Raw genomic sequence first — 119,985 nt, forward strand, 5'->3', positions numbered from 1 at the left:
TTATATGATCCCCTTTCAAACAGCTCCTTCTTTACCTTTTTCACCTTTTATAGAGCCATTAATTAGTCGGTGACTGAGCAAGAAACATTCAACTTTGACCCTGTTGTTGCAACCGTTGTCAGGTAACCTGAAGCAGCAAGCACTGTTGATCAAGTTCTAAATTCCTCAAATAGGACAGAATGCAATGCACAGCTCTTATTTCTTCACATTCACAAACAATAAGTTAGCAGCTCGCCATACTTTCAGATAATTTGTAATGTGTTAATTTTCCTGTTATGGTGAATAAAATGTTGGCTACAGTTGAACTCAAAACATTGTCAGATATGTTTTGGTAATAGGGAGTTGAAAGTCCGTGTTGCCCAGCAACAGCCCCAAAACATCACTGCTCTAGAGGAGATCTGCATGGAGGAATGGGCCAAAATACCAGCAACAGTGTGTGAAAACCTTGTGAAGACTTACAGAAAACGTTTGACCTCTGTCATTGCCAACAAAGGGTACATAACAAAAGTATTGAGATAAATAAGTATTTGGTCAATAACAAAAGTTTTCCACCATAATTTGCAAATAAATTCATTAAAAATCCTACAATGTGATTTTCTGGATTTTTTTCTCTCATTTTGTCTGTCATAGTTGAAGTGTACCTATGATGAAAATTACAGGCCTCTCTCATCTTTTTAAGTGGGAGAACTTGCACAATTGGTGGCTGACTAAATACTTTTTTGCCCCACTGTATATTAATTTGGGGACAGGTCGAAAGGCGATAAACATTTATGGCAATTTAGCTAGCTAGTTTGCAGTTGCTAGCTAATTTGTCCTGGGATATAAACGTTGAGTTGTTATTTTACCTGAAATGCACAGGTCCTCTACAATTAATCCACACATAAAACTGTCAACCGAATTGAACTTTATATGGCGATTGGCATCTAACTTTCATAGTAAGGTATATTACCACGACCGACTGATCTCAGTTCATCTTTAAATCACCCACGTGGGTATAACCAATGAGGAGATGGCACGTGGCTATATGCTTCTATGAACCAATGAGGAGATGGGAGAGGCAGTACTTGCACCATGTTCATCATCACAAATAGAACTGACTTCTATTTTAGCGCTTGGCAACGCAGATGCTCGTTGGAGCGCGTGAGCAGTGTGGGTGCAATGATTGAATAACGTATGTGTAAATTTATTTTGCAACGCTCGTACACGCGACGCGAGCGGTGTGGTCAGCATGTCAGTCCTAAAAGGAACGTCCAAAACAATAGTGTGACGCAACGTGCAATCATGAATATGACTCGCGCTAGCCAGCCAGCTAACAAACAAGCTAGCTAGTAACAAACCAGAACATTGTCTAGAAAGTTGCTTTTAGTTGCCTGGCTTGCTAGATGTACATATCCCACATACATTTTTAAACGGATGGGTTTTTTTGGTGCAGAAAATACAGCAGGTAATGATGCTATTTGGACTAGGCTGCTTTATGCAGACTGCCATTTAAAAAAAAAAAAAAATTCATAATGACCAGGACAAGTTTGATGTCGGAGAACAACAGTGAAATCACAGAACAGTGGGTTAGATATACGAATCTTTGATAGAATGTTCATGATTTAATCCGTACCAAAGCCAGTAAAATGATAGGGGACATTTATACTAAGGGCTTGCCAGGACTTTTAAACATATTACTGCAATCATGGCGGAAATAAAAGTACAGGTTTTGTTGCATGGAATACCTTTAAGATGGAAAGGAAAAGTCTTGGTTTGAAATGTATAATAGAGAGGCTCTGTCATTGTATGCTGCAGGCAGAGAGCAGAGGGCTGCTCCAGACCTCAGGCATGCCATTAACCATGCATCCAAAGCCTGTCATATTCAGCAGAAAGTTCCTCGATCTGCTGCTTCAAGTCAATCCAGCAAACAAGAGATGTATTTAACATATGAAGAAACATTAATTTCAAACCACAGGGTTATAAATTGTATAAAATATAAATCTCAAGCCCCTTCAGCGTGTTTAAAAAAATAAATTTAAAAACTCCTTTAATTCTCTACCCCCTAGCTCCCGCCCTAGATCATAGAGGGACTCACTAAGAGCATTGTTTCCCCTGCCAAATCCCTTGGCATAGGCCTATCTAGTTTTATGTATAACCCTTGAGCCATTTGGCAGGAAGAGCGAATATTCTAACTTGCGTTAAAGGTATTTATGAGGTTGTCCTCAAGAAACCTTTCTTTATATCAACAATTTGACTGATCTATTTGACAGTGAACCATAATTTGGAGACTGTTTTGAAGAACTTGTCCCCCGTGAGTGATGTCAATTGTGTCTGTGCCAAACCAAAATGTCTTAATTAAGAAACATTTTCAAACACATGCGCTTTCCATGAAATAAATCAATGATTGGCGTCTTCTCTGCCCACACATAAAATAAATTATGATATGTATTTGATTAGATTTTCCCACACGCAAAATGTTCTTATAGCAGGATTACAGCAGTAGTTGGACAGACATTACAATGTCATAACAATTTAGGGCGATAGGGAAAGGGGGGATACCTAGTCAGTTGTTCAACTTAATGTATTCAACTGAAATGTGTCTTCCGCATTTAACCCAACCCCTCTGAAGCAGAGAGGTATGGGGTGCTGCCTAAATTAATTACTGAAACACATGAGATATCAAAACACATGTTCAATAATCATACCACAACAATGCAATACTAAATATAATACATGTAATGTACAGTTGAAGGTGGAAATTTACATACACTTAGGTTGGAGTCTTTGTGCACTTTGTGCATGACACAAGTACTTTTTCCAACAATTGTTTACAGACAGATTATTTCACTTATAATTCACTGTATCACAATGCCAGTGGGTCAGAAGTTTACATACACTAAGTTGACTGTGCCTTTAAACAGCTTGGAAAATTCCAGAAAATGATGTCATGGCTTTAGAAGCTTCTGATAGGCTAATTGACATAATTTGAGTAATTCGGAGGGTACAAAATAATCTATATCCACAGTAAATCAAATCCTATATCGACATAACCTGAAAGACCGCTTAGCAAGGAAGAAGCCACTGTGTATCTCTGGATGTATTTCAAGGCCTACCTTCAAACTCAGTGCCTCTTTGCTTGACATCATGGGAAAATCAAAAGAAATCAGACCTCAGAAAAAAAAAATTGACATCCACAAGTCTGGTTCAACGTTGGGAGCAATTTCCAAGCGCTTGAAGGTACCACGTTCATCTGTACAAACAATAGTACGCAAGTATAAACACCATGGGACCATGCAGCCGTTATACCGCTCAGGAAGGAAACACGTTCTGTCTCCTCGAGATTAAAGTACTTTGGTGCGAAAAGTGCAAATCGATCCCAGAAAAACAGCAAAGGACCCTGTGAAGATGCTGGAGGAAACGGGTCCAAAATAATCTATATCCACAGTAAAACAAATCCTATATTGACATAACCTGAAAGACCGCTGAGCAAGGAAGAAGCCACTGCTCCAAAACCATCATAAAAAAGCCAGACAACGGTTTGCAACTGCACATGGGGACAAAGATCATACTTTTTGGGGAAATGTCCTCTGATCTGATGAAACAAAAATAGAACTGTTAGGCCATCATGACCATTGTTATGTTTGGAGGAAAAAGGGGGAGGCTTGCAAGCCTTAGAACACCATCCCAACCATGAAGCACGGGGGTCGCAGCATCATGTTGTGGGGGTGCTTTGCTGCAGGAGGGACTGGTGCACTTCACAAAATAGATGGCATCATGAGGAATGAAAATTATGTGGATATATTGAAGCAACATCTCAAGACATCAGTCAGGAAGTTAAAGCTTGGTCGCAAATGGGTCTTCCAAATGGACAATGACCCCAAGCATACTTCCAAAGTTGTGGCAAATGGCTTAAGGACAACAAAGTCAAGGTATTGGAGTGGCCATCACAAAGCCCTGACATCAATCCTATAGAAATGTTGTGGGCAGAACTGAAAAAGCGTGTGCGAGCAAGGAGGCCCACAAACCTGCCTCAGTTACACCAGTTCTGTCAGGAGGAATGGGCCAAAATTCACCCAATTTATTGTGGGAAGCTTGTGGAAGGCTTCCGGAACGTTTGACCCAAGTTAAACAATTTAAAGACAATGCTACCAAATACTAATTGAGTGCATGTAAACTTCTGACCCACTGGGAATGTGATGAAAGAAATCAAAGCTGAAATAAATCATTCTCTGCTATTATTCTGACATTTCACATTCTTAAAATAAAGTGGTGATCCTAACTGACCTAAAACAGGGATTTTTTTACTAGGATTAAATGTCAGGAATTGTAAAAAACTGAGTTTAAATGTATTTGGCTAAGGTGTATGTAAACTTCTGACATCCAACTGTATAATATCAAATTATTTTATAAAATCAAACTGATGTATCTAACCTGGTGATAATAGGCTACCTCTACACAGGCAGCCCGACTCCGATCCCCTGGCCAATCACTGGCAAAGATCTAATCTGACTGGTCAAAAGACCAATTAGTGACAAAAGATCAGAACCAGGTCGCCTGTGCAAATGCAGTGATGGTGACTCACTCCATCTAACACATAATCATACAACAAACAGAACCTTAGTGCTTCTGCCCACACTCTTATGTATTCCCAACCCAAGTTTTTATTAAATCAAAATATGTGTTCTATTTGATTATGTCTCTCCCTTGCCTTGAGCGATGATTTGCACTGGAATATAGTCACCGTGAAATGTGATAGAATTCAAAGCAGAGAATATTGAAAATAACTATATTGTGGTTGACTGACTTTAAGCTTTTTTCTGTGAGGGGAAAAGTTGTAAAATGAATGATACATATTGAATTTTGGACATGTTATTTGTAGCACATGATATAATTTAAATCAGAGCTTCTCAACCGGTTTTGCCTCGGTACCCAAATTGAACCAGGTTGTCTCATTCGCGACCCAATATTCGCATCGCAATTTTTGTTGTTTATGCCAAATTGCAATCTGGAAAACTTTTTAAAATACATTTTAATAGCAAATGTAGCAGCTATATACAGTACCAGTTTAAAGTTTGGACACCTACTCATTCCAGGGTTTTTCTTTATTTTTAAAATGTTCTATATTGTAGAATAATAGTGAAGACATCAAAACTATGGAATCATGTAGTAACCAAAACAGTGTTAAACAAATCAATATATAATATATATTTCAGATTCTTTAAAGGAGCCACCCTTTGCCTTGATGACAGCTTTGCACACTCTTGGCATTCTCTCAGCCAGCTTCATGAGGTAGTCACCTCGAATGCATTTCAATTAACAGGTGTGCCTTGTCAAAAGTTAATTTATGGAATTTCTTTTCTTAACTCTAGGGTAGGGGGCAGCATTTGGAATTTTGGATGAAAAGCATGCCCAAATTAAACTGCCTGCTTCTCGGGCCCAGAAGATATGATATGCATATAACTGGTAGATTTGGATAGAGAACACTCTAACGTTTCCAAAACTGTTAAAATAGTGTCTGTGAGTATAACAGAACTGATTTGGCAGGTGAAAACCTGAGAGAAATACATTCAGGAAGTAGTTTTTTGGGGGGGTTTTGTAGTTTTCTATTCAATGCCATTACAGTATCCCTTGACTTAGGACTCAATTCCTATGCCTTCCACTAGATGTCAACAGTCTTTAGAAATGGTTTCAGGCTTGTATTCTGAAAAATTAGGAAGTAAGAGCAGTCTGAATGAGGTGACCCTAAAGTGTCACAGAGCTTTTTCATGCGTGAGACCGAGAAGAGTGCCTTTCTTGTTTACATTTTATATTGACGACGTTATTGTCCGGTTGAAATATTATCGATTATTTAGGCTAAAAACAACCTGAGGATTGAATATAAACATCGTTTGACATGTTTCTATAAACTTTACGGATACAATTTTGATTTTTTTGTCTGCCTGTTTTGACTGCGTTTGAGCCTGTGGATTACTGAAGAAAACGGAGGTTTTTGGATATAAAGAGACTTTATCGAACAAAAGGAACATTTATTGAGTAAATGAATGTCTGCTGAGTGCAACCATATGAAGATCATCAAAGGTAAGGGATTAATTTTATCTCTATTTCTGACTTGTGTAACTCTTCTACTTGGCTGGTTACTGTTTGTAATGATTTGTCTGCTGGGCTATGTTCTCAAATAATCGTAAGGTATGCTTTCGCCGTAAAGCATTTTTTAAATCTGACACCGTGGTTGGATTCACAAGAAGTTAATCTTTAAACCTATGTAAAATATGTTTTGTTTTCTGAAGTTTTATAATTAGTATTTCTGTATTTGAATTTGGCGCCCAGCAGTTTCACTGGCTGTTGAAGAGGTGGGACGCTAACGTCTCACGTACCCAAGAGAGGTTAATGCGTTTGAGCCAATCAGTTGTGTTGTGACAAGGTAGGGGTGGTATACAGAAGATAGCCCTGTCTGGTAAAATACCAAGTCCATATTATGGCAAGAACAGCTCGAATAAGCAAAGAGAAACAACAGTCCATCATTGCTTTAAGACATGAAGGTCAATCAATCCAGAAAATGTCAAGAACTTTTTAAAGTTTCCTCAAGTGCAGTCGCAAAAACCATCAAGCGCTATGATGAAACTGGCTCTCATGAGGACCACCACAGGAGAGGAAGACCCAGAGTTACCTCTGCTGCAGAGGATAAGTTCAATAGGGTTAACTGCACCTCAGATTGCAGCCCAAATAAATGCTTCACAGAGTTCAAGTAACAGACACATCTCAACATCAACTGTTCAGAGGAGACTGCTTGAATCAGGCCTTCATGGTCAAATTGCTGCAAAGAAACCACTACTAAAGGACACCAATAAGAGGAAGAGGCTTGCTTGGACCAAGAAACTCAAGCAATGGAATTTAGACCCTGTGGAAATCTGTCCTTTGTTCTGATGAGTCCAAATTTGAGATTTTTGGTTCCAACCGCCGTGTCTTTGTGAGACGCAGAGTAGGTGAACGGATGATCGCCGCATGTGTCGTTTCCACCATGAAGCATGGAGGAGGTGGTGTGGGGTGCTTTGGTGGTGACACTGTCAGTAATTTATTTAAAATTCAAAGTACACTTAACCAGCATGGCTACCACAGCATTCTGCAGCGATACACCATCCCAACTGGCTTGCGCTTTTTCCCACTATCATTTTGTTTTTCAACAGGACCAATGAAGGAGAGTGGAGTGCTGCATCAGATGACCTGGCCTACACAATCACCCGACCTCAACCCAATTGAGATGGTTTGGGATAAGTTGGACCGCAGAGTGAAGGAAAAGCAGTCAACAAGTGCTCAGCGTATGTGGGAACTCCTTCAAGACTGTTGGAAAAGCATTTCAGGTGAAGCTGGTTGAAAGAATGCCAAGAGTGTGCAAAACTGTCAAGGCGAATTTGAAGAATCAAACATTCTATTTTGATTTGTTTAACACTTTTTTGGTTACTACGTGATTCCTTATGTGTTATTTCATAGTTTTGATGTCTTCACTATTATTCTACAATGTAGAAAATAGTAAAAATAAAGAAAAACACTTGAATGATTAGGTGTGTCCTAACTTTTCACTGGTACTGTATGACAAAGTAAAATGAATCCCACCTTTTTTCATTGTCAATAATTAAATTCATCCCATATTCTCGATGAGTAATGTTAATAATCACACTGTTTTGAGACTACTAAATCAACCAAATCCTCTAAATAGCTAGATATTGAAAAAACTGTATTTGATGAAAAATTCTTCAGTGATTTAAATTATTCATTCACTTTCTACCTGCTTTTAGCCGTTTAAGTTCAGACTGAAGTATTTATTTTATATAAATAAAAAATTACATTTACACAGACATCCGCGACCCACCAGTTGAGAATCGCTGCTTTAAATCATGACTTATTTGTTTACAATTTGTCAGTGTTATATATTGGTGGTCTATTTGTCTTTTAAGCAGCATGTAATTAAAGTATTTGCCAATCAGATGTATGATTTATATTATAAAAGAACTCTACATACTGTAGTACATCCAACTTGAACTGCAGTTGTGGCCAAACGGAGAAAAAAGTTTGCCATCATTCCTCTCCCTAATTTACAGTTGACATGTCATCCAAACAGCACAGAGACTATGGGGTTAGCTGCACTCAGTCAAGCAGCCGTTTGTAATGTCCCTTATTTTCATCAGAAGGTTTGGATGTAGCCTGAGCCCTGCGTCTCTGCGTCATTCCTTCATACCCAGTGATCTGTGTTATTAGTCTATCAGCAACACATTTCTCCTTGGCTTGAAGCATGTGTGTTTCTGCCTTGTTTATGACTTTGATAGATCAGACTGAAGAAAGGCAGGACTGAGGAGCCTCCCTCCCCCAGTTCAGGGAGTTCGTAAAGTAAACAACTAGTTGTGTGGAGATGGCTACAAACTCCAGACCACTCTGTTGTATCTATGCTTCCTCACTAACTGCTTAATGGAAAGCAATGGTCATAAGGAGTTTGTGCAAATCTTAGTAATAGGAAGTGAAGTTGAATTGAGAATCATGGTAATGTTACAATGACTGTCTTGCAGTAACCATGCTATAACCATGTGAGTGATGCTACTAGTATTTACCACTGCAGCTGTGAGAGTAACTATAGAGCTTTATCTTTAAGTGGCTCTAGGTCAGGTTACGTGATCTTATGAGGCAAAACTGCCCCCCCACACACACACACACTTCAACCGCCTCCTCTCCCACATTCACTCACTCATTCACTCACACTTGCTGGCTGTGTCTGATCCCTGGGTCACGGTGCAGTGAGTCTGAGACTTGTCTAACTGGGCCTCTTGAAACTCTGGCCTTTACATTCCAGTGCCCTGAGGGGCTCGCAGCCAGGCTTATTAACAGAGAGAGAGAAGGAAGTCTCTACCGTCAGGGATTATGTGCTGTTTCCTTGCCTGGAGGCTCTTGCCTCGTTCTTCCACAAACTTAAGGAAACAGCGAAAACTTAAACCTGCTATTATTCTCCAGCTGACACGGCCTTCTCACTGACACTTGTTTTCTTTCTTTCCTCCTCTCTCTCCCGCTCTCTGGGCTGCTGTGTGTGTGTGTGTGTGTGTGTGTGTGTGTGTGTGTGTGTGTGTGTGTGTGTGTGTGTGTGTGTGTGTGTGTGTGTGTGTGTGTGTGTGTGTGTGTGTGTGTGTATGGGGATCACTTTTTTTCCATTGGCTTTTTCCACTGTGTCGCAGACACACACGGTGGAGAGGATTGGATTTGTGAAGATACTGATGGGGTTGCACAGCTGCACGGAGGGAGCAAAAGCCGATTTCCCCCTCTGCACCTCCCCATCCCCACAACGGGACTACCGCCTCTCTCTCTCTCTCTTTCTCTCTCTCTCTTTCCGAGGAGTGGGGGTGGGGGCCGCCGTATGGGAGCTCAGAAACATGGAGTGGATCCGAGGAGGGAGAGAGGGGAATCTTTTTCCTCCTGGTGCTCGATGTGGTGCTCTGCTCTGCATAGTGGTGAGTGTTTGTCTCACTCCTTCTTTCTCTTACTCTGTGTAAAAGTTACCTACACACATAATTGTGCTCTTAGGAATGCGCAGGCTACGAACTGATGCTTCCTATTCTTGTTCTTCATTATTCTTTTGTTCTTTTTGTTGTACTTGTTTATTATCTCTTTTTTATATCATACTATTCAATCTTTTCCATTTCTATGTTGACTACTTTTGATGAGCATCTGTCTGTCTCTAGTGGGCATCAATGCATTTGAATTGCAGTGTTACAGTATACAAAGAGGGCTTTGTGCTTTTGAATGGTGCTGGAGGGTCAAAGTAGAAGATGGGGGGGGGGTGCAAGGATGGGGTAGGAGGGGGAAGGGAATGTTTGTGGGGGTGTTGTGTGTTTTAAACAAACCAAATTCATAATTGTCAGGAACAAACGCATAAACTCAGCAAAAGTGCTGCTTGTTTTCTTCGTGTGGGACTTTGCTTGTTCTAGTGAAGCATGTGCCTGACTTAAACTTGGAAATGACTGTGAGCCTCAACTGTAGCTCATTGTGGTAGTAGCTCGTTGAGCTAATTGATAGTATGCATTTTTCAGTGTGTGGTTTCACTGTTTGTCCACAGACAGAGGCACAATTCAGACTTTGTCAGGCTCTGCACCGCTAGTATGCCTCATAAATCCTGATTCAATAAAAAAGTTGCTGAAAGGCTGTTTTTTTGGCAGTTTGTTTGTGGTTCATCTCCAGGGATTTTTCTGCCATTGTCGGGCCCCTTGATCGGGCCGCCTATGTGTTTTTTCGGGTCACCTAAATCCAGTGTAATCTACAGTGAGTCCAAAAGTATTGGGACAGAGACACATTTTATGTTGTTTTAGCGCTGTAATCCAGCTATTTGGATTTGATACCATGATTATGAGGTTAAAGTGCAGACTGTCAGCTTTAATTTGAGGGTATTTTCATCCATAGCGGGTGAACCGTTTAGAAATTACAGCACTTTTGTACATAGTTTCCCCCCCCCCCCATTTTAGGGGACCAAAGGTATTGGGGACAATTTCACTTGTGTAAAGTAGTAAAAAACGAAGTGGTCCCATATTCATAGCACGCAATGACTATATCAAGCTTGTGACTACACATTTGTTGGATGCATTTGCTGTATGTTTTGGATGTGTTTCAGATTATTTTGTGCCCAATAGAAATGAATGGTAAATCATGTATTGAGTCACTTTTATTGTAAATAAGAATTGAATGTTTCTAAACACTTCTACATTCGTGTGGATGCTACCATGATTACATATAATCCTGAATGAATCGTGAATAATGATGAGTGACGAAAGTTAGAGGCATAAATATCATACCCCCCCCCCCCAAAAAAAAAGCTAACCTATTGTAATGGTGAGTTAGATAGCATGTCTTGTGGGTATGATAATTGTGTGTCTAACTTTTTCACTCATTATTTACCATTCATTCAGGGGGGAACACTTCCATTGTAAACTTAAACGACTAAAATCAGGTAAAGTATGTAGAAAATACCTATATCTTTTAATCATATGATCTTTGAGAACTAACAATCACCAAAATAAAAGCTGGACAGGGAGAATTGAATTGATTCTGATATTATGTTTGAGCATAAGAACACAGTATTAGCCATGTGAAAATGCATAGAATTGCATGAAATTAGCTTTTAAAACTGTAAAATGTTGTCTAAGCTACATGGAGAAATGTGTAGAATTGGAGGAAATGATCTTTCAAATTGCTGAGATTTCACTCAACTCCATGGAGAAAATTGAAGAATTGCAGGAAATTGGCTTAAAAATGCAAAAATGCCTCTACACCGGCAACACATGTTTTACATATTGTAACTCAATAGATATTAACCACGAGTAAAGTCATATCGTATAAAATAAAAAATCATGACAACTGTCATGGAGACAGGAAGTGTCGGTGTAATTTTATAAAATGCCGACAGATCATTTGTGCGTTCGACATAGTAGGATCTTTTTGTTTCTGTAAAATGTATTATGCCGGAAATGGCGGCGGAAACTCCTTTATGTGCAAATATTGATAAAATAACCTTCATATCGAAGTAATTTTGGAGTCACGCAGTGATATGGTGTGTGGTCCTCCCACTACGACTCGGGAAACCATGCTGTTTATTAGGCTACCGATTAAATAAGTTCACAGGGTGGTGAAAGTGCACGGTGATGAGCTTGATGCTGCTTTCCAATAAATATCGAGGGTCTTATTCTGGTGACATGATGATCGATGCTTAATTGCCGTTTGACAAATACAAATATTCTCGCTCTTATTCATAATAATTTCATAATGTAGACTAGGCAACCCCACAGTCTACCGGCACTGTATCTGTGAGCTGTTGGTTAGAGCGCAGGTGCCAAGACCAGAGGAGGCACATTTGCTATTTAACGCAACAGGTTTTGTGACAAAACTATCGGTAGAGTTGAAAATACGATGGAAACACATTGAACTTTCGATTTGTATTAGTTACATGAAAACGTAAGCGAAAAAGTACATTTTGTGTGCACTATGTCATTAAATGCAGATTTTTATCTGCAACAAGTCCATTTGGTGGAAACATACCACTGGTGAGAAAATGTCCATATTTTATGCAGATTTTAGAATATTCGCATGAAAATCTGTCGCCAATTGGATTGAAACCTAGCTTGTGACATTGTTTAACTTCCCAATATTATAACAGGGTTTGATTCTTAGAATATCTATCGCATTACTCTATCCTCTCTAAGGGATCAATCAATCTGATTTGTTTGACTGATTAGAAATATAAAAACAGGTTGAGTTGGCTCTTCCAACTTCCCATTAGACTATATCAAGGGCACTATTACCATTCAAAACTAATTTGATATGTAGACAGGCTTTTTAATGTGAAATACTAGCAATACTATAGGAGTAATAGTAGATTTTACTCTGAATGACACAGCGACTTTCTTTAACATGTACATGGAATAGCTAGCCTCCTTGAGGGAGTTCTCTTCAATGCTACTGTGGTGAAACAGCACGTGATGCGAGTGACTGAACTGCACCAAGCTACTCAGGTACAGGTTTGAGTTCACTGCTTTGATGTTTGGGTCTCACTTTGAAGGTCTCTCTCTGGGGTGTTTTAGCTGTCTGTCTGTCTGTCTGCCTCTCTCTCTCTCTGCCTCCCTTTCTCTCCCTCTCTCTCGGACTATTCTCTTTCTCTCTGTCTCTCTGAATCTCACCCCCCCCTCTCTCTCTGCTTTTCTCTTTCTCTCTCGCCCTCTCCCCTCTCTCTCTTCTGAGTGTCTGTCCATGAAGTGTTTTGACAGCCGTTAATGGACTGCTTTCTCCAGTGGAAGTTGGTATTTCAGAACATGGCTGCTGGCATAAAAATAAGAGAAAAAACTGGAGAGTAGCATAGAGTAGGGCTAGCATGATTTGATTTTGGGCTCCGCTGTTTACGTTGTCACTGTTGAAGTTATAGATGTGGGGGGGTTTTTCAGGTGCAAACTTGAAGTGTTTGTATGAAAGCGAGGAGATACATCAGGGGCCTTGGACTGTCTGTTATCCCTGCACTTAAAAAAAAAAAAAAAAAACACAAAGTGTGACATCTACAGAATATAGTTCTCTATTTTGGGCATGTAGGTCACTATCTCCTGAAGTAGCAGAATCACACACCTTCCCTAACGAGGCCTGATTATGAAGTCATTACAGGCCCTTCAGTCATACAACTACTTCTTTCTTTCTCTCTCATCGCATGGCTTTCTGCTTTTATTCTGTCCTCGTCCCCCTATCAGCTATTCTGGGTGGGAAAGTAACGCTTCTATTATAAACCATGAAATGTGCGTTTCTGTTATAAGAATGGCTTCATCTAAGTTCTGGAAACACAGTGGCAATAACCACAAAGCTTGTGAAGGCAGATTGATTTATTTCTGGCTGTTTTGGTGGAGATAGAATTATTTTACCTGCGTCCGGTAGTGGTGAGTGTCTTACCCGAAGCACCACCACAACGTGTGATATTTTACCACGAACACTGCAGCAGAAGCGAACTCCTTCCTCCGCTACTCTTTCCTCTGTGTAAGGCTACAATAAGTTGCGTTTTCCCGGGAAGCTGTGAAGTGCTGAGGAAGCTGTGAAGCCAGCTGTAGCCTATTGCATAATTGTGTTTATGAGTCAGTTATTAAAGAATGTGAAACAATGTTGTTTACGTTAACTATTGCCTGATTGTGTTTATTAGTCTGTTATTAGATGTGTATGTTTACTGCTTTTCATTAAATCATGTATGGCTACAAATGTTGTAGCCTAGGCCTATATACTGTAAGACGGAAGTGTCGTACCTGTCTGTAGGTGTAGCCTTCAAGTGCCAAGATATTTTTTTGACGCACAGAGAGGATAAATTCAGTTTCCATTGCTTGTCAGAGATGTCACCAGGATCTTGGATAAGTGAGTGCCAATGGAAAGTTGGTGGACTATAATTTCCTCCACATATTGTAGCCCTACAATCTGTGTATCCACTCTTTTCATTGGCCTATGCTGTTGGTTGCATTTAAGACATCGGATCGTCTGTTTTATTGATCTCAGTATGTCAATGTCAGAGTATCTTGTAATTTTGATCATTTGGCGTATTAAATATTATTGTAATGTCTCCAGTCATGTAAAATGATGTAGAATTGCAGGAAATTATTTTAGAAAAGTCTATGTTTTTCTCAGACCCGCAAATACAATGATTTGGGGGTCCCCCGTCAGCCCCTGGTCTTCAGGGCTGAGCCCCTGGTTTTGAAAATCTGGTGACGTCCCTGTTGCTTGTTCTGACCTCCTCTAAGAATAATGAATCCTGAGGGTAGCAGTGCAAGGTCTTTTTAAGCATATTATTTGGATTCTTAGTATATGAAGGACTTGCAATTTGATTACTGAACAGTCGAAGCCATCCATCCATCCCATTTATTCAGATCTAGCCGTTCATAGAGGATAGTTTCAAAGGTAATGGATTGGGCCTAGTTATTGTTTGTTAGCCGCATGCATTTGCATTAATTCTCTTAAATCTCTTAAAATGGCCTATACTCTTCTTGTGCAATGTATAGCCTATTGTTTCTCTGTCTGGACTGTCTGTCTTGGTGAGAATCTTAAGTTAATAAAATGCAAAAATCATCTTCTTTAGTTTGTGTGCCTATTAGTATTCACCTGAGTGTCCTCGCCAGCCAGGGTAGGGCATAACATTCCAATGTTATAGTCTTGTGAATCTCTCAGACCTATTTTTTTGATTGAACATGGGAACAATGGGAGAGATATACAAATACTGATTTCAAAACAAAATGTCCTACATTCTCATTCATATAATCTAGACATGAGGTGAGTATCAAAATAGTTTTAAATGATCCCCTTGTCTTAAAGTTGAACCTCAGATAGATATTTAGTATAATAGCCTATAGAGTCAACTCAAAATAGGGTTTTTTGTTCTTTTGAAATAGCCTAAATCTTGTGCCAGGTGTGTCTGTTTCTGTCTGTGGAAGAAAATAAAAAATGTTTTAGTTCATGTCTGTTTTTATGCCATAGCTAGCCATCTGTCTGTCTATAACGTTGTCTGGCCCCTGTCCGTCTGTCTGTGACCGGTTACTCAGTCTCAGCCTCCCATCAGGCAGTAAATTAGCCCTGTTGCTGTTAGTGGGGAATGGAAGGAAAATCTCAATTAGTCCCAGTGTTTTATTAGCTGCTAGCCTGCCGCTAACAGCTAGCTGCTACATGACTGACAGAGGTGCCATTCAGGATGAAAACACCAGCCGGAGACCCTAACAGGAGCTAAGGCCGAAATAGGTTTTTCTCAGAACAGCAGGAAAAAGAAAGAGTGTTGAGTAGTGTACTGTATGTTGCCATGGTTTGAATGTGTTAGGAGTTATTTTGTGCATGGACTGAGATTTGTATTAAAGTTATCTTTGAAGCAGGTCCAATGTGTTAGGCGGGTTCAACCACATGACCAAATGTGAATGTTGATCATCAGTACCATCATTGATTTGACCTTGTACATATCATATATACAGTGGCAAGAAAAAGTATGTACACCCTTTTGAATTACCTGGATTTCTGCATAAATTGGTCATAAAATGTGATCTGATCTTCATCTAAGTCACAACAATAGACAAACACAGTCCGCTTAAACTAATAACACAAACAATTATATGTTTTCATGTCTTTATTGAGCACACCGTGTAAACATTCACAGTGCAGGGTGGGTAACTGGTTGACCCTCCTTTGGCAGCAATAACCTCAACCAAACGTTTTCTGTAGTTGCAGATCAGACCTGCACAATGGTCAGGAGGAATTTTGGACCATTCCTCTTTACTGTTTCAGTTCAGCAATATTCTTGGGATGTCTGGTGTGAACTGCTCTCTTGAGGTCATGCCACAGCATCTCAATCAGGTTGAGGTCAGAACTCTGACTGGGCCACTCCAGAAGGTGTATTTTCTTCTGTTGAAGCCATTCTGTTTTACTTCATTTACTTCTGTGTTTTGGGTCGTTGTCCTGTTGCATCACCCAACTTCTGTTGAGCTTCAATTGGCGGACAGATAGCCTTACATTCTCCTGCAAAATGTCTTGATAAACTTGGGAATTCATTTTCCGTCGACGATAGCAAGCTGTCCAGGCCCTGAGGCAGCAAAGCAGCTCCAAACCATGATGCTCCCTTCACCATACTTTACAGTTTGGATGTTTTGATGTTGGTGTGCTGTGCCTTTTTTTTCACACATAGTGTTGTGTATTCCTTCCAAACAACTAAACTTTAGTTTAATCTGTCCACAGAATACATCCAGATGCTCTTTTGCGAACTTCAGACGTGCAGCAATGTTTTTTTTGGACAGCAGTGGCTTCTTGCGTGGTGTCCTCCCATGAACCCCATTCTTGTTTAGTGTTTTACGTATCGTAGACTCGTCAACAGAGATGTTAGCATGTTCCAGAGATATTTGAAAGTCTTTAGCTGACACTAGGATTCGTCTTAACCTCATTAAGCATTCTGCGCTGTGCTCTTGCAGTCATCTTTGCAGGACGGCCACTCCTAGGGAGAGTAGCAACAGTGCTGAACTTTCTCCATTTATAGACAATTTGTCTTACCATGGACTGATGAACATCAAGGCTTTTAGAGATACTTTTGTAACCCTTTCCAGCGTTATGCAAGTCAACATTTCTTAACCTTAGGTCTTCTGGGGCATGGTTCACACCAGGCAACGCTTCTTGTGAATAGCAAACTCTAACCAACATCTCCAGTCTTGTCTCAATGATTGTACTCCTAGTTAGCTGGCTCCAATTAGCTTTTGGAGAAATCATTAGCCAAGGGGTTCACATACCTTTTCCAACTTACACTGTGAATGTTTAAATTATGTATTCGATATAGACAAGAAAAATACAATAATTGGTGTGTTATTAGTTTAAACAGTCTGTCTTTGTCTGTTGTGACTTAAAATTAGATCTGATCTTCATCTATGACCAATTTATGCAGAAATCCAGATAATTCCAAAGGGTTCACATACTTTTTCTTGCAACTGTATGTTATAAGCCCATATTCCCTATTTACTGGAAGAAATTGGTGCTGTCAATTGTATTGGAAAATAGGGCATCCAAATCCATCAAATATATGCAATACACTTGTCACATGTGCAGACCCACACGCACGTGTGCATGCATTTTGTATTATTGGACCTGCACAGGATAGAGCTCTCCCACTAACGGCCCCTATCGGGTTGGTCCTAAAGAGAATGATGTCATGTCTGCGATGGAGACTGCGTGTATCTTCACCACTGAACTGTCTCTTATCCAGCTCTCCTGACTGACACGAAACAGAGACAGAAAGGGAGAGCGAGGTGGGGGGTATTTTTTCCCACAATGCCCCCAATTCTCAAACAAATGTATACCTTTTTTATTCAGCCATTCACCACTAGTAAAAGAGATTGGGGCCAGACTAAGAGACTGACGATTCCGACACTTTATTTATGAAACGTGCTGATCTTTTTTCTCTGGCTGTATGCTTGCTGATTTACATATTTTCCAATTGGCAGATAAACTACATTTTCATCAGTTTAAGAGCAGTTTGTTTTGGACTGGTGCCCTGTTTTTGAGGGTCAAGAGATCATGGAGCAATTTGTCTTCTCGTCTTTGGAGCTGACAGGAGCTCGTCCTCCTTGTTTGCTATCTAAGGGGAGCTTGTCTCATTTGGCTGAATGGTGTGAGCCACATGATGCTAGCCTCTGGACCACTTTAAACCGGCTGGGGTTCTTTAACCACCTCAGCGCCAGGCCACCCTTTTGATGGGCCATACAGACAGACAAACAGACAGAAGTAGGGGTGGGTTGGAGAAGACTGTGGGGGTAGGGGTGAACGTGTTGTGGTCAAGGGGTACATTTGGAAATGGCTTCTATCTATAAATATATATATATACATACATACAGTGGGGAGAACAAGTATTTGATACACTGCCGATTTTGCAGGTTTTCCTACTTACAAAGCATGTAGAGGTCTAATTTGTATCATAGGTACTCTTCAACTGTGAGAGACGGAATCTAAAACAAAAATCCAGAAAATCACATTGTATGATTTTTAAGTAATTAATTTGCATTTTATTGCATGACCTAAGTATTTGATCACCTACCAACCAGTAAGAATTCCGTCTCTCACAGACATGTTAGTTTTTCTTTAAGAAGCCCTCCTGTTCTCCACTCATTACCTGTATTAACTGCACCTGTTTGAACTCGTTACCTGTATAAAAGACACCTGTCCACACACTCAATCAAACAGACTCCAACCTCTCCACAATGGCCAAGACCAGAGAGCTGTGTAAGGACATCAGGGGTAAAATTGTAGACCTGCACAAGGCTGGGATGAAAAACAGGACAATAGGCAAGCAGCTTGGTGAGAAGGCAACAACTGTTGGCGCAATTATTCGAAAATGGAAGAAGTTCAAGATGACGGTCAATCACCCTCGGTCTGGGGCTCCATGCAAGATCTCACCTCGTGGGGCATCAATTTTTTATTTATTTTATTTTACCGTTATTTTACCAGGTAAGTTGACTGAGAACACGTTCTCATTTGCAGCAACGACCTGGGGAATAGTTACAGGGGAGAGGAGGGGGATGAATGAGCCAATTGTAAACTGGGGATTATTAGGTGACCGTGATGGTTGAGGGCCAGATTGGGAATTTAGCCAGGACACCGGGGTTAACACCCCTACTCTTACGATAAGTGCCATGGGATCTTTAATGACCTCAGAGAGTCAGGACACCCGTTTTAACGTCCCATCCGAAAGACGGCACCCTACACAGAGCAGTGTCCCCAATCACTGCCCTGGGGCATTGGGATCTTTGTTTAGACCAGAGGAAAGGGTGCCTCCTACTGGCCCTCCAACACCACTTCCAGCAGCACCTGGTCTCCCATCCAGGGACTGACCAGGACCAACCCTGCTTAGCTTCAGAAGCAAGCCAGCAGTGGTATGCAGGGTGGTATGCTGCTGGCCAATGATCATGAGGAAGGTGAGGGATCAGCCCAGAACTACACGGCAGAACCTGGTCAATGACCTGAAGAGAGCTGGGACCACAGTCTCAAAGAAAACCATTAGTAACACACTACGCCGTCATGGATTAAAATCTTGCAGCGCACGCAAGGTCCCCCTGCTCAAGCCAGTGCATGTCCAGGCCCGTCTGAAGTTTGCCAATGACCATCTGGATGATCCAGAGGAGGAATGGGAGAAGGTCATGTGATCTGATGGGACAAAAATAGAGCTTTTTGGTCTAAACTCCACTCGCCGTGTTTGGAGGAAGAAGAAGGATGAGTACAACCCCAAGAACACCATCCCAACCGTGAAGCATGGAGGTGGAAACATCATTCTTTGGGGATGCTTTTCTGCAAAGGGGACAGGACGACTGCACCGTATTGAGGGGAGGATGGATGGGGCCATGTATCGCGAGAACAACCTCCTTCCCTCAGTAAGAGCATTGAAGATGGGTCGTGGCTGGGTCTTCCAGCATGACAACGACCCGAAACACACAGCCAGGGCAACTAAGGAGTGGCTCCGTAAGAAGCAGGAGTGGCCTAGCCAGTCTCCAGACCTGAACCCAATAGAAAATCTTTGGAGGGAGCTGAAAGTCCGTATTGCCAAGCGACAGCCCCGAAACCTGAAGGATCTGGAGAAGGTCTGTATGGAGGAGTGGGCCAAAATCCCTGCTGCAGTGTGTGCAAACCTGGTCAAGAACTACAGGAAACGTATGATCTCTGTAATTGCAAACAAAGGTTTCTGTGCCAAATATTAAGTTCTGCTTTTCTGATGTATCAAATACTTATGTCATACAAATTAATTACTTAAAAATCGTACAATGTGATTTTCTGGATTTTCGTTTTAGATTCCGTCTCTCACAGTTGAAGTGTACCTATGATAAAAATTACAGACCTCTACATGCTTTGTAAGTAGGAAAACCTGCAAAATCGGCAGTGTATCAAATACTTGTTCTCCCCACTGTATATACAGTTGAAGTCGGAAGTTTACATACACTTAGGTTGGAGTCATTAAAACTCGTTTTTCAACCACTCCACAAATTTCTTGTTAACAAACTATAGTTTTGGCAAGTCGGTTAGGACATCTACTTTGTGCATTACACAAGTAATTTTTCCAACAATGGTCTACAAACAGATTATTTCACTTATAATTCACTGTATCACAATTCCAGTGGGCCAGAAGTTTACATACACTAAGTTGACTATGCCTTTAAACAGCTTGGAAAATTCCAGAAAATGATGTCCTGGCTTTAGAAGCTTCTGATAGGCTAATTGATATCATTTGAGTCAATTGGAGGTGTATCTGTGGATGTATTTCAAGGCCTACCTTCAAACTCAGTGCCTCTTTGCTTGACATCATGGGAAAATCAAAAGAAATCAGCCAAGACCTCAGAAAAAAAATACTTGCGTACAAATATTAGTACGCAAGTATTAACACCATGGGATCAGGCAGCCGTCATACCGCTGAGGAAGAAACACGTTCTGTCTCCTAGAGATGAATGTACTTTGGTGCGAAAAGAGCAAATCAATCCCAGAACAACAGCAAAGGACCTTGTGAAGATGCTGGAGGAAACAGGTACAAAAGTATCTATATACACAGTAAAAGGAGTCCTATATCAACATAACCTGATAGGCCGCTCAGCAAGGAAGAAGACACTGCTCCAAAACGGCTATAAAAACGCCAGTCTATTGTTTGCAACTGCACATTGGGACAAAGATCATACTTTTTGGGGAAATGTCTTCTGGTCTGATGAAACAAAAATATAACTGTTTAGCCATAATGGCCATCATTATGTTTGGAGGGAAAAGGGGGAGGCTTGCAAGCCTTAGAACACCATCCCAACCATGAAGCACGGGGGTGGCAGCATCATGTTGTGGGGGTGCTTTGCTGCAGGAGGGACTGGTGCACTTCACAAACTAGATGGCATCATGAGGAACGAAAATTATGTGGATATATAGAAGCAACATTTCAAGACATCAGTCAGGAAGTTAAAGCTTGGTCACAAATGGGTCTTCCAAATGGACAATGACCCCAAGCATACTTCCAAAGTTGTGGCAAATGGCTTAAGGACAACAAAGTCAAGGTATTGGAGTGGCCATCACAAAGCCCTGACATCAATCCTATAGAAATGTTGTGGGCAGAACTGAAAAAGCGTGCGAGCAAGGAGGCCCACAAACCTGCCTCAGTTACACCAGCTCTGTCAGGAGGAATGGGCCAAAATTCACACAATTTATTGTGGGAAGCTTGTGGAAGGCTACCTGAAACGTTTGACCCAAGTTAAGCAATTTAAAGACAATGCTACCAAATACTAATTGAGTGTATGTAAACTTCTGACCCACCGAGAATGTGATGAAAGAAATAAAAGCTGAAATAAATCATTCTCTCTACTATTATTCTGACATTTCACATTCTTAAAATAAAGTGGTGATTCTAACTGACCTATGACGGGGAATTTGAGCTAGGATTAAATGTCAGGAATTGTAAAAAACTGAGTTTAAATGTATTTGGCTAAGGTGTATGTAAACTTCTGACTTCAACTGTATACCATTGTTTTGTCTCCATCTTGGGGGTGCAGTCAGTTTGTGTGTGGTCGGGTGGAGGATAATGCAGGCACAATATGCTACGGCCAACATTAGCTGTGAAACAAAGGACTGCCCCTTGCAGGTCAGCAGGAGGCTAACTAGTCCCATTGTCTAATAAAAGTGATCTTAATTGAGGAAGGTTTTAAACCCCACTGGCATATTAGGGAGTTTCCTACTGAGTGCTGAGACACTGGGATGTAGGGTAGGGTCATGGTCAAAGCTTGGCGGATAGAAATGACTGGAGACATTAAAATAAGGCTGTAAAGTTAGGACAGCAGTCGGTAGGGCTTGGAATTGCCAGAGACCTCACGATACGATATTATCATGATACTTAGGCACCGATACGATATGTATTGCATTTCGATATTGAGATTTGGTGTTCCAAACATTTCTCACTGTATGTCTGCTGCAGAACGACGAGAGAGCATGAGGAAATTACTTTTGATCACATGGAAATAAAAGTGCTGCAAACCTGCTGGCTAAAAAGAAGATGGAGTACAAATTTATAGAATTAAAAATACTGGAGATTATTCCATAAAAGAAATACCAGAGATTATTCCATAAAAAATACTGGCTATTATTACATAAAGAGTCAAAGTATCAATATAATGTCGTCCAAAATAATTGCGACATGTAACTATATCGATTCCCCCCCCCCCCACCACTAACAGTCCATCAGACACAGCACAACATGGGGTTGGGTTAGCACAGAGCCTTTTTTTCACAGCCAGGCTATTTACTCAGGCCAGCGGGAAAGCACTCCCATCTCTTCCCATCTATGAAAAAGTATGGATGTCAGTTGTTGAGTAAAAAATTATGATATCATTTGTTTTTGGTAAGCCAAAATTTAGAATAGTAATGTTTTTAAAGGCTATAGTTCTAAAATAATATGCAGTTTTGACTGTAAATTCAAAACACGCAGAAAATGTCATTCTTGCGGTCATAAAATATTTCTACTCTAACGCAACAGTGACATTTTGAACCATTATAGGGCAAACTCGGTGACTAAAAAATAATGCCTTGATCATACCATAAATAAATTACCCTAATATAGAAATGAGTGTCATGTTTGGTTTAAACCTTTTTTTATTTTTCACTTTCCAGTTGTCTTCTGACATAATTACCAGCGTTTGCCCCATAATGATACTAGTTTAGTTGAGCATTTACAACAACGGTATAACAATTTATTCAGTAATGACTCGTATACCACCATCTATTACAATGAGCTATAAATTACGTGATTATTTTATGGTAGTAAAGCTAGAGGATAAAAACATTTGCTGTTGTTTCTAGATTATCCCCTCAACTATTGTCCAGATAGCTAGTAGTTACTACTAAATAAAATACTATCAATGGGTAATTGGGGTTAATTTTAAGCATCTTATACGGTTTGGGTACATTTTAATTCCAGAGAAATGTGAACATCCCACTCAATCAGAACACAGAACAATAAATATGTATTTTCTGTTTTTGAAATGTTTGTGATGGTCTGTGTGTGTGTGTGTTCTACGTATGTTTGTGACTGAAGGGATGTTATGGGACAGGTTTAGAGGCTTTTAAGGGAGATCTGGGAAGTGGAAACCTAATACTGCTTGGCTGCTGCTCTCTGTACATGAACCCTACAGCTGCCGGAGAGAGGGAGCGAGTGGAAGAGGGAGAGGGGGAGAGAGAGGGCGAGAAAGGGCGTGGTATGCGCAGTAATTAGTTGTCTGGTTTTCTATTGATCAGTCTGGTGCGTGGGCCTTTGGGACTGTTAAATTTGCCATTGAACGTGAAAGGATTATGCGTCCCAAAAGAAATTAAACAGAGCCAATGAATAGGCTAGATGGAGGGCCAAATGGAAGACTGTTTTTCCCCACTCTCTTTTTTCTATCTAGCTCTCCTGCTGTATTTTCCTGTCAACCAGAAACCTGGTGAAAACTCATTATTTTATGATGAGTGAAAAGTAAAATGCTTGAGCTGGGCCACACATGAGATAGTTATTTAGTGTGGAGGTGCTGACTATCGGCGAGTTAATTGTAATCTATAAAAATAAATAAATAGAGTCGCACAATCTATATACATGTATACAAACGCCCAAAGAAGGCACAGTGATGCCGAAACGTTGGTGTTTTACCCAATAAATTACTGTGAGTTTTGTGTATGTAGAGTGTGCGATTCTCTTTATTTATTTTTATATGATGACTGAATAAAACACATATGATAGGTTTGTTTATGTAGTGATTATGAGCAGTATTTTTAAAGGAGAGCTGAAACAATATCTTATTATAGTCTGTTACTCACTGGGCAGAGCATGTTTGTCCAAATCATTTTGGACTGTGTGTGTTTTTTGTGTGTGTGTGTAAACGTGAGCATGTTTAATGAAATCCGGGGTTCTTAAACTTTTTCAACCTGGGACCCAAATGAGAAATTCTGTGTTTTTCTGGGACCCAAGCTTATGAAAACATGTAACTATACGTAAATATCGGTACATTTCATTGCCCTTATTCCTAAAACAAATGCAATATAAACAAAAAACAAATAACAATGAAATTAAATACCCATATAAAAGCAATTCATAATTTCCCCCATTTTTTTTAAAAACACTCTTACATATCTGTCTAGGTTGGAACTGTTGCTGTTAAAATACAATAAATAATTTCATTCTGAACTGGAATAACGGATTAATCACATCACACAGATGTATAACAGAACACACACACAGGCTTTTGACAGTGCAACCCTAAGTAACAGTACAGATGAAAAATGATCAGGCCTACTGTACATCTTACTGTAGAAAGGATTGTTGAATTTTTTTTTCTGTTAAAATACAATAAATATTTTTTTATTCTGAACTGGAATAAACTGATTGATCACGTCACAGACCAGAAAACACACATACACAGTCCTAATGAGAGGTGTGTAACTGGTTGAAGTTTTCAACAAGCAGGTCTATTCTGGACTCAGTTTCTGACGGTGCAACACTGAGGTACTTGTGTTTTTTAAGTATGTCAGAGTTGAGAACCCTGACTTACATAGGTATGTGGTGTCAAACTGGATCAGAACATCTACTGCTTTCTCAGTCAAGCAGGAGACCGCTTCTTCCTGTAGATGAGCAACCCAGAACTGTGTGAGAGTGTTTTCCTCAAAAAGCATATTGCTTTAATCAGTTTATTGCAGTTGAGAATAAAAATGATTGCTTGTATTTTAACAGCAACAGTTCCAACCTAGACTTGTTTTCAACAATAATTTATACAGTAAGGCCTGATTAATTTTGAATCTTCATATGTACTGTTACTTAGGGTTGCACTATCAGTAGCTAGCTAGCTTGCTTTGGCTAACGTTGGCTAGCTAGCTATTACCTAGGAGATTGTTTGAAATGGTTTGAAAGAGAAACTCACACCTACTACTATGAGAGATGGGTACTCCCTTATTTCTGTTTATCATCACCTTTTATAAAATGACAACAATGCCTTGCTAGTTGACTTACTCGTCCACTGTCGAAGCACTGTTTCCTGAAGCGTTCTGCCATGTTCTGAAGAACTCCCAGGGTTTACCGTCATGCTGTGGATGTTTGGTCAGGATGTGTCGTTTTAGTTTGTTTGTTTTGAGCGACTCATTACTAAGCACTCCCCCGCACAAAACACATTGTGGGCGCTCATCGTTATTTCTCTAAGTTTGTATGAAACCAAGAGAGAAAGTAATCGTTGTATTTGCGTTTCATGACGATTGAGCTCAGTCAGAACTTGTGACTAGCTTGAGCCCATTTGATGACAGCAGTTAGTGATGGTGAGTGTGAATGACGTGAATGACAAGTCCGTGGCTGACAGCGCATCATCTGCTGATGAAAGACAGCGCTGCATTGTGTGGGTCATGGAGTGATCTTCAAGAAAATTGCAGAAAAAAGATCTGGTAAACCTCAAAGCACACAGGCATCTCCCCTCCACTCGTGCAGCTGCCAAACTGAGCAGAGCAGAGAGCGAAGTTGCACTTGGCCAAATCATTTCCAGTAATTAAATAAATAATTATACATTTACTCTGACACGTGGTGACCCACCATTAACAGGTTCGCAACATAGTTCGCGACCCATACTTTATGAAAGGCTGGCGTAGAGGGGTGGTGGCTGCTGGGGAAATTGACGTCTCTCTACCTCGCTCTCCTCATGAGAGAGATTTCTGTCCCTGTTTACCCCGGCTGTGATTGGTCTCACTTACAGTGGAAGACCCAGAACATCTTCCCCAGTCATTTAGACACAGACAGGTAGGCAGAAAGACAGAACCTCTGGCCTACTCACTGGGTCCACAGAGACAGACTGACAGACAGACTGACAGAAAAGAGCGAGACAGACATTGTGCTCCCTCACTGCTCACTTACAGTCCAGCCTGGTCAGACTGCAGCAGGGGTGAGCCGTCTAACGCTCCCTGTCACCAGACATATGGGGGGCTGGCAGGGTGGAGGATCAGAAGGGCGGCTTAGTGGAGGGGGAAGGGGGCTCAAATGCCTCAGACCAATCAGTAACATGATCTCCTTGTGATGAATGCCACGGTCTGTTTGAGCGGGATGGTGGCGGGACGACTGGGGAAAAAGTGGCACGTACAGTATGAGGGATCTGTTGTCTCAGTGACTTAACATTAGCTTTCATGCGCGTAGCCAGAGTTTGAACCTGCCGAACTGTAAGCCTTGAGCATATCTTTGGGATGACAGAGGGATGATTTCATGTTCTCTCTGTGTTTGTCTAGCTGGCAGAGCAGAGGAGAGCGAGGCAGAAAGAAGCGCTGCCTACAGAGGGCCGCAGCAGCAGTTACTGTATGACTTAGTTAGGACCCGGGGTTAGAACCAGTTCAGGGAACAGTACTGAACACCGGAAAATAATGGAATTTTTAGAGGAACAGAATCAGAACAGGGAACTAAAGTGATCTATACTGTTCTGGAACATAACTGTTATTTTAAAAGCATGGGAACTGGTTTAACGTTTTACATTTCGGGCATTTCTTTCCAGTCCCACAAAAAACGCAACAAAGCGCCTCACTCTGTCATTCAGAAACATATTCCAGTGCCTGCCTGCCAGCTGAAAATATTTGCCTGTGTGCATGTGTAGGCTACTTGCCCCTCCCCCTCGGAAACATAGGCAACTGTAGCCTACTGACGTTACAAGAATGATTCAGAAATTAGGGAGAGAGATTATTAATTTGAAGAATGGATTAACCTTTTCAATGCTAGTTAAGGATACTATAGTTATCATGTTTCACATTGGATTTATTAACTACAAAAAGGTTAGAAGTATTTTTATTTAAATTCTGGTGCCGCTCTACACACACGCTTGTTAGCTAGCTAGCAGGTCCAACATTAAGCTAACTGTAGGAAGTTCAAAGACATTCAAAGTTCCTCCATAGAAGCTGCTCCTCCGTAGGTATAATTCTGTGGGCCTAATTCAGATAATGCATGTCATAACTAGATGCCCAGCTCTTCAAGCCGCCTCCTCCTCCCTCTCCCTCCACCCACAACATTTCAGTTGAATCTCACACCCTACGCTAGTTTGTCCAATGCATGTAAACAACTAGGCCTATAGCTTGCCTGTTTCATAGCAAGCTGCTCTATCCATACTGATTGGTGGAGTAATTTAATGTTGAGATAAATGTAAAATAATATATACATTTTCAGAGGTTTAAAAGGAACAGAAAGGAATGATATACCAGTATTTTTGGGGGGTTCAAACCGGTTCAGAACTTTTGTTTTGCTGGTCGGAACAGTGGAACTTGTTCAGAACGAAACGATTGGAACCCTGGTTAGTACCCACACCGTTTGGGCCATCAGGACACTATCCAAACAACAGATAAAATCCACAGGCCTTTTTCCATTTGTGTTTTGTAAGTCTTTCACCACAAAACTCCACAGCTCCATTTGACTTTTTTTTATGCCTTTTTTTTTGTGTTTTTCCTTTGATTAGGTTTGTATAAATGGGAGGATTTTATCAGACTTGGCTCATTTCTTTGGTAGGCAGCTTTTTGATCCAGGCAAGAGCAAGAACCTTTGTAGATAAGACACCCAATCTGTTTGAGATCCCTATTTACCCCAGTGTAAATACAGCAGACAGACTGTCCTACAGGTGGCCAGGTGGGAGAGACTGAAGAGACAAATATACAATATCACTTTATCACTGTGTATCAGTATCACAGAAGAAGAATTAGAATAATGGAAGGCATACATCCCAGTTTGTCACAGCATATCAATATCATAGAAGAAAAAGTACAATAACATTCTTCACAGTAAAACTGTCACAGAAAGTACACTGTCACAGTCCAGACATTATTGCTGTGTTCTAATATCTACACTGGCAATCGGCTATTTACTAAAATGACGCTACAGTATGTATTGGGGGCATGCATTGCGGCAGCTAGTAAAGCCATTAGCTACACTCAATGATTTATCTAAACAGAAGAAATGAGCCTCTTGATGATGAGTCCTAATGAGTCTCTGTCCTCTCTCTGCTCCCTTACCAGGAGGGGATACTAAGAGCAATAACCTGGCATCCTGATTGGCTCCTAAATAGAAAACACACACAAGGCTCACAGTGTGCCAATGATGCGCAGCAACAAATATTTCTGAGAAGCAGCAGCTCTCCCTTTCGCTCTCCTCCTTTCTCTCTCTGTCTCTCTCTGTCTCTGTCTGTCTCTCGGTCTGTCTCTTTTTTTTTTCTGTGTGCATTTGACGAAGGCACATGTGGATGGAGCCTGGTCTGCTTTGAAAGCGAGAGAGAGGAGAAAAAGAGCAGAGATGTAGGAGAAGAGCTTAATTCCCGCCAGGCGCTCAGCGCAGCAACTCATTTACCGTTTTATATGAACGCAATTAGCTAGCGCCCAGCTTGTTTATAACCAAATCACTCTGCGACATTATCATAGTGGAGTGCTTTTTGCTTTGCTCCATTCTGTTTGTTTACTGGCATACAGGCCAGCTAGAGCCCAGCGCTATCGCCCCTCCATGAGACAAGCAGAGCACATCGTCACCTTTTCCACGCAATCTTTGACATGGTTGATGACCTGAATAAATGATTGAGAGGACAATCAGCAAAACACCATTAGTACATTATAACATTTTCCTTCCTAATGTTCTGGACAACAAGAGACAGGGCATTGTTTTTATCCCTGCTTTTTTCCCTTTACTCTATGCTTTTATATGTGAAGTTGAACTTAGAATAAGTCTCCCAGCCAGGATGCATCATCCAATACTTCAGTGTGTGTGCGTGTGTGCCTTCTGCTCTTGCTGTGTGCTCTGATCCAGAAATGGAGGTATGCTGGAAGGGGCTCTGCACATGGTATGCTGCCCATCCAATCTCCATTCAGAAAGATAGGAAGGGTCTAGACATGACCAAGTAATCCTTCTAACCCCCCCCCCTTAAAAGAGTTAGATGCACTATTGTAAAGTGGTTGTTCCACTGGATATCATAAGGTGAATGCACCAATTTGTAAGTCGCTCTGGATAAGAGCGTCTGCTAAATGACTTAAATGTAAATGTAAATGTGCTCGGTGGTGGTCATATGCCATGCAGGCTGATCTCTCTTGTCTCTGCATGGAGGAGCTTTCTACTTTGACACATGTTTCTTATGGCCAGTCCAAGTGTGTGAATCTCTTCATTTATGCAAGCAAGTGTATAACCAGGTCTCTCTTGGAAAAGAGATGTTATCTCAATGAGAAAAAAACGGTATTAGTAATGGTAAAATTACCCTCCCTGGTAATAGATTGCCTCGTACCTCTAGTCCAGGCGTGCTGGTGTGGCGGGGGTGTGTAGGGCTAGTCTATGGCCTGCATGCCTGGTGGCAGAGAGAGAGAGGACTCAGGAGACTCAGGGTATGCAGTACATACACTGTTCTTTACTTCCAATTTTCTCTCCTCTGTCTCTTACAATTCACCGCTGCCATGCTCTTGTTCTCCATTTGTTTATATTTATTCTGCATGTGTGACTGTTTGGAATATCAGTGTGTGTCGCTGGAGTCGCGGTGCTGCTACTGCTCCTCGCTGTAGAGTCACTCTGGCTCCACTCTTTGTCTAGCGGAACGCTGGTGCTGGGGGTGCAGTTTGGGTGGAATTTTCATTGTGTGTGTGTTCGTGTATTCCTATGAGAGTCTGTGAGTCTACGCGTGTGTATGCATTAGTGTTTTGATTCACACGCAGCTGTTCTGACAATGGGGTTGACCTTTTGTGTTTGTGTTCGTGCACGCATGTCCGTGTGTGTATGTGCCTGTGCTTGCTGTTTTGGATGTGCACATGTCAGGGCCATCCACATGATGTGGGAGCCGGCGAGGTGCATGCTGTCTGTGCTCTGTGAGCTACATAGTACCCAGGAGAGAGAGTGAGTGTTTTCTCTCCCTGCGTCGCCTCCCTGTTGCAGGGATCCTGCGGTTTCTTTAGCTTTCATATGGAAATGGAGTGCAGAGGAGGGGCAGATTCTCACATCAACTTGATGTGGTCATGAATGGCAGCCAGTGTTTTGGCTGACCCAGAGTTGGCTTAAAGACACTGGCCGCCTTCGGCCCCAGATCGGGGGACAGCTGAAAGGAAAGCACATTCCAACAGCGCTACAGACACACACTCAAACTCATACACTCTCACCAATATACACACACACACACACACACACACACACACACACACACACACACACACACACACACTTGTCCTCTTCTGTCATTTCGTATCCTTTCTCCCCCCCCCCCCCCCCTCCTCTCTATCTTTCGTGGGTTGCCCACCCAAACTGTCAGTATAGCCCTATGACCATGATTCTCCTTGACTAAGTGGAGGCATTTCCCTTTCTTAAGCGGTCTTCTTATCAATTTGCATTTTGATTGGTTTAAAGTTTTCACTGTAAGCCACCCAGGTAGTTATTACCACCTTAACAGCCAACAATATGAATCAGTACTGAAATACTGACCAATTTTAACTGGTTTTATTTTTTTCAGATATATGGATAATTTGACTATTTGTTGTTTAGATGTTGGGCATTTGATTTAGTTATTGTTGTTTTAAATAGTGTATTGCACTCAGTTTGACCAAGTGATATTTCTTGAAAACTGAAACACAAATTATTCAAGTGTAAAAAGTTTCCTAGGATTCTTGCCAATACATACTATGTTTAAAAATAAATAAATAAGAATATGGCAGTCTTGAGGTTACTGTTAAAACCAAGAGAGCATTTTAGGTAAATGAATGAGCATGTTTCAATCCTATGTACTGTATAAACTCAGAAATGTTATTTCATTCAGTTCTGTGGTAAATTATAAATCGAAAATAAATTGTTTTTAATTTACATTTTAGATAATACAATGAGATCTGTAAATTGCTATCCTATTTCAGGAACTCCATCTCTAATGAATTTGTAGTGCATTTCCTTCTTATGTTTTTCTTTCATACAAAGTACAAGTCTCCAGACTGAACGATTTCAGTAGAATCTAGCGGCAGGGGTTCCATCAAATGAGATTGGTCTCGGTGGATATGAAGTTTTTGTCCTCCAGGATTAAATGCCCGATCGGCTACTAATATTATTCTGTTACACACAACTGTTAGATTCAGATAGTGTGTACTATGTTTGAGGACTTGTTTGTTTTTTAACATTTTAAAATGTGATATATGGATTTGTTTCATTATAATAATTGATCGTTCACTATTCAAACAATGTGGAATCACATGCTGAAAAAACGGTTATTTATTCAAACATTAATTTGCATTCAATTCCCCCATGTATCAAACAAAATCATGTTCGCACTCTAGATAATAAAAAATAATCACTTTTTTTAATACAGATTTTATCCGTTTTTTATCGGAGAAACACAATTTTCTAGAAATTCTATACAGATGTAGGATCTTAATATGAGCCAGATCGCTACAGTAGGGAAATCATCCTGCAGCAACAGGAAATGTGGATTATAATTAATGGAAAGGGTTGATCGATTTTTTTTTGTGGAAATTACAAACTTTTTAAACCTAAAATACACTACAAGTTCTCCTGCAACAAGGTGATCAAGTTAAGATCTGTCGATTGTAGTAATTATGTCTGTTCAGAAAATGAGAGAGAATTGTCCGCCTTGCAATACTGCTTTTAAAAATTTATTCTTGAGGCTGATGAAAACCATTTGTAATTCAAATTATTATTATTTTTCTTCAAGTTAAAGGGTAAAGGTGAAATATATATTTACCAGTAGTTAATTTGTATGTTTATTTAGTAATATGGGAGTATACATTTGACTGATTCTATACTATTTTATTATTATTTTGTTCTTGATATTTGCACAGTTTATGACATTTTAAAGAATGTGTGATAAGCTCATCGGCAGTGATGTGTAGCCCATCTGGTTATAGACACCGTAGTGTGATGATCACTAAAAGAGCAACCGCTCTCCTAAAGGACTCCATGTGTGCTGCTGTTTTTGTTTCTCCCTTAGTCCTCATTCAAACAACAATGAGTAGGACTAGCAGACGGTGGGCTTGTTAACACACTGACTATTTGTGAGTCCTTCTGTGACGACAAGTGTCTTTCAGTGACGATACACTCCACCACCACAAGTGTTCTCCTCCCAGCCTCCTGGTGAATAGGGAGGATTTGTTGCTTTCCACTTAATTAAAGGAACCACTGAGTTGTGGTAATGGGTCTGGCTTCTTTGTTCTGAAGCACAACACCCAGCACCTTCTAAAGCTAATGTTTGTCTGTGGTGACAAGGAGCAGGGTGGGTGGAACCTCACCTTACAGTTACACTCACAGTAGCTGGCTTTCACACTGCTTTTCTGATTTATCTCTTACACTATGTGCATAGTTTCTGTATCCTAAACCACTCTACTGCATAGCCTATCCTCGTACAAGTGATACATTACAAATGTTTTTTTGACAGTGGCGGCCACGATTTAGCAGCACTGGTGCGCCGCTGCTAAATGCATTTAGGGGAAACACTGACCACAATTCTAATACTATTTTCTGTGTTGTGGATTTCCTTCGGAAATCTGTTCTTTAATTTGTTAACAATACAATTACGGGAAGAATGTGTGGACACCTGCCAAATACTTTGTGTGTAATACAGTATTCTGGCAGAGTTGTGGATTTTAGGGAAATTCCCCAAATTACATTGCCAGCTCATGTAGTTTGCTTTCAAATTTAACTGTTAAATGTAATTTAGCAGCTTGTGTAATTCGCTTTCAAATGCACGTTTATGTTGTGGGCAACCATGAAGAGCCGGATTACTAAAGATGTTTTCTGCTGCCTGCCTGCATGCCTGGCACTAGTGTTTGAGGGCCCTGATTACATGGGATGGGAGATTATAATGCACGCAGTGCTTTGTGTGGGCGCCTGTGGGCTTGACGTGAGGGAGGGTGTGACAAGCCTTTGGGGTTGTTTGAGAGAGGGAAAAGGGGGTTGAGCGCGACAGTGTCAGTGTTAAGCTAGTGTGGTGTGTGTGTGCGTGTGTGTGCAGGCGTGCGTGTGTACTTGTTTTGAGTGCGAGGATGTGGGAGGGGGTTGGAAAGCAAGTGTCCCCTCCCCAAAGCACACAGTACCCAGATCAAAACTTCAATGCAGACGTGTCACACATTAGCTTAGGAGTCACATGGTATGCTGCCCATCCAATCTCCATTCAGAAAGATAGGAAGGGTCTAGACATGACCAAAACACAGGGGACAGACATAGTTATCTATCTAACAGCTGAATGAACTGTCTGCATCTCTCAACCAAGTTTTGAATCATTCCAAAGTTTCCCTTGTGGATCATTAGCATTCTCTCATCCTAACGCTGTGTGATGGCTCTGTGTTAGGATCCTTGCTCTGACATTGGGGACGCTAGATTGTATTAAGTGTAGTTTGCTGATGCTGCTGCTGTCTCCAGGCAGGGCCATGGTGATGGGGCCAGTTGTTTGCTTTCAGGTCACAGGCCGGACCGACCAGCGGAGATGGGCTTGTGATGAGGAGGGGTAGGGGGAAGAGGGATGAGAGGGGCAGAGACAGTGACTTGCACCGAGGATATCCAAAGCTGTCACTTGTTACCTTTTAATCGATTTCTGTTCTGCTGTCATTCAATTAAGACCCAAATGTGATGGATGGTCTACAGAGTGCAATATCAGGCTGGACCCGCTTGGCCCCGTGCTGAAAGCTTGCTTTACTTCTGCTCTGCTTTTTCATTTCAAGTGGTGGTCAAGGTTAAGTTGAAAATGGTGTTGAAGTGAATTTGTCTTATCATGATGATGTGTCTGATTTGTTCTTGCACTTGCTGTGATGGCTTGGCTATTTTAGGAGAATATGCTCATAGCTATTCACTCAACTTCATTTGATATTTTAGATTGTGGTAGGAATTTTTATTCAATGCAGATTAGTTTGTATAATTAGATTGCAGAGAGTAAATGTAATACATGAATTGCTTCTAGAATAACCTAATTAAATGTTACTCATAATACTATATTGAATGCTATTTCCTGTATTTGATCATTATTATGGGTTTATTTTCTGTGTGTGTGTGCCTGCATGTGTGAGTGTGCCCGTCTTCTTGTTGCCTTACATAGTGGCTGATTCGGTCAGTCTTTCCCGGTCGGTGCGGCACATATCTTCACAAGAGAGGTTTAAACTGGGACCATCCGCGCTCTGTGACCACGTTTGGGCTATTGTTCCCACCCAAGGGGCACTGTCTGTGTGGCAGCCCACATGCCCTCTCCCCGGCCACTGTACTTTTCTCATCCCTGGTCTCCTCCACTTGTTCCCACTTTAGTTTTCACTAGACTTCACTACACATCTCTCTCCACAGATTTCTCACAACTCTTTCACCCGTCAGACTAAAATTGGTCTTACGTTGACATGCTCCCAACCTCGGGGTTATTTCAGTTTCACATGAATATTGAAATGTTTCAAATTCATCACATCGAACATGGCATTTGCTTTATTTCAAGACAGAAAATGTAATTAGGAATGCACAACTTCTTTGTTAAAGACCTGTTGTTCATGAAATTCTCACAAACCGCACTGCTTGTATCATACAGACTGAAGCTCAATACAAATATATTGGTGGTTTTATTTAACTTTATTGAATTGATATTCTGATACTCAGTTTTAACATAGGTCGTTATCAATAAAACGTCAAAGGTGCAGAGCATTCAATTTGGCTGCTGGGGGGGCAAGGATCACTAAACCATTGACAACTGCATGCCATTTTCAAGAGATTGTTAAATAAATGTTTTCAATGTCATAACCTCTTGAAGAGCAACTACACATTTCCGATGATTCCACATTTAGCTCTATCATCATAGTTATACAGCAATATAACTAACTGCATGCTTTTCATGCTCATTAAACATCTATTCATCATGTATTTTCAGATACGTGAGGGTAGCCTGTCCATTTGGCATGTAGCTAGCTAGCTACAACATGTCATATAGTTTGCTTCATCAGAGATTAGGCTTTTGGAAAGAGCTTGACATCGGCAACTCCTCGTCCTGGTAAAGTTGTCATTCGGACTACTGTCATCACCGCTATAGATGGCAAGCAAATATTGCCATTTAGTTTATCCACTGAAAGGTAGCTTGTTAACTGGCCATATGGACGTGATCTGTTGTTAGCTAGCTAGCCAAGTTGACGTGGTCCTTCAATCAATGCAGCCTATCATGTCTGTCAGCAGCAATCGTGATTAAACACTTAAAAACAATGTTGAAAAGGGGTAATGTTAGCTAAATTCGCTAGTAGGCCTACATTGGTTGGAGAAAAAAAAAGTACATTACCTACCACTATGTTTAGCCAACTGTACACAGTTTCTACCGGTAGCTTGCAAAGTAAACATTATCAGCTAACAGTACATCTGTTAATCTGCCTTTCTGCTGCTTGACAGGCAGAGTCCACAGTGGATGGGAAATGAACCCAAATTACTCATACTTGTCACGTACAGTTCACTTTTATTTTATATCACTCAAATATCCAATTAATAGTGGCCAATATTGAGAGATTTCATGAGGCTACCCTCACATATTTGAAATTACATGATCAATTGATGGTTACTGATCATAAAGCATGCAGTTACTTGCTGTATAACTGATGGAGCTAATGTGCGCAATTGTTTTGCATGGAATAATCGGAAACTTGTAGTTCTGACTGCTCTTCAAGAAGTGATGATATTACAACCAAATAGTTCATATTTATTTAACAATGCCTTGAAAACGACACCCAGTTGTCAATGGTTTTAGAGGAGCTAGGGGTCTCCTTGCCCCCCAGCAGACAAATCAAACGCTCTGCACCTTAGTGTGCCGTTTAATTGATAACGACCTATTGCTATATTAATTCAATTCATAAATGTAACAGACAAATTATGATTTCATTGTTTTAGTTTGATTCGTATTATTTGAAATGTTTGTTTTGTTTAGATGATCTACAAACGTATGGAGCCTAGATTTATTAGCATAATATTAATATGACAGAGAAATACAAAAGTTTGGCTTCAAATAATATAATTTCTTAAACTCAGCCTCCAAAAAATACATTAATAAAGATTTAAGACTTAAACTGCTGTTTATGTGTGCATGTCACTATAGTGTTTAATATGTGAATATTTGTAATCCATTGTTGTAGATGTATGACCTCTGTGGATTGATTCAAGTTATACTAATCCATTAGTCCATTTTACTGGCAACCTATCATCTCATTTATTCCTTGCCACAACATGCAGTCTTGGCAATTTACACGTATTTATCATATGCATTTATGAGCTTATTTTAACCTAGGTTTCACATAATTGCCTGGATGTGTTTGTTTTTTCTGTAGCTCAGAACAAAGTGCTTAGGAAGTTCATCTATTCTCTTCTCTATCTATGTTGTTCACCCACAGCAACAGCCCCCCCAGTCTCTGTCAAAGGGATGTGGTTGTGTGTCTATGCAGTGTTTGCTTCAGTGTGTGTGGCTCTGTGGTGGATCTGGGCTGTGGCAGATATAGTAGTGCTGGTAGCAGCAGCAGTAGCATTGTCAGTGCTATCTGGGATCTTTGGGACATCCCTACTCTAAACCCTAACCCTTAACCATTTTACATTTTAACTTCAAAGGGGTAGGAGCTTCCCAAGGATCCCGGATAGCTTGGACCATAAGTAGCATCATCAGCAGCAGTATGTTCCAAGGCAGGCTGGCGCTCATTGTGGAGGTAGTTATCCATTATTGTTTTGGGGATCCTGAGGACACAATGCCTTTTGTCTTCTCACTTCACTGGTTCATTCCCTTCCCATCCTCTGCCTTTTGAATTTGCTCATTTTCTGCCCCATTTTGTGTCCCCCTTATGCCCTTCCTTCTCTTCTTGGGACATCCATAGTTACATGGGACATAGACAATGGTAGCTAGCTGCTCTTAATTGCAAGGCTAGAACTACTAAATTTTTGTGATCCCTCCGCACAAATTAGATTTGTAGTTTATCAATTGTAATTGCATTTAATTGCGTAAAGTAAACCATTCTTACCAGTGTCAATAGACGTGAGTCGTATGTTTAACCCAGCACTGAAAAATGTTACAATTTATGTACGTATTTAGTTGTACCCCTGACAACATTTGTGGCATACAGAGGTATTCAAAACAATATAGTAAATTACTCTCTCAAACAATGAATATGAACTTCTGAATAAATGTCCTCCAATTTTATTCACATAGCAAAATAAAAAAATCCTTTACATTTTCTTCAAAACCTATATGTAAAGTATTTCACTGATAAATTAAGGGAAACCAAAAATAGTCAATCTTTTCATTTTTTATTTGTTGAGCTAAAAGTTGGCCCTAGTTTTACACTTATTTGTCTTGTCTATTCCTACTTTTTGCATTATACTGCAATCTCATTAAGTAAAAAATAAATAAATAAGACATGGTTGAAGATGTGATACATGTGCAAGAAAAGCCCCTGCTGATGGTGTTGGTAGTTGCTATGAATGTACACATCCTCAATTGAGCAACAATGAAATGTTGACATTGATCTTCTCACTCTTTTGCTAAGGCTATTGATGAGTTTGGGAGAGCTGATCCCCCTAATATACACACACATTCGCACAGCTGGTGGTGAAAACACAAACTATATACATGTCAGATTTGGTATGTGTTGAAACCGTCATTATTGTGAGATGTTTTGCGCTGGGCTTTTATGTTGGGATAGACTGCCATTTGTGATTTCCTGTTGATTTCTAAAAGCATTTAGGAAAATAGTTATTATTATTATTGAAACAATGTTTGATAATTTTGTAAGGATATGGATATGTAATCATTAACTCATCTTTTCAAATATAAAGAAATACATGGTATAGGAGATATAATTTCTCACTTAAAATTTATGTGAAATCGAGCTAAAAAGTTAAAATGTGAAGTAAAAAATATTTTCAGAAATTATAGTTTTAAGTAAAACCAGTGACATTACAGGATATTTCTTTAAATAACAAAAATATTTATTTAACTACATACAATTCCAGCTATTTCTCGGTACTTCATCATAGTGATATTGAAAATAACTTACGCTAATATGAGTATTTTTATTTACCCTGAGTTCATAATTATTAATCTAAACGAATTGAAGAAAAATGCGTTAAAATCACAATATCAAAATTTGACAAGATCAATGGATACTGTGGATGCAAATCATACCAGGGACTTGTAATGAAATCGTAAGATTCCCACTATTATCTAAATCAGTTGTAACAAACTAAAATAATGTCTGTCAATGGTTGAATAATGATTCATTTGGAGCATCAATAAAAACAGATTGAAATGAAAATTAGTCTTATAAGAGAGAACAGAAAAATATACTATGATCTGGCCCACAACACGGATCAGACCTAAACAGGAAAAAAACGCTTGCTAAGCTATCCGTTTCACACATGCACGGACAGAAGGTTCGATATTCATTCGATCGATGAATGAAAAGGCACAATGGCAAAATCAGACGGACTCCTTTTCAAATCCACGTCTCCGATGTCCCCCCCGCCACCCTTCCACAGTCTGCAGTCGCTCGGCGGCTGGTGTGACTAGCGGAGTGGAAGGGGAGAAAGAGCTAGAGAGAGAGGAGAGCAAGGGTTACTTCAAGGCTGCTCCCTGGACCGTGCAAACAAGTCTAGACCAGTGACCTGTTCAATGGCTCCTTTTGAGGAGTGGGGCAAGTTCGGTCAGAGCGAGGAGAAAGACAGGCGTGCCCCTCTTTTCAGTGCCGGAGCAGCTCACAGCTCGCGGCTGCCTGGAGGTAAGGAGGGCCGGGAGGGCAGGCATCTGCTTCCATGGTTACGGGCCGGGTATGGGGACCCCGCTATTGAGGAAGCTTCGTTCTCATGCTCCCTCTGAAGCAATGTCATGCATTTTAAAGTACGGGTGGACCGGGCTGAGGCTTGGATCATATCCACAGCAGCAGCAGAGTGGGAAATAAAATGATAGCACATGTTATAGGAAACAATTGGAGTGGGGGGATGCGTTTGGAAATGGGGGCAGCAGTGGGGTGCGTAGTAGAGAGGAAAGCAAAGTATCTCACATGATCGCTGCAAAACCAAATGCAAAGTAAGATATATTTTTTTTTAAACGATTTAATGTAATTTTCTCTTCTTGCTTTTAATTAAGGGGCTTTGCCTTTCTTTGCGGGACTGGTATTGTTCTGTGGAAGTCAGCAGCATATATTATTTATCTTTCCGAAAGCAAAGGTCAAGGTTTGTGGTGAACTCTTTTGTTGAAAGGCCGGATATCTTCTTAATGAGGATTCACCACAGCCTTCAACTTTAAAGTTTTACAAAAAGAGGAAATCGGTGCATAATGTGAGCAAATGACTGTGTGCTGAACTGTCTGTATTGATTAGTTGTTTTGCTCTTTGAATTCATCTAAAATGGATGAGCAGTTAAAATATATATATATACAGTCCCGCCAAATTACTGTATGCTGAACTGTCTGTATTCGTTAGTAGTTTGCTCTTTTTTAATGAATCTAAAATGGATGAGCAGTTATATACAGTGGGGAGAACAAGTATTTGATACACTGCCGATTTTGCAGGTTTTCCTACTTACAAAGCATGTAGAGGTCTGTAATTTTTATCATAGGTACACTTCAACTGTGAGAGACGGAATCTAAAACAAAAATCCAGAAAATCACATTGTATGATTTTTAAGTAATTCATTTGCATTTTATTGCATGACATAAGTATTTGATACATCAGAAAAGCAGAACTTAATATTTGGTACAGAAACCTTTGTTTGCAATTACAGAGATCATACGTTTCCTGTAGTTCTTGACTAGGTTTGCACACATTGCAGCAGGGATTTTGGCCCACTCCTCCCTACAGATCTTCTCCAGATCCTCCAGGTTTCGGGGCTGTCGCTGGGCAATACGGACTTTCAGCTCCCTCCAAAGATTTTCTATTGGGTTCAGGTCTGGAGACTGGCTAGGCCACTCCAGGACCTTGAGATGCTTCTTACGGAGCCACTCCTTAGTTGCCATGGCTGTGTGCTTCGTGTCGTTGTCATGCTGGAAGACCCAGCCACGACCCATCTTCAATGCTCTTACTGAGGGAAGGAGGTTGTTGGCCAAGATCTCGCGATACATGGCCCCATCCATCCTCCCCTCAATACGGTGCAGTCGTCCTGTCCCCTTTGCAGAAAAGCATCCCCAAAGAATGATGTTTCCACCTCCATGCTTCACGGTTGGGATGGTGTTCTTGGGGTTGTACTCATACTTCTTCTTCCTCCAAACACGGCGAGTGGAGTTAGACCAAAAAGCTCTATTTTTGTCTCATCAGACCACATGACCTTCTCCCATTCCTCCTCTGGATCATCCAGATGGTCATTGGCAAACTTCAGACAGGCCTGGACATGCACTGGCTTAAGCAGGGGGACCTTGCGTGCGCTGCAGGATTTTAATCCATGACGGCGTAGTGTGTTACTAATGGTTTTCTTTGAGACTGTGGTCCCAGCTCTCTTCAGGTCATTGACCAGGTCCTGCCGTGTAGTTCTGGGCTGATCCCTCACCTTCCTCATGATCATTGATGCCCCACGAGGTGAAATCTTGCATGGAGCCCCAGACCGAGGGTGATTGACCGTCATCTTGAACTTCTTCCATTTTCTAATAATTGCGCCAACAGTTGTTTCCTTCTCACCAAGCTGCTTGCCTATTGTCCTGTAGCCCATCCCAGCCTTGTGCAGGTCTACAATTTTATCCCTGATGTCCTTACACAGCTCTCTGGTCTTGGCCATTGTGGAGAGGTTGGAATCTGTTTGATTGTGTGTGGACAGGTGTCTTTTATACAGGTAACGAGTTCAAACAGGTGCAGTTAATACAGGTAATGAGTGGAGAACAGGAGGGCTTCTTAAAGAAAAACTAACAGGTCTGTGAGAGCCGGAATTCTTACTGGTTGGTAGGTGATCAAATACTTATGTCATGCAATAAAATGCAAATTAATTATTTAAAAATCATACAATGTGATTTTCTGGATTTTTGTTTTAGATTCCGTCTCTCACAGTTGAAGTGTACCTATGATAAAAATTACAGACCTCTACATGCTTTGTAAGTAGGAAAACCTGCAAAATCGGCAGTGTATCAAATACTTGTTCTCCCCACTGTATATAGATATACAGTACCAGTCAAAAGTTTGGACACATACTCATTCCAGGGTTTTTCTTTATTTGTACTATTTTCTACATTGTAGAATAATAGTGAGACATCACAACTATGAAATAACACATATGGAATCATGTAGTAACCAAAAAAGTGTTAAATAAATCAAAATATATATTTTATATTTGAGATTCTTCAAATAGCCACCCTTTGCCTTGATGACAGCTTTGCACACTCTTGGCATTCTCTCAACCAGCTTCATGAGGTAGTCACCTGGAATCCATTTCAATTAACAGGTGTGCATTGTTAAAAGTTAAATAGTGGAATGTCTTTCCTTAATGCGTTTGAGCCAATCAGTTGTGTTGTGACAAGGTAGGGGTGGTATACAGAAGATAGCCCTATTTGGTAAAAGACCAAGTCCATATTATGGCAAGAACAGCTCAAATAAGCAAAAAGAAATGACAGTCCATCATTACTTTAAGACATGAAGGTCAGTCAATCTGGAAAATTTCAAGAACTTTGTAGGTTTCTTCAAGTGCCGTCGCAAAAACCATCAAGCGCTATGATGAAACTGGCTCTCATGAGGACTGCCACAGGAAAGGAAAACCCAGAGTTACCTCTGCTGAAGAGGATAAGTTCATTAGTTACCAGCCTCAGATTGCAGCCCAAATAAATGCTTCAGAGTTCAAGTAAGAGACACATCTCAACATCAACTGCGTGAATCAGGTCTTCATGGTCAAATTGCAGCAAAGAAACCACTACTAAAAGACATCAATAAGATGAGACTTGCTTGGGCCAAGAAACACGAGCAATGGACATTAGACCGGTGGAAATCTTTCCTTTGGTCTGATGAGTCCAAATTTGAGATTTTTGTTTACAACCGCCGTGTCTTTATGAGACGCAGAGTAGGTGAACGGATGATCTCTGCATGTGTGGTTCCCACCGTGAAGCATGGAGGAGGAGGTGTGATGGTGCTTTGCTGGTGACACTGTCTGTGATTTATTTAGAATTCAAGGCACACTTAACCAGCATGGCTACAACAGTATTCTGCAGCGATACGCCATACCATCTGGTTTGCGCTTTGTGGGACTATCAATTGTTTTTCAACAGAACAATGACCCAACACACCTCCAGGCTGTGTAAGGGCTATTTGACCAAGAAGGAGAGTGATGGAGTGCTGCATTAGATGACCTGGCCTCTTCAATCATCCAACCTCAACCCATTTGAGATGAGTTGGACCGCAGAGTGAAGGAAAAGAAGCCAATAAGTGCCCAGCATATGGGGGAACTCCTTCAAGACTGTTGAAAAAGCATTCTTGGTGAAGCTGGTTGAGAGAATGCCAAGAGTGTGCAAATCTGTCATCAAGGCAAAGTGTGGCTACTTTGAAGAATCTAAAATATATTTTGTTTCGTTTAACACTTTTTTGGTTACTACCTGATTCAATATGTGTTATTTAATAGGTTTGATGTCTTCACTATATTCTACAATGTAGAAAATAGTAAAACTTAACAAAAAGCCTTGAATGAGTAGGTGTGTCCATACTTTTGACTGGTGCTGTATATATACACTATATATACAAAAGTATGTGGTCACCTCTTCAAATTTTGTGGATTCGGCTATTTCAGCCACACCCGTTGCTGACAGGTGAATAAAATCGAGCACACAGCCATGCATTCTCCATAGACAAACATTAGCAGTAGAATGGCCTTACTGAAGAGCTCAGTGACTTTCAAGGTGGCACCGTCATAGGATGCCACCTTTCCAACAAGTCAGTTCAGCAAATTTCTGCCCTGTTAGAGCTGCCCCGGTCAACTGTAAGTGCTGTTATTGTGAAGCAACAAGGGCTCAGCCGCGAAGTGGTAGGCCACACAAGTTCACAGAACCGAACCGCAGAGTGCTGAAGCGCGTATCACGTAAAAATCATCAGTCCTCGGTAGCAACACTCACTACAAAGTTTCAAACTGCTTCTGAAAGCAACGTCAGCACAAGCACTGTTCGTTGGGAGGTTCATGAAATGGGTGTCCACGAGCTTAAATCAACATGTGCAATGCCAAGCGTCAGCTGGAGTGGTGTAAAGCTTGCCGCCATTGGACTCTGGAGCAGTGGAAACGCGTTCTCTGGAGTGATGAATTACGCTTCACCATCTGGCAGTCTGACGGACGAATCTGGGTTTGGAGGATGCTAGGAGAACGCTACCTGCCCCAATGCATAGTGCCAACTGTAAAGTTTGGAATAATTGTCTGGGGCTGTTTTTCATGATTTGTGCTAGGTCCCTTAATTCCAGTGAAGGGAAATCTTAACGCTACAGCATACAATGACATTCTAGACGATTCTGTGCTTCCAACTCTGTGGAAACATTTTGGGGAATGCCTTTCTAGTTTCAGCATGACAATTCCCCCGTGCACAAAGCAAGGTCCATACAGAAATGGTTTGTCGATCGGTGTGGAAGAACTTGACTGGCCTGCACAGAGTTCTGACCTCATCCCCATGGAACACCTTTGGGATTAATTGGAACGCCGACCGCGAGCCAGGCCTAATCGCCCAACATCGGTGCCCAACCTCACTAATGCTCTTGTGGCTAAATGGAAGCAAGTCCTCGCAGCCATGTTTCAACATCTAGTGGAAAGCCTTCCCAGACGAGTGAAGGCTGTTATAGCAGCAAATGGGGACCAACTCCATATTAATGCCCATGATTTTGGAATAAGATGTTCGACGAGCAGTTGTCCACATACTTTTGGTCATGTAGTGTGTGTGTGTGTGTGTGTTGTATAATACAAAATTATTAGTCTACCAGCTGTAAAGCTGTCTAATGTAATAACAATTGTTTTATGTGAGTATTTTTGAGTGATAAGCCACATGCCTCAAAAATAGCATTCAGGTTTGTTTGTTATCTTTGTTTGTTTGTTTTTGGGGCCCCGGGCTGTGACTATTGATTTTTTTTATTTTTGTTTAGTGTTTTTTTTGTGTGGGGGGGGGTTAAGGGTGGAGTGGGAGGCAGACAGGCAGGGGGAGTGTTGGAACGTTGAATTTGGTCATGCAGCTGACGCTTTTCCCCTAACACACCAAACAGAATGGACAGATGGCCGCCCCTGAGGAAGGGCTCAGGGCGTAGGATTTGCTCCCGGACTGTGGGAAAGTCTTTGGCTGACTTCACCTGCTTAGAGAGCTGCGACCGGATTAAATACCATTGAGAGAAATGTACACTAACGTAGCAGCACGCAGAGAAATGGACTTACCGCTAGGTTCTGTGTGAGCACTCCTTAATGCTACATTTTGTTTTGTGTTGCTAAAGGTGATGTTGGTAATACATGTTGGTAATACATTTTCAAATATAAAAAAGTATGTTGGAATTATTATATTTTAACTTGTTAGATTTGCTTGGTAACTGTGGAGCTGCATGGCCTTTTTCTCTTCGTAGGTACACCATGTTCAATAATCTGTTTTGGCACATTTTCTTTGTAATCCGTAATTGGAAGTGTTTGATGTGGGGATAGCAGACAAACACAGCATTTGGCCATCTTAGTTCTGTGCTTTTGGTTATCTTTGTCGCAAAAGGATGGCCACGTGTGTTCTTTATAGGGGTGGATCAGCTTTAATATTGCATATAGATTGTGGCTTCTATCAATGTAATTGTCTGCATCATTTTCAATCCCCCATATACTGTACATATTTTTTTATAAATGTAGATGTTATTTTAAATGTATGTATGTATGTGTGTGTGTGTGTGTGTGTGTGTGTGTGTGTGTGTGTGTGTGTGTGTGTGTGTGTGTGTGTGTGTGTGTGTGTGTGTGTGTGTGTGTGTGTGTGTGTGTGTACACACACACACACACACACACAGTTGAAGTCGGAAGTTTACATACACTGATGTTGGCGTCATTAAAACTCGTTTTTCAACCACTCCACAAATTTCTTGTTATCAAACTATAGTTTTTGCAAGTCGGTAAGGACATCTACTTTGTGCATGACACAAGTCATTTTTCCAACAATTGTTTACAGACATTATTTCACTTATAATTCACTGTATCACAATTCCAGTGGGTCAGAAGTTTACATACACTAAGTTGATTGTGCCTTTAAACAGCTTGGAAAATTTCAGAAAATGATGTCATGGCTTTAGAAGCTTCTGACAGGCTAATTGACATCATTTGACTCAATTGGAGGTGTACCTGTGGATGTATTTCAAGGCCTACCTTCACACTCAGTGCCTCTTTGCTTGACATCATGGGAAAATCTAAATAAATCAGCCAAGACCTCAGAAAATAAATTGTAGACCTCCACAAGTCTGGTTCATCCTTGGGAGCAATTTCCAAATGCCTGAAGGTACCACGTTCATCTGTACAAACAATAGTACACAAGTATAAACACCATGGGACCACGCAGCTGTCATACCGCTGAGGAAGGAAACACGTTCTGTCTCCTAGAGATGAATGTACTTTGGTGCGAAAAGAGGAAATCAATCCCAGAACAACAGCAAAGGACCTTGTGAAGATGCTGGAGGAAACAGGTACAAAAGTATCTATATCCACAGTAAAACGAGTCCTATATCGACATAACCTGAAAGGCCGCTCAGCAAGGAAGAAGCCACTGCTCCAAACCGCCAATAAAAGCCAGACTACGGTTTGCAACTGCACATGGGGACAAAGAGCGTACTTTTTGGAGAAATGTCCTCTGGTCTGATGAAACAAAAATAGAACTGTTTGGCCGTAATGATCATCGTTATGTTTGTGGAAAAACGAGGGACGCTTGCAAGCCGAAGAACACCATCCTAACTGTGAAGCACAGGGGTGGCAGCATCATATTGTGGGGGTGCTTTGCTGCAGGAGGGACTGGTGCACTTCACAAAATAGATGGCATCATGAGGAGGAAAATTGTGGATATATTGAAGCAACATCTCAAGACATCAGTCAGGAAGTTAAAGCTTGGTCGTAAATGGGTCTTCCAAATGGACAATGGCTCCAAGCATACTTCCAAAGTTAAGGACAACAAAGTCAAGGTATTGGAGTGGCCATCACACAGCCACGACCTCAATCATATAGAACATTTGTGAGCAGAACTGAAAAAGCGTGTGTGAGCATGGAGGCTTACAAACCTGCCTCAGTTACACCAGCTCTGTCAGGAGGAATGGGCCAAAATTCACCCAACTTATTGTGGGAATCCTGTGGAAGGCTACCCGAACCGTTTGACCCAAATTTTAACAATTTAAAGGCAATGCTCTCAAATACTAATTGAGTATGTAAACTTCTGACCCACTGGGAATGTGATGAAAGAAATAAAAGCTGAAATAAATCATTCTCTCTACTACTATTCTGACATTTCTCATTCTTAAAATAAAGTGGTGATCCTAACTGACCGAAGACAGGGATTTTATATATATATATATATATATATATATATATATATTTATTAGTATTTTTTCCTTTTATTTTTCCCTACCACCCCTCTCCTCAATTGGAGTAAACTAATGGACAACAACACTTAGGCTTCTACTTCCAGTTTATACATACTAAATCAATTTTACAGACACAGTATATTTTACATGAGTTATCTTTTGTTTGTTATTAATCCCATCCCTCAGCTACCCTCAACCCCTCCCACCACGTGTGTTCTTAGATGTGTTTTTATTCAGAGAGAAGTGAACCGCTTGTCAGGCTTTCAACTGATTCATGTTAAGATACAAAAACAATTCATAGCTTTGTGCTTCAAAGAAACCATAAGCGATGCAGTTAATGCACCATTAATTTAGTTTAAAAGAACACCAACTTGTCTTTATCAGATATTAGAAATTACATTTAACATTACATTTACATTTAAGTCATTTAGCAGACGCTCTTATCCAGAGCGACTTACAAATTGGTGCATTCACCTTATGATATCCAGTGGAACAACCACTTTACAATAGTGCATCTAACTCTTTTAAGGGGGGGGGGGGCTAGAAGGATTACTTTATCCTATCCTAGGTATTCCTTAAAGAGGTGGGGTTTCAGGTGTCTCCGGAAGGTGGTGATTGACTCCGCTGACCTGGCGTCGTGAGGGAGTTTGTTCCACCATTGGGGTGCCAGAGCAGCGAACAGTTTTGACTGGGCTGAGCGGGAACTGTACTTCCTCAGAGGTAGGGAGGCGAGCAGGCCAGAGGTGGATGAACGCAGTGCCCTTGTTTGGGTGTAGGGCCTGATCAGAGCCTGAAGGTACGGAGGTGCCGTTCCCCTCACAGCTCCGTAGGCAAGCACCATGGTCTTGTAGCGGATGCGAGCTTCAACTGGAAGCCAGTGGAGAGAGCGGAGGAGCGGGGTGACGTGAGAGAACTTGGGAAAGTTGAACACCAGACGGGCTGCGGCGTTCTGGATGAGTTGTAGGGGTTTAATGGCACAGGCAGGGAGCCCAGCCAACAGCGAGTTGCAGTAATCCAGACGGGAGATGACAAGTGCCTGGATTAGGACCTGCGCCGCTTCCTGCGTGAGGCAGGGTCGTACTCTGCGAATGTTGTAGAGCATGAACCTACAGGAACGGGTCACCGCCTTGATGTTAGTTGAGAACGACAGGGTGTTGTCCAGGATCACGCCAAGGTTCTTAGCACTCTGGGAGGAGGACACAATGGAGTTGTCAACCGTGATGGCGAGATCATGGAACGGGCAGTCCTTCCCCGGGAGGAAGAGCAGCTCCGTCTTGCCGAGGTTCAGCTTGAGGTGGTGATCCGTCATCCACACTGATATGTCTGCCAGACATGCAGAGATGCGATTCACCACCTGGTTATCAGAGGGGGGAAAGGAGAAGATTAATTGTGTGTCGTCTGCATAGCAATGATAGGAGAGACCATGTGAGGATATGACAGAGCCAAGTGACTTGGTGTATAGCGAGAATAGGAGAGGGCCTAGAACAGAGCCCTGGGGGACACCAGTGGTGAGAGCACGTGGTGCGGAGACAGATTCTCGCCACGCCACCTGGTAGGAGCGACCTGTCAGGTAGGACGCAATCCAAGCGTGGGCCGCGCTGGAGATGCCCAGCTCGGAGAGGGTGGAGAGGAGGATCTGATGGTTCACAGTATCAAAGGCAGCCGATAGGTCTAGAAGGATGAGAGCAGAGGAGAGAGAGTTAGCTTTAGCAGTGCGGAGCGCCTCCGTGACACAGAGAAGAGCAGTCTCAGTTGAATGACTAGTCTTGAAACCTGACTGATTTGGATCAAGAAGGTCATTCTGAGAGAGATAGCAGGAGAGCTGGCCAAGGACGGCACGTTCAAGAGTTTTGGAGAGAAAAGAAAGAAGGGATACTGGTCTGTAGTTGTTGACATCGGAGGGATCGAGTGTAGGTTTTTTCAGAAGGGGTGCAACTCTCGCTCTCTTGAAGACGGAAGGGACGTAGCCAGCGGTCAAGGATGAGTTGATGAGCGAGGTGAGGTAAGGGAGAAGGTCTCCGGAAATGGTCTGGAGAAGAGAGGAGGGGATAGGGTCAAGCGGGCAGGTTGTTGGGCGGCCGGCCGTCACAAGACGCGAGATTTCATCTGGAGAGAGAGGGGAGAAAGAGGTCAAAGCACAGGGTAGGGCAGTGTGAGCAGAACCAGCGGTGTCGTTTGACTTAGCAAACGAGGATCGGATGTCGTCGACCTTCTTTTCAAAATGGTTGACGAAGTCATCAGCAGAGAGGGAGGAGGGGGGAGGAGGGGGAGGAGGATTCAGGAGGGAGGAGAAGGTGGCAAAGAGCTTCCTAGGGTTAGAGGCAGATGCTTGGAATTTAGAGTGGTAGAAATTGGCTTTAGCAGCAGAGACAGAAGAGGAGAATGTAGAGAGGAGGGAGTGAAAGGATGCCAGGTCCGCAGGGAGGCGAGTTTTCCTCCATTTCCGCTCGGCTGCCCGGAGCCCTGTTCTGTGAGCTCGCAATGAGTCGTCGAGCCACGGAGCAGGAGGGGAGGACCGAGCCGGCCTGGAGGATAGGGGACATAGAGAGTCAAAGGATGCAGAAAGGGAGGAGAGGAGGGTTGAGGAGGCAGAATCAGGAGATAGGTTGGAGAAGGTTTGAGCAGAGGGAAGAGATGATAGGATGGAAGAGGAGAGAGTAGCGGGGGAGAGAGAGCGAAGGTTGGGACGGCGCGATACCATCCGAGTAGGGGCAGTGTGGGAAGTGTTGGATGAGAGCGAGAGGGAAAAGGATACAAGGTAGTGGTCGGAGACTTGGAGGGGAGTTGCAATGAGATTAGTGGAAGAACAGCATCTAGTAAAGATGAGGTCAAGCGTATTGCCTGCCTTGTGAGTAGGGGGGGAAGGTGAGAGGGTGAGGTCAAAAGAGGAGAGGAGTGGAAAGAAGGAGGCAGAGAGGAATGAGTCAAAGGTAGACGTGGGGAGGTTAAAGTCACCCAGAACTGTGAGAGGTGAGCCATCCTCAGGAAAGGAACTTATCAGGGCGTCAAGCTCATTGATGAACTCTCCAAGGGAACCTGGAGGGCGATAAATGATAAGGATGTTAAGCTTGAAAGGGCTGGTAACTGTGACAGCATGGAATTCAAAGGAGGCGATAGACAGATGGGTCAGGGGAGAAAGAGAGAATGTCCACTTGGGAGAGATGAGGATCCCAGTGCCACCACCCCGCTGACCAGAAGCTCTCGGGGTGTGCGAGAACACGTGGGCAGACGAGGAGAGAGCAGTAGGAGTAGCAGTGTTATCAGTGGTAATCCATGTTTCCGTCAGTGCCAAGAAGTCGAGGGACTGGAGGGAAGCATAGGCTGAGATGAACTCTGCCTTGTTGGCCGCAGATCGGCAGTTCCAGAGGCTGCCTGAGACCTGGAACTCCACGTGGGTCGTGCGCGCTGGGACCACCAGGTTAGAGTAGCAGCGGCCACGCGGTGTGAAGCGTTTGTATGGTCTGTGCAGAGAGGAGAGAACAGGGATAGACAGACACATAGTTGACAGGCTACAGAAGAGGCTACGCTAATGCAAAGGAGATTGGAATGACAAGTGGACTACACGTCTCGAATGTTCAGAAAGTTAAGCTTACGTTGCAAAAAATCTTATTGACTAAAATGATATAGTACTGCTGGCTGGTGAAATAGGCTAGCTAGCAGTGGCTGCGTTGTTGACTTTGTTTGAAAGTGTAGCTGGCTAGGTAACCTCGACAATTACTCTAGACTACACAATTATCTTGGATACAAAGACGGCTATGTAGCCAGCTAAGATCAAACAAATCAAACTGTTGTACTGTAATGAAATGAAATGTAATACTACCTGTAATACTACCTGTGGAGCAAAGCGGAATGCAACTACTCGCTCCAAACCAAACCGGAAGTGCGTATCGTAGAGGGAGAGGCAATAGAAGTGTTGTTTCTTGTATTATTGTCTTTTGTGTCTTTAGAGGACTGCTTCACCTTAATGTCCCCTTTCCCTTTTCTTCTGTCCTTATTTTGTCCCACTTTGTCCCTTCTTTGTCCCTTGTTCTCTTCTGCCAACTAGACACTCCTTGTTAGCTAGCTAGCTTCTTTCAGGAATGTCCCTAGCAACTGCCTAGCAACAGGTAAACAACTTAGCTAGCTAAGAAAACGGTATAATTTTATGAAAAATGGTTACTTTTTCAAAAGCCTTTCTTCTTTGTTTGCTGCTTGTTTGGTCTCCTATTCAGTTTGCAGTTTTCTTTTGATTTTTTTTCGATGTACTTTACTCTAAAAAAACATTTACATTTCAATATTTGTAGGAGCTCATCTTTTCAGCTGCTGCTGCTTAATTTGGAACTCCGGAACAGTTTACATTTAAATTACATTTCCAGTTTGAAGGCATACATGGGTCTGTGAATATAGATGCGCAAAGTAAATGTTATTTATTTTGTTGATGTAAGGAGTTTATATCAACATAAAGAGCAAAAGGTTTGGAGGTATATAGTGCGAAATTACATTATACGTTTGACTTTGATGTGCTATATGATAAGCCTCATTAGAGCTCATAAAAATGTCATGTAGACCTATACAGTGCATTCTGAAAGTATTCAGACCACTTGACTTTTTCCACATTTTCTTACTTAACAGCCTTATTCTAAAATTGATTAAATAGTTTTTTCCCCCTCATCAATCTACACAAAATACCCCATAATGACGAAGCAAAAACTGTTTCATTTTTATTTGAGCTAATTCAATAAAAATAAACTGAAATATCACATTTAAATAAGTATTCAGACCCTTTACTCACTACTTTGTTGAAGCACCTTTGGCAGTGATTACAGCCTCGAGTCTTCTTGGGTATGACACTACAAGCTTGGCACACCTGTATTTGGGGAGTTTCTCCCATTCTTCTCTGCAGATCCTCTCAAGCTCTGTCAGGTTTGATGGGGAGCGTCGCTGTACAGCTATTTTCAGGTCTCTCCAGAGATGTTCGACCAGGTTCAAGTCCGGGCTCTGGCTGGGCCACTCAAGGACATTCAGTAACTTGTCCATAAGCCACTCCTGCGTTGTCTTGGCTGTGTGCTTAGGATCATTGTCCTGTTGAAAGGTGAACCTTTGCCCCAGTCTGAGCTCCTGAGTGCTCTGGAGCAGGTTTTCATCAAGGATCTCTCTGTACTTTGCTCTGTTCATCTTTCCCTCGATCCTGACTTGTCTCCCAGTTCCTGCTGCTGAAAAACATCCCCACAGAATGATGCTGCCACCACCATGCTTCACCGTAGGGATGGTGCCAGGTTTCCCCCAGATGTGATGCTTGGCATTCAGGCCAATCTTGGTTTCATCAGACCATTGAATCTTGTTTCTCATAGTCTGAGAGTCCTTTAGGTGCCTTTTGGCAAACTCCAAGTGGGCTGTGATGTGTCTTTTTTACTGAGGGGCTTCCGTCTGGACACTCTACCATAAAGGCTTGATTGGTGGAGTGCTGCAGAGATGGTTGTCCTTCTGGAAGGTTCTCACATCTCAACAGAGGAATTCTGGAGCTCTGTCAGTGACCATCGGGTTCTTGGTCACCTCCCTGACCAAGGCCCTTCTCCCCCGGTTGCTCAGTTTGGCTGGGCGGCTGTAGCTCTAGGAAGAGTCTTGGTGGTTCCAAACATCTTCCATTTTAGAATGATGGAGGCCACTGTGTTCTTGTGGACCTTCATTACTGCAGAAATGTTTTGGTGCCCTTCCCCAGATCTGTGCTTCATCACAATTCTATCTCGGAGCTCTACGGACAATTCGTTCGACCTCATGGCTTGGTTTTTGCTTCTGACATGCACTGTGAACTGTGGGACCTTAAATATACAGGTGTGTGCCTTTCCAAATCATGCCCAATCAATTTAATTTACCACAGGTGGACTCCAATCAAGTTGTAGAAACATCTCAAGGATGGTCAATGGAAACAGGATGCACCTGAGCTCAGTTTCGAGTCTCATAGCAAAGGGTCTGAATACATATGTAAATAAGGTATTTCTGTTTTGTTTTTGTTTTTTTTAGCAAAAAATCTAAAATCATGTTTTCGCTTTGTCATTATAGGGTATTGTGTGTAGATTGCTGAGATTTTTGATTTAATAAAATGTGGAAAACGTCAAGGGGTCTGAATACTTTCCGAATGCACTGTACATCTGCTATTTCTGTGATTCCAAGGTATTTTCTTCTTGGTTTCCACCTGGCAGATGGACTCAAGTAAACTTATTGTGGGATAATTGGTTGGCATTTCGGTACGCATACCATTAGTTAAAACATGTTATGTGGCCTTTTATTGTCCGCAGCACAAGGTGCACCTGTGTAATGATCATCCTGTTTAATCAGCTTCTTGATATGCCGCACCTGTCAGGTGGATGGATTATTTTGGCAAATGAGTAATGCTCACTAACATGGATGTAATCAAATTTGTTCACAAAATTTGAGCGACATAAGCCCTTTGTGCGTATGGAAAATGTCTGTGATCTTATTTCAGCCCATGAATCATGGGATCAACACCACATGTTGGGTTTTATTTTATTTTCAGTATAGTTTGGACAGTTAACAGGCTGTTAATATTTACATGTAGAATACTCTTGTCTGGTTTGGGCCCTGGCCTTTGCACAGGCTTCATATCCAAATGTCCAGTTTAGACTGAGGGCCTTGGATAGGCAGAGGACTCTCTGATTGCTATTTGTAGTTTCTTGCTTTTAAAAGAAAAGGCATTTGATTCAATAGTGGTTAAAGAGTGTCATTGGGTTGTGTCAAGTGCACTCCAACTGAAAAGGCGGTTGGTGTGTGAGTGGGGGGACTAGTGTAGAGATTAAACGTGATCATGCATACTGCAGTGCGATAATGAAAATAGTGTTTGACTTGCAATTTGAACTTGACTTATTTCAGGAATTTTTCAAAAGACCTTTGAAGAATTCTGCTGGAGCAGTGCAGTAGTCACAGGGATATTTTGTAGTCCCACTCTGGACTCTTCTGTCAAAGCTACTTTTCTCCTCTGCACAGATGAGAGAACTGAGAAAAGCAGGTCAATTAGGGTTAGTTTTTTTGTGTACATTCTGCAATTGCAGCATTTTTAATAGCTTAAGCATAGAAAAAGGAAAAAATAGCATAATGTCAACATAATTACAGGACCACTGTAAAGTTCTGTTATGACGTCCGCAGTGTAATAACTTCTCATACTGTTGTCTATAAGGGTACGCCATCCATTTTACTCTATTGCATGGGTTACCCGAAATGCCAAAATAGTGTTAAAATCAAAGGAATTGTCAGAGCTATCCTATTATTTTCTAATAGGACCTGTCAAACACATTTAGGCCTACACAGCCATTTGTCCTGTATTCTTTGCATTAGAGTAGAGCAGGGTTTCCCCAACTCAGTCCTGGGTCCCCCCCTGGGTGCACTTTTTGTCTTTTGCCCTAGCACTACACAGCTGATTCAAATAACCAACTCATTATCAAATGTTGATTATTTGAATCGGCTGTGTAGTGCTAGGGCAAAAAAAAAAAAGTGCACCCAGGGGGGAGGGGCAGACCTGTAACTTCTTCTTTAAGAGGCTCCTCTGTCCTCCACTCGTTACCTGTATTAATGGCACCTGTTTGAACTTGTTATCAGTATAAAAGACACCTGTCCACAACCTCAAACAGTCACACTCCAAACTCCACTATGGCCAAGACCAAAGAGCTGTCAAAGGACACCAGAAACAAAATTGTAGACCTGCACCAGGCTGGGAAGACTGAATCTGCAATAGGTAAGCAGCTTGGTTTGAAGAAATCAACTGTGGGAGCAATTATTAGGAAATGGAAGACATACAAGACCACTGATAATCTCCCTCGATCTGGGGCTCCACGCAAGATCTCACCCCGTGGGGTCAAAATGATCACAAGAACGGTGAGCAAAAATCCCAGAACCACACGGGGGGACCTAGTGAATGACCTGCAGAGAGCTGGGACCAAAGTAACAAAGCCTACCATCAGTAACACACTACGCCGCCAGGGACTCAAATCCTGCAGTGCCAGACGTGTCCCCCTGCTTAAGCCAGTACATGTCCAGGCCCGTCTGAAGTTTGCTAGAGAGCATTTGGATGATCCAGAAGAAGATTGGGAGAATGTCATATGGTCAGATGAAACCAAAATAGAACTTTTTGGTAAAAACTCAACTCGTCGTGTTTGGAGGACAAAGAATGCTGAGATGCATCCAAAGAACACCATACCTACTGTGAAGCATGGGGGTGGAAACATCATGCTTTGGGGCTGTTTTTCTGCAAAGGGACCAGGACGACTGATCTGTGTAAAGGAAAGAATGAATGGGGCCATGTATCGTGAGATTTTGAGTGAAAACCTCCTTCCATCAGCAAGGGCATTGAAGATGAAACGTGGCTGGGTCTTTCAGCATGACAATGATCCCAAACACATCGCCCGGGCAACGAAGGAGTGGCTTCGTAAGAAGCATTTCAAGGTCCTGAAGTGGCCTAGCCAGTCTCCAGATCTCAACCCCATAGAAAATCTTTGGAGGGAGTTGAAAGTCCGTGTTGCCCAGCAACAGCCCCAAAACATCACTGCTCTAGAGGAGATCTGCATGGAGGAATGGGCCAAAATAGCAGCAACAGTGTGTGAAAACCTTGTGAAGACTTTTGAGAAACTTTTGTTATTGACCAAATACTTATTTTCCACCATAATTTGCAAATAAATTCATTAAAAATCCTACAATGTGATTTTCTGGAATATTTTTCTCATTTTTTCTGTCATAGTTGAAGTGTACCTATGATGAAAATTACAGGCCTCTCTCATCTTTTTAAGTGGGAGAACTTGCACAATTGGTGGCTGACTAAATGCTTTTCTGCCCCACTGTATATATTATCCTGTGATATCATAACAATCATTTAACTTGCATACATATGTCAGACATAAACACAACATATAGACACTCACATATCACCACACATTTCCATACATTACAGCACATACATAGTTGAGGAGGGGGCACTAATTGGGTTAGTTGCCATTTTACCCGTTTGTGCTCTGTACATTGTATATAAATACATACTGGGAGACATTTTATGCTCTGTACACTGTATATAAATACACACTGGGAGACATTTTGTGCTCTGTACACTGTATATAAATACACACTGGGAGACATTTTGTGCTCTGTACACTGTATATAAATACACACTGGGAGACATTTTTTGCTCTGTACACTGTATATAAATACATACTGGGAGACATTTTGTGCTCTGTACACTGTATATAAATACACACTGGGAGACATTTTTTGCTCTGGCTAAGCTGACCTATTCACTTCAGCTGCTATTTTTAACATGGTAATTTGCCATTGGCCCAATGTACTGGTTTCAGAGGCCCACATCATTAATCATGGAGGGCATTACTGCAGTAATTACACTTTTTACCAGTCACTGTATACCCACAACACCAGGAACATCTCTCTGGCTTCGACACACACACACCTTGACAGTACAGTAATTCAATATTTCCTGTAGTGTCCAACATTTTGCATACACACACACACATCATGTCTTGGAGAGTACTTCTGCAGTGTTCACACATTCCTGCAGAGCACACACATACAGATTATGCACTCATTCACTCACACACAATTCCAAAGGGCACTCCTCGCCGTAATTCTGTTTTATCCATGTGTACCCAGAGCACAGTTTGCAATGCTCCAACTCACATACTAAAACAAACATCGTAATCATCAACAACTGTGAGATCACTGAATCAAATAATATCACATTTCAAAAACTTACTTACAAGCACTTAAGTAACAATGCAGTTTTAAGAAAATAGAGTTAAGAAAATATTTACTAAATAAACTAAAGTGAAAACATTCCATAAAAAGTAACACAAAATAACAATAATGAGGCTATATACAGGAGGTACTGGTACCAAGTCAATGTGCGGGGATACAGGTTAGTGGAGGTAATTTGTACATGTAGGTCGGGGTAAAGTGACTATGCATAGATAATAAACAGCGAGTCACAGCAGTGTAAAAACAAAGGGAGGGGAGCTTTCAATGTAAATAGTCTGGGTGGCCATTTCATTAATTATTCAGCAGTTTTATGGCTTGGGGGTAGAGCTGTTAAGGAGCCTTTTGGACCTAGACATGGCGCTTCGGTACCACTTGCCGTGCGGTAGCAGAGAGAACAGTCTATGACTTGGGTGACTGGAGTCTTTGACAATTTTTTGGACCTTCCTCTGACACCGCCTTGTGTATAGGTTCTGGATGTCAGGAAGCTTGGTCCCAGTGATGTACTTGGCCATACACACTACCCTTTGTAGTGGCTTACGGTCAGATGCTGAGCAGTTGCCATACCAGGCGGTGATGCAACCAGTCAGGATGCTCTCGATGGTGCAAATGTAGAACTTTTTGACAATCTGGGGACCCATGCCAAATCTTTTCATTCACCTGAGGGGGAAAAGGCATTGTCGTGCTCTCTTCACAACTGTCTTGGTGTGTCTGGACCATGATAGTTTGTTGATGATGTGGACACCAAGGAACTTAACTCTCGACACGCTTCACTACAGCCCCGTCGATGTGAATGGGGCATGTTCGGCCCTCCTTTTCTTGTAGTCCACAATCAGCTCCTTTTGTCTCGCTGACGTTGAGGGAGAGGTTGTTGTCCTGCCACCACAATGTGTGGAGTGTGATTGAGATTGCGTCATCTGTGGATCTGTTGGGGCGGTATGTGAATTGGAATGGGCCTAGGGTTTCCGGGATGATGGTGTGTTGATGTGAGCCATGACCAGTCTTTCAAAGCACTTCATGGCTACCGACGTGAGTGCTAAGGGGCGGTAATAATTTAGGCAGGTTACCTTCGCTTTCTTGGGCACAGGGTCTATCGTGGTCTGCTTGAAACATGTAGGTATTACTGACTCGGTCAGGGTGAGGTTAAAAATGTGAGAGAAGACACTTGCCAGTTGGTCCACGCATGCTCTGAGTACATGTCCTGGTAATCCGTCTGGCCCCGCGGCCTTGTGAATGTTGACCTGTTTAAAGGTCTTGCTCACATCGGCTATGGAGAGCGTGATCACACATTCGTCTGGAACAGCTGGTACTGTCATGCATGTTTCAGTGTTGCTTACCTCGAAGCGAGCATAAAAGGCATTTAGCCTGTGTGTTACGCTCGCATCACTGGGCAGCTCGCGGTTGGGTTTCCCTTTGTAGTTGGTAATAGTTTGCAAGCCCTGCCACATCCAACGAACGTCAGAACCGGTGTAGATGGATTTCATCTTAGTCCTGTATTGACGCTTTGTCTGTTTGATGGTTCGTCTGAGGGCATAGCGGGATTTCTTATAAGCATCCGGATTAGTGTCCCGTTTATTGACAGCGGCAAATCTAGCCTTTAGTGTGGATGTTTCCTGTAATTCATGGCTTCTGGTTGGGATATGTACGTACGGTCACTGTGGGGATGATGTTGTCGATGCACTTATTGATGAAGCTGATGACTGAGGTGGTATACTCCTCAATGCCATTGGTTGAATCCCGGAACATATTCCAGTCTGTGCTAGCAAAACAGTCCTATAGCGTAGCATCCGCGTCATCTGACCACTTCTGTATTGATTGAGTCACTGGTACTTCCTGCTTTAGTTTTTGCTTGTGATCAGGAATCATGAGGATAGAATTATGGTCAGATTGAAGAGCGAGGGAGAGCCAAATGAAGGGCAAGGGAGAGCTTTGTATGCGTCTGTGTGTGGAGTAAAGGTGGTCTAGAGTTTTATTTAAATTTTTTCTCTGGTTGCACCTGTGACATGCTGGTAGAAATGAGGTAAAATGGATTTTAGTTTGCCGGCATTCAAGTCCCTGGCCATTAGGAGCGCTTCTGGATGAGCATTTTCTTGTTTGCTCATGTCCTTATACAGCTCATTGAGTGCTGTCTTAGTGCCAGCATCGGTTTGTGGTGGTAAATAGACGGCTACGGAAAAAATGGATGAAAACTCTTGGTAAGATAGTGTGGTCTACAGCATATCATGATGTACTCTACCTCACATGAGCAATACCTCGAGACTTCCTTAATATTAGACGTTGCGCACCAGCTGTTATTGACCAATAGACACATACCACCACCCCTCGGCTTACTGGACGTAGCTGTTCTGTCCTGCCGATGCACGGAAAACCCAGCCTCGTTGAGCCACGACTCGGTGAATGTCCCGTTGGTAGAATAGTCTCGAACGGAGCTCATCCAGTTTTTTCTCCAGTGATTGCACGTTGGCCAATAGGACAGATAGTAGAGGCAGGTTACCCACTCGCCGACGAATTCTCACAAGGCACTCGGATCTGCGACCCCTGTATCTCCCTCTTTTCTTCATGCGAATGACTGGGATTTGGGCCTGGTCCGGGAGAAACAGTATATCCTTTGCGTCAGACTCATTAAAGAAAAAATCCCACTGTGTGGGTATTGATTGAGTACTTATTATTAAACAGGAGGACAGTTATTTCTTTAGGGGTGTGTATGTTGTTTTGTATGAGGTATTTACGACAATTTAAACAGCACATAAGAAAAACAAGTGAATATACAAATTTCCCAGGAAACAGAAAAAGGAGTGTTGGAGGGGTTGAGAGATAGAGGAATCAGTGGCAATGCTATGTAACCCCTTTAAGATCATTGTTCCATGCATAATGGCCCCTGCGGTGTGTGACACCAGACTCAATGAGCTCTTCCGTGGGATATAATGGGTTAACGCCAGGCAAGGGGAGCTGGGAACATGGAGCACAGCAGGGGAGGCCACAGTGGAAGCACCAGGGCTGCAGTATAATCCTCTGCTCTGTTCCCATCCTGTTTGCTCTGCCTGGAATCATTATCCATGGCCTGGGCTGACTAGACTGACTGACTGAATGACACACGTGCTGCTCTGCTCCCTTCCTCCCTCTGTAGGCTACATGGCTTTCTTGGTGAGGAGCCATATGTTATGTTTTAAGCATGAACACTTCTTTCTGACTGTTCCCCTGCTATACCACTAGCTCCAGGCCATGCATGGATGTCAGTCACATTCCTTGGCTAAAACCAGGCCAGAGAGATGATGATAATTAAAAGCAAAAGTTTAAATTCCAATAGGATGAATATGAACTTTGAGCCAATGCTCGACATGGGTCTCCTCAGCTGCATGTTAACCTAGGGCTTCTTTACCCTGCCACACGTCATGTAGAATGAAGTTACTCTCCCCTATGTGTTTATTTTGGCAGTGATGATAAAATGTTGTGGCTCTAGCATTTTGGATTTGAGATCACGCTGGCCTTTTTTCTACAAGGAGTATAAGTTGAAAAATTCAGGAGCACAATGAAAAATTCAGGAGGTAATAATGCTAGTGACCTGCAGGGCTCTACAGCTTTTCTACATATTATTAAATACCAAGTTGCACAGCAAAATATTTAGGCACAAATGCGAGTAAAATGGTCACACTGTAGAGCCCTGCATGTCGCCTTTTAATTGAGGGTATTTTCAAACGTATCTTTTACCATTTCGAAATTAAAGCACTTTATAGATCTAGTCCCCCCATTTGACAATCTAGTCAAAAGTTTATTATTTGGTCACCTATTCCCTGCCTATGTTCGCTACATCCTTCAGTCTGAGACTGTCATTGTTGGAGTTGTTTGTGGTGACCATCAAAATGAGGGGTGATGTACAAAACAAATCCGTCAGCGATTGGATCGTCTCTTACCAATCAGAGTATCAAAGCCTATGACACATTTTCAAAATGCCACTTTACCCACATGTGTTCTTGCCCAACCCATCGGTTTCGGGTACCAATCAGAACTGTTAGAATGTGCTTGCATTCTAGAAATTGTCGGGGAGGGACTCAAATCCAGACTCATTACAGAGAAGAAACATTCATAGGTGTGGCGTTTGGCCGGAGCGTTGAGTTTGGATAGCCAAGTACGCAATGACTACCTCAAGCTTGTGACTCTACAAACTCATTGGATGTATTTGTTTTGGGGTATGTTTTGCCCAATAGGAATTGAATGATGACTGGATTCATTTTCTTTCTAAGTGAGTATCTAAGATGTTTCTGAACACTTCTAAATCAACCCTGATTAGGGTTGCAAAGGGTCGTACACTTTTTTCCTGAAAAATTTCCATGCATTTACATTACATTTACATTTAAGTCATTTAGCAGACACTCTTATCCAGAGCGACTTACAAATTGGTGCATTCACCTTATGATATCCAGTGGAACAACCACTTTACAATAGTGCATCTAACTCTTTTAAGGGGGGGGGGGTTAGAAGGATTACTTTATCCTATCCTAGGTATTCCTTAAAGAGGTGGGGTTTCAGGTGTCTCCGGAAGGTGGTGATTGACTCCGCTGACCTGGCGTCGTGAGGGAGTTTGTTCCACCATTGGGGTGCCAGAGCAGCGAACAGTTTTGACTGGGCTGAGCGGGAACTGTACTTCCTCAGAGGTAGGGAGGCGAGCAGGCCAGAGGTGGATGAACGCAGTGCCCTTGTTTGGGTGTAGGGCCTGATCAGAGCCTGAAGGTACGGAGGTGCCGTTCCCCTCACAGCTCCGTAGGCAAGCACCATGGTCTTGTAGCGGATGCGAGCTTCAACTGGAAGCCAGTGGAGAGAGCGGAGGAGCGGGGTGACGTGAGAGAGCTTGGGAAGGTTGAACACCAGACGGGCTGCGGCGTTCTGGATGAGTTGTAGGGGTTTAATGGCACAGGCAGGGAGCCCAGCCAACAGCGAGTTGCAGTAATCCAGACGGGAGATGACAAGTGCCTGGATTAGGACCTGCGCCGCTTCCTGTGTGAGGCAGGGTCGTACTCTGCGAATGTTGTAGAGCATGAACCTACAGGAACGGGTCACCGCCTTGATGTTAGTTGAGAACGACAGGGTGTTGTTCAGGATCACGCCAAGGTTCTTAGCACTCTGGGAGGAGGACACAATGGAGTTGTCAACCGTGATGGCGAGATCATGGAACGGGCAGTCCTTCCCCGGGAGGAAGAGCAGCTCCGTCTTGCCGAGGTTCAGCTTGAAGTGGTGATCCGTCATCCACACTGATATGTCTGCCAGACATGCAGAGATGCGATTCGCCACCTGGTTATCAGAAGGGGGAAAGGAGAAGATTAATTGTGTGTCGTCTGCATAGCAATGATAGGAGAGACCATGTGAGGATATGACAGAGCCAAGTGACTTGGTGTATAGCGAGAATAGGAGAGGGCCTAGAACAGAGCCCTGGGGGACACCAGTGGTGAGAGCACGTGGTGCGGAGACAGATTCTCGCCACGCCACCTGGTAGGAGCGACCTGTCAGGTAGGACGCAATCCAAGCGTGGGCCGCGCCGGAGATGCCCAACTCGGAGAGGGTGGAGAGGAGGATCTGATGGTTCACAGTATCAAAGGCAGCCGATAGGTCTAGAAGGATGAGAGCAGAGGAGAGAGAGTTAGCTTTAGCAGTGCGGAGCGCCTCCGTGACACAGAGAAGAGCAGTCTCAGTTGAATGACTAGTCTTGAAACCTGACTGATTTGGATCAAGAAGGTCATTCTGAGAGAGATAGCAGGAGAGCTGGCCAAGGACGGCACGTTCAAGAGTTTTGGAGAGAAAAGAAAGAAGGGATACTGGTCTGTAGTTGTTGACATCGGAGGGATCGAGTGTAGGTTTTTTCAGAAGGGGTGCAACTCTCGCTCTCTTGAAGACGGAAGGGACGTAGCCAGCGGTCAAGGATGAGTTGATGAGCGAGGTGAGGTAAGGGAGAAGGTCTCCGGAAATGGTCTGGAGATTAGAGGAGGGGATAGGGTCAAGCGGGCAGGTTGTTGGGCGCCCGGCCGTCACAAGACGCGAGATTTCATCTGGAGAGAGAGGGGAGAAAGAGGTCAAAGCACAGGGTAGGGCAGTGTGAGCAGAACCAGCGGTGTCGTTTGACTTAGCAAACGAGGATCGGAATGTCGTCGACCTTCTTTTCAAAATGGTTGACGAAGTCATCCGCAGAGAGGGAGGAGGGGGGGGAGGGGGAGGAGGATTCAGGAGGGAGGAGAAGGTGGCAAAGAGCTTCCTAGGGTTAGAGGCAGATGCTTGGAATTTAGAGTGGTAGAAAGTGGCTTTAGCAGCAGAGACAGAAGAGGAGAATGTAGAGAGGAGGGAGTGAAAGGATGCCAGGTCCGCAGGGAGGCGAGTTTTCCTCCATTTCCGCTAGCTGCCCGGAGCCCTGTTCTGTGAGCTCGCAATGAGTCGTCGAGCCACGGAGCAGGAGGGGAGGACCGAGCCGGCCTGGAGGATAGGGGACATAGAGAGTCAAAGGATGCAGAAAGGGAGGAGAGGAGGGTTGAGGAGGCAGAATCAGGAGATAGGTTGGAGAAGGTTTGAGCAGAGGGAAGAGATGATAGGATGGAAGAGGAGAGAGTAGCGGGGGAGAGAGAGCGAAGGTTGGGACGGCGCGATACCATCCGAGTAGGGGCAGTGTGGGAAGTGTTGGATGAGAGCGAGAGGGAAAAGGATACAAGGTAGTGGTCGGAGACTTGGAGGGGAGTTGCAATGAGATTAGTGGAAGAACAGCATCTAGTAAAGATGAGGTCAAGCGTATTGCCTGCCTTGTGAGTAGGGGGGGAGGGTGAGGTCAAAAGAGGAGAGGAGTGGAAAGAAGGAGGCAGAGAGGAATGAGTCAAAGGTAGACGTGGGGAGGTTAAAGTCACCCAGAACTGTGAGAGGTGAGCCATCCTCAGGAAAGGAACTTATCAAGGCGTCAAGCTCATTGATGAACTCTCCAAGGATGTTAAGCTTGAAAGGGCTAGTAACTGTGACAGCATGGAATTCAAAGGAGGCGATAGACAGATGGGTCAGGGGAGAAAGAGAGAATGTCCACTTGGGAGAGATGAGGATCCCAGTGCCACCACCCCGCTGACCAGAAGCTCTCGGGGTGTGCGAGAACACGTGGGCAGACGAGGAGAGAGCAGTAGGAGTAGCAGTGTTATCTGTGGTAATCCATGTTTCCGTCAGTGCCAAGAAGTCGAGGGACTGGAGGGAAGCATAGGCTGAGATGAACTCTGCCTTGTTGGCCTCAGATCGGCAGTTCCAGAGGCTGCCGGAGATCTGGAACTCCACGTGGGTCGTGCGCGCTGGGACCACCAGGTTAGAGTGGCAGCGGCCACGCGGTGTGAAGCGTTTGTATGGTCTGTGCAGAGAGGAGAGAAGAGGGATGGGCAGACACATAGTTGACAGGCTACAGAAGAGGCTACGCTAATGCAAAGGAGATTGGAATGACAAGTGGACTACACGTCTCGAATGTTCAGAAAGTTAAGCTTACGTTGCAAAAAATCTTATTGACTAAAATGATACAGTACTGCTGGCTGGTGAAGTAGGCTAGCTAGCAGTGGCTGCGTTGTTGACTTTGTTTGAAAGTGTAGCTGGCTAGGTAACCTCGATAACTGGCTAGGTAACCCCGATAACCTCGATAATTACTCTAAACTACACAATTATCTTGGATACAAAGACTTCCATGGGAAGTTAGGCCCAGGAATTTTGTGAATTTTACTTAAATTCATCAAAAAAGTTAGCTTATAACAGTGAACCTTTTTTGTTGGATACACAAAAGACAATTCTAAGTCTTGTGGCATATTTTGGTTAAACTATCCCCAATTCAATGGAATTGCAACCCTCTGCATGCACAGTGCATTCTTCCTTCACATGTGCAGTGCACTCTTCCATCATATACAGCTGATTCTCAAGATCTTGCACCCTAATGAGATGCTATTGAGCCCACACTACTACACTGCCTCAGCCAAGGACTACATGCTTGCTGGTAAGTTTTGATTACAATACTGGGTGGGGTGAATATATTTTATATGACATACATTATTTTTGTTAACCAGTAAATAGTAGCCTGCAGCAAAGTGTGTTTAATCATTTCTAACTTGTTAACAATTTCTGCTAATTAGTTTTTGCTACCATGTGGGTTTTAGCTTGCTTGAGCCTGCTAACTGAGTGTTAATTCACCTGTTTCCATACATGTTTCATTTTTAAACATTTATCTTACAAAGGAGTTGTTTATCTAACTGCCTAACTATTTATCTGTACATGGAATTGTATTTGGGGGTTTTTTACATTTTTTTTTACAATCTTTACAGGAAAATGCCACGGGCACAATATGATGTGTGGAGACATTTCACTGCAGCTAATGTAGAAGGAAAATCTGTGTACATTTGCAAATACTGTGCCAAATCATATGTGAAGAATGCAACAAAGATGCAGAATCATCTGGCCAAGTTCCCTCAGCGCTCACAACAAGCAACCTCTGACAAAAGTCCCTCTACTTCTATTCGAGGTGAAAATTATGAATCAGACACCTTATCGATAGCAACAGCTCATGGTTCTCCTGGAATCAGAAGTTATTTTTACTCAATGGAGGAACGTAGTCAGAGAGTTTACACCTCTGAATATTCCCCAAAATGTGCAACCCTAATCCCGATAATGATTTTTAATGAATGAATCGTGAATAATGATGAGTGAGAAAGTTAGAGGCTACGACAAAGCATGCTAATCTCTCACAATTACCTATAATGTGTGCGATTAGAACCTTTTTTCGGAGGGTACGATCTTTGTCGCTCTAACTTTCTCCCTTATCGTCATTAATGATTCATTCATGATTATCCATAATTATTGTAGTGTCCACATTCATGTAGAAGTGTTCACAAACATTATATTCTTACTGACACAAGTGACACAATATATTATTCACCATTTCTTTCCTATTGGACAAAACATAATCCGAAACACAATAAAAACAAGCTGTAAATACATCCAACAAGTTTGTAGAGTCACAAGCTTGATGTAGTCGTTGTGTGCCAGGACTATGGGACCAAATACTAAACTTTCAACTACTTTAGTAATACACTAAGGGGCAGTTTCCCAGACACAGACTAAGCCTAAACCTAATCCTGGAATAAAAAGCATTTTCAATGGCGATTCTCTGTTGAATTTAGTTTTTAGTCCAGGACCAGGCTTAATCTGTGTCTGGGAAACTGGCCATATAAGTGAAATGTGTCCAAATACTTATGATTTCAAATGAGGGACTAGATATATTAAGTGCTTTCATTTCTAAACGCTAAAACAGATCTGTATGAAAATACCCTCAAATTAAAAGTGACACTCATTACTGTCATCTCATATGAAACATTTGATCTCAAATCTAAAATGCTGGAGTATAGAGCCCAAAAAATTTTTTTAAATTGCATCACTGTCCAAATACATACGCAGGGGAGTGTATGTACTTTATGCTGGTTGATGCGACAACCTTTCTAGAAATACTTCAATTGCTCTCATTTTTGTTTTACACACATTTCCCATAGATATTTTGAGAGCTCTGTTTTTTTATTTTTTATTCTTCAACATGGTTTACAACACTATATTCCTGAACATTATGGTTTACCACATTATATTCCTGAACGCTATGGTTTACGACACTATATTCCTGAGCACTATGGTTTATGACACTATATGATATGACATTTTTGGCCGATACCGATATCCGATATTTTCCTTGCCAAAAAAAAACGATACCAATATTAAACATTTTAGCGGCCTTTTAAGCATTCTAGTACAGTTAAATAGTTAACACACACACATGGACGCAGTGGTCTCAGGCACTGCATCTCAGTGCAAGAGGCGTCACTACAGTCCCTAGTTCGAATCCAGTCTGTATCACATCCGGCCGTGATCGGGAGTCACATAGGGCGGCGCACAATTGGCCCAGCGTCATCCGGGTTTGGCCGGGGTAGGCCGTCATTGTAAATAAGAATTTGTTATTAACTGACTTGCCTAGTTAAATAAAGGTTACACACACCACACTGACCAAAAAGTTATTTTGTTGGCATTTACGAATGTCCCCATTACCAGTAAAACATCATCAAAACCTATTTCTTTCACTTACTTGCTGTGCTGTTTCGTTGTTCATTTGTTAAGTCGTTTCATCCTCAACCAGGATTTCTATGGAACGCCGCTTGGGTCTTTCCTATGGAACTCTGTTTGGGACTTTGCTTGTCAAAAAATATACTATTTAACACTATTTGACGTATCAAATAGGCTTGTTGACCAATCAGGACCTGAATATGACTGCACGTCACATAATAATTTAACGCATTCATACATTTTTTACGTAGTTATTACACATTGATTACACATTGATTACACTATCACTCGTATTTCATATGTCACAACGATTCATCAATATGCATGCTTTGATGCTAGTTAAGTCTCACGCACCTACAGTGCTGGTCATTAAAAAAAAGCTAGCTAGCTCTTGGATGCAAACAATGTTCTTCCCCAAAAACATAGCAAAACGACATAATCTGTTTCAGTAGCTATAGTTAGCTAGCTAACTATATAGCTAGGTGTCATCTAAAATAACCCTAATTTATAAGAGTTCTTATTTGATTAATGGTGGTCGGACCCATCTATGTGAAGCTAGCCACAATAAGGATTAGCCACAATAGTGGACTTTGCGGTTAGCCTTCAAAATAGAAATATTGCATAATTCTACTATTTCTATTAATTTGCATCACTGTCAATGACATAGTTTTATTTTGAAGGCAAACCGAAAATTCCACTATTGTGCCTAATCCTTATTGTGGCTAGCTTCACAACACACAACCCGGTGCGGTCGAGCCTCACTAGCCAGATGAAGCTAGCTGGCTGCTTCTAACGTTAGCTTTGGGCAACAGGGTTAAGTAGCTGGCTAGCTATTTATTTTCATGAACTGAAGTTCAATTTCAATAGGCGAACAACAAGTGGCAACCTAGCTAATGCTTACTCACAAGGATTCCTAAATCATTGCTAAGAATAATGAAAATGACAGCAGTTTCTACTGGTCATTGTTTTCAGGCTGGTTGTATTGGTGCTAGCTAGGTACCAAGCTAAAGCTAGCTACCCCAGAAGTTGCGGTCGAACAAATTATGCTTTATTACCAACGCGGTATTGTGAACACATTGTTCGTGGCCGGTGTTTGCTTGTTTGCAGATTTTTTTGTACAGCTTTGACAGTGCTACTGTATCTTTTTTGACACGCAAAGACCCAAACGGCGTTCCATAGTATGTATGTTGTGAAGCTAATAGCAGTGACGCCTTTACTGTGTAACTGGTCGGGCAACATCTGAAAAATAGCGCACTTGGTAGTGTGTACTCGACCAGTCGGCAAAAGCCAACATCACCCACGACAGAGTACGGTTGATTGTCAAGGGCAATGAATACCATTAACTTGGCTTTAATGGATTTCGCCTGTGAGTTGTCTCGCTGAAATGTTGTTACTCTTTCAAATGACTGCTCGACTTGTTGACTGCTCAATCCACACAGCAGACATTGTGGGCGAGTTTAGGAATGCTGTATTGCACATATAGCGCAAAATTTTACGTGGCGTCATTACGTCATGTAGCTACGTTATATAGGTATTCACGTCAGCTTTGACATCGGTTTTGCACATCGGTGTTAAACTAGACATCGGCCGATACCGATGTTAGCATTTTTAGCTAATATTGTCCGATTCCGATATGTTCACCGATATATCGTGCATCCCTATTCCTGAGCATTATGGTTCACGTCACTATATTCCTGAACACTATGGTTTACGACACTATATTCCTGATCACAATGGTTTGTCATTATATTCCTGAGCACTATGGTTTATGACACTATATTCCTGAACACTATGGTTTACGTCACTATATTCCTGAGCACTATGGTTTACGTCACTATATTCCTGAGCACTATGGTTTATGACACTATATTCCTGAGCACTATGGTTTATGACACTATATTCCTGAACACTATGGTTTACGTCACTATATTCCTGAGCACTATGGTTTATGACACTATATTCCTGAACACTGGTTTACCACACTATATTCCTGAGCACTATGGTTTACCACACTATTCCTGAGCACTATGGTTTACGTCACTATATTCCTGAGCACTATGGCTTACCACACTATATTCCTGAGCACTATGGTTTACGTCACTATATTCCTGAGCACTATGGTTTACGTCACTATATTCCTGAGCACTATGGTTTACGTCACTATATTCCTGAGCACTATGGTTTACCACACTATATTACAGAAACCTTACCTGAAATAGTCAGTGCATCGTTTGTGTCTAAGTCCGTTTTTTTTTTTTTACTGCGATAACAAAACCATAAAACATTTTATTGTATTGAATGATTAGCTTTATTTTTCACAGTGCAGAAACAATGTGAATATTCATACAGCGAGAATTGTTCGGGAGAGGTTTAGCAATATCTCACAAATGTCTAGATACCAAATTGTGTTTTGTAAGAATTTAGAAATATGACATAGACCATCAAACATTAATTAGTTGTGAGATGTAATGCATATTTCATATAGAGGTTTCAATTAAGGGAGCATTTAAATCTAGGAGCATAGTTTTGTCTGGAATTTCATCTAACATTTAATTTCACATCCAACATTATTGTGTCTGTGGTATTTTCAGACAGCACAGAATGATTTCAGAAAAATTTGGGGAAAAAGGAAATCTGTAGCCTACATTAATTGTGGGGTTTGTAGGAATATAATTTCAAGCAGCTTGCAATGTAAAGTGTACATAGTTTGGTCAATGTTTTTAACAGTAGACGGTGAATTGTTTTTTGTTTTTTATGTGTGTCTAAATATTTTTAAATGTAGTTATATTGGGTGCAAAATGACCGCCCAATTTGCCATTTAGGATTGTTTGCAATACAGTTGATTAACCTGCAAGTCACCTGACTGGCTGCTTTACTCTGCTTGTTTTGGGAGAAGCATTAGCCTAGGAACTGACTAGCAGCTGTAAAGACATATGCCCTACCTACACAATGGGCTCTACATTCAAGAGGATTGGGGAAAAGCCATCTAATAACACCAATAGTCATTTAAAAGCGATACAATATTAATTAATCTCTCCGTGGTTTATGAGTTTTACCTTATTGACTGGTTCTTCCTAATTGTGTCTGATTGCTTTGCAAAGAGCCTAATTACAGTCTTAGATAGATAGGTAAAAAAAAATCAAGGGCTTACACTAATTTGCGTAATTTCCAGTGCTCAGTTTTCCATTGTCGGTCAATTGCTTTGATAATGAGAGGTTCGGAAAAGCGTTTGGTAAGGACATGCTGAGAGAAGGCATCATTATGGAAAGAGCCTACTCTGCTGCCAAATGAAAAGTTATCCTTAATATGGTAGATTACAGCCTGTTCATTGTCTGTCTGTCTGGAGAGGCCTGTGGAAAATCTATGTTGAGATAAAGAAGTGAAGGGTGTTTGATATGTTTGAACATTTCCAGCTTGTCTCTCTGGACTGCAGAAAGGAGTCAATGGGTTAACATTACTGATGTGTTTAACGCTACCCCTATAGGACCTTATAAAATAGGATTTTAATGATGAAATCTTGTTGTTATAAGAAATGTTATAACTCAGATTTTTACAGTTTCATAAATTATTTCCATTGTTTCATTTGGAAGGGTTGTGCCACATTGCGTGCCCAGAACAGAGACATGGTGAAAGAAAAATAAGCTGTAGCCATCTTGGTAAATCTTTCATCACGTCATCCTGCAGCAGCATCTCCCATATTGAGGAGATCTAACTCCTCTATGTTACTGGGCAGACTTTGGCCTGTCAGTCTGGTACTTTGTAATTACATTGCATACGGTGGCAATACTGGAGTTTTATCTTCATCCAATCATAATTAAATCAGGCCTATCAGTTTTTAAATGTTAAGCCAATGGCTGTGTGTAAAGATTAGCATTTTTCCTGTGTCCTTGTTCTAATGTTGTAATGCCTGAGCTGTGATATAAAGCCTTGGTAATTAAAACACAATGCCAGGTCATGAGGGGAGCCAGCCACACAATGTAAAGCTCTCGGAGATCCCGGCATGAAAGGTGCCATAGAAATCCAATCCATTTTAATTGTCTTTTGAATTAATTTGAAATGGCTCGGTTCAATTAAGACAATGCATTTATCCAGCTTTGTGTAATGCCATATCCATCGATCCATAGAGATGACTTTATACATTCATTCATGTGTAAGATATGTTTATGTTTTCCAAACTCCTGCCGTTTGGAATTCATTAGGTATTGATCCTTTTTAGCGACGCCGGTATAAAAGCACAAGGTCTGATAGCGGTCTTATCTGAAGACTCACCCAGCCCAGACCATGTAATCAATTCATTGCTATTCAGAGATTGATGCCCTTTCATTTTGTTATTGTTTGGCTGACTTCAACATTTGCTGCCTTTGCAAAAGCATCCACTGTCTTTACATCTGTGTAATGACTTTAACTCAAAGCTACTACTGTATCTTAATTAGAGACTAACCCTTCTCCAAAGACTTTGTTTCAGTTCATTGTCATTTTAGAGGGACTATTCAATTCAAGGGGCTTTATTGGCATGGGAAACATGTGTTAACATTGCCAAAGCAAGTGAGGTAGATAATATACAAAAGTGAAATAAACAATACAAATTAACAGTAAACATTACACATACAGAAGTTTCAAAACAATAAAGACATTACAAATGTCATATTATATATATACAGTGTTGTAACAATGTACAAATGGTTAAAGCACACAAGTTAAAATAAATAAACATAGATATGGGTTGTATTTACAATGGTGTTTGTTCTTCACTGGTTGCCCTTTTCTTGTGGCAACAGGTCACAAATCTTGCTGCTGTGATGGCACACTGTGGAATTTCACCCAGTAGATATGGGAGTTTATCCATGGTCATTTACCACTGGAGAGAGACCCTGTGGCTCCATATCAATTTATTGTTTGACAACCTGCCCTGAATTATCAGTTTTTCATCTGAAAAAGACTTGATGGCAGGAAACAAAGTGATTTTGTCCAGATTCAATGTTGTTCCTGTGGTGTGATATTTCCTTGTTTTGAGGCAGTACTTGATTTGGTTGGTTGGGTTTTTGGTGTGTCTGTTCTCTGTTCTCTGCTCAACTCTCTTATTCACACCGCTCAGAACCCTGGTCTGCGTACTTTATCCCTCCCCTCCCTGCTGATTGGCCCCAGAGAGGGCAGCTGCAGCCAATGAGGTTTGCCAAAAGTGTTAGTGTTTAGTCTGGCGCTAGGCAGCAGAATCGACTGACAGGCGGGTCAGGCAAAGTCATCGTCTTGGCTGGCTGCCTGGCAAACCTCTGGTACCATTTAAGAAGAGGGGCCAGAACAAGGCAAGGAAAGGCCTCTGCAGGGGAAGCAACCTCAATCCCCTTTCTCTGTCTCTCTCTGTCTGCCTTTCTCGCCCTCTGTCTCGCGCTCTCTCTCACTCTTCCTGAAAAGCTCACTCTCTGAAAAGGCTGAAGAGAAAGGCTGAAGATTTGTTTTTCAGTGCTTAAACGGGTTTGATGGCTTTGTTTTTTAACCTGCAACCCCCCTTGCTTCAAAGGCAAGGGAGCACAAAACAGACCTGTTGCCTGATCTGTAGCCTATGTTAACCACACGTAAACAAACGTGGATCTCTACAGCAGATCCATATGCGATACAGTCCTCTCCTCAGCCTGACCCAGTCAGAGGACAGGACAGTGTGAACCTTCATCTGGATTAACCTGTGGGCTGTATTTTTCCTGTCATGGCTGGAGGCAACATCAAATGAGTGGTGATAAGGGTGGACTCTTGGTTTGAGACATAAATAACACTGTCCCTTGTGAGCCTTTGGAGAATAAAACGGCTGATATTATCTTCCCCCAAATCTTAGGCTGCCTGTAGCGCAGGCTTGTTGTGAAGATTAACAAACCGTGTAAAAAATAAAAATAAAAATATTTTTAAATTATGTTTAAAATTTCACTCACAGCAAATGGCATGCCTCAGAAGTTTGTGAAAAATGATGATAAGTATGTTCATGTTATGGGTAAATTAGTCTTTCACCAGAGAGGCATTTTGTAATGACTATCTCACTCACATCATGCATTAGGCTCTATCAACATAGTCATCTTTAAACCGTCTTGGGATATTGTTTTTGTGGTTCAGATTAATTACAATTAGATAAATGCATTAAATGTCCAAGTCTAATGGTTTCCTATCCCCTACGTTTCACCCATTTTTCCCTCCCTGATTCTCAACTATTTCAAATTACTGTCTGTCTGTCAGATTTTTCACCCCTGTCTGGTTTATGATGGTATATTCCATCCCAGGGGAAACGATTTTTTCCTCCCTGGTCTCATTTGAACTTTGACCCTGGCCTCCTGCCTCTCAGGATATGGGATGACCCCTCAGTAGGGGTGAGGGGCGTGAGGGAGGGAGGGGTGAGGTGGGTGAGGGGGATGTTTTGGACCAGAGTCTGTGTGGTTAATGGCGCTGGGAGCAGATGAGGCCCTGGCTGGGCCCTGCATGGCCCTTTGTTTGAGCTTCTTATTAATACTGAGGTTATTATTAAAGTCTGGCCCGGCCCCAGCGACAACACTGACTTACCCATTAGCTGACGGACTGACTCAAGTCATTAGAAATGATAGAGACTAAACCAAATGTAATTAACATTTGTAATACATTGGTTGAAGTTGTATGCTTGACTTCTCGGTGTCATACTGAGCTTTAACGGCAGCACTGACAATGATGACAGCATTATGTGTTGTGTTGTACTTCTCATCCATTTGTGTTGTCCCTATTTGACATTAACTTTTATCATCGTTCCCATGTTACTACATGTTACTAGACAGGCTGGGAGATATGAAGTCAATATAAATGTACCTCCTAAAAGATAATAAATAATTTGGCTTGGTAATCTCTCCCCTTCCTCCATCTCTTCCTCCCACCACAGACAGTCAGTCAATCCCAGACAGTCTCAGGCTCTCAGCGTATGTGTTTTTTAATCCTTACCGTAGGTAAGGAAGCATGGCAGATTCTCAGCACTTTTGATTGAAGGCTATATTATGTGGGGGAACATGTAAAAGAGGCTTTTGGGCATAAATTAGAGCTCCTCCATGGTGTATTGCTGGCTCTATGTGAGCCAGAGGGCCATGTTATATGTGTGAGTTATTGCCTTGAACCGCGTGACTCCTGTGTGTGTGTACTTCTACTGTACGAAAGAGGGTCTCGTGGCCAAAGTGTGTGTGTGTGTGTGTGTTTTTTCCTACTGTACCAGGGCCTCACTGAGTTTGTGAGAGAGCAAAAAAGTGGAGAAACATTGCACACTGTTTTTGATACATGGAATGTTTACAGGAGAGATCCAGCAACATAGGATAGTTTGACTTTATCTGTACCTTTCCTGTATGTTCCCAGCCACAGCAGCAGGCTTGCTGTTTGTCATGATAGCTGGAACTAGAAATGCCATTTTACAACCTCGAGGATGAGAAGAGCTGTATGAAGGACCAATGCCCAGTTAGAGACCAGCAGAGAAGACCGAGTATTATAGATGAATGTGAATGCTGGTAGATACTGTATATTCCAAGCAGTGTGTGTTTGCGCATGCTCAATGGGCAGAAGATGTAATCTGTAGAGCCCTTTTCATTTATTCTATCAAAAAGGGAACTGGTATATGAGGTGAATTGAAAGCTCCCACCATGAACATCAAATTGACTTTGGAAGGCTCCAGGCATTCTTGTTCGACAGCACATTAGCCCCGGCTACTCTCCACCTTGAGATGATGGGCAGCCTGCCAGGTAGGGGTTGCCATGACTCCTAACGCCACCCCTTCCCTCTGCACTCCCTGCCCCCTTGAATGTGCCAAATATTCGGGCAGGCTGGGCTGGCTAAGGTTTTGATTTAGACAAAAGATGTCTTAACAATGTCAGTAGAATGCTTTATGGGAATGCTGTGGCTTTCTGGTAGGAAATCATGTGACCTCCTCGGCCAAGGTTTTGTTATGGTGCCAGGAGGGAGAGAACGAGAGAGGGAATGAAGGGGGAAACTTGGAATGCGATGCCAGCAAAAGGTTTTTATTCTTTATTTTTTGGGCTTTCTTTCATTCTTGTGTTTGCTGAGAAAATGGCGGACGGTGTGGAGCTGAAATGAACCCGACTTGCCAATGGAGCTGGGCACAATAACACAACACAACTCAACTTTAGTATTTTTTTATAAATAATTTTGCATGGCACCCATGTCTCATTGCTTTTTGATTCCTGATAAATCCTGCTTCCTATTTCTCTGTCTCCGGCTGGGTACAAAAGAGAGCGCTGAACAATCCAAATCAAATAGAGATGTTGAATGTCAAATGGTTAGTAGAGATCTGGGTAAGTGGCACTGGTGCTGGCACATTTGCACTGTTCCATTCCATACCTGGCTTTGTCGCACTGCGGCCATGCAACCACAGCCAGGAATATTCTGATGTGTTGGGGAACGATGTAGTTGGCACCGTTAATGCTAGCTGACCGTGGCATGCTCCATTACACTGGCATCCCATTCGCCATGGCATCCCGTTCACCCGGGCAGATTTATACAGCTCCTTGCCACGATTTTCTAAATTGCTGTTGCTGTCTGAGCTAAGTTGGGCTAACCTATCCTCTCCTCTCGCCACAGCCTCAGTGCTGCATGCTGGCCAGGAGGAGAGGAGAGGAGGACTGCCCCTGCATGTGTCTCTGTGGGAAGAGAATAGACGGGGAGAGATCTTCTCCACAACATTTTTATTCTCACTGAAAAATTGACTTCCATGCACATTTCTTATCTAGAGGGAACTGCTGAAGCATGTGATGCTTATGAGCGGCTGCAACTGTAAATGGAATCTGCTTTAGAATGGACAGAATACTATTGCAATACAATTGCCGGTACTATCAGGGTTTTTGTGAAGCCGTTCTCTCCGTCTTTTTCTTTCTTTGCTTTATTATTCACCAACACATTTATTTTCAGTCTGAAATATTGTGTGTTTAAAGATAATAATTTGTTTATATTGTACTATTGCTATTGATTTAGGAACCATGAAACTGTGCAGTAGGGTGTGGAACTGCTGGTTTTGAACAAGCCAATTAATGTTGTTACTTTCTTTGTGTTTTCAGAGAGGAAGAGAGTGAGAAATGAACATGGGTGACTCCTTACCCTGAAAGGCACACGATCAACAAGGTAAGTTACCTTCAGAAATAAGTTACCCTCTACAGTACATTGTGTTATTGTTTGTGTCCTGAATTACCAAAAGCCAATGGCTGTTTCTTGAATTGTGGACCTTGGATTTGGCACAGACATTGTGTTGTATTCCTCTCCTCAGCTTGCCCTCTTTGTGCCATGTCTATAGGCCAGACAAAAAGCTATGGAGACATTCTTTGCCTTTGCAGTCTCACCTGTACATTCAAGCAATACATCTGTAGTTATTTAGGTTTTGTAGCTGTATTTGGTTTGATCTGACTTAGTTTGACAGGTACGGTATATTTTCAGATCATATGTGGGAAATTCTGCCCTGCAGTTTTCGTCTGGCCCTTTTCTATTGTGCTGTTCTTTTTCAATTCCTATGTTGTAGCCAACATCCCGTTGCTCAGCTCAAAACACTTCAGATCCTTATACGATTCAACACATGTAGCAGAATTGATCCACTCTGATTTAGATGGAACAGGGTTTTATTGTGTGGTTTATTGTCCTCACTGTATTGTTGATTAGGATAGTGTAAGGATGACATTATGGAGGAATTTGTGGACATCAACCTTATAACTGACATTATTTTTGATTTGACAGCCTGTTGCATGCATGGTACAATTGACTTCTCCACTTACATAAAGTGACCTATTAACAGAGTTGGGCCCCAGGTTTGTGGCATAGTGTAATGTATTTTTCAGTGTAATTTGACATATTTATTTTGATACTTTCCAACTAACCACTTGGCACAAACCCGTAGATCCGATCTTGTGGCGAATCTGACATCACAAGCTCCTCTCTGTGGGTCTCTGTCATTGTGGTGTGAACAACATCTTTTTTTAAATGGCAACTTTGATGCTCTTTATTTGTAAAATGACTAGTAATAGATATTTCCTGTCCTGTGGTGTTTAGGAGCTCCAATACATTGTTTGTGAGGCAGAATAGAACATTCTGATTATTATAACAAAGCCTGAACCAAAATGTTTCAGTGTTGTTTGATTTGATACCATATTCCAACCTTTTGATGGTAATGGAAGCAACCTACAGTACAAATCAGAAGATTCGAGTGTTCTTGGCTTGCAAATAGCGGACAAGACTAGAAGAAGGCCTACTGAAAATGTGTGCATCCGGGTTGAGGTAGTAGGTTGTATGGTTTAGAATGACACCCTGGGAGTTAACGGTACAACCTTCTAGCTTTCCTTGGAGTACACTCATGACATCAAGCAAAAAGATGACCCTCATCATGTCTTTCAAAGCATAGCTTGGCTTGGTTTACATTAGCCAACTATTTTTGAGGGCCATGATGTCAAAATCTCACCGTCAATGTTTTTTTCTCTGTGCACTATTTTAATTTAAGTGTGCATTTGTTTACACTCTGTAAGAACGTTTGTTGATCCTGTCGCTATGACTACAACAGGCTAGCTTGACTGGAGCTAACTATAGCCAATGTTAGCTTCTATGCTAACAGACTTTTATAAATTAAACTATGAAAACCTCATAAAAAAATATAACAACAGTTATATCATTACACTCAGTTTAACTTGATGATAACGTTTAAAATATTTTGTTTATCTGGTGCTTTTCTCTTCAGTTTTCTGCTCTCTCATTCAACTGACACTGACTGGGCAGACTAGCGCGAGACCCACTGTAGAGTGAGAGCGCGTGAAGCAAACCACTAGAGCGAGCGGCTCCCTCTGTGGTCTGAAACAGGCACAACACCCATTAACTATAAATACTGTAAATTATTACAACATGACAAAGATTAGGCTACCATATACACTACCGTTCAAAAGTTTGGAGTCACTTAGAAATGTCCTTGTTTTTTTTGTCCATTAAAATAACATCAAATTGATCAGAAATACAGTGTAGACATTTTTTAAGGTTATAAATTACTATTGTAGCTTGAAACGGCAGATAAAAAAATTAAAAAAGGATTATCTACATAGGCCCATTATCAGCAACCATCACTCCTGTGTTCCAATGGCACATTGTGTTAGCTAATCCAAGTTTAGCATTTTAAAAGGCTAATTGATCATTAGAAACCCTTTTGCAATTATGTTAGCACAGCTGAAAACTGTTGTTCTGATTAACGAAGCAATAAAACTGGCCTTCTTTAGACTAGTTGAGTATCTGGAGCATCAGCATTTGTAGGTTCGATTACAGATTCAAAATGGTCAGAAACAAAGCACTTTATTCTGAAACTCGTCAGTCTATTCTTGTTCTGAGAAATGTGAGCTATTCCATGAGAGAAATTGCCAAGAAACCTTAGATCTCGTTCAAAGCTGTGTACTACTCCTTTCACAGAACAGAGCAAACTGTCTCTAAACCAGAATAGAAAGAGGAGTGGGAGGCCCCGGTGCACAACTGAGCAAGATAACAAGTACATTAGTGTCTAGTTTGAGAAACAGACACCTCACAAGTCCTCAACTGGCAGCTACATTAAATAGTACCCGCAAGACACCAGTCTCAACGTCAACAGTGAAGAGGCGACTCCGGGATGCTGGCCTTCAAGTTGATTCTGAATGTATCAGAAACTTGCCTATACTGGTATGTCAATTAATCAATATAATACCAACCAACCTCTTTTGACCTTGGGGGGTTTATTTATTTAATGCATTGTACTGCCATTGTACAATGGTAATGCACAATTAATAGAGATGGTACCATATGATAATTTGAGGCAATACCATGGTATTATTTAGGTGTACCATCATACTTCAAAGCTAAAACCATGGTACATTTCCATGATTCAAACTACCATGGTATAAGTGAAAGTACCATAGTTGTACCTTGGTACATTTTGTAATTGCCAAACAACACTACTGCCACCTTCTGGTTTGGAGTATTTTAACAGGCTTTGTGGCTGACGACTACAGGGTCTTTGCTGTGTATACACAAAAAAGATTGACTGCCGACACTGTTCAGAGGTGCTAATTACTCTCGGCTGGCAAACGGTAGACTATTCTACACTACATGACCAAAAGTATGTGGACACCTGCTCGTCGAACATCTCTTTCCAAAATCATGGGCATTAATATGGAGTTGGTCCCCCCTTTGCTGCTATAACAGCCTTCACTCGTCTGGGAAGGCTTTCCACTAGATGTTGAAACATGGCTGCGAGGACTTGCTTCCATTTAGCCACAAGAGCATTAGTGAGGTTGGGCACTGATGTTGGACGATTAAGCAGTTGGCATTCCAATTCATCCCAAAGCGTTCAAATTCATCCCAAAGGTGTTCCATGGGGTTAAGGTCAGGGCTTTGTGCAGGCCAGTCAAGTTCTTCCACACCAATCTCAACAAGCCATTTCTGTATTGACCTTGCTTTGTGTACTGGGGCATTGTCATGCTGAAACAGGAAAGGGCCTTCCCCTAACTGTTGCCACAAAGTTGGAAGCAGCAAATTGTCTAGAATGCCATTGTATGCTGTAACGTTAAGATTTCCCTTCACTGGAACTAAGGGGCCTAGCCCTAATCATGAAAAACAGCCCCAGACAATTATTCCTCCTCCACCAAACTTTACAGTTAGCGCTATACATTGGGGCAGGTAGTCTTCTTCTGGCATCCGCTAAACCCAGATTCTTCTTTCGGACTGACTCACAGATGAGGAGCATGATTCATCACTCCAGAGAACGCGTTTACACTACTCCAGAGTCCAATGGCAGCGAGCTTTACACCACTCCAGCCAACGCTTGGCATTGCGCATGGTGATCTTAGGCTTGTGTGTGGATGCTTGACCATGGAAACCCATTTCATGAAGCTACCGACGAACAGTTCTTGTGCTGACGTTGCTTCCAGAGGCAGTTTGGAACTCGGTAGTGTGTGTTACAACCGAGGACAGATGACAACACTCGAAAGTCCCGTTCTGTGAGCTTGTGTGGCCTACCACTGAGCCGTTGTTGCTCCTAGACGTTTCCACTTCACAATAACAGCACTTACAGTTGACCGGGGCAGCTCTAGCAGGGCAGAAATTTAACAAACTGACTTGTTGGAAAGGTGGCATCCTATGACGGTGCCACGTTGAAAGTCACTGAGCTCTTCAGTAAGGCCATTCTACTGCCAATGTTTGTATGGCTGTGTGCTCTATTTTATACACAGCAACGGGTGTGGCTGAAATAGCCGAATCCACTAATTGGAAGTGGTGTCCACATACTTTTGTATATATAGTGTATGTGTGTGTCCCTGCTCTTATACCCTTTCCTTTCTCTACACAGGCTCCTAATGGACCTTTCCTGCCAGTAGGCCCATGGTCAGTCTGCCTTTAGAGGCACAAAACCTTCAATTAGTGTTAGGTTGAAAAGTGGTGTATTTTTAGATGGTTGTTATCCACTCTGGTAGGGATGGAGGAATGACCAAACTGCATCAATCACACAGGGGATCTGTAATGTTAGACATCCACTGTATAGTATAACTCCAACCACAAAAAAGAACACAACAAACAAAGGCTTTTCCTCTTGTTCTTTTACTATCCATGAGTATATAGTATATTAAATGTATAACTGATTTATCTGCAGAAGGAATACAGTGAATGCACATTTCTTTATACTTAAAAAAAATCCATGATATGTTTTGCTATCGTGAATAGATCTAATTTAATTATTATTTTGTTAGAACAACCATTCACCATTTACTGCAGGTGCTGGATCTTACAGCAAGTGAATCTGCAATATGTCTTTCATGGCCTAATTCTGTCAAGCCATTCTGCTATTGCTGAAGTTCAATTTTCTCACCAAGACAATTGTGTGGTGGAACTTATTTCACACAATACCAGTTTCCCCTGGTTTCACATTGCTCCCTGAGCCATTTCTGTGTTTTCGTAGCCTCCATCGGTCAGCCCAGGCAACACTCTCTCCAGTGCAGGCCAGGCAACACTCTCTCCAGTGCAGGCCAGGCAACACTCTCTCCAGTGCAGGCCAGGCAACACTCTCTCCAGTGCAGGCCAGGCAACACTCTCTCCAGTGCAGGCCAGGCAACACTCTCTCCAGTGCAGGCAAGGGCCTTGACAACCATTCTCCTGTGAGTTGTGCACTGAATCACGGCCATATTTTATGATGCCCAGATGGTTGGATGTAAACATCAAGTATGAAATGTAATAATCATCATAAATCTGAGATTCTCTGTTAAGCTGATTCTTTTGTTTCCGAAAACATCAGACATCACCCTCAGCTTTTACTATATATCTATTTGCGCTGTGGAATATAGTTCCAAGGTTCAGCCAGGTTTAGTGCCTTAAGGGGTTTAGTGGCTTGATTATCTCACCTACCTACCTACTGTACCTGCTGGAAGCAAGGCTGTTCCCCAAATTGAATCAGCAGACATACAGACTGCTGTAATGTTAAAACTGTCCAGCATTGGAACAGTTTATGTTTATATGTTTCCATGCACCAAGCCTTAGTTATGATCTATGGGCACTTATGTGACGGGGTGCAGTAGTGATGTGCGGTCTGGTCTGGGGTTTAAACCTGCTCCAGCCCAGCGTGGGCTGAAGTCTTTATTTACCTCAGACCCAGTCGGTTTGTCTACTAAAATCAGGGGCTCTGGCTCTCTCTCTCTCTCTCTGGCAGTGGGGCACAGCTTGTAAGAGTTGGATCAACACAAAGGAGAACAAAATGCATATGTGGATCAGTTTTATCTATCTACAGATTATTTCAAATTCAAACTGAATTTGAAATATACTGAAAGCAAGAGGGTGTTGCTGTAATTCCTCTCTTCGTCAGAGCACCATGTCAGTTTTTTCTGACTTTGTTGATGGCTGATACTGTAATGTAAACCTCTCATATAGGGTCTTGAGTAAATACACCACTGTTATGATACTATTGTCTCTTTCACTTTACACTGTCAGTGGTTGGAAAGCAGTCTCTTCAGTCTAGAGTGGATATGGGCGTCAGATTGTCCCTCCAATTCAACCTTAGTTCTCAAACCTGCAATGGCAGCTTTATTCATACTTTGGGTTGCTATTCACGGCTATATTCCAATACCTGATATCACTACAACGAGACAAAGATGTTTTGACCAAGATGTCTTGGAAAAGACCAAAAGCCTTTCAAACACACTACTAAACCCATAAGGGCCATAGCTTGACAGACATTGCCAGTTGCTAGGAGCACCCTGCTCCACCCACCACCACAGCTTTGCAGCAGTACCTCAGACAGCACAGCCTCTCTCAGCTGGTGGAGCCTCTTATCAACACGGGCCACCCAGTGAAAGGGACTTAGCAGCTGTTAATTAGGGGCCAAACAAACGCAGAGTGTTATTAATGGGTGTTCAATGGCAGAGCGTGAGAGGCCTATAGGAAGACAGACTCATTGTAATGGCTGAAATGGAATTAATGGAACGGAATCAAACGTTTGGAAACCACATTTGACTCCGTTCCATTGATTTAATACGACCCATTCCAATGAGCCCTTCCTTCTATAACTCTTCACACCAGTCTCCTCTGCTCTCCGTGTAGGCTCAACAACCAGCCTCAGATGGCTCACAATGCCAACAGGTTGACAGTGTGTTGTTTAGCCTGATCCTGCTAAAACCCTGGAAACCCCAGAAGGAATGGCATTTTATCTGTATGGTGCCTCTTAGCTGACTTTCCTGCTGGCGTGGGGTGGGATCTCTGTGGTGACTGCTCTGCTCTGTCAAAACAACAACTATAGTGGTACACCTCAGTCACTCAGTCTGTCTGGCCCTCTGGGGCTCTGGGGTCAGACTGAGTGAAAGGATATTGGTTAGGGTTCTGAATGATGTAAAGAACATTCAATTAACCATGTCTGAATTTCTGGAGGAGAACCAATATGAAATATATACTCTTAATTCCAGTGCAAATTTCTAGATCACTTTTTTGGTGATCCAACTCTTGAGTTTTTAAGAAACAAATTAAATTATGTTTTAGTATGTATTATACAAATATATGTTTTGCCATTTACAGTCAGGTATGCAAATAGCCTTGGTTGGGTTCATCCTGTTCCTTCTCAGGCCTCCATATAGTTATTGAACAGACTAGAGGAGCCAAGCTGCGTTGTGCCGGAGCACAGAGTTTATTTTAAGAGCTCTATTTTCCCCATCTTTCCTCACCTCTGAACTGAATGGTCATCCAGATGTAGCTAGCAAGCGAGGCTGAGGCGAAGGGGACCTGCTGCCTCAGCACCCCCTGCTCCAACTGGCCCAGTGGCCAGGCAGGGCTAGGAGTCATTGGTTCCAGCTGTGCTTCCATTTATGGGATGGTTGGACAAATAAATGATGGGATTATATAGGAGAGGGGAGGAGAGACGGTGGGGGAGGAGAGACGGTGGGGGAGGAGAGACGGTGGGGGAGGAGAGACGGTGGGGGAGGAGAGACGGTGGGGGAGGAGAGACGGTGGGGGAGGAGAGACGGTGGGGGAGGAGAGACGGTGGGGGAGGAGAGACGGTGGGGGAGGAGAGACGGTGGGGGAGGAGAGACGGTGGGGGAGGAGAGACGGTGGGGGAGGAGAGACGGTGGGGGAGGAGAGACGGTGGGGGAGGAGAGACGGTGGGGGAGGAGAGACGGTGGGGGAGGAGAGACGGTGGGGGAGGAGAGACGGTGGGGGAGGAGAGACGGTGGGGGAGGAGAGACGGTGGGGGAGGAGAGACGGTGGGGGAGGAGAGACGGTGGGGGAGGAGAGACGGTGGGGGAGGAGAGACGGTGGGGGAGGAGAGACGGTGGGGGAGGAGAGACGGTGGGGGAGGAGAGACGGTGGGGGAGGAGAGACGGTGGGGGAGGAGAGACGGTGGGGGAGGAGAGACGGTGGGGGAGGAGAGACGGTGGGGGAGGAGAGACGGTGGGGGAGGAGAGACGGTGGGGGAGGAGAGACGGTGGGGGAGGAGAGGTTCTATTTTCACTGCACTAACCAATCAAGGCCTGCTGAACAGAAAAGCACACAGACAGAGAGCTCTAAAATAGGTCATTTAAATTATTTTACTGAAATTTTACTTCAGGATATATCCTGCATTCCAGGTCATGCTAGGCAGCATTTATTTACATAAATGTCATGCCAGGTGAAATTGTAACAATGGAATGTTTTCAAACCAAATTATATGGGGGATTAGGCATGTAATTGTCTGATTATGAAATGCAATTTATCATTACATAACATTTTACATTAAAAAAAATTCTGTACACAGGAAGGAAATGGATGAATATCACAATCTCTCCAGGACCAGCTGCATTAGCAAAAGCATTGTTGACCTCTTGATGTCATAGTTGTAGAATAGTTGACCACTTGAAACATATTTTGAAGTGTTTTTTTTTAGCCTCTACGTGTGCATAAAAAAATAAACCCTCTTGTAATAAGTATATTGAGAGTATTTTCAGTGAGTTATTGTTGGACATAATCCCCATACACATATACTGAATAAAAATATAAACGCAGTATGCAGCAATTTCAAAGACTTTACTGAGTTACAGTTCATATAAGGAAATCAGCAGTTGTACTTAAGTAAAAATACTTTAAAGTACTACTTAAGTAGTTTTTTGAGTATCTGTACTTTACTATTTATATTTTTGACAACTTGTACTTTTACTTCACTATGTTCCTAAATAAAATAATTTACTTTTTACTCCATACATTTTCCCTGACACCCAGAAGTACTCATTACTTTTGGAATGCTTAGCAGGACAGGAAAATGGTTCAATTCACGCACTTGTCAAGAGAACATACCTGGTCATCCCTACTGCCTCTGATCTGGCAGACTCACTAAACACAAATGCTTCCTTTGTATTTATTAAGGATCCTTATTAGCTGCTGCCCCTGGGGTCCAGCAACATTAAAGCAATTATGCTATTTTAAATATGACATGACAAACCCCCTAACACCTTTCATAACACGATAAGTGTGTTCCCACAAGCCACTACTCTACTATCACATATCTACAATACAAAATCCATGTGCCTGTGTGTGTCTCTTCACAGTCCCCGCTGTTCCATAAGGTGTATTTTTATCTGGTTTTAAAATCTGATTAATGTGGAATAGAGTTCCATGTACTGTAGCCATGGCGCTATGTAATACACTGCGCCTCCCATAGTCTGTTCTTGACTTGGGGATTGTGAAGAGACCTTTGGTGGCTTGTCTTGTGGGGTATGCATGGGTGTCCGAGCTGTGTGCTAGTAGTTTAAACAGTGGTGTAAAGTATTTAAGTAAAAATACTTAAATACTACTTAAGTAGTTTTTTGGGGTATCTGTACTATATTTTTGACAACTTTTACTTCACTACATTCCTAAAGACAATGTACTTTTTACTCCATACATTTTCCCTGACACCCAAAAATACTCGTTACATTTTGAATGCTTAGCAGGACAGGAAATTGTCTAATTCACACACTTATCAAGAGAACATACCTGGTCATCCCTACTGCCTCTGATCTGACGGACTCACTAAAGACATGCTTCATTTGTAAATTATATCTGAGTGTTGGAGTGTGCCCCTGGCTATCTGTACAATTTTTTATATATATAAATAATGATATGCTTAATATAAGGAATTTGAAACGATTTATACTTTTACTTTTGACACTTAAGTATATTTTAGCAATTACATTTACTTTTGATACTTAATTATATTTAAAGCAAATACTTTGACTTTTACTCAAGTATTTTACTGGATGACTTTCACTTTTACTTGAGTCATTTTCTATTAAGGTATCTTTATTTTGTATGAAAATGGGGTACTTTTTACACCAGTTGAAACAGACACCTCAGTGCATTCAGCATGTCAACACTTCTTACAAAAACAAGTAGTGATGAAGTCAATCTCTCCTCCACTTTGAGCCATGAGAGATTTACATGCATATTTTTAATGTTAGCTCTCCGTGTACATTTAAGAGCCAGCCATGCTGCCCTGTTTTGAGCCAATCGTAATTTTCTGAGGTCCATCGGTGGCACCTGACCACACGACTGAATAGTTGTCCAGGTGCTACAAAATTAGGTAATGTAGGACATGCCTTGTTGATAGTGTTAAAAAGGCAGAGTAGCGCTTTATCATGGACAGACTTCTCCCCATCTTAGCTACCTTTGTATCAACATGACAGTTTACAATCCAGGGTTACTCCAAGCAGTTTAGTCAAATCAACTTGCTTAATTTCCACATTATTTATTACACAATTTAGTTGAGGTTTAGTGAAGGATTTGTCCCAAATACAACTAATTTAGTTTTTGAAATATTTAGGACTAATTTATTCCTTGCCACCCATTTTGAAACTAACTGCAGCTTTTTGTTAAGTGTTGCAGTGATTTCACTTGCTGTAGTGGCTGATGTATGTAGTGTTGAGTCATCCGCATACATAGACAAGCTGGCTTTACTCAAAGCCAGTGTCATGTCATTAGTAAAGATTTTAAAAAGTAAGGGACCTGGACAGCTGCCCTGGGGAATTACTGATTCTACCTGGATTATGTTGGAGTGGCTTCCATTAAAGAACACCCTCTATGTTATGTTAGACAGGTAACTCTTTATCCATAATATAGTAGGGGGTGTAAAGCTGTAACACATACGTTTTTCCATCAGTAGACTATGATCGATAATGTCAAAAGCCGCACTGAAGTCTAACGAAACAGCTTCCACAATCTTTTATCATGAATTTCTCTCAGCCAATCATCAGTCATTTGTGTCAGTGCCGTGCTTGTTGAATGTCCTTTCCTATAAGTGTGCTGAAAGTCTGTCAATTTGTTTACAGTAAAATAGGATTGTATCTGGTCAAACACAACTTTTACCAAAAGTTTGCTAAGGCTTGGTAAAAGTCTGATTGGTCGGCTATTTGAGCCAGTAAATGGGGTTTTACTGTTCTTGTGTAGCGGAATTAATTTTGCTTTCCTCCAGGCCTGAGGGGCATACACTTTCTAATAGGCTTAAATTAAAGATGTGGCAAATAGGAGTGGCTATATCATCTGCTATTATCCTCAGTAATTTTCCATCCAAGTTGTCAGACCCCTGGTGCCGTCTGGTTTGCTTAATGTAAGGAATTTGAAATTATTTATACTTTTACTATTGATGCTTAAGTAAATTTTAGCAATTACATTTACTTTTGATACTTAAGGATATTTAAAGCCAAATACTTAAAAAATATATATTATATTCATATATTTACCTATTTTTCTCCCCAATTGGTAGCTACAGTCTTGTCCCATCTCTGCAACTCCCGGGATTCAGGAGAGGCAAAGGTCGAGAGCCATGAAACACTGTACAGCTGGCGATGAAGTCAGCGTGCATGCGCCCAGCCGCCACAAGGTTGCTAGAGCGCGATGGGACAAGGACATCTCAGCTGTTCAAACCCTCCCCTAGCACTGTGATGCAGTACCTTAGTCCGCTGTGCCACTCGGGAGGCCCCGTACTTTTAGACTTTTACTCAAGTAGTATTTTACTGGGTGACTTTCACTTTTACGTGAGTCATTTTCTATTAAGGTATCTTTACTTTTACTCAAGTATGACACTTGGGTACTTTTTCCACCACTGGAAATCATTCAATTGAAATAAATTAATTAGGCCCTCATCTATGAATTTCACATGACTAGAAATACAGATATGCATCTGTTGGTCACAGCTACCTTAAAAATAGTAGGGACGTCGATCAGAAAACCAGTCAGTATCTGGTGTGACCACCATTTGTCTAATGCAGCGCGACACATCTCTTTCGCATAGAGTTGATCAGGCTGTTGATTGTGGCCTGTGGAATGTTGTCCCACTCCTCTTCAATAGTTGTGCGAAGTTGCTGAATATTGGCGGGAACTGGAACACGCTGTCGATCCAGAGCATCCCAAACATGCTCAATGGGTGACATGTCTGGTGAGTATGCAGGCCAAGGAAGAACTGGGACATTTTCAGCGTCCATGAATTGTGTACAGATCCTTGCAATATGGGGTCGTGCATTATCATGCTGAAACATGAGGTGATGGTGCGGATGAATGGCACGACAATGTGCCTCAGGATCTCGTCATGGTATCTCTGTGAATTCAAATTGCCATCGATAAAATCCAATTGTGTTCATTGACCGTAGCTTATACCTGCCCATACCATAACCCCACCGCCACCATTGGGCACTCGATGCCATACACGTGGTCTGTGTCTGTGAGGCCGGTTGGACGTACTGCCAAATTCTCTAAAACAACATTGGAGGCGGCTTATGGTAGATAAATTCAATTCTCTGGCAACAGCTCTTGTGGACATTGCTGCAGTTAGCATGCCAATTGCACACTCCCTCAAAACTTGAGACATCTGTGGCATTGTGTTGTTTGACAAAACTGCACATTTTAGAGTGGCCGTTTATTGTCCCCAGCACAGGGTGCACCTGTGTAAGACCATGCTGTTCAATCAGTTTCTTGATATGCCACACATTTCAGGTGGATGGATTATCTTGGCAAAGGAGAAATGCTCACTATAAACTTTTTGTGGGTGTGGACAATTTCTGGGATTTTTTATTTCAGCTCATGAAACATGGGACCAACACTTTACATGTTGCATTTATATTTTTGTTCAGTGTACATACATGTACATGCAAATTCAGTTGATTCATGCTTTTGCCTGAGTGAGAGCCCTTTTAACAAGGTCATTTGTCTGCTGGTCCTGCCCTCAGTAAACACTAGAGACCTTGATAAAATAAAAACATGAAGGATTGTAGCCTGACACTGTTGTTACTAGCCAGACAGGCAGCTACTAGCCAGCTACAAATCCCCCAGTTCATACAGCAGCAGCTTGTGATTTGGTGAAGTCTCTGCAATGCTGCTAGTATTTTTCCCCAAGGCAAGATATCCCCTTAATGTGATCAGTTTAGTGGCAAATGAATAATCATAACACATCCATGGCAGACGGGTGTCCCATTGATCTGTCTGGAGTCAGTCAGCGCCCCCCCCCCTTTCCTCTCGGTCTACTGCTGCATCAGCCACTCTCCCCCATCGATATGCTCTTGCCCCTTGACCCCTGGGACAGATCAATGGTATTGATCGAGAAGAGCAAGGGCAGGGTCCGCTGACTGGCCCCACCAATCCCCCCGTCCGTCCGTCAGCTAGTGTGACAAGACATGATCGTCATTAATGTCCCGCTGGCTGGCTGGGCCCCCCTTCCCCCACACACGCATCCCTGTCCCCCCAGTTACCTGCTCGCCACTAATGGTGCTGTCTGTCTGCCTGTATGTCTGTCTGCCTGTATGTCTGTCTGTATGCTAGGCGTCCTTTGTTTGGATACCTGTCTGATTGACACTCGCCTGCCGCTTTGTAAGACACTTATCTGAATTCAGGCTTATCGTTAAATGGGTTGACGTGGTGTAATAGCGTTTTGATAGTTTATATTGGTTCTCAAGTCATTGTGTGCACTGCCTTCCTGTTAGTTTTTTTGTGTTCTTTGAGACTACAGTATTTCTGGGGTGTAAATCATAATACTTCTGTTATGACAGCGTTCTCTTTTATGTTAGTAGTGCATCATAGAGGTTTGAGGAGATGTACTTACTCTACCTTCCTGATACTTACATTCCTTCTTCCTTTAGATTTTTACTGGAAGACAAGGGTCATTAATGTTTATGACATTGTACACATGTTCTGTTTCCACGAATACCACGACCAACCATGGTTTTCCAAGATTTGCTACACAGTCTAGCCTAGAGAAATGGAGATGATAGGAGTATAGAGGAGGAGAAGTGGGGGGAGGAGAGGCGGGTCAATGCGTGTCGTCTAGTCGTGTGCATGTGTTGGGGGGGAGTGGCTCTGCGCTGATGGGAGTGGCTCTGCGCTGATGGGAATGGCTCTGCGCTGATGGGAGTGGCTCTGCGCTGATGGGAGTGGCTCTGCGCTGATGGGAGTGACTCTGCACTGATGGGAGTGGCTCTGCGCTGATGGGAGTGGCTCTGCGCTGATGGGAGTGGCTCTGCGCTGATGGAAGTGGCTCTGCGCTGATGGGAGTGACTCTGCGCTGATGGGAGTGGCTCTGCGCTGATGGGAGTGGCTCTGCGCTGATGGGAGTGGCTCTGCGCTGATGGGAGTGGCTCTGCGCTGATGGGAGTGGCTCTGCGCTGATGGGAGTGGCTCTGTGCTGATGGGAGTGGCTCAGAGATTGTGTGTGTGTGTGTGTGTGTGTGTGTGTGTGTGGTGTGTGTGGTGTGTGTGTGTGTGCGTGGCGGGGCGGTGGTAGCTCCAGACATTGCAGTGACACTGCTGTAATGAAGCTGATTGATCACCAGTCCTGTTGTACAGACTGCCGCCTCCTCTCCCTTTCCTCTCTCCCTCGCTCCCACCTCCCCTCTTTCATACACAATAACTAGGGATGGGGGTTTGAAATAATTTTACTATTCGGAATAGTATCATGAATTTTGGTTGGATATCCAGATATTAGAAATAAATGTATTTATTTATTTTTTACTTACGTTTTTAACCTGAGCACTGCTGCACGAGGTACAGACTGGCACTTTATTGTTACAGCTGCAGAACGGGCCGAGAGAGATGGGAGCGAGCAGACTATAGCTAGCTAGGCTAATTGACACCACATGCTGCGCATTCCCCCCAACCCAATTCAGATAAAACTAAAGCCTACCTGTTTGTTGCTCTTTATAGCCTACTCCTTCAAATTTCAAGAGGAAGATAATGTAATAATACATTTCTGTGTGTGGAGCGCCAGAGTGATTTCTCTGAAGGATCTCTGCATTGCAGCAAAGCCGAGACTTGGGGGTTTCGCAGTGTGAATTCAGGGCTCCAGGCATAAGTTACATAAGCGGTCGCCGACAACAATATATCAATACAATTTGAAACTCTTACTGTTGAGAGTTATAATAGTATAATACACAAAGTGCAAGTTCGAAATTTGGTTGTGCATCAGCAGTTTTTATATTGTTATATGTCACTCACTGACAGTCACTTAATTAGCCATGTCAGCTAACAATGTTTAGATTGGTAAGTTAGTTTAGCCAGTTATCTAGTCATCATGGCCAAATACCGACAAGGCACACAGGGCACGTGCCCAGGGGCCCTGACCTCCAGGGGGCACACATTGATTTTGTTAGTCACTCTCACTCAGGTGTCATCAACATGGCATAAGTCATAGCAAAATGTGTAGAATTGTAAGGTGCAGGGAGCTTTAAAACTGGAGGAAAAAAATCTCTCCACCCCATGGCAAAATGAGTAGAATTTCAGGAAATTTGCTTTAAAACAGCTAAAATGTATCTCTGCCCCATGCTAAAATAAGTAGAATTTTATGAAATGTGTTATAAAATTGCAACATATTCTTTCTTCCCCATTGAAAAATGTGTAGAATTGCAGAAAAAAAAACGTTTAAATGTTCATTTTTCTCTCCAAGAGGGAGGCCACTAAAAATGTTTGCCCGCTTGGTGGGGAGGCCCCCGATCCGAATCTCGCTTAGGGCCCCTAAAAAGGCTAGCACATAATCAATCAATGATAAAATTTGCAGTCCCCCTTCTCTGTCGCACGGGGTCGCGACCCTAATCCATCTGGGGTGTTGAGGGTGATAGGTCAGGGGCTCTGAGATTAGGACGAGCCGTCAAGGTCAGATCTCACTCAGATAGAGAAAAAAGAACCCATCGTCTGTTTTCTTTGTTTTGCTCTGTCTTATGACTTAGTTCCATTTGCTGTGCCTCGTATCAACACTTTAGTGTTCATTGTATTCTACCAAGTGATGACAGACTGTGCATAAAATAGCCCCTCAAACAATTGTTATTTAAATAACCTCAACTTAAATAAAGATAATTTCATTCATCATCTTATCATCAAATGTGTAAGATGAGTAAGGTCTGTGGTATTTATTCTACCTTGGGATGAGGAGGACAGTGAAGGGGATCTTAAGGGGATAGATAGACGGGCTGCTAGAAAGAGAGAAACTAGATAGAATACTTCAGGTTAGGTTTAGCCACTTCACTCCGAAACCTGTCGGATTTCGGATTTCGGATTTCTGTGTCATTTAGCATCTATATACATGTATATCTATTTAATACTTTTATAAAGCTATTATGCTATTCTTTGTCTGTTCTGACTGGTGAACTACAGTGCTGTCGGACTGCATCGTCTGTCTGTGTGCATGCTTCAATGCTTCGGTCACAATATTGTGAAAGTGTCAGTGTTTTTGATTGTGTCTGTGTTCAGTTTTGGTGTCTGTGTCATTCTGTCTGCACTCAGTCTTTCTGTGCCTATCTTGTGTGTTGGGGGACTGTGACAGTGTCTGTCTCTGGTATGTTATTTGTGTCAGTTTGCTTGTTGTTTATGTTTTGTCTACGACTGTGTCTGTGGTTGTGTCTGTGTTGTGTGTCAACATGTCTGTGTTGGATATGTACTCTGAGTTGTGTGTCAGTATGTTAGTGTCTCTAGTGTAACAGCATGAGCCACTATAGGGCGTCCTCCTCCTTGGCCAACCCACCAGGCGGCTGGCTGGTTGCAGTGTGTTTGTGCTCCTTAGGAAAGAGAAGGAATTGATCAGCAGAATGGGTGGAACGTGTGCGTCGGCAGAGGCTGTATGGAGGGAGTGAGAGAGAGGGAGGGCTGTCGCTGCAGACTCCCATTGCCGTAGCGTAGTACAACACTCTAGGCGAGTGAGCAGCCACAGACAGGAGTCACAGACAGCCAGATGAGCAGACAGGTAGAGACCTGGGGATGGGGAGAAGAGGAGGGGTGATGGGAATAGGAGTTGGCCAGTGTTTTGGGAGACAAAATGTTTTGGCGTCACCGTTTTCTCCCGATGGCCCTGTTGTCACCGTGGTGTTAGTCTTGGACCTGCGTGGGAAAAAAACAGGATAGATGACAGTGTCACGATGCGGCTGAGATCCTGGAGCCTAAGGCGGAGGTGGGGGGTGATGAGATGGAGCTGATGATGCAAGCGGTAAGGGAGGGGGAGGGGGTGGAGAGGCGTCCCACCTCACTGACCTGCGTCTGGCTCAGCCACCGTGGTCTCAGCATCTCCCTTTCTGCTTTTCCTTTGCTTTCTTTATGCCTGCTCTTTTTTTATCCTTTTCTTCCTCATCCTCCACTCAAAGATGGATGACAAAGGCATAGTCGGCACAGAGACGGAGGATTGTGCGAGGCGTGCAGCAACAAAGGCAGCACTTGCGTTTCCGGAAGCTTCCGCTTTACTCTGTGTTCCCCTGAGTGAGGCATCTATCGATCTAATTATTAGTGGGAGGAGTTATGGGGCTATAGTGTACAAATGACATTTGGTTGCAATGTGGTGCGTTGTTAAGATTCATGACAGGGCAGTTTGCTTTCTTTCATGACAATGATGATTGTGTGTCTGGTTACCACAGCCTGTGACTGTACTCTGTGTGTGTCTGAACTCTGTCTGTGATGAGAGGACTGAGATGACTGAATGTGGCTTCTCTCGCTTGGCACTGTGGCGGTGACAACTTATTTCTGTACCGTGCAGAGCTCGCCGCCATGGCAGTGGGTGCAAGGGGGGGGGCAGTTAACATTAGAGAAAGCAGTGTGTGTGGGGGGGGTACACGTTGCAGTCTGTAGCAGGGAGTGGGGGGAAGCACTGTGAGAGCTCTGCACGAGACAACTTTATTTCAGTTATTATTATTTTTTAGGAGTATCGGTTTTTACCTGCCACTTCCGCGAAGCGGGTCAGCCAAGAGTGGTGGTGTCGTGTAAAGATATATTTTCTTATTATTTCATTTCTGACTGAGGTTATCCACAGAGCGTGGGGGGGGGTCTGGTCCCCCCAGTGGTGGAACACCTCAGACTGGGGTTGTCAGGCGGCTCTCCTCCCTGGCGGTGGTGTGGTGGTCAGCAGTGGTTAGTGCAGGCAAGGTTTCGGAAGGGTCCTGTGCAGTGGCCAGCACTGGGTCCAGCCATCCCGAGGGGGAGAGGGAGATGTAGACTGATGATCTGCCTGCATGTCAGAGGACAAAGAGGCGAGATGGCTGCCTGGCTAGGGGGGCTTTCCTCTGCCAGCACAAAGGCTAGTTAGCACAGAGCACAGCATAGCAGGGAATGCTGGCTCGCCTGTCCATGGCTAACTCTGGCTTCTGCGCAGCGACAGGGGAAATTAAGGTCTGACCATCTCCAGCAAGCCCTATTCCTCTTTTTTGCCCTCTTTGTTTTCTCTCATGTCATTCATCTTTGTCTCTGCCATTGTCTTGTTGTGCTGTGGTGTTAACGTTTACTGTGTTTGTGGCGTGTATTCTGGTAGGTCTATGTCTATGCCCATCTTTGTGTGCTGAGCCTTCATCTCATCTTTAACTCCAGCTCTCTGAAACGAAGGGATAAGTATTCTGCAGTGAAGGAGGGGAAAAGTGGGACATTTTTTCTCCTGCTTCGTCCACAGCGGACGACTGTTGTTTGACGGAGCCAGTCGGCACATTACCCAAGCGGTCAGACTGGACCGGACACTGGGCAGACAGACACGCGGAGGTGGTTTTGGGTCAGGATGGAGAGGGAGGCACCTAGGGGTGGTGGTAGTGAGAGATAGAGTGCGACCGAGAGGGGTGCCATGCTGCTCACCCCCACGTCCGGCCGACTGGTTGACTGACTGAATGTGTGCGGCTCCTCAGTGCCGGGACCCTGTTGTACTTCTCCTGCTCCCTGAGACCCTAACTTGTGAGCTCTCTCGATGAAAAATCACGGGTTAGGCTCTTGGGACGCGGGCGGAGGGCACGAGCGACTACAGTGGCAAACCCAATGTGCCTGCCAAGGGTGGAGTCGGGACGGAACAGCTGCTGACATCAATGTTACACACATCAGGATGTATGGGGAAAGGGAGGAATGGGAAGACAGGGAGAGATAGAGGGGATGAGGAAGGGGGACCGAAAGAGAACATTGTTGGTAGTGGAATGAAAACGTGTAGTTGTTTTTTGATGGACTTTACTATCGAGTTAGCCCTCACTCACATCCCTGTGTTCAATGTATGATCATCCATACATGGCAAAAAATAGAGGTAGATATTATACTATGCATGCCTGTGTGGCTTAGCAAATGTAAAGACAATGGTTGATAACAAAGTTGTGTTTTATCCATAGCGTCGAGGAATCATAAAGGCCAACGTATGTCACCACAGTAATGTAATTTACCACAATGCCCGTCGGTCAATCCATTCTATCACGGTACTTGGCCAAGATGTCGCATTGAACTGGTTTTCTCCATCTTGCTTGTGTGAATAACAGTCAAACTGCTGTGGACAAACATGCACCGACAACCATGTACCTCCATGAAGCGCACGTTTGGGATTTGCTTTTCCATGTATGTTTCCATATGAAATCTTTGGCGTAAATGTAAGACCCAAAAATTCTTCAATTCACCACACCCATACTCGACTAGCAAACCAACTAGATGGCATGACAAAGTCTATATTTTTTGAGCAGCATCAAATCAGATACACATTGCATCTACAGTACCTACTTTATTTATTCACACCAATGTTGCTTGGGCCAGTTTGAAACTTGGTATTTTACTGTTACACTACCCTGCTTCAAATATGGTGGCATCATGCAGCAGGCACACCTCATATCAAATCATTCAATACAGCAGGCACACCTCATATCAAATCATTCAATACAGCAGGCGCACCTCATATCAAATCATTCAATACAGCAGGCGCACCTCATATCAAATCATTCAATACAGCAGGCACACCTCATATCAAATCATTCAATACAGCAGGCGCACCTCATATCAAATCATTCAATACAGCAGGCGCACCTCATATCAAATCATTCAATACAGCAGGCGCACCTCATATCAAATCATTCTCTGCGCTGATGGGAGTGGCTCAGAGAGTGTGTGTGTGTGTGTGTGTGTGTGTGTGTGTGTGTGTGTGTGTGTGTGTGTGTGTGTGTGTGTGTGTGTGTGTGTGTGTGTGTGTGTGTGTGTGTGTGTGTGTGTGTGTGTGTATCAAAGTTAATATTTCAATTATGTATGAAGGAATCTGAAAGCATACTTTAATTTCAGCATCCCTATAACTGCTTTATGATTTTAATCTAAATGGATGCAAATAACTTCCCCTGAAGACACAATTACATTTTAATGACCTCAACCCAGCAAACCTGAAGTTAGGAATAACAATTACTTTTCTATTGCAAACATTTGTTTTCATTAATTACTCTACTATATTTGCACTGTAAATGATACACTATATGGATTATAGTACATATTTGTTCGGGACAGAAACATTGTTTACCTATGTAAATAGTTTACCATATGGTTTTCCAAATTGGTTATATTTATTTATTTACATACATTTTACATAGAGATCTACAAGATGTGTGGAAATTAGGTGATGTTCAAGCAGTTTAATATGTGGTGCTTAAATGTTTGTCATGTTTCAAACGTGTGTAAATGCTTCTTAAAAACCTTATATCATCTCAAATTATCGACTTCAATAAAGTAAAATAAAGAAATAAAATTTCTCTGAAATCCATCTTAATTCAGGGAGACAGAAGATTTCAGATAGGATGTAAAATGGGAACACATGATTTGTTGTTATACAAAATCAATCTGAACTTTTGACCAAGACAATACCATTACAAACCCATACAAATTCACTCTGATCTGACTGTTAGAAAGTCACCATCACAGCTGACCTCATTTTTAAACTTTCTGCTTTTCCCAAGGCAGCTAGTTTTTTTGTAAAAAAACCCCCCGCATTTCTGCTCAATGACCCACATTAGAAATGCAGTTTTAAAACAATAGATTTCCTCTCTATGCCCCCCCGCCCCCTCTCTTTCTCTTTTCTCTCTCTCTCTCTCTTACTAATTATGTTTTTTCCTATCTATTCCCCATTTGGTGTTCATAGTGAACAATGCCGATGCCAACTAATCAGTCTGTGTCTGTGCCACAGAGCCCACAGCACTAGCTGAAAGAGTGAGTGCCATGCCCCAATGAATACCAAGCAGCCAGGCACGGTGCGGCGAGCTCCTAGCAGTCAGACACGGCGCAGCGAGTGTAGAGCTGGTGCCCACAAAACAGCCAGACAGTTTTATTAGGATGTGTCTGACACGCAGCAAAGCCTGGCAGTCAGGGAGGCAGCTAGCGCTCGCAGGAAGCCCACTGATAAAATGGTCAGTGCATCAATGCATTTCGCTACACTCGCAATAACATCTGCTAACCATGTGTATGTGACCAATAAAATTTGATTTGATTTGATGCAGTGCTAGACTGCTAGCTCCCCTAAAACGAACAAAGCAGGCTGGCTGCTCTGCTCAGCCATATCGTCATCTGAAGGAAGCAATAAATATTACAGTCACATCATCTCAGCAACCCTCAGGGCTTTAGCCTCTAACACTGTTCAATACGGAATAGCCTAGGCAAACTATTTTACAATGAGAAACTGGTCCAAATTATGTGGATTTATTTTGCATTGAAATGCAGTAAAGTAGCCTACATGGCTGAGTCTGAAGGGAAAATACTACAATATGGAGAGAATCCCAAAATAGTGTAAAAGAGAATTCTGGATATTACTTTTGCGAATTATAACTTTGGTTCTCTTCTTCCTGTGTTGAGTGGATTCTACAACATGAGAAGAGGAATAGACAGACACATTGCAATAAATGAATAGCTCAAACATGGCAGGTTTCGGAGATGTAGTGTAAAATCCATGTAAATTGAGAGGCAATTCACAATTCAAACAATTAACTCTCCCTTCCTCTTCTAAAGGGTGTGTTGATATGGTAAAGGTTGATGAACTCTGATAGAGAACTGTTTGTATAGTCTGCAGAAAGAAAATGAACAAAGATAACAAGACATTGAAAATAAGCAAGGAAAAACAGTGCCGACCAATAAAAAAACTAAAACTCATCTTGTGGAACTGTATTTGTATTATTAAACATCGGCAACGAATCATCCAATTGTTTTCTCATATTTATTTCAATAATTTATGCCAAAAAATGCGATATCCTAATTCATTAATTTCAAACAAAGACCGACAAGGTACAGTAGGACAGATGCTATTACTATGATCTGCCTCTTGTCTGAAGCTGGTTTTGACTTTATATCATGAGATTATATCTTGAACCACTGTGGAGGTGGGTCCTCAGGTTAAAGACATAGTAAGAGATAAACATACTGTCTTGTCATTTCTCCCATTGATCATCAGCAACAGTAGTTCTATATTTCATTATTATGTCATGTATCAAAATCCCCTCTTACCATTTTGCCATATAGAGTAATTAAACCATATTACATTTTGGCTATATGGATTGGAATTGGACGTGTTAGGAGAAAAATATTTGTGCATTCAGTGTGACATTTTATACAGCATTCAGACTCTTTGGCTCTGAAAAAATGTGCTTGATTGATACTGCAACCAGCCGTGGATTAACCCAGGTTCCAGATGATTCTAGATTAAAGTCCATTCGCCAACGAACCTGGGGTGTGTGAAGATTGCATTCCATTCTAAAGAGGTGTGTGTGCGTGCATACGTCCGTCTGCCCGCCCGCCCGCCCGATGGGCCGTACCATCGTTTAATGATGGTGGGCTGGTTGAAATTGACAAAATCATTAAAATATATGCAATGCCTTGAGAAAGTATTCACACCCCTTGACTTATTCCACATTTTGTTGTGTTACAGCCTGAATTCAACATTTATGAAATAAATAAACTACACACAATTCCCCAAAATGACAGAGTGAAAACATGTTTTTAGAAATGTTTGCCTTATTTATTGAAAATGTAATGATTCACGTTGAGTCAATACATGTTAGAACCACCTTTGGCGGGAATTACAGCTGTGAGTCTTTCTGGGTAAGTCTCTAAGAGCTTTGCAGACATGGATTGTACAATATTTCTTTATTCTATTGAAAATTCTTCAAGCTTTGTCAAATTGGTTGTTGATCATTGCTAGACAACCATTTTCAAGTTTTGCTATATATTTTCAAAGCAGATTTATGTCAAAACTGTAACTCGGCCACTCAGGAACATTCACTGTCTTCTTGGCAAGCAACTCCAATGTAGATTTTGCCTTGTGTTTTCGGTTATTGTCCTGCTGAAAGGTGAATTCACCTCCCAGTGTCTGGTGGAAAGCAGACTGAACCAGGTTTTCCTCTAGGATTTTGCCTGTGCTTAGCTCCATTCTGTTTCTTTTTTATCCTGAAAAACTCCCCAGTCCTTAATGACTACAAGCATACCCATATCACAACTATGCTTGACAATATGGAGAGGGTTACTCAGTAGTGTGTTGTATTGGATTTTCCCCAAACATAACACTTTGTATTCAGGACAAAAAGTTAATTTCTTTGCCACATTTTTTTCAGCATTACTTTAGTGCCTTGTTGCAAACAGGATGCATGTTGTGGAATATTTTTTATTCTGTACAGGCTTCCTTCTTTTCACTCAGTTAGGTTAGTATTGTGGAGTAACTACAAAGTTATTGATCCATCCTCAGTTTTCTCCTATCACAGCCATTAAACTCTAACTGTTTTAAAGTCACAATTGGCCTCATGGTGAAATTTTTGAATGGTTTCCTTCCTCTCTGGCAACTGAGTTAGGTAGGACTCCTGTATTTTTGTAGCGACTGGATGTATTGAAACACCAGCCAAAGTGTAATTAATAACTTCACCATGCACAAAGGGATATTCTATGTTTTTTTACCCATCTACCAATAGGTGACCTTCTTTGCGAGGCATTGGAAAACCTCCCTGGTCTTTGTGGTTGAATATGTGTTTGAAGTTCACTGCTCAACTGAGTGACCTTAAAGATAATTGTATGTGTTGGGTACAGAGATGTTAAACAAAAATAATTTTCAACACTATTATTGCACACAGAGTGAGTCCATGCAACTTGTTAAACACATTCTTTACTCCTGAACTTATTTAAGATTACCATAACAAAGGGGTTGAATACTTATTGACTCAACACATTTCAGCTTTTCATTTTTTATTCATTTGTAAAAATGTTGAAAAACATAATTCCACTTTGACATTATGGTGTATTGTGTGTCTGCCAGTGTCAAAAAATATAAATGTATCCATTTTAAATTCAGGCTGTAAGACAAAATGTGGGGGGAAAGTCCAGGGGTGTGAATACTTTCTGAAAGCACTGTTTTTTTAAATTACTTTTGCGCTCTATCTGCTTTCCTAATGATCTATTTTGATGCATTTGCCTGACCAGTGGGGAACGGGCAGCCCGGTTTTCTGATTGGCTCAGTTGAGGTGGCGCAAATTCACATTCAAAGTCAAACGCTCATCATTAATGAGTGAGACCCACTCTGACTCTGTCAGAGAAAGGCACACTGACACAGATCATGCCTACTACTGAGATGGTTTGAGATGAGTTGGACCGCAGAGTGAAGGAAAAGCAGCTAACAAGTGCTCAGCATATGTGGGTTTTGATGTCATCACTATTATTCTACAATGTAGAAAATAGTAAAAATAAAGAAAAACCCTTGAATGAGTAGGTGTGTCCAAACTTTTGACTGGTTACTGTATACATTTAATTGTATTTATTATTTCTACTAATTCTCAATTTTTTTCTCTCTGCGTTGTTGGGAAAGGCCCTTAAGTAAGCATTTCACTGTTAGTCTGCAGCGTTAGTTTATGAAGTAACAAATACATTTGTTGAGATTTTCAAATTTGAATCGGCAGGACTTTCCAGCCTTCCGTGGCTATCTCCCGCTTATTATATTCGCTGAAAGGCCTGTCACTTCTTGATGTAAATGTATTCGCATCCACTTAAACTAATCACGGCATCATTCTTTGAAAATACACAGAAGGTTGTATTTTGAATTCAATAGAAGAAAACAGAAGGAGAGAGAGAGAGACTGCCAGTTCCTTAACTTCGATCTAAGTAACATAATAAAAAATCCCCATCAAACCTAGTCAATTTAAGCTAGGAATATCAGGGCTGCGTCTCAATCCACCGCATTCGCTTATGTCAGCTTTCCGCATCTGCGGTGGAAGGTGGCCGAGCTACAGTCGTATTCGTCAGACCTTGAGACATCCCGAAAATCGGTCTTTTCTCGAAAATGGCTGTAGCATCCGAATGGTTAGGCCTACAAACTATTATGACCACTCTATGGAACACGATGGTGTTCTCTGTTTTTCTGTACGACCCCCACAAGTGTCAGGTAACTCATCTGAAGGAAACCCATACAAACAAATTGAAGTATGGAGGTAGTTTTGTGTAATCTAAAATAAGGGGTTAAATGTGTCCAAAAAAACTAAAATATACTGCATATCCTAGATATAGGACAGACACTTCAAAACCTTATTCCTTATTATTTATGTTTTGATGTTTTTTTCAATTTATGAATGTGTTATTTAGTGTGTTTCTATGGGCTATTGTAGTAAAGGCCAAATTCAATATTTTATCAAATGTTTTTATTTATTATTTTTTATAGCTAAAGGGGTCCTAAAATTCTAAATCAAATAGCTAGATGATCCATGGTATGACCATCTTAAAACAATTCCGTATGTTAGCTTTGTACTTTATAAATGTTTTGAGTGACCAGTGTAATTTCTCACAAAAAGATGAGCATGCCATTGGACATTCCTGATGCACCTGGTAAAAGAATAAGCACACAACATAAGATGTTTCTGGAAATATATATACATGTGTGTATAACTAGCTTACTAACATTTACAAATGTGGTAGTAAGGATTAATAAATGGTGAGCAAATGGTTTGTAAATGCCTTAGAAATACCTTATAAATTAGTTTATTATGGACACTTAAAATAGAGTGTTACCCTAGGATGTTGCTGGGCCCAGCACAGGCAGTGTGGTCCCCGGGTCTTCTGGTCCCAGTGATGCTAGTCTTAGAACGTTGTATTTGTCTTAAACATGAGCTGGTTAAAAAAGGAGGACCATGTTTCACGGGTCACTGGTACAGTAAAAGTTGAGATGCTGTACTATAGTTGCCTATGTTATGTGTCAGTAGCATTACTGCCTTTGTGTGTAAGTCACGGTGATGTGGGCTGGTGTGGCTGAAATGCCAGGGCAGAATTTTTGTCCAAGTCCGTGTGTGTGTATGTGTGATGCTCAGCGCTTCCCATTTGTGTGTGATAAAATGTAATAAGGGCAGATTAAAGGCCGGTTCGCACATTTCAAATGGACAGAGTTGACGCAGAAATCTGATGGATTTAAAGGGATTTTTTTGTTTTGTTTTCTACCATTGATTGTCGGGCAGTGTTGTGCCTTGTGAGTTGCAGCTCAGCAGGTCTCTTATCTCAGGTAGATGGGGGAGCAGCAGGTGTGTGAGAGAGCGTGGTGGTGGGGGCGGGGCGTGTTTTTCCAGACACTGCGGCAGGAGGCCAGACAGTCACCTGAAAATACACAAAATCATACAAATGACAACTTTCGTTCCCTGAAAAAGCCATCCAAATTCAAATGTAATTTTCTATTTTAATCCAATTTAGGGGAATGTAGTGCTTTAGACCAGGGTTTCCCAACCCTCTCCTGCCTCCCAGAAGTTTCGCATTTTGGTTTTAACCCTTAACTGGCACACCTGATTCAATTATTCAACTAATCATTAATCTTTTGTCTAATTGAATCAGGTGTGCCAGTTTAGGGTTAAAACAAAAAATGAGATGGTTCGGAAACCCTGATTTAGACAATATACGTGCAGCACTTTACACCAGTGTTTCCCGTACTCAGTTCTCGGGCCTCCAAGGGATGCACATATTGAGGTTTTCCCTAGCACTACACAGATTATTCAAATAATCAACTCATTATCAAGCTTTGATTATTTGAATCAGCTGTGTAGTGCTAGGGCAAAAAACTAAATGTGCTCCCAGGGGGGGACCCAGGACCGAGTTTAGGAAACTCTGCTTTAGACAATACAACCATGGCACCAAAATATACAGGGCCAAGTTTTCCCTTTTATGCTCAGGGCAGCAATGCCCAGGGATACACTTCACTGCAGTAAGTTGAACAGTGGAAGGACCGTATCTACCTCTTCCTGACCTGAGACATCGTTTCAACCATAGGTATGGGGATGGAGTACAGAGACACTGATGTCTGGACAGTGCATGACCATTAGCATGTCCACTGGTATGCACTTTGTGTGTGCCTAAGTATGTGTGTGTGTGTGCCTAAGTATGTGTGTGTGTTTGTATGTGTACTGCATGTGTGAGTGCATGTCTATGTGTGTGTCATGTGCATTCTATCTGTGTACGTGCATTCTAACGGCCCATGATGGTGTTCTAGCTGAGTACTACTCCCTCCCTCTTCCACCCCTTCTCCATTCCCCCGTTCCTCCCTCCCTCCTCCCCACATCCACAGTTACCTCCCGTCTCACTCTGATCTGCAAATCACTTCGTCGGAGTTGTTGCCACGGAAACGTGGTATCTTGCTGCCAGCTTGCTGGAGTTATTGAACCGCAACTGGCTGGGATAATTAGGATCTGTCTTGCAGGTTGGGTTTCAACTAGCTGGGACTTGAATGTGACCTACAGCTGGCCTGGCTGTGTCGCCACAGGCAAATGCTTTTAACCCATTGGTTGGTTGGTCAACAGCTACTTGGACCAATTAATGAATGTATCTTTTACCTGGCAAGGACATGCCCAGTCAGAGACTGTAGACCTAGTCACAGAGACTGCACACAGACCTGCACACAGACATTTACACACACACTCAAATACTGCATACTGGCTCCCTTGTGTCACTGCTGAAAGCGATAATGACAGAGGAAATTCTTTGTGTGTCCTTGAGTGCACTGCACTGCCCAACCAATGCATAGGTGGTCACATGGACACAATCTGTGTAGTCATATTTCACACTGAGGGGTTATAATGTGAATTACTATGCCTGAATGTTTGTGTGACTCAGATATATGAATCCCCGGAATGGTCCTGAAATGTTTCTCCTCTAGTCATTGTTAACATGATTAACATCCTTTTTTCCTTGTCATTTTTCTGCTCTCACTAATTACCCCCCCTTCTCTCTATGTGTCTGCTCACTCACAGGTAAGACCAAATCACAGTCACTGTATCACTGGAGTCTGCCATCTGCCATCTCCAAATCTGTTACATTTGGAGAAATTAGTCTCTGTGTTTTCATTTAACTTTCTTCCTGTTTTGGTCCACATGGCCCATTGGCTCGCCATGAGTCAGTAGAAATGTCAGGCGTGCTGGCTGCTTCTCTACCTGACAGACAGATAGCCTGGAGCTGGGTAATTAGCCAGAGTCGTTTGGGGCAAGCTGGAAGCACTGCTCTGCAGATCTAGATTCCCACTGTGCAGAGGGAGACACCATACAACCTTTCAGTCTGTCCTGTCCCACTGTAGTCACTTAAAACACTGGTGTGTGTCCCTCCCCCCTTTTTGTCTCTCTCCCTCTTTCTATTTTTTCTTGTTTCTCTTTTTCCATCTTCCTCTATTTCTCTCTCACTCTCTTTTTCTCTCTCTGCCTCCCTCTTTCCCCAGAGCAAAGAGGAGGAGGTAGCGGAGGTGTAGGGGAGGGGGTGACAGAAGGGAGGCCGTTCCTCAGATGGAGCAGGGCGCTCTCTTCTCGTCTCCCCTCATCATTGGTATGCAGTGACTGTTCCCCAGGCGACAGGGCCACTGGGTTGGGGCTAAACTGACTGCAGGAGGAGAGTCGGGTCTACAGAGTAAATGAGAGGAGAGCAAGACAGCAGGTAAGGGTAATGAGAACAGGCAGAGAGAGGGAGGGAGGAGGACAAGAGAAAGGCGGAAGGGAAGCTAGATGTCCCAAGGGGCTTTTGGGGGTGAGGCACCGCCTGACCCCTCACACTCCGTACACTGTCCAGGCCCCCCCACACACACACACACATATTAATGCTTAAACTCCCGACCAGATACATTATGTTCAAGTGCACATCATGTATCCAAAAAGCAATAACATATGAGTTAGGCTAATGTTTTTGTTTTGCAAGAGCTTTTATGACTATATAGTGATAATGTAATGTTTCTTGAGATGCATGCATATGATTTCCTCAAATATTTGTATCTATTATGTTATTCCATAAAACATGAATCTTTAAAAATATATATATTTGAATATTGTTGTAAAGAATGCAAGTGATGGAATGCAAATAGTGTAAAATGTCATTACAAATAAAAAGTGTGAAAATAAACTGATGAATATTACACGTCTGTCTTTTATTTCTCGGGATCCCTACAGGATAAGTTCAACCCAGGTGATATGTAAGAAACCCCACATAATGTTATAACAATTTGATTTCCACTTCTCTAGTAAAGTTTTTATTCCCTGCTCATGTATTGGTTGAGTGGGCATTGGTTGGTGGAGGTGAATTAGCAACAAATATCCTAGGTTCACTGTGTGTGTGTGTGTGTGTGTGTGTGTGTATATATATATAGCATAGCCAGACTGTGCTTGGGGAGCATTGGGGCCACACTGCATATATCATCCATCATTGGCCCAGGGGCTGCTGGGAAGGCAGCAGACAGCTCCTCGGCTTTGACGATGGGAGCTGCATCCTAATTCTCCAACTCGGATCGCTCGGAACATTCACTCTCTATGCTCCTCCCCCGCCACCCAGGACGGAAAATCGTTAACCCTGCAATCTGGGAACAAAGCACAGAGCTTAGCCAGTCCACCAGAGCCTGCTGCTAGCGTCATCTCTATTACTCCACATATTTAACAATGTCGTACAGATCACACACTCAATGAGAATTGTGTTGTTACTGAGGTGAAAGATTAGAATTTTAAAATCAGTAATAATGTGAAACCATGGTCATAAACGTCCTTTAGATGGATTATTATTATACTGTATTGCATACGTCATAAACTTCCAATTGTTAATAACATGCATATAGTCCAGATGTTCTAAGATACTCAGAAGACGCTATTCAGCCATTTAGGGCCTCTTTATACAAAGTTGTACAGTTAATTTGCCTTGGTATAGTGTTCCTATACATGCAAGACAAAGGCCTTGTATGTATTACAAGACAAAAAAGGCAAACCAGTGTTTACATTTATAGGCTACACGCTTCAATGTGTCATGAACATGTCACATCGTGAGGTAACCAATTAATCAATTCATTCATGAATAACATGAAATCTCAAAATGTATCCTACTGTAAAAGTTCTGAAGCAGTTTGTTATAATTCATCTAGCTCACAAAGTATGCATGTAACATTAATGACATTATACAGTTCTTGTTCTTCAGGCTGTTGATACATTTTTATGAATAATTGTTTCATTTCTTTGATAAAGAATTTCCATTTGAATTCTCCTCCCTGGCTCTCCACTGAGGATGGTGGACTCTTTCATTCCTTTGCTCGTGGTGGGTGAGAGAGAGTTAACATAGCACTTCTGCAGTCTGTTTTTCTATCGCTGGAAAATCAGTTGAACCACAGCTCCGAAATGTTGTTCTGAACTCAAAAGACCCTCCTGAACTAGCAGGCTGGGGAATCAAATCCTGCTCCACACAAATGCCACTTTGATTTCTGATGAGTAAAACAAACACCCTGCTTGTACATGTTATCAGAATCTGCTGACTGTTCTCTTATACTTTTACCCCCAAGGGATCTCACATAAAAAAACAAGACATCAACCGCATATGGCCAAACACAAGCTTCTCACTGTTAGGAAAGAGGGATGCCTAGCCAGTTGTACAACTGAATGCCTTCAACTGAAATGTGTCTTCCGCATTTAACCCAAGCCCTCTGAATCAGAGAGGTGCGGGGGGCTTACAAATTACACTTGAAAAATACATTTTACTCAACCAAAGCAAACAACTGTCAGAGGGTTAAGTGTGTGTGCGAGTGCTCACAAGCAAACACATTCAAAGTACATTAACAGTACCAACACCTGGTCTATTCATAGACTTGTATGAACATTTTACCTTTGACTTTGCACATCATAATTCAATGGAGTTCATGTTGACAATTCAAATTGAAACTATATTTTAAACCCCCAGGACTACTGCACGCCACATATTTGGTCCCTGGGATCATCAACCAAAGACAATAACTCTTTAAAGAGCTATAAACACACACAATTTCAGAAATAGGCTTTATCAAACAAAGACCTTTGTGTGCCTCATTTGCACCAAAGCCATACACACAGAGCCTTTAGATTCATTTTTATTTTGCAGAAGAAAAGAAACTGCAACTCAACTCACATAACAATGATGGTGGACAAGGCTTGCCGTGCACCACAGCCAGGCTTCTATGTGTGTGAGTGTGCTCTTGCCATGCGCTGTGAGCAGCAGCTTGTAGGAGCAGAATAGTTGGATATACAGATGTCTCCGTCCTTCACAGGCTCACGAGGCCTACTGTACACCCAGTCAGTGCTACTGGAGACAAGACACAACAGCAGTACTGTACACACAATATCAGACAGAGACATACTGTAGGGTTCAGAGCAGATACTTACTGTAGGCTATAGCAGTGTTTTGTTACACCAAGCGCTTGTGCTGGAGAGACTGGATGTAGATTGACATATATGACGATGCATTGACACATCATGGTTCATGTTCTGAACAAAAGGCCCAAGCCTAATTCCCTTAAAGACAACCTATGGTGATAGTTGCATTAATGGATAAGGGGGTATAAATGGCAGGGAAATGGGTTTGTGGACAGAGGGTTAATTCACTGTTGAAAATATATCAGGCTAATAACTTCGGAAATGAGAAAGTTGGGATCTTCCAAATTTGTAGTGATCAATACAGTAGTGCTGGGTTTTGGTGCAGTGCGCTATGTAGAATGTTCCCTCTTAAAAAGAGCTCTGGCGCCATCTTCTACAAGTTAACTACACTGCACTCTGTTTTGACCTACTCTTGGCATTTGAATACCACACAATGGACACAATTACCTGATCAATGTTCTTTTATATATAACCCCAAATATATAAGACGAGCATTCATTAATTTAACCTTTATTTATACAGGCTAATCTCATTGAGAATTATATGCCTACAGTGTTAGGAAAGGGCAGTTTGGAGTATTTTGTTTAGACATTGTACAATTAATTTACAATAGTTTTGCTATTTCATGATACATTTATGGCATAGATAGAGGATCTTAGGTCTTTGCACCTGTGCCATTATGGAGTCTGTGACAGTAGTACATTTTCTTCTTAGTTTGTGTTTAAAAAAAGATTCAAGCTAATAGTCAAGTCATATTGGTGATGTACCTCCAACTGCAGTGCTGGAGTCCTGAAATAAATAGTATGTTTTTTTTTATTGTGGCCACTAGATGGCAGTGATATAGCTTAAAGCCATTTACTAACCATAGGCAACCAAATTTGAATAAGACAATGCTCTGATAATAAGCTGATCGCTCCCGACCCATAGGAATCCCAACCCAGTTGACTACTTTAAAATGGTGGAAGCCCTCAATGTCAATGCTAAAATGGTTTATATCCACCTACAGTCCTCTATCTAACTCTATAGTTTATGCCCATCTCTACCATGGAATCTGCTATTTTGTTATTTACCTGATATCTAATTATATAATTATATCTGATTGGCCAGCACTTTAATTGTATGGTACAATTCCCGACTACTTTGTGGATTAACCCTGCGTTCATAACCAAGTGGGAATGTGGTATTTACCGCATATGTTTGGGGAAAATTCACTTGAACGCCCCTCGAACTGGTAATTACTGGTGGGGAAACTCGTCTATCATCCCTGGGCTCCGAATTCTCCCACACGGTGACCTCTGACATTAATTACCATTGAAATTACCTCAATAACAGCATTTTCAGCAGTTAAATGCAACAATAAAACATTTATACAAAGCAATCTATTAATATGTTTATTGAACACTATAATTTGTTTGCGAGCATCATAGCAATACTTTTAGTTTATGGTAGATGAAGCTTGTTTGGCAATAGCAATTCAACGTTTCTCAAAAGCATGTGAATACATCCAACTCATATATACTACTTCACACTGGAAATTATACCTTTCCACATGGATATGAATGCAGCATAATTTACTTCTACCAATGCCTTCTATGAAGGTTTTCAATAACGAAAAAGAAAACGAAATCAAAAACCTTAATGAAAGGCATCAGGTGGGGCAGAGCCCTGTTTTGAGCCCCAGCTGTTTAGCTAAAAATAAAATAAATATATATACTGTATATATACAGTACAAGACAAAAGTTTGGACACACCTACTCATTCAAGGGTTTTTCTTTATTTTCACTATTTTCTACATTGTAGAATAATAGTGAAGACATCAAAACTATGAAATAACATATTTAGTATATCATGTAGCAGCCAAAAAAGTGTTCAACAAATCAAAATATATTTTATATTTGAGAATCTTCAAAGTAGCCACCCTTTGTATTGATGACAGCTTTGCACACTCTTGGCATTCTCTCAACCAGCTTCATGAGGTAATCACCTATTTGGTAGCACTTATTTGTTTTTCCTTTGCCTCCAACCCCTTTCCATGCGTGGAACGGATGTGGGTGGGGCTAGGTTTACATAGGGGTGCTAATTTAAAAAAAATCACAAAAGCTCTGACGAAGGCCGTGAGGCCGATACATAAGCTTATTAAATACCAGTAATACTATCAAGAGCAGTGTGCGTTTTCCTTTTTCCTTCATCTTGTTCAACTGTTGCCATGCACCTGCAAAAAGATTGCTCAGATGTGCGAGTGCCTTTTGAATTATGAGGTAGTCACCTGCAATGCCTTGTTAATTTGTGGAATTTCTTTCCTTCTTAGTGCGCTTGAGACAATCAGTTGTGTTGTGACAAGGTAGGGGTGGTATACAGAAGATTGCCCTATTTGGCAAAAGACCAAGTACATATTATGGCAAAAACAGCTCAAATAAGCAAAGAGAAACGACAGTTCATTACTTTAAGACATGAAGGTCTGTGAATCCGGGAAAACTTCAAAAGTGCAGTCGCAAAAACCATCAAGCACTATGATGAAATTGGCTCTCATGAGGACCGCCACAGGAGAGGAAGACCCAGAGTTACCTCTGCTGCAGAGGATAAGTTCATTAGGGTTAACTGCACCTCAGATTGCAGCCCAAATAAATGCTTCACAGAGTTCAAGTAACAGACACATCTCAACATCAACTCTTCAGAGGAGACTGCGTGAATCAGGCCTTCATGGTCGAATTGCTGCAAAGAAACCACTACTAAAGGGCACCAATAATAAGAAGAGACTCGCTTGGGCCAAGAAACATGAGCAATGGACATTAGACCGGTGAAAATCTGTCCTTTGATCTGATGTGTCCAAATTTGAGATTTTTGGTTCCAACCGCCGTGTCTTTGTGAGACGCAGAGTTGGTGAACGGATGATCTCCGCATGTGTGGCTCCCACCGTGAAGCATGGAGGAGGAGATATGATGGTGTGGGTGTGCTTTGCTGGTGACTCTGTTTGTGATTTATTTAAAATTCAAGGCACGCTTAACCAGCATGGCTAACACAGCATTCTGCAGTGGTTTGCTCTTAGTGGGACTATCATTTGTTTTTCAACAGGACAATGGTCCAACCACCTCCAGGCTGTGTAAGGGCTATTTGACCAAGAAGGAGCGTGATGGAGTGCTGCATCAGATGACCTGGCCTCCACAATCACCCAACACCAACCCAATTGAGATGGTTTGGGATGAGTTGGACCGCAGAGTGAAGGAAAAGCAGCCAACAAGTGCTCAGCATATGTGGGAACTCCTTCAAGACATTTGGAAAAGCATTCCTCATGAAGCTGGTTGAGAATGCCAAGAGTGTGCAAAGCTGTCATCAAGGCAAAGGGTGGCTACTTTGAAGAATCTAATATATAACATATATTTTGATTTGTTTAACCCTTTTTTGGTTGCTACGTGATTCCATATGTGTTGTTTCATAGTTTTGATGTCTTCACTATTATTCTGCAATGTAGAAAATAGTTTTTAAAAATAAAGAAAAACCCTTGAATGAGTAGGTGTGTCCAAACCTTTGACTGGTACTGTATATACATTGCATTCAGAAAGTATTCAGACCCCTTGTCTTTTTCCACTTTGTTACGTTACAGCCTTATTATAAAATGTATTAAATATAACAATTTCCTCAGCAATCTACACAAATACTCCATAATGACTAAGTGAAAACAGGTTTTTGGAAATTGTTCCGAATTTATTAAAAACAAAAAACAGAAACACCTTATTTACATAAGTATTCAGACCCTTTGCTATTCAAATCAAATCAAGTTTATTTTATATAGCCCTTCGTACATCAGCTAATATCTCAAAGTGCTGTACAGAAACCCAGCCTAAAACCCCAAACAGCAAGCAATGCAGGTGTAGAAGCACGGCGGCTAGGAAAAACTCCCTAGAAAGGCCAAAACCTAGGAAGAAACCTAGAGAGGAACCAGGCTATGAGGGGTGGCCAGTCCTCTTCTGGCTGTGCCGGGTGGAGATTATAACAGAACATGGCCAAGATGTTCAAATCTTCATAAATGACCAGCATGGTCAAATAATAATCAGGAGTAAATGTCAGTTGGCTTTTCATAGCCGATCATTAAGAGTATCTCTACCGCTCCTGCGGTCTCTAGAGAGTTGAAAACAGCAGGTCTGGGACAGGTAGCACGTCCGGTGGACAGGTCAGGGTTCCATAGCCGCAGGCAGAACAGTTGAAACTGGAACAGCAGCAAGGCCAGGTGGACTGGGGACAGCAAGGTGTCATCATGACCGGTAGTCCTGACGCATGGTCCTAGGGCTCAGGTCCTCCGAGAGAGAGAAAGAAAGAGAGAAGGAGAGAATTAGAGAGAGCATACTTAAATTCACACAGAACACCGGATAAGACAGGAGAAGTACTCCAGATATAACCAACTGACCCTAGCCCCCTGACACATAAACTACTGCAGCATAAATACTGGAGGCTGAGACAGGAGGGGTCAGGAGACACTGTGGCCCCATCCGATGATACCCCCGGACAGGGCCAAACAGGAAGGATATAACCCCACCCACTTTGCCAAAGCACAGCCCCCACACCACTAGAGGGATATCTTCAACCACCAACTTACCATCCTGAGACAAGGCTATTGAGCTCAGGTGCATCCTGTTTCCTTTGATCATCCTTGAGATGTTTCTATAACTTGATTGGAGTCAACCTGTGGTAAATTCAATTGATTGGACATGATTTGGAAAGGCACACACCTGTCTATATAAAGGTCCCACAGTTGACAGTGCATGTCAGAGGAAAAACCAAGGCATGAGGTCGAAAGAATTGTCCGTAGAGCTCCAAGACTGGATTGTGTCGAGGCGCAGATCTGGGGAAGGTTACCAAAACATTTCTTCACCATTGACGGTCCCCAAGAACCCAATGGTCTCTCTGACAGAGCTCTAGAGTTCCTCTGTGGAGATGGGAGAACCTTCCAGAAGGACAACCATCTCTGCAGCACTCCACCAATTAGGCCAGACGGAAGCCACTCCTCAGTTAAAGGCACATGACAGCCCACTAGGAGTTTGCCAAAAGGCACCTAAAGACTCTCAGACCATGAGAAACAAGATTCTCTGGTCTGATGGCCTGAATGCCAAGAGTCACGTCTGGAGGAAACCTGTCGCCATTCCTAGCGTGAAGCATGGTGGTGGCCACATCATGTTGTGGGGATGTTTTCAGCGGCAGGGACTGGGAGACTAATCAGGATCGAGGCAAAGGTGAACGGAGCAAAGTACAGAGAGATCCTTGATGAAACCTACTCCAGAGTGCTCAGGACCTCAGACTGGGGCAAAGGTTCACCTCCCAACAAGACAACAACAATAAGCACACTGCCAAGACAACGCAGGAGTGGCTTTGGGACAAGTCTCTGAATGTCCTTGTTTGGCCCAGCCAGAGCACGGACTTGAACCCGATAAAACATCTCTGGAGAGACCCTAAAATAGCTGTGCAGAAACGCTCCCCATCCAACCGGACAGAGCTTGAGAGGATCTACAGAGAAGAATGGGAGAAACTCCCCAAATACAGATGTGCCAAGCTTGTAGCGTCAAGACTTGAGGCTGTAATTGCTGCCAAAGTTGCTTCAACAAAGTACTAAGTAAAGGGCCTGAATACTTATGTAAATGTATTATTTCAGAATGCTGTGAGAACGGCCCATGTTCTGAAATCTGTCACTGTACATTTCAAAAGTGCTGAACAAATAGTTATTTTGACTACATCCATCCTAGCTCGCTCATTAATGTCTTAATCTAAATTACGGATCGCCTCTTATCGTTGTACCCTTATGCTATAGTTTGTACATCTCAATTGTCAGTAGAAACTACATTTGTTTAAGCAAGTCAGCCATATCAGCTATGTTTTTTTAAAAGGCAGTAAATGAAGCTGAATGAACTGTTTTGCTGCCAGACAAGGCGCTGCTGATAGCCAGCTGTAGCAGTGGTAAGGATTCACTCCGTGGTGCTGAAAAGAAAGCTAGGCTGTTGGGGCAGCTTAATGTAGGCCCTAACAGTTTGTGGGCACCGGTTGTCACCGTTATAGTGCAATTAATGTATTGTTTAGTGTTGTGTTGTGTTGTGTAGAGGCTTTGGTGGCATGCATCTAAAAAAAAAAAAGTTTTAGTTTGCCCCACCAAGATTTACATGCTAAAATCACCACTGGGTAGATGTAAATTAATCCACAATTTGACATATCATAAATGACATTTTTCATTCTTTTGATTATATAATATTGAAGGCCATTCAAAAACAATGTGAGACATGATCCAGGAAGTAAGCAGGACTTTCATACCGTATTGATACAGGACGTTTGTCTAATTGTGTTCTATGTGGTTTGACCATTTAAGGCGTAAAATAAGTAGTTACTTACTAATAGTTATCCTTGTCCATTCAGTTCTTGCTCCTTATAGAAAGTAATCAATCCACCTGTACAAGGACCCTCAATTTCACGGATGGTAGCTACACTTTCAAGGCTACTCCTTTTGGCTAGCCCACCCTCTGGTTCAGATCTTCCGGATGACACGTGTTGGAGAAAGAGATGGACGTTTGGACTGTATGGACTGATATGGGACACAAGTCCCTTTGATATACCTTTTAAAGTATTGCACGTAATGGTATCACCAGAACTGAACGACCAAATGCTGGAGCTGGCCGACCCAGATAGTCAGCGCCGTCGGTCAGAGGTCAGCAGCTGAAGAAGGTAAACGGTCTTGTACCCAGATTTGACTTAGCCTAGCTGTACAAATAGATGTAGAACTTCATTAACCAGGTGGTTTGAGGCCTGAATGCTGATGGGCTGAAAGTCGTGGTATATCAGACCATTTACCATGAGTATGACACAAAAATACTATTTACTGGTCTAATTATGTTGTTAACCAGTTTATAATAGCAACATTAGTGGTTTGTGGTATATGGTCAATATACCACGGCTAAGGGCTGTATCCAAGCACCCTGCGTTTCGTCTTGTATAAGAACAGCCCTTAGCGTGGCCATATTTTATTTCAACTTTATTTAATTAGGCAAGTCAGATAAGAACAAATTCTTATTTACAATGACAGCCTACCGGGGAACAGTGGTTTAACTGCCTTGTTCAGGGGCAGAACAACAGATTTTTACCTTGTCAGCTCGGGATTCAAACCAACAATCTTTCAGTTACTGGCCCAACGCTCTAACCACAAGGCTACCTGCTGCCCCTAACCACACCTCCTCGGGCCTTATTGCTTAATTATACCAGCAGGTGGTAGCAATGCAGCACCCTCTTCAACCCATAGACCACAGTGCTCATCAACTGTTCAGAAATATAACCTATGGTCCATAAATGACAAGCAACTTTTACATTATGTAATTTGAAGTTTGGGTCCCGGATGCTGATTGGCTGAAACAACATTTCAGCCATGTGTGGTTTGTATATCTAGCCTGGTCATCTGCTACTGGGCTTTGTGGATCTCCACTATCATCTGGGTTTAAGGTGGCCGGCCGTTCAGTGGCAACCCATCATTCAGGTGGGGCACCTGTTTAGCTAAATTGTTTTTATATATATATATCTAAAAAAAGTTTTTTGCCTGTTTTGCATGTTATTTTGGTATTAATATGTGTCACATATCAGTTTGCAGACAATGTAAAAAAAAAAAAAAAGAATAATTTTGTTAATAAATCCGCATACAAACATGGTCTCTTTTTTGCTTTTTTGGGGTAAGGCAGCTCCAAAATGCAGGTGTTTCAGCCTATGAAGCCTAAACATCATTATAAGTGCCAAGTGTCCTTGCTAAATAGTGAAACTCAGCACAAATGCAAGAACGACATTATAATGAATATGGTGATATGACAGCAGTCAAAAATGGTCTGTTATTGTCAGCTTGTGTTTGAGTCTTCAGGCAATGGCATCAGCTGGATTTCATTTAGCTGTTATCTCTTGTCCTAACAGTTGACTTAGCTGTTATCTCTTGTCCTAACAGTTGGATTTCATTTAGCTGTTATCTCTTGTCCTAACAGTTGGATTTCATTTAGCTGTTATCTCTTGTCCTAACAGTTGGATTTCATTTCGCTGTTATCTCTTGTCCTAACAGTTGGATTTCATTTAGCTGTTATCTCTTGTCCTAACAGTTGGATTTCATTTAGCTGTTATCTCTTGTCCTAACAGTTGGATTTCATTTAGCTGTTATCTCTTGTCCTAACAGTTGGATTTCATTTAGCTGTTATCTCTTGTCCTAACAGTTGGATTTCATTTAGCTGTTATCTCTTGTCCTAACAGTTGGATTTCATTTAGCTGTTATCTCTTGTCCTAACAGTTGGATTTCATTTAGCTGTTATCTCTTGTCCTAACAGTTGGATTTCATTTAGCTGTTATCTCTTGTCCTAACAGTTGGATTTCATTTAGCTGTTATCTCTTGTCCTAACAGTTGGATTTCATTTAGCTGTTATCTCTTGTCCTAACAGTTGACACACTTTGACATACCTTTGTTTGGTTGTAAAATGTAATAGCCTCTGGTTTTCTCTGTGTGTCCTGTTGGTATTCTCTTTATTTTGTACCATTGTCTTATCACTATTCAGTACCGTTGTGGAATGGGCCTACAATGGCTGGAGGGAGCTCCTGTCTCACTTTGTTCATGGTGCCTGCTAGACTTGTTTTTGTTGCAAGCAACTTGTTCACCAATGACTGTGAATTGAAGAAATTGTCCATGGTGACATTTCTCTCCTTGCCAACGTAAGGGGAGACTCAAATGATGTCAGTTAGCCTATCAGAAGCTTCTAAAGCCATGACATAATTTTCTGGAATCTTCCAAGCTGTTTAGAGGCACAGTCAACTTAATGTATGTAAACTTTTGACCCACTGGAATTGTGATACAGTGACATAATCTGTCTGTAAACAATTGTTGAAAAAATTACTTGTGTCATGCACAAAGTAGATGTCCTTAACCGACTTGCCAAAACTATAGTTTGTTAACAAGAAATGTGTGGAGTGGTTGAAAAACGAGTTTTAATGATTCCAACCTAAGTGTATGTAAACTTCCGACTTCAACTGTCGAATTTCTGAGCATTCTTATATCTCCTAGATATAGGACAGACACCTCAGCCTTATTCCTTATGATTTATTTTTTTGAAGATCTGTTTTGCCATTTTTTGTGTATTCAATGCATTTCTATGGGCTATAGCAGGCCAAATTCAATATTTTATCAAATAATTTGGAAATAATTTTTTATATATACCTACAGGGGTCCTCAAATTAAAAATCAAATAGCTAAATGATCCATGGTACGCCCATCTTAAAACAATTCCATATGTTAGGTTTGTAGAAATATACAGTGCATTCAGAAAGTATTCAGACCCCTTGACTTTTTCCACATTTTGTTAGGTTAACGCCTTAATGACAAAGCAAATACATGTTTGTAGAAGTTTTATCAAATGTATAAAATAAAAAAAACAGAAATGTCACAAATACATAAGTATTCAGACCCTTTACTCAGTACTTTGTTGAAGCACCTTTGGCAGCGATTACAGCCTTGAGTCTTCTTTGGTATGACGCTACAAGCTTGGCACACCTGTATTTGTGGAGTTTCTCCCATTCTTCTCTGCAGATCCTCTCAAGCTCTGTCAGGTTGGATGGGGAGCGTCGCTGCACAGCTATTTTCAGGTATCTCCAGAGATGTTCAATCGGGTTCAAGTCCAGGCTCTGGCTGGGCCACAAAATGACATTCTGAGAGTTGTCCCAAAGCCACTCCTGTGTTCTCTTTGCTGTGTGCTTAGGGTCGTTGTCCTGTTGGAAGGTGAACCTTCGCCCCCGTCTGAGATCCTGAGTGCTCTTGAGCAAATTTCATCAAGGATCTCTCTGTACTTTGCTCCGTTCATTTTTTCCTCGATCCTGACTAGCCTCCCAGTCCCTGCCATTGAAAAACATCCCCACAGCATGATGCTGCCACCACTATGCTTCACCGTAGGGATGTTGCCAGGTTTCCTCCAGATTCAGGCCAAAGAGTTCAATCTTGGTTTCATCAGACCAGAGAATCTTGTTTCTCATGGTCTGAGAGTCCTTTAAGTCCCTTTTGACAAACTCCAAGCGTGCTGTCATGTGCCTTTTACTGAGGAGTGGCTTCCGTCTGGCCACTCTACCATATAGGCCTGATTGGTGGAGTGCTGCAGAGATGGTTGTCCTTCTGGAAGGTTCTCCCATCTCCACAGAGGTACTCTGGAGCTCTGTCAGAGTGAACATCGGGTTCTTGGTTACATCCCTGACCAAGGCCCTTCTCCCCCGGTTGCTTAGTTTGTCCGGGCGGCCAGCTCTAGGAGATCTTGGGGTTCCAAAGATTTTATTTGATTTTACATGTAACTTTTATTTCACAAGGTAAGTCAGTTAAGAACAAATTCTTATTTACAATGACGGCCTACCTGTAAAAGAATGATGGAGGCCACTGTGTTCTTGGGGACCGTCAATGGTGAAGAAATAATTTGGTACCCTTCCCCAGATCTGCGCCTCGACACAATCCAGTCTCGGAGCTCTACGGACAATTCTTTCGACCTCATGCCTTGGTTTTTGCTCTGACATGCACTGTCAACTGTGGGACCTTATATAGATAGGTGTGTGCCTTTCCAAATCATGTCCAATCAATTGAATTTACCACAGGTTGACTCCAATCAAGTTATAGAAACAACTCAAGGATGATCAAAGGAAACAGGATGCACCTGAGCTCAATAGCGAAGGGTCTGAATACTTATGTAAATAAGGTATTTCAGTTTTTTGTTTTTTATAAATTGGGGGGGGGGGACTGTTTTCGCTTTGTCATTATGAGGTATTGTATGAAGAATGATGATGAAAAAAAGTAATTTAATACATTTTAATATAAGGTTGTAACGTAACAAAATGTGGAAAAAGTGAAGGGGTCCGAATACTTTCCGAATGCACCGTATTGCATATACAGTAGGTGTGAAAATATTAGATCATTAAAAGTGGATATGGATATCTTCCAATGGAGCAACTCATGGGTCAGACAGCCTGTTCCATCAGCCAAGTACATCCTCTAATAAAGAGACTGAGGATCCATTCTGGAGAGCGGAGACCCATTGTGTTTGAGCCATAATGTTCTGTTACTTTCCCTGGTAGGCTACAGAGCCAGTCTCAGTTCATTTAGATGAAACATCTCAGATGCCTCTCAGTGCACACAGAGGGGAAAAAAGGTCTACTGGGTTCAGCACACACAATTACTCTGTCTGGGATGGATGTCATCCATTCCATTGCCTAGTTGTGCTCGTCAAGCTTGATTGCCTATTCTCATGTTTTCTGGCCGCTTATACTTTTTCATGGCCAATAAAGCATTAGGGAAAAGGGATTTGAATGGGAATTGTAGTTTCCATCGCTACGGTTTACAAATTCCATGCTCATTTTATTTTGTAATAAAAGTGATACATTTTGTTGTCATCCATCTGTCTATTGAGATGAGAATTTCAGTGAAGTAATTAACAGTCAGTGCATTCTATTCCAATTAGGATGTCTGATATCCTCTTGCTTTCCACTGTAGTCCACGGCGCCACTGCTTTTCCCCTCTGGCTAGGACCTTTTCAAGGTTGTCATGTAATGAAATGATTGGCTGGTTCAATTGAATGAAACACCTTTTCATAGCCACAGAATGTGGTGACTAAACAGAATGGTTGCCAATGTGTTCTGGAAAGGTCAAGGTCACTATTAGTTAGGATTCAACTCTTTACTCTTTCTTTCATGCACTTTGTTAAAACGTGACAAAAAGTAACCTTTTCCAAGGAAACTATAACTGTGCATATAAAAATATACCAACCACTTTGTAAAAAAATATTCAGTAGATTCAGGGTGTTCATCAGGATGTTAAAGGCACACTAGAAGGCAGCAAGTTTGAGTTTGAAGAGGCTTTTATCTTGACATTTGTAAAGAAAATGTTTAAATGCAGACATGCAATCAAACGGCAACATGTTTCAGCACAGCTCATTTTGGCACAGGGCCTTCATCTGTTAACTTTTCCTTTCTACATAAAGGGGCTTGAATAAAGAGAGGCTATTATTCAGAAGGATTAATATACAGCTTTGAGAGAACACAAAGTCTGAATATCTTAGAGGAAGCACTCTGGCTGTCGTTAATGGCTGGAGATAGTGGAGTAGATAAAAATTCTGTTTTGATTCTATGGTGATGTTAATGTTAAATGATTGTTAGAAGGCAGGAGTAATGCTAACTTTGATTTGAATGCTCTCATAACTAACTCATTTTCAGAGGTCACAGAAAAAACTCACCTTTGATTGATCTTTTCCAGGCGTGGGCAGTAAAAGGGGAACATTCGTTCACTCATGCCCCATTAGCAGATGAAGTAAATTTAGCGGAGGCACTAAAGGCAAGGAAAAGCATGGTGGCAATATACATTTATAGGAGTAATAACAAGTGTGACAGGTGTGAAGAGAGGCTTTCAGTGAAGCTCACCTCTGAGGAAAAAATGATTATCTTACTTCTGACTGGTTCTGTTGTCATCATTGGGATTTCAGTTATAAACAGTTTTTGTTCATATCAGGAAAATAATTGTTTCTTATCCATAGAGGTCTGGCTTAAATGTTCTTAGACAAGTGTGACTTGTACTGATACCTCATTAACAGAGAAATATGTTTGGGTTGGGCAATTCCAACATAACAGAATGATGCTGAGACGCCCATTTTTCACTTTAAAAGTTCTGTCAAACAAAAAGTGATGATTGAAAAGTTAAACAAACCATACAACTCTATGCACAAGGACGACTTTTAACAATTTCCACTGGAAGTTTTACAAAAACACATTTACCTGAAGAACATTTCAGATGCAAAGTGTGGTAACAGAATGACGGCACAAACAGCACAAATTGTCATTCTGTTACCACACTTTGCATCTCCACTGCTCTTCAAGTAAACGTGTTTTTGTAGTGTTCAGTAGAAATTGTTAATAGTGGTTCTTCCTTGTACATAGTTCTATGGTTTGTTTAAATTTGCAATCATTGGTTTTTGTTTGACATACATTTTAAAGTGAAAAATCTGAATCTCAACATCATTCTGTTAACGTGGAATTGACCGGTTCTTTTGCATAGTGTCAGGTCCAGAACAAAGAGTTGAGCTCTTACATCCATAGAATGGAGCCTAAATGTTAGTGATGAGATTGTGATTATTGATCAATCCTCCCTCTCTCCTGTTATGACATGTGTGGGGGGTAATATAAGCTTTATTGGACACCTTGTACTGAGAGTTAAACTTTGAGTGATTAATGAGTCATAATAAATGTTGAGCCTGTCACCATCAGGGCCCCCACGGCAGCAACGATTGCACTTTTCAATAAGCACTGTATAATGACAGCGCCCCACCCCATTCAAAAATTACAAAAGTCCAATAAAGCC

At 42.0% G+C, this 119,985-nt stretch overlaps 1 long non-coding RNA gene across 1 annotated transcript; it reads left to right on the forward strand.

The window, feature by feature from the left end:
- The first annotated feature begins 9,163 nt into the window (after nucleotides 1-9,163).
- LOC139537419 (uncharacterized) lies at nucleotides 9,164-104,374 on the forward strand. The gene is made up of 3 exons (XR_011667531.1): nucleotides 9,164-9,467; nucleotides 75,357-75,420; nucleotides 103,691-104,374. It is a non-coding gene; the product is annotated as an uncharacterized lncRNA (long non-coding RNA).
- The last annotated feature ends 15,611 nt before the right edge of the window (nucleotides 104,375-119,985 follow it).

The sequence above is a fragment of the Salvelinus alpinus genome, chromosome 13 (assembly GCF_045679555.1).
Source record: "Salvelinus alpinus chromosome 13, SLU_Salpinus.1, whole genome shotgun sequence".
Classification (NCBI taxonomy): domain Eukaryota; kingdom Metazoa; phylum Chordata; class Actinopteri; order Salmoniformes; family Salmonidae; genus Salvelinus; species Salvelinus alpinus.